At 32.6% G+C, this 118,500-nt stretch overlaps 2 protein-coding genes and 1 long non-coding RNA gene across 7 annotated transcripts; 1 reads left to right on the top strand and 2 right to left on the bottom strand.

Annotated features, from left to right (window-relative positions):
- Positions 1–4,131: 4,131 nt before the first annotated feature.
- LOC132721820 (uncharacterized) lies at positions 4,132–5,466 on the bottom strand. The gene is made up of 2 exons (XR_009624521.1): positions 4,658–5,466; positions 4,132–4,290 (listed from the first exon to the last, which is right to left on the bottom strand). It is a non-coding gene; the product is annotated as an uncharacterized LOC132721820 (long non-coding RNA).
- An 11,546-nt stretch (positions 5,467–17,012) lies between these two features.
- LOC132721821 (homeobox protein 2-like) lies at positions 17,013–92,140 on the bottom strand. Of its 5 annotated transcripts, XM_060706192.1 has the most exons (10): positions 92,119–92,140; positions 74,439–75,140; positions 66,761–66,827; positions 31,561–31,708; positions 31,171–31,280; positions 30,035–30,052; positions 26,058–26,162; positions 22,190–25,372; positions 21,251–21,379; positions 17,013–19,010 (listed from the first exon to the last, which is right to left on the bottom strand). In XM_060706192.1, exons 2-10 carry the CDS (start codon positions 74,468–74,470, stop codon positions 18,801–18,803), a joined length of 4,002 nt encoding a protein of 1,333 aa, XP_060562175.1. In that variant the 5' UTR covers positions 74,471–75,140; positions 92,119–92,140; the 3' UTR covers positions 17,013–18,800. The 5 variants fall into 5 exon arrangements, with proteins under 5 accessions (XP_060562175.1, XP_060562177.1, XP_060562174.1 ...); XM_060706194.1 differs by lacking the exons at positions 66,761–66,827; positions 74,439–75,140; positions 92,119–92,140 and adding an exon at positions 46,326–47,513; XM_060706191.1 differs by lacking the exons at positions 66,761–66,827; positions 74,439–75,140; positions 92,119–92,140 and adding an exon at positions 35,872–35,993.
- Positions 92,141–95,274: 3,134 nt separating this feature from the next.
- Positions 95,275–117,767, top strand: LOC132721819 (ADAM 17-like protease; the record flags this gene model as incomplete). Its single annotated transcript, XM_060706189.1, is given in 21 exon segments — positions 95,275–95,459; positions 99,748–99,889; positions 100,783–100,913; positions 101,984–102,075; positions 103,325–103,422; positions 104,144–104,217; positions 104,721–104,854; positions 105,570–105,665; positions 106,342–106,443; positions 106,891–107,029; positions 107,521–107,634; positions 108,317–108,441; positions 108,879–108,948; positions 109,306–109,444; positions 110,205–110,309; positions 111,250–111,315; positions 112,353–112,432; positions 115,143–115,258; positions 116,436–116,514; positions 116,942–117,030; positions 117,714–117,767. Coding segments are annotated over 21 exon segments (2,100 nt in total), but the record flags the coding sequence as incomplete, so codon positions are not given.
- Positions 117,768–118,500: the final 733 nt, after the last annotated feature.

Here is a 118,500-nt window from a genome sequence, read left to right as displayed (position 1 = left end):
CATTTACTGATTTTAATCCGTTTTAATTCTAAACATGAATTCTTAAATCATGTTATTTAAAAAAGTATAGACTTTACAAAATTAAGTAAAACATAATAAAACAAAACGAACAACATAAAAAATATTCATGTGTAGCTTTAATAATGTTGAAAGTATTAATAAGGGAAAAAAAAACATGGACCATCGCGGTCTCGAACTTAAAACATTTATGGCACTTAGATTATAAACTCGTGCTTTACCCTATTGCGCTATAACGATCAGTTCACTTAGTTCTTACATACAAATTTAATTAAATTTCATCGTACAGCGTACGTCTCACGGAACTTTCCGAAAATCTACCGAGGATTAATATATTGTGTGCATCGACCGTGTAATCAGTATGTAATTGACAGGTTAATAAAACCAAACAATAATATGCAAGAAAAAGAATCAAACACCGGCTGTTGGTACAGACGGGAATATCTAGCTCTCGGGTAACTGTTTAGCGGAAACTCGGCACAGCCTCGTTACCGCTGTAAACAGTTACCCTCGAGCTAGATATTCCGGTCTTTACCGACAGCCGGTGTAAGATTCTTATAACCTTCCAGTCTACCTAGCTAAAAGACTATCTCCAATAGACAATTCCTATCAACTGTTTGTTGAACAAGCTGATTTTTTTTATCTCTTAAATAGATGATACTATGCAGGCACAAATAAACGGTTACAAAAAAATCGTAAAAGTATATTATTGTAAAATACCTAATTGCTCCATCATGCCAGTTTCCAACCAATGATACACAGCTATCCACATCCTCACGTCGCCGCCACAATGTAGAACTAGAACACCAACATCTTCTTTCCAGGGGGTTTCCAAAAACACAAAAAACACAAAACATTAGAATAGGGGCAAAAAAACATTTAAAGAACCTGGCAAGTAGATCTGTAAAACAAAAATATAGGTATTAGAGCAAACAACAACCATCAACAATAACTTCTACTCAACACATTTCTAACTACAGGTATACATACATAAAGATTTTTATAAATCGTGAGTATATAAAAAAAAATGCGGGCGCATCACGTAGCCTGGCCAGAATCACATTTTATAACGACCACCATCATCAATATCTTCAACTCAACACATAACCAACTACAGGGGGTGCAGGGATAACTCCCATAAATATTTTTTATAAATCGCGAGTATATCAACAAAACCGCGGGCGCATCACGTAGTCTGGCCAAATCACATTTTATAACAACAACCATCAACAATATCTTCAACTCAACACATCACTTACTACAGGGGGTACAGGGATAACTTACATAAAGATTTTTTTATAAATCGCGAGTATATCAACAAAACCGCGGGCGCATCACGTAGTCTGGCCAAATCACATTTTATAACAACAACCATCAACAATATCTTCAACTCAACACATCACTTACTACAGGGGGTACAGGGATAACTTACATAAAGATTTTTTTATAAATAGCGAGTTTATCAACAAAACCGCGGGCGCATCACGTAGTCTGGCCAAATCACATTTTATAACAACAACCATAAACATTATCTTCAACTCAACACATAACTAACTACAGGGGGTACAGGGATAACTTACATAAAGATTTTTTTATAAATCGCGAGTATATTAACAAAACCGCAGGCGCATCACGTTGTGTGACCAAATAACATTTTATAACAACAACCATCAACAATAACTTCAACTCAACACATCACTTACTACAGGGGGTACAGGGATAACTTACATAAAGATTTTTTTATAAATAGCGAGTATATCAACAAAACCGCGGGCGCATCACGTAGTCTGGCCAAATCACATTTTATAACAACAACCATCAACAATAACTTCAACTCAACACATAACTACAGGGGGTACAGGGATAACTTACATAAAGATTTTTTTATAAATCGCGAGTATATTTACAAAACCGCGGGCGCATCACGTAGTCTGGCCAAATCACATTTTATAACAACAACCATCAACAATAACTTAACTTAACACATCACTTACTACAGGGGGTACAGGGATAACTTACATAAAGTTTTTTTTTATAAATCGCGAGTATATTAACAAAACAGCGGGCGCATCACGTTGTGTGACCAAATAACATTTTATAACAACAACCATCAACAATAACTTCAACTCAACACATCACTTACTACAGGGGGTACAGGGATAACTTACATAAAGATTTTTTTATAAATCGCGAGCATATCAACAAAACCGCGGGCGCATCACGTAGTCTGGCCAAATCACATTTTATAACAACAACCATCAACAATATCTTCAACTCAACACATCACTTACTACAGGGGGTACAGGGATAACTTACATAAAGATTTTTTTATAAATAGCGAGTATATCAACAAAACCGCGGGCGCATCACGTAGTCTGGCCAAATCACATTTTATAACAACAACCATCAACAATAACTTCAACTCAACACATCACTTACTACAGGGGGTACAGGGATAACTTACATAAAGATTTTTTTTATAAATAGCGAGTATATCAACAAAACCGCGGGCGCATCACGTAGTCTGGCCAAATCACATTTTATAACAACAACCATCAACAATATCTTCAACTCAACACATCACTTACTACAGGGGGTACAGGGATAACTTACATAAAGATTTTTTTTATAAATCGCGAGTATATCAACAAAACCGCGGGCGCATCACGTAGTCTGGCCAAATCACATTTTATAACAACAACCATCAACAATAACTTCAACTCAACACATCACTTACTACAGGGGGTACAGGGATAACTTATCAAATCATATTTGTTTTGTTGTTTCCTAAGTCATTTGACGACTCTCAACCTTTATTGGCAGAAAAATATGCCCCAAAATGGACAGACAAGGGCAAATAAAAGGGTAGAACCACAGATATTCTAGTCTATCTAGTTATAGACTAGGTAAAATAGATCATTCCTATCAAATTGCATACTGACCGTGTCCATCTCTCTCCACACTGAAACAACTTCCAAATGTACAAATCTACCAGCACAGAGATGCACCAAGCTATATTTGTTTTGTTGGTTCTCAAGTTATATGGCGACTCTCCACCTTTATTGGCAGAGAAAATATGCCCCAAAATAGACAGACAAGGGCATTCTTATTTCTAAATTATTATCATAATTCATTATATTTATAGGGATTTACCAATGAAATCAAAGAGCAAGGTTTACCGTACAATACACCGTGTCCATCTCTCTCCACACTGAAACAACTTCCAAATGTACAAATCTACCAGCAAAGAGGTGTACCAAGCTATTCCATACCATATCCTTCTTGCGAGTATATAGGCACTGGGACTCTCGAAGAATTGATAGTCTCGATCAACTTTCACAATGCACATCAAGTACTCCAATACTCTGTCACTGAGTAGCTTTGACCATCCACACATCCATCCATCATCACCATGTTTCATGCCAATCTTGCAAATTTGCCTCCTTGGTCTTAAGATAAAAATTAAAATCATTGAAGAGCCATTTCTCTGACAAATATGATTGAACCCAAAAATGTTGACAAAATGCACAACGACACTTGTAACTGATCTGTCTTATAAAGTTAAGATGAAATTGCACCAGTTGTTTTTGAGTAGTCCAGACAGACAGACTGAAGAACTTATGTGACTTTCCTTTGATCTTTTTATCCATTTTTAGTCACATAAGGCTTAAAAGAAGACACAAGTAAAACAGAATAAAAAGAATAAAAGAAAATGTACCAATACCTATTGTTTTCCTAGTCACCCATGTGTTTTGCACGGACAGACAGACTACGGAGAAGTGATCCCTATATGTCACCACTACTCTGTAGAGGCAACACAAAAAGTTACAGACCCACCAAAAGTAGGCTTGTTAGACAACTACAACTGACAATGCCTATCAAATTTATACTTTATTCATAAGTAATATAACAAAATTGTATATTGTAAGTAAACATAGACATGGAATGGAACCCTAGTCTCCAAAGTGTCCGACAGGATACTCGCCTCTATATTCATTTGGCTCAAATTGCACAGGATTTCAACCAAACTTGTATTTTGATTTTATTATGATTCATTACCTTTATTTTGATTTACTATAGCATCAAAGAACAAGGTTTACCTTATGACACGCATCTTTCTTCACACTGGAACAACTTATTGTTGTACAAATCTGCCAGCACATAGATGTACTAAGCTATTCCATACCATATCCTTCTTGCGAGTATATAGGCACTGGGACTCTCGAAGAACTGATAGTCTTATCCACTTCCGGTTCATCACTCCTCCATGGTCTGAAAAATCACCAGGGTTTACAAAGTCACATTCTAATCTTATAATGTTAACATTTATCATGTCTTTAAAAATTACTTTGCAAGTAAGCAGGTAATTATCAATGTTTTATTGGTTTTATATTATATGAAGGCCCATGCTTTATTATATGGCAGATACATGCCGTCAAATGAGTTTCAGGGTAGGGCAAGTTCATGCCTAGTAGTACCACTTACCTTCCAGTCTAGCTAGCTAAAAGACCAATAGACAATTCCTATCAACTGTTTGTTGAACTAGCTGAACAGTTTTTATCTCTTAAATAGATGATACTATGCAGGCACAAATAAACGGTTACAAAAAAAATCCTTAAAGTATAATATTGTAAAATACCTAATTGCTCCATCATGCCAGTTTCCAACCAATGATACACAGCTATCCACATCCTCACGTCTCCACCACAATGTAGAACTAGAACACCAACATCTTCTTTCCAGGGGGTTTCCAAAAACACAAAAAAAAACACAAAACATTAGAATAGGGGCAAAAAAACCAAACATTTAAAGAACCTGGCAAGTAGATCTGTAAAAACAAAAATATAGGTCTTAGAGCAAACAAATACAGGCATTTCAAAATCTTATTTATTATTTACATAATTAAACATATCAAACATAATCATAGTACACAACTTACCTAAAGATTTTTTATAAATCGCGAGTATATCAACAAAACCGCGGGCGCATCACGTAGTCTGGCCAAATCACATATTATAACAACAACCATCATCAATAACTTCAACTCAACTCAACACATAACCAACTACAGGGGGTGCAGGGATAACTTACATATTTTTTTTATATATCGCGAGTATATCAACAAAACCGCGGGCGCATCACGTAGTCTGGGCAAATCATATTTTATAACAACAACCATCATTAATAACTTCAACTCAACTCAACACATAACCAACAACAGGGGTGCAGGGATAACATACATATTTTATTTTTTTTATAAATCGCAAGCATATCAACAAAACCGCGGGCGCATCACGTAGTCTGGCCAAATCACATTTTATAACAACAACCATCAACAATAATTTCAACTCAACACATCACTTACTACAGGGGGTACAGGGGTAAATTACATAAAGATTTTTTTTTACAAATCGCGAGCAAATCAACAAAACCGCGGGCGCATCACGTAGCCTGGCCAAATCACATTATATAACAACAACAATCAACAATAATTTCAAATCAACACATCACTTACTACAGGGGGTACAGGGGTAAATTACATAAAGATTTTTTTTACAAATTGCGAGCATATCAACAAAACCGCGGGCGCATCACGTAGTCTGGCCAAATCACATTTTATAACAACAACCATCAACAATAACTTCAACTCAACACATAAGCAACTACAGGGGGTTGCAGGGATAACTTACATAAAAAAAATTATAAATCGCGAGTATATCAACAAAACCGCGGACGCATCACGTAGTCTGACCAAATCACATTTTATAACAACAACCATCAACAATAACTTCAACTCAAAACATAACTAACTACAGGGGGTACAGGGATAACTTGCATAAAGATTTTTTTTATAAATCGCGAGTATATCAACAAAACCCCGGGCGCATCACGTAGTCTGACCAAATCACATTTTATAACAACAACCATCAACAATATCTTCAACTCAACACATCACTTATACAGGAGGTACAGGGATAACTTACATAAAGATTTTTTTTATAAATCGCGAGTGTATCAACAAAACCGCGGGCACATCACGTAGTCTGGCCAAATCACATTTAATAACAACAACCATCAACAATAACTTCAACTCAACACATCACTTACTACAGGGGGTACAGGGATAACTTACATAATATTCTTTTTATAAATCAAGGGTATATCAACAAAACCGCGGGTGCATCACGTAGTCTGACCACATTTTTAACAGCAACCATCAACAATAACTTCAATTCAACACATAACTAAATACAGGGGGTACAGGGGTAAATTACATAAAGATTTTTTTAAATCGCGAGTATATCAACAAAACCGCGGGCGCATCACGTAGTCTGGCCAAATCACATTTTATAACAACAACCATCAACAATAACTTCAACTCAACAATCACTTACTACAAGGGATACAGGGATAACTTACATAAATATTTTTTTATAAATCGCGAGTATATCAACAAAACCGCGGGCACATCACGTAGTCTGGCCAAATCACATTTTATAACAACAACCATCAACAATAATTCAACTCTACACATTACTTATGACAGGGGGGACAGGGATAACTTACATCAAGATATTTTATAAATCGCGAGTATATCAACAAACCGCGGGCGCATCACGAAGTCTGACCAAATCACATTTTATAAAAACCATCAACTCAACTCATAACTAACAACAGGGATAATATACATATTTAAAGATATTTTATAACTCGCGAGTACATAAAAATAGCATACATCAAGAACAATATAAACGATCAAATACAAAAGTTGTAAAATATCATCACACTTACTCTATTACTCTATTCACAAAGAACGTCTTCTCGGCGCGAGTTTCCCACCAAAAATGACCTGTTAGCTCAAATGATCACGTGGTCTGTAATCTGTGAAGCGGGAAAATTCGGCATATTCCGCCGTGCTTCTCATCTCTGACCTTTTCATTATTGATATATTGTTTGACAATATTGTCCGAGACATTTGAATATTCAATGACCTTTTATCGGCAATCATCGGAATCCGGCATAACGGTATCTATTCAAATATGATCGAGAATGGGAAATCTTAATTTATAAGTACACAGGGGTGGCAGGACAAAGCCATATACGAAAACGCACCAACAGGTAAACATTTGAAAGGTAATATATGGCCTGTTAGAGAAGTGGTAAAGGTCCTTGTCATGCGGAAGGTTGTAAGCTCAAATCCCACAACGGGTGAAACTTTTATTAGACCTTTGAATAAATTATTCTATTTTTGTTTTGCTTTTTAATTAATTAATTTTTTTCATGCTCCCCAAAAATTTAGGGGGAGCTTTTAGTCGGCGCCTTCGCCCGTCTGTCTGTCCGTCCGTCTGTCCGGAGCATAACTTGAAAACTCTTGGAGATAATTTGTTTGAACTTCATACAGTAGTGGAGGGCATTGAGGGAGAGTGCAGTGTCAAAGAACCATAACTCTATTTTGCCCGGTTTTTGAATTATCTCCCCTTATAGAAAACTATTGTCCGGACATAACTCTAATAAAACTATAAGAGATATCAACAAGAAACTTTGTAGGTGAATATATCTCAATGGGTAGATGTGCTGTGCATAAGAACAATAACTCTTTTTGTCCTAATTTTGGAGTTATTGCCCTTTGTTGATTTTAACACTTTGAACTTTGTCCGGGACATAACTCTAAAATATAAGAGATATCAAGATGAAACATTGTAGGTTGATAGATCTCATTGAGTAGAAGTGCAGTGCAAAAGATCCATAACTCTGTTAAGCCTAATTTTTGAATTATCTCCCCTTTTAGAAAAATCTTGTCCAGGGCATAGCTGTAAAACTATAAAAGATATCAACATAAAACTTTGTAGGTAGATATATCTTAATGGTTGATGTGCAGTGCACACGAATCATAACTCTGCCTTGCCTATTTCTGGAGTTATTGCCCTTTGTTTATTTTAACTTTTTGAAGTTGTCCGGGACATCACTCGAAAAGCATAAGAGATATCAACAAGAAACTTTGTAAGTTGATAGATCACATTGATTAAAAGTGCAGTGCAAAAAACAGTAACTCTGCCTTGCTTAATTTTGGAATTATTGCTCTTTGAACTTTTTCCAAGGACATAACTCTGAAAACTACAAGAGGTGTACTTTCCTGTGTCCAAAACCTATTCGGGGAGCATCACCCGGCTCAAACTGGGCTCTTGTTTTATATATTTTCTAATTTTATTAATAATAATTATTTTATATATTTTCCTTGTATTTCATGTACGAGAATGATATAGCTTATAATGTATGGTGGCTGATTTGGAACACTTTGCACGTTGCGTTGTCGATAGCGACTCGTTATCTACGGAATACCGTTAGGGCCATCGAGGTTAGACTTTCTAATCCAGAGGGAGACAATGCGACAATACGACAGTGCGATGACGACAGTGCGATAGTACGATGACGACAGTGCAACATTGCGATGACGACAGTACGATAATGCGACATACGATAGTGCGATGGTGACAATGCGATAATGCGATGGCGACAGTGCGATGACGCCAGTGCGATAATGCCATGGCGAGAATACGATAGTGCGATAATACTATCGCGTTGTCGCCATCGTACTATCGCCATCGCACTATCGCATTGTCGTAATCGCACTATCGCACTGTCGCATTATCGCATTGTCGTCATTCCGTTATCGCACTGTCACCATCGCACTATCGTATTGTCGTCATCGCGTTAGATCGCATTGTCGACTATCGCCTTCCGATGGACAATTATAAACTGCTGACGAATAAGCTGACGGTATAGAATGTAGGAAAATAATTTTACTTTTGTCAATAGATTTTTTGTTTGTTTTCTTTCCTTTTTTGATTGTTTTTGTATACTGAAAATGTCTAAATAAAATTATAAATTAATAAAAAGTAACATTAAATTTTATATCAAAAGATAGGGGACAAATATTGCCAAAATCGATACTTTAATTGAATCAAATTCTTAGATAGGGGAAATACTTATATAAAATACACGAAAATGTAATAAAGTGTGTGAAACTTAAAAAAAGTGGAAAGATTTCAGATAAATAATGACGTTATGTTGACATTTAAAAGATGCAAAAAATATTTAATGCGTCAGTAGTACATAAGAGGATATTCAAGTTTTTTACTTAAAATACAGGATTTATTTCTATCGAGTGGTATGAAAATAAATATTTCATGAGTTGCGCTATTATCATATACATTTACTTTTTTTCTATTCTTGGCATTACTGATACAATTTGATAGTCTTAGCCTTAAATTTTGTATATCGGCTGAATCTAGAAGAAAGTAGTCCGACAAGACGCAATAAATACGGAAAATATGTTTCACTGCAGTCAAAAACAAATTTACAGTGTAAATGAAAATAAGCATTTCATTTCTAATTCATAAGTTTTCTCTATAATGCTAAATATAGTTCATAATAAAGCTAATTGGTCGGCTTTGTTTAATATTTAGAAATACTGCTTTTTCTAATATATTTTTGATTGGTTATCAGTGGCTTCATTGTTTTGTAGGATGTAGAATTATTAATATATATTAACAGTGTAAAACAATAAGAAATGTATGTTAAACTTAATTTTCTCTGTATATCTAATGTAAGTGATCAGCAATTTTCACTATAAGTTTAACTGTAGGTCATCAGATTCTTCTATATGTTTTTGACTGGTCTGCAGATTCTACTTACGGTCAGCAGTTTTTCGCATGACATTAAATCTTCTGACCATATAGAATAAGAAGAAAATACGGCAAAAACCACACAAGCAATTTCTTTTATATTTTAGTTTCTCAGCTGTGATTTGATTGGTTTGCGAGAAGTAGAATCTATTATATTTACTAACATTATGCTGGCAAAATAACACATTTCCCTAGATATCTAATTGGTCAACTGTTTTCCTGTAAACGTAACTGGTCAACATATTTTACTATATGTTTTACCTTTTACCTCATATACACGTGTTTTCACGCCTTTTCACCCTTCCTTTTGATGCCTCAAATAGTGAAAACCATGCCCTATTTAGGGTGCAAGAGAGGGGAGGGGGGGGGTTGAAGTGGTACTGCCGCCCTACACAACTCCAAGAAAAATTTGGATTGTGAGAGGCTCAAAATGGCATCAGGTCGATCTTAAAAGGTAACGTGTAACCAACGCTGAAAGCCCTTCACTCTATCCCGACCCATCGGGAAGTTGCAGCTTTGATGGAAAAAATTAACACAACATAGTGATTTTGAAGTGTCTCCTAGTTGTCATGGTAACAGGAAATTAAGATACAAATGCTATGGCTCAGTAAACATGTGTGCCAAGTTTGATCAGTATTAAAGAATTTTTTCATAGTTTTTAAAGATTGATTGATTGATTGGGTTTTACGTCGCACCGACACAGTATAGGTCATATGGCGACGTTCCAGCTTTACTGTTGGAGGAAGACCTCAGGTGCCCTTCCGTGCATTATTTCGAGCACAAACGGGTACCTGAGTAGAACCACCGACGTTATAGTTTCATAGCAATTTGAACTTATGTAGCAGGGGTTTTTTCAATGAAAACAGCCATTTTTTCACAAAATGCTTATGCAGTAATGGGTTAACTGGTCAGCAGATTCTATTATACATGTGTACCTTAAGCACCGTACGTTACAATATGCTGACTAGTTATACTTATAGTAACATCTACTGTTAAGTTAATCTTATAGTGAAAATTGTTGACCACTTATGTTAGATATATAGAAACGTAAATTATGTTTGACGTAAATTTCTAATTACAGGTCTTGTTTATTATTATAGTGTCACCCCTACTGAAAGGGCCAGCCATTTTGACTTATGAGACACCTTTTGGTTGCATACCATGTACCTCCCAATTCCTACCACTATGCCAGGCGCCAAGCGGATAGAAATCGGTAACCATTCATTTTAACTACCTCGCGGCTCACGAAGCGGCCATTTCGGAACGAGTCCCACGAGAAACATTCATCCTTCAATTAACGCTCCCCGTGGGGCTCGAACCTTCGACCTCCCGATCCGAAGGCGGACGCCTTTACTACTATGCCAATGGTACCGGTTCTACATGTATTACATGTATCTTTATTTACAATGTTAGTAATATAATAAATTATATATCTTACAAAACAATAAAACCACTGATGACGATCTATGGATATAATGTTTGTCTTTTTATACAAGTAATAAACAATGATTTTAATTTTTTTTTTTTCATCTTTCAAATGTCAACATAAGATCATTTTCATCTGAAATATTTCTATTACATTGTACACAATTTATTACATTTTCCGTCTATGTATAACTCTTTCAGTATTTATATATAAAATGTTCCTTATTATTAATTTATAATTTTATTTAAACATTATTAGCAAACAGAAAAGAAACAAACAAAAAATGATAGAAAGGAAAAGAAAAAAACAAGAAAAAAGATTTATTGACAAAAGTAAAATTATCCCATATTCTATACCGTCAGCTTATTTGCCAGCAGTTAAGAACCGTCCACCAAAAGGCGATAGTCGACAATGCGATAACGCGATGACGACAGTGCGACAATGCGATGGCGACAGTGCGATAATGCGATGACGACAGTACGACAATGCGACAGTGCGATGACGACAATACGATAGTGCGATGACGACAATGCGACAGCACGATGGCGACAGTGCGATAACACTATCGCTCTGTCGTCATCGTACCATCGCGTTATCACATTGTCCCCATCGCACTGTCGCATTGTCGTCATCGCACTGTCGTCATCGCACTGTCGCACTATCGCATTGTCGCCCTCTGTATTTTAACGTATAACCACGATGGCCATAACGGTATTCCGTAATTAAATGATTAAAAGTATGTGCACATTTACAAATGTAGATATTAAAATTCATCTAATTTTCAAAACCTATTTAGCATGGTTAATTCTACTTGAGAAAATAGAGCGTAATAACATAACATTATAAACTTACATATCTAGATTAGTGATCTACAATATTTTGACCAGTTGACTAGTACTAATATTGATTGCCATAAAGTTGTATTATACAAAAATGACTGGCACCAGGCTTTTTCCCCTCTATTTTGGGGAAAATGCCACACGGCAAATTTGGGAAATTTGTGTCGTAAACTTTTCAAATTTGGGAAAAAAAGTTATCGTAAAATTTGCAAATTTGGGAAAAATATGCTGGCATTCAAGGTGTTACAATTGTTAAAATAAATGATTAAATTTAAATTAATCTTACTTAGACTGTTCAGCTTTTTCTGTCATATCAAAATTACAAGACAGGCTAAAATGTGTACAAATGTAAAACTGATATCAATTAAAAATCCTGTTTTTATATTCCGTAACGCTATTTTGCGAGACCAAAATTGAAAATGCGGTACTTTTACTTTCAAATTGTCGACTTCTAGATTGGGATTTTTTTTTTTTTTTTTTGGATTGGAAAAAAAAATTGGATGGGGAATGGGGCCCATATTCGGACCCGTGGGAAAGGGGGCAAAAGGCCTGGCACAAAGTTGTATTAGATATTTGTGTTCTTTGTTTTGAACTCAAAGAGTAATTTTTACTTTATTCTTGGAGACAAGAGTATATTTATTCTCAAAATGTGGTCACTACTGCATAAAAAATACATACATGTATACTGAACCAAAAAAGAAACTTTCGCAAAGTATGTGCCAGTTGTTCAAGGGTACCACTTAGATGTACACTTTTATATACATGTAGTAGCTTGTAAAACTCGTTTGTTTGCAAAATCGGTCAGCTAATCCCCGTACAAAAGCCCGATGTGTTTATTCAACGTAAAAATCGAGTTTCAAAAGGATTGAAAAACTGTACTATCATATCTACATTCAAACTTGGATAAAGTTTCTTTTTTGTTTCAGTATTGGTACCTTAGACCACAGCTGTTTTCTCTCGGCCAATCAGAGAGGTTTAAAGGTGTTTGATATAACTATCATGTTTGTACTCAACTGAAAGGAAAAACCGTTACGTGCATGCTTTATGCGGGGAAAAAATATATGTATAAAGTAAAGAAAAAAGTGTAATTCCCTTCTTAAAACAGATAGCCATAGTCCTTTATTTCGACATTTCATCATTTTACAAGAAAAGTTACTGTATTTTTAAATAAGAAAAAAAACTAGCAATAATGAAGTAAAATGCGTTTATCGATATCAATCTATTTTACGACCTCTTTTGTGCTAATATTTTCAAGCACTGTGATTTCAATAATTGCAATCTGAATTATGTCCGGATCACTCTTAATAGCAGACACTGTAGATGTACATTCATTTACTGGTTTGGGAATAGGGGATTCCACTGGTGGGCAAGGGGGTGGAGTTTTGAACGGTGACTGGGCTGCGATTGCAACGCTAAGGAAATGCTATGCTTTAATGCTTCAGAGAGACGTTTGTAATATTTTCTAAGTTCATAAATGAGGTAAAAAAGTCAATGCAGGATGAATATTAAGCAAACAATAAATAAACGAATCTATAAGTCCAGTAAAATATTTTCAACTTCAGCCGGACAACCAATAAATATCCTGAACCCTAGGGTTCTTTAAGCATTAAGCAAAACGTTAAAAAAAAGTTACCTACCGTTTCTCCAACGAGCCCACTCTTGATAAGAAGCCACTGCCCATGATTTCTGTCTAAGAGTATTTTTGGGTAAGTAGTCTTGCTTCTCGACTTGTTATTCAAGCGCTGTGTACTGTGTTATGTCATTAAATCATTTAAATGAGGATTCAAGAGGAATAACAACAAAATCTCTCAAGTTGCGAAATTGTAATGTTATTACATTCAGAAATGTTAAATTCTTCCCAATTTTCCTCTGACTGCACCTTTGTGATATAAAATTATAAATGGAATGTGAAATCTATCATTCATTAGAGTGTGTATTCAGTAACTTATGAAAGAACATGAATTATGCTATTTTCTCGTGCATTTCTTTTGCCTACAATAAGGCCAAATAGATTGAATAAGAAATATTTGGATATCCCTATGTAATTGCCGGAGAAAAAAATTTTACGCATGTATAATCTTCACCTTAAACAGAGAAAACTTACTGTGGTCTAAGTCAGATAGATCGCTCGTACCAGTTGGATGTGAGATTTATCAACGAGCGAAGCGAATTGATAAATCTCACATCCAACTGGTACTCATGATCTATCCTATACTTAAACACTGTTAAAAGAAAAAAGGGTCATTCAAATGCGAAACTCGATTATACTATCGGAAGACAATCGATTGTGGTGGTCCGATTATTGATAGTGATTTTTGAATCCGATACCCAACACTAGATATTATACAGATAATAGTTATTACTTTTTGGTTCAGTTTTTTCTTTGTAACTATGAACTTAGTTACTTATTGATAAACAGGGCAATGAAACAAATAACATGAAGTGAAAACATGTATGGTCAACACAAATGCTCCCGGCTAAGATTTTTTTTTTCAAAAAAGGTTCACCCAGTGTAAACACAGTTTTATAACTTGATATTGTTATTGTGAAAAATATAAGATGGCATGTCGTTTCTATGACTTGTGATGAATTTGAAATATATTCAATTTACCAACAAAAGTTTAAGATATTAATGCAAGACTTTGACCTTGAACTCAGTGATCCCAAACTTCATCCAAACTTAAACTTATCTTTCTTGTAAATATGGGAGAAAAATACACAGAAAACCAGACAAGATAACTTTCTACTAAATATGAAGACATCTGTTCATAAATAAAGGCTGTTTGTGCAAAAGTGTAAAAATTGATACAACGAACTAAAATCGTCGCAAAATACGCCCGTCACAAAAACTTTTGACAAAGATGTGGGCATTTTAGATATGCATATGGGACATAATGCTATGGTCAATATCCGGACAATATCTGGATATTTTATCATCTCTAATAACCTTATAAATATTGGCACACTTGAAGTCATGACAGTAATCATTTGTGTTACAACCCACCAATAACTGATGACTAAATGGTCCCTGTACACATCTTCTGTTTTATCTTAAAGGGTCTCCACTGAGGTTTAAACGCCTAAAAACATAACATTAGAATTTTTTACATAAATGAATTGTTTTAGGCGCTTTAAACAGAAATATATGCAAAGGTAGTTAAAAATATACCTTAAAATAAATCGAAAAAGTTTATGCTTTTCTTAGCCTAATTTGAGTGAAACGCGTTTAAACGCTTTTTATTTTGGTCATTTCTTTACAATTTGAATAATTATTATGGAAAAACGAAGTGCGCGAATGATTTGAAAGTTTGCAAAAAGATTCGTGGTCTACACCTTCATCAAATGGTACATTTATCTGGAAAAAAATATTTTCAGTCCCATCATGTCAAAAAACCTCAGTGGAGTCACTTTAACTTTAACCTCTCTATGTGACATTGACTTTGGTAGCAGGGACCTGGATTATGTGCGCAATACTTAGCCTCACGATTGTGAAAGTTATTTGTGCAAAGTTACATTTAAATCACCGGATGAATGTAGACGTTTTGCTCCGAACAAGCAGTTTTCAATGACTTTTAAGTGTGACCTTAACCTTTTACCTAGAGACCTTGTCCATGCACGTGACACTGTTTCTAATAGTGGAGAACATTCTTGAAGTTTCATTAGATTCCAATCATGCATGTACGATATATGCTTTGGATAATTTTTTTATATTTTATAATCTTTAGTGACCTTGCATATATTTAAAAAAATAATGTAGTCATGATAATGACCATTTGTGTTTCAAAATGGTCCATATACACATTTTTATATCTTCATCTGAACTTTGACCCCTATTGTGACCTTGACTGCAGGGATCTGAATTTTGAACGCGACAATTTGCCTTAGGCTAACTATATTGAACATTTGTACCAAGTTATATTGAAATCCCTGGGCCTCTATGCATGCAGTCGTTGTTTTTTTTATCGGACAAGCGTTTTTCAATGATCTCAAAGTGTGACCTTGACCTTTGACCTAGAGACCTGGTAGTGGTGAACATTTCAACGCCGTTTCATTAGAATTCTTCCATGCGTGTAGGAGATATGCTCTGGACAAAATCTCTATATTCTATCATCTTTAGTCACCTTGTACTTGCATATATTTTTGAAATGAATTACATTGTTTCACACAAATGTTGACTGGACCATAGCCTCTGTAACAGCATGCTCAATCTTAAATTTCCTGTTACAATGGCAACGGGAGACGTCTCAAAATTGCGAAAAATTACTATTTTACATTGTTTTTTTCCATCAAAATTGATTTCAAAGTGCTGCAAATTCTCAATGAAAAAGGCCTTTCAGCGTCGGTTACTAGGCCATGTTCAGCCTGTCACATGTCAAAAATTTTCTTGGCGCTTTTTCACTGTTTGAGGCCTCAAAAAAGGGGGGCTGCAAAAAGCCGTCAAAACAGGTCTATACGAGGTAAAAGGTTAAGGGGAGGTAACTGGAAAAAAACTGGATATCACAATAATGCATATTTGTATGGACACTGTGTTTATGAATATAAAGTATGTGAGTAAATTTGAAGCATTTGTTACAGCCTTGCTGTTGAAAGGTCAACTGGTCAAACACCTTGCTGATGAAATGTCAACTGGACGGACAAGTACTATTTTCATATACTTTGTACCTGCAACTGACGAATGTCTACTATATTTCTGTAAAGGTCGACGATCATTTGCGCTACGCAGTGTGCGCATGCGAAAAAAAAACTTATATGGTCGATTTTGTATATCTCCTAAAATAGCTTTTGTCCAGGCCGGACCACCTTAGGATTATTCCTGTAAAGTCAAAAATCCATCAAGTGATTTAGGAGATGTTGCATATACGAACTCTTCCATCACATAAGCTCCAGGAGCTTTTCGTGTTTGCTCAGGTGAGCTTTAACACGTCATATATGGGCAACGGACGATTTTTGTAAAATGTGTGCGCCATTTTGGACATGCAATTGTCCCGTTTCTGGTCATTTAGGGATATGTTAAAAGAGGTAAAATAAATGAGCACCACATAATAAATATAATCATTCTAGTTTATTTTTTGTATCATAAAAACTTTAATGGCATTACAATTTGTAAAACCCACATAGAAGGCACAGCCCTAACAAAACTGTTCAAATTTATAAATATTTCAATGCTAAATATACTCTATATACTGTACATATGAATAGGATTTTTTTTAGAATAGACTGCACGACGTCATCCAAACTTGTTTGACGAGAAATTACGATATTTGATATTATTCTATACATGTAGACTTATATATTTTGCTATACAATTACTGCATGTGTCACAAATATGATCTCCACAGAAATAAATTTTGTATTGAATACGAGGGCTTCCTATTTCTCAGGATGACCCCAAATGACGTCAGTCACGTAGCCTGGGACATACGATAATTATCGTATGTCCCAGACGTAGCCAACTTTGGCTTTAATACTGTAAGTTATATTTGAAGAAAACAATCTGAATTCAAAAATGTTTAAAATTGTAAGACTATCTTGATGCATTTTTTATTTTCGGCTCAGAATGGAACAAAACACACCTGAAGCGTCCTTGTATCGTGATGTCCTAGGCTGGTTAAATAGACTGGAGACAAATACAATTTCCGATCAATATACTGTGTAAATATTACTATTTTATTCAAGATGTTGCCAAAAAACAAAGGCCAAGTCATATACATGTAAGTAGCAATACAAATGCCCTGACACAGTTAATAGTTCTTGATTCCAAATCAGTGCTTTAACAAAACAAACAGTGTGTTGCATCTGCAATTTGTTTCAATTCTTGACACTAACCATTGCTAAGTGAGATAATTCACTTCCTTAAAATCTTCATCTCCCTTATAAAATAATGACTGTAAAAAAATCTGACATTTTTGAGGTCTAATGAGTTTTATTAAGTATGTCCCGAAGGCCTGATGAGTTTAAAATATAGTATATCATGAACCCTTGATGTAATAAAATCCAGTATATCACCACGAACGCCTGATGTGTTACAATCAAGTATATCCCGAAAGCCTGATGTGTTAAAATCAACTACATCACGAACGCCTGATGGTTCTAATACAGTATATCACGAACCCCTGATGGTTTGAATATAGTATATCACGAACGCCTGATGTGTTAAAATCCAGTATATCACGAACGCCTGATGTGTTAAAATCCAGTATGTCACAAACGGCTGATAAGAAAAAATCAAGAATATCACGAACGGCTGATGGTTTGAATACAGTATATCACGAACCCCTGATGGTTTGAATATAGTATATCACGAATGCCTGATGTGTTAAAATCCAGTATATCACGAACGCCTGATGTGTTAAAATCCAGTATATCACAAACGTCTGATAAGAAAAAATCAAGAATATCACGAACGCCTAACGTGTTTAAATCCAGTATATCACGAATGGCTAGTGAATTTAAATCCAGTCTATCATGAACGTCTGATGTGTTGAAATCCAATATATCACGAACATCTGAGGACTTTAAGTTCAGTAGTTCACAAACGCCTGATGAGTTAAAATCCAGCATATCACGAACTTCTGAGGACTTTAAGTTCAGTAGTTCACGAATGCCTGATTAGTTAAAAATCCAGTATATCACGAATGTCTGATGTGTTAAAATCCAGTATATCACGAAAGCCTGATGAGTTAAAATCCAGGATATTGCGGACGCCTGATGTGTTAAAATCCAATATATCAGGAACGCCTGATGTGTTTAAATCCAGAATATAACGAACTGTCCTAAGATTTCTGTACTAACATGATAATTAACACATAAATACAATAAACAAATTCTATTTCACACAATGAATTCATCTTCACTCAGAGAACACACATACGCTTCATCATCTTTCCCACTAGAGTTCTTTCCCTTTGATGAAGGTAGTGGCCATGGCAACAAGGCACTCAGCTGCTTCAAAGTGCGGTCTTTTTTGCGAAGTTCAGTTGTAAGTTCATTAATTTTTTGTTCCATTCTGCGGAAATCTTCGTCTGTTGGGGATGTTGAGTTCTGAAAAGTTTAATTAATAATTTTAAATGACATCGATAAATCGATAAAAAAAGAATATACAAATGTACTTACCATAAAAATGATATAATTACACAGCAATTTTATTAAAAACAAGAAACATGGCAATGCCATGAAACCAGGTTTTCAATTATCACCATTGCAGATAAATATGTTGTATTTGAAATACAAATACAAGCAACAAACAATGTAACTATGTGCAATGTAAAACATGAATAATGTAGGAGGAATTGCCACTGAAGAAGTGTTCACTATATATTCTGTATAAGGAAAAAAAACAAAGGGCCATAATTAGGTCAAAAATTATCCAATCAAAAACCCCGACAATATGTGCCAGGGTGCTTGGTGACAAAGCTTCTGTGAAAGTTTGAACAAAATCCGTTGAGAAATGTAGGACAAGTTCAGCACAGAAGAATTTGTTCACTATATATTCCGTATAAGGAAAAAAAACAAAGGGCCATAATTAGATCAAATATTATCCAATCACAAAACCCTGACAATATGCGCCAGGGCACATGATGACAAAGCTTCTGTGAAAGTTTGAACAAAATCCGTTGAGAATTGTAGAGGGAGTTCAGCACAGAAGAAATTGTTCACTATATATTCTATATAAGGAAAAAAAACAAAGGGCATTAATTAGGTCAAATATTATCCAATCACAAAACCCCGACAATATGCCGCAGGGCACCTGGTGACCAAGGTTCTGTGAAAAGTTCAAATTTTTTAAAATTTTCAAGTTACAAAGTAGACATGAAATAATATATCATATCTTTTTTAAATTACCTCCAAAGATGATATGACCTTTGACTGCCAAATCAAGTTAAAATCATGTAAACAGGATTTTCAATGTTAATGTCACTGTGACCTTGACCTTGGAGCCAGCCATGCGGAACATGCGTTCTGCACGTCATCTTGATGTGGTAAACATTTGTCTGAAGTTTCATCAAAATTCTTCAAAGGGTTGAAGAGTTACAGAGCGGACAGGATTTTCAATGTTAATGTCACTGTGACCGTGACCTTGGAGCCAGCCATGCGGAACATGCGTTCTGCACGTCATCTTGATGTGGTAAACATTTGTCTGAAGTTTCATCAAAATTCTTCAAAGGGTTGAAGAGTTACAGAGCGGACAGGATTTTCAATGTTAATGTCACTGTGACCTTGACCTTGGAGCCAGCCATGCCGAACATGCGTTCTGCACGTCATCTTGATGTGGTAAACATTTGTCTGAAGTTTCATCAAAATTCTTCAAAGGGTTGAAGAGTTACAGAGCGGACACAATTTCGTTTGACGCCCGCCCGCCCATCCGCCCAGCCGCCCATCCGCCCATCCGCCCGCCATACCCCAATCTAATAACCAGGATTTTCAAAATTGAAAACCTGGTTAAAAATGTTATTTAGGAGTATTTAAACAATATGAATCTTTTAAAATGACTAATGGCTCAATACTGAATTTACAGGTTAAATTAATTAAATATTAAAACTATACAAACATTATTGTCTATTTACTTTATTTCATTTATTTATTATCTTTGCTTAGGTACAATGTTCAGGTTTACTGGTGGTTGAAGACTACCATGCATCAAATGAGGCACAAACGGGCACCTGAGTAGAAGCACTGACTTTCCGTAAGCTAGCTTGATAGCTTCCTCACAAGAAAGAATCCAAAGTCCCTTACGAAATTTGAACTCACAAGTGGTGTAAAGTATGTTCTATTTATTACATACCAAAGATAAGAATGATTTACAATCAATTCTTGATGCTCTTATACTGCTTTTATAACATTTACCGCATATGCATATTAATCACATACCCGTGCCGATTTGGCGACTCCCTTAAAATTGTACTATTGCACAAACCTGCATATATTTTGATGTCACATCATTTACGTTATACAAACATAGTTTAAATACAAGCAAAAAACAATGAAAAATGATATTTTTGCAATTTAAATAGTCTTATTTTGGGTATGTGATAGAGTATTATGGTTGTGTAAGTTCATTACTTAATTTATAGAACTCGTTGAATAATATAATATTTTGCTTGCTAGAGGCTCGCATAATATAATTTAGTTCAACTCTTTCAATAAATTCAGTATTGAACCTGCACTCATTCAGTATCCTGTATTTAACACATACTGTACATGTATGATTTTACTTCAAAATATATGCACCACCATGCCATATCACAAACGATGCACATGAATAAGATAAAAAGGTTTCTTACTTTATCTCTCATTGGATGGTTATCTCTTGCCCTGTCCCTGGCAATAGTTAACAGAAGTTCTCCTTGGCAAGCTTGGAATACATTTGTCAAAGTCGGTAAGTCTTCACCCATAACAAGTCTCTCATTAACCTGAAAATATATATGTATGACATTGATTTAACTCTTGACAGTGTGTATTTGTCTGTATGTTTTCCCCATACATTGTATTTACAAATTGGTTAATAGTACATATCAGTAAATAGGGGCATTCCACGTGCAAACAATGTTTTTCATAAATTGCGAAGCATACAATGTACATTTCCAATCATCCATCTGTATCAATATTGTTCTATTTTCGTTTGGAAGGGAATCCCTTGAAATTGTTTATTCAAAATTATGAATTCAAAGCTTTTCTTTTATAGTTACTCTAAAATCTCAATTTGTATCATTGAATATGCCTTTTCCTTTTTCAAATGATGCTGGTGGCATTTCCATAAAATATACATTGTAAAATTACTTACTCATAAATAAAAGAAATTATGCCAAACTTATCAAATAAGAATAATAATTATTATTACATTGACAAGATGGAATATATATTTTGAACTTTGACCAGATGAACAGGATATTGAATGAGCCATCATGTGAATCCAATATGAACCACTATGAGAATCCAATATGGTTATCCAATATGAACAACCATGCGAATCCATTATGGTTATCCATGCCAGTCCAATATGGTTGTTCAGCTTAAGTCATATATGGTTGTTCAGCTTCATATGAGCCCAAATATATTCCATATTGCATATCAGAACACATTTAAATGTTATTTTTTATTTAAATACCCATACATATTCTGTTAGCATTTGTACTTTTAGTTATTTTTAATTACAAGACAATTCCAATCATGAAATAATTGGAATGCACTTTTTAACAAAATATGTATATTTTTTTCCATACCTCAACAATTAGATCCCCTTTCTGAAGCTGTCCTGACTCAATAAGTCCTGTCATCTGATTGGTTAATTCCATAATAGTAACCATGGCAACTGATTTTATTGGTGAAGTATTAACAACAGATACTGGCCGGAAAGCACTGTTGGGTCCTCCTAATTTTGCGTAACTTCCTTTTGGACTGAGAGGCGAGGATGTGTCTTTCCCGAATAACCAAGGTGAAGGTAACAATACCTCGCACTCTTTAAGTTTAACATTTTCCATTATCACAAAATTGTCCGGAATTTGAACCCGTACTGCGTACATAGAATAGTTTTGAAGTAACTGAAACAAACTTGGTTTTCCAAAAAATTTCAAACTACACTCTGGGCGAGTCTGTGCCTGGAATTTCCAGCTGCCAGGAAGAGTGTTTGTAGAATTGGCACTTTCTAGTTTCAGAGTTTCTATTGGCACTATTTGTTTATCAGTGCCTATCAAGTCTTTTAATGAACCAGTAAACTTTGGCTGAGACTTCGACAAGAAACCACCAATCGGAGGCTCTGAGCTACTGTTAATAAGGTTTAATCCTTGCGCCATGGAAATAGATTTTCCCTTAGATTTACACGTTAATTGGTTCTGGTCCTGATTCCGTTTTTCTAGGTCTTTGTACGATACTTCCGATTTATGATATGCCAAAGTTTGTTTCCCATACTGAAAGGTTCGCTCTGGCTTTATTGGGGCATTCTGTGTAAGGTCTAATTCTGTCACTTTATTTTCTGGAATTTTGGGGTGTCTATTGTTATTCTTGTCCATCTTATCATTGCTGTTATTATTTAATTTTTCATTACTTGGAACTGGCTGTAAATGAAGTTTCAAATGATCACTCATATAAGTTCCTTGATGATTTTCTACCCAATTTCTTGTATGGGAATCTTTAGCATGTTTTTGATTATATGGATTTATATAAGAACTATTAGAATGGTCTCCCTTGGAACTTGTGGGTTGTTTTTGAGAGTGGTCTCCCTTTGTCGGTTTATAAAGTTTATGAGAAGTGTACATATTATGAGCGGACTGTTTTAATGTTTTGGCATAGGATGAGGTAGATAATGTTTCTGGGTCAGGGTCATTTGTTATATATCCTGAATCAATTGTACTTTGAGATGTTAAAGTCGTCTGCCCAGAATCACTGAGTCTGCCACCAGAGGGCGGCACATTTCCATGTTCATGTGACCCGAATGACCCAGATTTGCGTAGAGCATTATGCATTGTGTCACCATAACTAGGAGGTACTTGTGAGGCAGGAGTTTGTTTTTTACTACTACTACTACTATTATTGTGATTATTATTACTATTAATATTGCACACATTTCTAACACCTTGCATATTCCATCCTAAATCAGTTTTGCTGCTATGGAGTAAGTCAAAAACTTCACGGTCAGACACTGACGGAGTTGCACTTATTCCGCCTGGTCTTGGTTCAATCGAACCATCCCTGTTAGAATTACTAGAACTTGGGCTAGTGCTACTGCTGTCCACGCCCATTCTGTTGATCATTATATCGGTCATCTGTTTTTTCTTCACTTGAACGTCGCCTGGAGGTTGGGGCAAACATCTTCGTGGCTTTAGAGGAGTTTTCTCTCTATGTCTCACAGGAACTGGCTGGTTATAACCACTCTGTTGTTTATTTGTTTCCACAGACATTGGTAAATGTTGCAAAGACCCATAATGCTTCAGTTTATTAGCGTTATTGCCGTTGGTAGATGGTTGTCCATCACCGTAATACTGTTTGTAAGTGTCCATGTCATCTAGAGTTTTACCTCTGAATGGTAAACTTCCACCACTACCATTTGAGGCCATTTCTTTATAATTTCTTATATGCCTCATCAACTGTGTCCCTGTGAATTCCAGCACAGGCTCATTTCCTGGAACATCCGGTTTCTTTTGACCAACCAAAGAGAAAGCACAACCCGTACTTAGGTCCCCCAAAGAATGAGCCTTTATCACAGATTCTTTATTGTCAATTGTCAAAACATGACCTTCCCTAACATCAAGCAAAGATTTTCTATCCCTGAATTCATTTGACCGTCTTTGCACTATTTTCTCAGAAGATCTAGGTCTGTTTTCATGTTGTTTGGACCCAGTTGTACCACCCTGACGATATGACTGTTGGTTTCTTGAATCAGAACTTGTCTGTTTTTGTTCAACTGGTCGATTCCTGTTGCCATCGGGATAAAACTGACCCCCTGGTACATTTCTAACCCTTCCTTGTTCATTCTGTCTATTTCTATTCTCTGAACCATTACTCTGATTCCTTTGCACTTGTCTAGAATCCGCAGATTCCAATTGTTTGACTTGGGATCTAATGTCTTTATTTCCAGGACTTGGTCCTTTATTTTTGTAATTGCCTGGGCTTGGTCCCTTGGAACGATATTCATGCTCACTTGGAACATTTTGTTGCCTAGGATCTGAATTATGTCTGGGCATATTTCTATTGCTATTCTGTTGCCGTCTGGCAGATTTAGGGGAACTGGTCATATGATTTCCGTTCTGCACACTCTTACTTAAATCTTGTTTAAATCCAGAATCGTACATTTCATCACTAGATAACGGAGCCTCACTATGAAATCCTGAATCATGTTTCATTCTCATTTGCAGAGTTTCTTCTGGCCTTGTATCCCTAATTTTATCACCAGGACTTTGCCTTACATTTACATTAGATATAATATCTGGTTTATTCTCAGTTCTTTCATAATTTGTGTTTTTATTGTGCGAGGAGTTCAGATTATCTCCGCTTTGTGAACGCTGTAGATTTTTATTATATTTCTCTATATCACTAGCATTAGTTCTTGGAGGAACAGCAGGAGGCGGTCCTTTAGGCCTTCCATGGGCGTGACCTTGACTGAAAGCTCCACCCATATTTTTATTATTGTTAATTTCTTGACCAGATTCGGTCAAATCAGCTAAACTCTGAGATATATGTCTATTTCCTTTCTTTATATATGGGTAAGAATTAGATAAGTTAGGAATGTCTTCAGAACGAGGTTTATTAGACACTATGTCATTTTTATTCACTTCCTTTCTGTCGTCTGCTGAAGATTGGGATTTGAAAGAAGAGCTCTGATTGGCTGTTGGTCCTTTAAAAGGAGCACTCTGACTAGCTAGAGTATTCCATTCTTCTGGAGGTAGACTTAGGTCTGTTTTCTTCTTAAACTGAAAAAAAAATATTTTAAAAGCGTGTAATTTTTTTATGTGCAATTCACTGCATTAAAGTTGCCCCAGAAATGTTACAAAAAGCCTGAAATAGGCTCTATTTCTGAAGCTTTCCTAGAGTCTGTCTAAATGAACAGACAACACATATAAGATCTTATATATAAATTGTTAAATATGTTCAACTTCCAAGTATGAAACTTGATACATCAAAATGTGATAAACAGCATTTCAGTTCATAGATCTATACTTTAATATCTAATCATAATTATGGTCTCTTGACATTCAATTCAAATTGAAAAGCATTACAGCACTGAGCTGATGTATTTTAGTCTTTTAAAAATTATTTATATTATGTTTATACAACATTTTTCTTTTTTTTATTTCCAAATAAATCAAATGTTGTTTTTTTTTCAAATGTATTTTTCAAACTCATTTGTTTCATAAATCAGTCTTAAGCAAAAAGTTCCTAGTGTCGCAGATTTTCATTTACCTTATTCCATATATTTATACACTGTTTGCTTTTCTTGTTTTTACTCCGATTAAAAAACATTTTTTGTATCTCGGCAATATCCATCTAACAGGCTTTCCTGGTTAACTCACCAATAATAACCAATTTCTCCGCAAGTGGCAAACTACTATATAACTATTAAAACGTAATAACAATAAAATAAAATATGACTGGTACCCGGTCTTTGAAAGCTTTATAAGGATCATGTTTGAGGGAACCATCAGGTTGACGTAGGTGCATGTCTTTCACACTGACATCTGCCCAGGAATGTGCCTTCAACATCTGAAAAAAAAATCGCTTGACATTTGATATACAAAATATTCCTGTGTCACAGCAAAAAGTAAATATCACTTATGGCTTTCAAACATATCATAATCATGAATAAATGTTATGATAATATCATGATATCTCCTTTGTTAAAAATATGCAGTATTTTGTTTATTATAGTATAAGCAACACAATTTATTGCAAAACATCTTTTTTGGATCAACTTAACTATTTACAAAAAAATAAATATTTAAAAATCAAACCAAAAAAAAAAAAATGTTTATGGTGAAATATCAAAAGTAAAAGTAGATTAAACAAAGAATCCATTTATCTAAAACTCGTAACAATTATCTACCCCTCATATATTTGAAATTAAATATTCAATTTTCATTAAAGAAAAAACAATAAACCAACATCACGTGTTTAACATCATTATGGTATCATTTTCTACCTGACCTTATACAGTTAATTATTTCTAATTGAACAAATTCATAAATGAGTGGCCACTTATCAATTAGGGTTAAAGGTTATCAGAGACCAACATGGCAGTTGATTTTCTTAATTCATGCAATCTATCAGATTAAATTAATTGATTATCAATAAATAATCTACCATCTACTAGATTAAATTAATTATCGATAAATAATCTATGTACAATCTATTAGATTAAATGAATTATCAATTAATAATCAATTTGTTGACAATTTTGTCATTTCCATATAGCACGAAGATGTCATTTATCAGTTATATTTGTCATTGTTCAATAATTCATCTGCCTTAATTGGAATCAATTTTCTAATTCTTGGAAAAATCAATCACTTAATCCATTAAATAACTTCTTGACAAGCCAATACTTTTAGCCCTTAAACCGTGAAGAAATTAATAATAAACATCTTGACATGTCAAAGATTTTGAAGCGTTTAATAACAATTAAGTTGAAGAATTATTACACTCTTTAATAAATATAAGATCATATTGGAAGATTTCCTGCAAAACTAATGTAATGACTGTAATGTAAAGATGTCCCTTGAGAGGGTCAAGGCTGGAACTGTCACTCTTGTTCAACCATTTAATATTAATTTGCAAATTAAATAGTTTTCTGAAAGATGGAATTTTGCAGTTGAAATGGTTTTTTGAAAGACAGAGTTTTGCAATTGAAATGGTTTTCTGAAAGATTTTCATAGACATCTGATTATTTTTTTGAGCAGCATTCAGCTACTATTTTTGTTTAAAAAACAATATTTTGTGCTGTTTCTAAAACTAATTATCTTGGAAAGGTGCATCATATCACTGTTAAGCCTAATTCTTCAACACAGCTTCTTAGCAACAGTAATGTTAATTTAAAAATAAAAGATCGGGGAAACAAATTGTCCGCTTTACTAATTTATAGAGTGGACCAGTATATAAGAGGTGTCAAGGGTTTTCCTTATTGTTCATGTATTTTAACAACAGCAAATTTCATTTTCCACCTTGATTCTTTTGATTTGACAATATGATGAAATGGTTTATCTAAAATAAGATCTCTAACCTTTAATAAAGCTGGAGGCAGCTTTAATGACATATTTAGCAAACATTATTCCCCTTGAGTTCACAGGAATGAATGAGTATAAAATTGATTCTCTAAAAGTACCTACTATGGCATTAAACCTGTTTACAAAAATCAGAAAAATAATTTCAGACAATATCTTAAGATGAAGATGGCATGCGGAAATTTTTTTCATGAGTCATGTTCAAACAAAATGACTTCATGATCATAAAAATTAAGAATCTGTCTCTTTAAGAGCCTCAGTTAAACATTGGAAATATAGCTTTCAGAATGATGCCCCTTGTCAAACTACTGTGCATTTTCATGATAAGCAAGCATTACAAGTTTCTTATTGATACCTTTAAAATTGATTTGTGTAATTAGCTACATTAAAGTTTTTGCACAATGAAAAAGCTGCCTCAGTGATTTTTTTCTTTGAAACAGGAGAACTAATAATACATAATGTTTAATTATTGCTACAATGGATATAATAATACTATTGGTCCAATATAAGTTGGGTATGAATAATAAATAAATTCTACATGAGGTCCTAATGGGTCCTATAAGGTAAAGCATACATGATTGTATATGTTTAATATTGATACATTTGTATATGAATATTATTATATATATAACACAAGCGAGGACACTAACTTTATACACAGGTAAAGGAATTATAAATTAGCATGAATTATAGGGATATTGTATGACTAAAGTAACTTGAAGTTTTTCTTCATCTAAATAGTCATCTTAAAATGTGGTGAAGTACTATAAATGTACATAGTCATGTTATGTGGTGGTGAAGTACTAATGTACACAGTCATTTATGTGGTGAAGTATTAAATGCAAACAGTCATTTTATGTGGTGGAGATGAAGTACTAAATGTACATAGTCATGTTATGTGGTGATGAAGTACTAAATGTACATAGTCATCTTATGTGGTGGTGAAGTACTAAATGTACACAGTCATTTTATGTGGTGGTGATGAAGTACTAAATGTACATAGTACATAGTCAACTTATGTGGTGGTGAAGTACTAAATGTACATAGTAATCTTATGTGGTGGTGAAGTACTAAATGTACACAATTATTTTATGTGGTGGTGATAAAGTACTAAATGTACATAGTCATGTTATGGTCTATAGTTATTATGTTTGCCAAACAGAAATGCAAATGAGTTACTTGTCACAAAATTTAGTTTACTCTTGAATTAAGAATTATGAAGTGATGAACATTGATTTTTATTAAAATGTACAGATTCTCAATCCCCTAAAAATAATCTGTTACTCTGATTTAATATGAAGTTGGAATCTTTTTATTTATTTGAATAAAGAAGGTTTTTATGACTTTGAAACGCCTGCAAAGGGCACCTTCAAACTGTGACTTTATATCCTTTTTTTATTATTTGGATTTCACGACAGTGTATGTCTAGGGTCCTAAACTATTTCAATATATATCTTATTTGAAGGTCAGTTTAAATCTAATTCAAAATTACCCCCTTTTTCACAAATACAGTTTACTTCTGTATGATACAAAATTTCATTCAAATTATATTAATAATTACAAAATTTCATTCAAATTATATTAATAATTACAAGCTTTTAGTTAATACTATCTTTAAATCACAGAATTTGACTAAAACAATTTTTAATTTTTTAATTTTTCTTTTGAGTTGCGAAATTATTTTACCTAAGGAAAGAATTTTATTTCTGTACATAGCAAACATTACTGGTAACATTATTTGATACCTCTGAAAAGTCTTGGTGTCAAAGTTCAAAACATGGCCTAACTATAAAGCAAAATATTATGAAAATCTATTTTTAGCCTTAGTGACCTAGACCTTAACAAAATTTAGCTAAAACCCTATCCAAGGTTAGGTGTCTTTGCAAAACTATATTAGGTAACACCACAGAAAATATCTCAGAAATCTGAGTCAATAAATGAATGTACTTTGAAAAATGGACACAAGAATGGAACATATGAATAAATTAAGGACAAACTGGTTTTATTTCTTAACAAAAATAATCTTGATGCATAAAAATCTGTCCAAGATAAAATTCAGTATTAAATAATAAAGAATGTATATTCTCAACAAAAACTCTTGAAATTAAAAAATAATTTTGAGAGACTACAAATAAAAGATTTTTTCCAAGATAGGTATCTTAAATTAAAAAGCCATATCAGAGCTGTAATAAGTAAACAACTATTTTCTACTGTGCTATTAAATCTAGAAATATCCAAACCCATTTAGTTAGATATAAACTGACCTCAAATATAATTTTAAAGATATATAATAAAGGCAAGGCATATAAACTAATTGTAACTGGTAAAAATTCGTTATATGTATTTTTCATTTTATACCTTTAAGGAGAAAAAACTCTGAAATCATAGTAGAAAAAACATTCAGACTTAAAGCATTATATTTTTTTACATTATTTTAATTAATGCATGCATATTTGGTTACACATAAAATTAGCATGCAATTTATATGGAAGGGAACTATTAAGAAATGATAAAATAAAATCAAAATGGAAAAATAAAATGTATAATATCATAAATTGTTAACACTTTTCAAGAGCAGTTATAAATGTACATTATGAGATGGAGCTAGGACATAATATTACATGACTAGCACCGCATTATCTTTCCATCCAGTCAGGAGCAAACGTGGTGGTGGTTTCGAAGTTTACACTCTGGATCATGGCAGAAAGCCACATCAAAATTTACCACACTTCAGCCACCTCAGTTTTGTATTTAAATGGTCATAGGATAATGTTATGAAAATCTTAAAAAGTAAGCTATGTGGTTTTTTTTTATGATTACATCATTAGAATATTATCTAAATATACTTTGCTTATCAATTGATCAGCTGTCAAATGCCACCGTAAGACTGCTTATCTAGTTAGTAGTTGCTTGTCCCATTATTTTGTCCCATGTTTGAGGGATTTTAATCTCGAATAACTAAATAGGACATTTTTGTTTTGTTTGTTTGTTTTATTTCACGCCTTTACTCAACAGTATTTCAGTCATATAGGCGGGTAGTTTCCTAACCATCGTTCCTGGAGAGTTACATCAGTACTAGACTACATTCTGCCGAAATCAAACAGCATAGGGTCTGGTCAGACAGGCTGCGTGGATTAGTGCAAGCTAATCTGGCTTTATACTGGTGGCATGTTGAGTCATAAAAGCCTCCCTCCCACTTCCCCCCACGCCCCACCCCCCTGACCCCAAAAACTTCAAAGTTAACTATTTAGAACAAACCGTTTCATGAACAAAATAACCAAGAAGGAAGATATGTGTATGAAATTCCATAATTGCAGCTTTGTAAATCTGAATGATTTAAAAATTTGTCATATTTTGATGATTTGAAAAAAACAAAAACTTCAAAACTCCTGAAAAATGTCAACAAGGTGTTTTAAGTTAAAGACATTTTAATTAAGTTGTGAAGATAATGTATTATTGTATTGTTTATATCCTACAAATGGGAGATAATTTACCTGTTTGGATGCAGACTTTGGTTTTCTTATCAGCAGCAAACATTTGTCTTCAGCTTGGGTTTTCTCATAAGATTTTAAAACATTGTCTGAGTCCTTCAAAAATGAGTGAACTGAAAAATAAGATAAGCAAACCTTAAATGTAAAAACATTATAAATCATTTATACAAAATAAACAGCCAACTATTATCCAGATCAAAACATTCTCATGTATAAATATTTCAATTTTGCTGTTTTAGACATTCTTTTAACATTCTTTTCTTTCTACTTCAGATATATGTTATAATTACTATATAACACTATCTTGTTTTAACACCTACAGGAACAAAAGCTGTTAAAAAACATGCTGAAAAATAATGCATGCTGTAAAAGCAAAGATTGATAGACACTTACCATGACCAAAACTTGAACCAATGGCAACAGTGTATTTGGAAGATTTCTGTTTCTTCTTTTCTTCTGATGCGGATGACAATGATATCACATTTTTGGTAACTGTTTTAGTCTTGTCCTCATCTGTGACATAGACAGCCCCACATTTTACCTGCAAAAAGAAGAATAAAAAGTTTATCTACAAGAAATATTTTCAAATTTGTTTTCATAATATGCATTATATAATTATAACAAATTTGTTGTTTGTTTTTTTTCTGATAATTCTTAAGTGCCGGATATCAAGTGTCATGATGACAATCACATGATGCCTTTCCTGGGCTTTCCTCGTGGTTGAGGACTTCAGGTGGGCCTCTGTACATTATTTCAATCACAAGAAGGCACCCAAGTGTACCACTGACTATCCTTATGCAAAGTGAATAAGGTCAAGCAGCGTGATAACCTAATATAAGTCCTTACCAGGATTCAAACTTAAAACGGAAATAGTTTGGTGACTTTAAGTCTTAGACCTTATAACCACTCTACCATGGAGGCTCCTTCCTTTTTAATAACCTTGAAAAATTAACATCAAAACCTTTCTTACAAAAGCTTAGCTTCATTTACACTGCCTGTTTGTGTTACAGTATTATCATAATGATTATTTTCTTATATACTTCATAAATATTAATCACATATGATACAATGTAATATAAGAATTGACATCAAAGTTAAAAGCAGGATAATAATATATCATATATCCAAGTTATAAATTTCACAAAAATAGGGTAACTCCATACAACCGGTTTTAAAACACTCATTTTCATACCCTAGAACCTGTTTTTATACACATTAATGAAATAGGATAATCCAAATTGCATCTAATCACTTTTTTAGTCGCATTACCATTTTTTCAAGTATTCCCATCCTGTCTTAAAACACTTTTAACCTGTCTACATGTATATATTTTCACTAAAATTAATCTTAAATCAATCATTAAACTTCTATAACTTATATAAAAAAAAATATGGGACCGATACAAAGTTTGTTTTAAATCAAAATAGTGAAAATAATTTGACCAATTATGGTGTAAAATACACATACAGAATTTATAATCTCTAAAAATGGCCACATGCCTTTCAAAAGGTCAAGGAATTTAAATCTATATAAGCCGCTATGAACAGAAAAACAAGTATGGTAATGTATTACCTTACTTCAAATCTTATAAAGGTGAATATCATTAAGGACACATGAAAGGAGTTCCTGTCAGAATGGACTCAAAAAATAATATTCAACTTCTTGCTCCAAATAAAAAATTTTTAGGGATGGAGGTTGTTGTAATGACCTATTAAGCCCCTTGACTTCTAATGACAATAATAATAGAATAATTTCATGTCTTCAGTAGACTCTGAAACTCTTCTCTTAATTAAGGGCAGAACCTCAAGGATACAGTGTCCATTTATAAAATAACAGAATTTATTTATACAATTACAAAAAAGTTGGAATAGGGCACACACAACATTGCACAGACCTAATTAAGCCAGCTTGTAAATAAAGTAAAAATCAGACTATAATTATGGTCTTCATATACTTGCATTAATGTTATTTTAAGGGCAAAAAGTTTAAACGTGACACCAAAAAAACCCTGTAAAATAAACAAGAGATGTTTGTATAACAATTGTGAAATCTCCTAACCCAGAAGATAACCGCCACCTGGTACATTATACATAGTTTATTTAGATGACATGGACACCATGAACATTAAACAACAGCTTTTACAGGACAGCATGCTCAATATTATCAGCCCTTGAGTGATGTACGAATTTTATTAAGTTCACAAAAAAAGGGGAGTTACTCAATGAAAATAAGGTAACAAACGGGGATAATTGAATAAATTTCATGCTTGAGTGATGTATGAATTTTTCTAAGTTTATAAAAAGGGGAATAACACAGTAAAGATAAGGTCACAAAGGGGGCTAAATTGAATAAATTTCACCCTTGATTTTTCTAAGTTTATAAAAAAGGGGGAGTAACTCAGTAAAAATAAAGCTACAAAGGGGGGTAATTAAATAAATATCAGTGCTATATATAATTCTTGAGACTGAAAAAGTGGGCGTTTCTTTCAACTTCTACAATTATGAGTGAAGTTTTAACTGAATACCTATAATTATTAAATATTAAATACCTATAATTATCAAAGAAGACAAAGAAGCAGCTCACCGACACTTTATATGCCAGTGCTGGGATGAGTACGAAATTAGCTCCCTTGCTCTTTTTAAGTTTTAACAATTTTGTTTACATGTAATCTTTTCATTTACATAATAAATTACATAAAACAGAAATTTTACGGATTGAGTAGGGAAAAGTTGTTTTTAAAACTCTCTTGCTATTTGGTAAAGTCAAGTTTGAATATATTACTTAAGGTAGACCATGGGTAATGCATTACCTCCATATTGAAGAGTATTCAAACAGGCTAGAATCGCTTGTCAACTACATTGAAATTGAGGGGCGTGGGTTCAATCCCCAGAAGGGGCAACTTTTTTTTCTTTCTTTTTTTCTTTTTAACATTATTTATGTATCTCTCTGATCCCTTATGGAAGAAAAAAAGTTTTATTTAAATTATATAATTATTTTAGGTATTTTTTTTGCTAAATAATGCCAAAATTTATAGCAAATATGATACCAGGTATTTTCAAAGTTCAATAAAATAAAAACTACACGGTAAAAGTATTTTATATTTCGCATGATTAACTAATATACCTTTGAGAAAATTTAGGCAAACTTTGAAAACAGACCCTCATTTCGATAAATTTTAGGGATATTTTGAATAAGGCATTTTAGATAGGGAAATGGTAAAATTAGTGTTAAAAGTGGGTGGGGTAGGGTAACATTTTTATACATATTAAGAACATTTTGTTTAGAAACAAACATTTTGCTTGTGTAATGTGTTACCTGAATGTTATTATTTGTTTCTTAACAATGAGCAATAGAAAAACATTTTTTGTAATGATGATATTACAGATTATTTACAGTTTCCTCATTTCTGAAAATAAGCCCTTTTAATGGCAAAGTCTTAGTTCAGAAATATATCCATAACTCATAAACCACACGGTAAATTTTATTTACATTTTGCATAAAGGTGACCTTGAAGACATATAACAGTCCTATGTTGTCAATTTTACAGTTCCTTATGGTGCCCATTACCCATGGTCTACCTTAACTGATACAACAAAAAACAGTTCTGCGTCAGAATAATTAAAATTTGCTAGGATTGCGTAACTGTTATGCCCACTACTAAAAGAAAAAAACAAGTGAAACTTTTGACCCTTTTATTTTTTCAAACCTGTTTTATGATTAATAAGTTTTACTTGGCAAGATTCCTACAAATTATACGGTAATGTTGTAGTTTAACATATTACTAATGACTTTTAAATTTGGTGTTAACTTCGCTTGATTGTGATTAAAGAATTATTTCACAATAGAGTGCTAAAATGTTCATTGAACTGACGATTTTGTGTTCTAATTCCTGTCTAATTCCTGTCTAAATATGGCTTATATTACGTTCACAGAAAGTTTTGAATTATTATGAATGGTATTCGACCTAATTAATATCTAATTAGGAATTAGATAATTAACTAAAAGTGCCATGCATATGATATAGAAGGGTTTTGAGTTTGTATGGGGTGTAACTGAAGCACAAAACACTGTCAACAACATATTTAAGCAGCTTGCCTCCAAATTCATACTAATTTTCATTAAACTTTTTGAAAATGTTTTTTAGAGTATAAATAATGTGAAGTTAAAAAGTTAAAAAGGAAGTAATTTACACATTGCAAATGGCACCTACAATCTAAGTCAATTACCAAAAAGTGGTCACAATATGCCTAAATTAAGCCCAAACTGCCTTTATTTAGTCACGCAGTAGAAATAAATACCGCAAAATCAAGCAATTATCGCGCATTGGATGTAAATTATTTACTTGTATCTTAAAAACTTAGCACATTTTTCTCAAGTTTGATTTTCTTGAACTATTTCCACTCATGTGGAGGCATGAAGCTTTAATTGTTAAAATTAAATATCAATTTTTTTCAATAAAGATAAGAAAAATTGTTTTTATTGATAGGCAGAATATCTCAATTTCATACCCAGATAGTTTACACTTGAACAGTCAAGCAGCCATTTAAATCTATATATACTCAAATGCACAATATGTTACAATATAAAAAATATATGAAACCTTAAATTTTAGTTACAATTTAAATTCACACTTTGGCTGTATTGATTTTTCAAACACATATTTTAAGCTGTTGTTTTTTTGTGTCTTATTTTTATAATATTTACCTTAAAATCTTTGTTTTGTTCTTCTGGATCAGTCCCTAAATTTAAATTACTATTTTCTACATTCTGTAATCTTGTATTCTGAGAGTAGGCTACTATCCAAACCATTCTTAATCTATAGTCATGGTTTCATTATGTATGTATATCCTGAATTAGTCAGAATTACTGTACACAATATAGCATATATCATGCAGTTGTTTACCATTAAAGTGCACCAGTTATTCACTGTTCACAATATAGCACACCAGTGGTGCATTGTTCACCAAATAGCACACCAGTTATTCACTGTTCACAATATAGCACACCAGTGGTGCATTGTTCACCAAATAGCACACCAGTTATTCACTGTTCACAATATAGCACACCAGTGGTGCATTGTTCACCAAATAGCACACCAGTTATTCACTGTTCACAATATAGCACATCAGTGGTGCATTGTTCACCAAATTGCACACCAGTTATTCACTGTTCACAATATAGCACATCAGTGGTGCATTGTTCACCAAATTGCACACCAGTTATTCACTGTTCACAATATAGCACACCAGTAGTGCATTGTTCACCAAATAGCACACCAGTTATTCACTGTTCACAATATAGCACACCAGTGGTGCATTGTTCACCAAATAGCACACCAGTTATTCACTGTTCACAATATAGCACACCAGTGGTGCATTGTTCACCAAATAGCACACCAGTTATTCACTGTTCACAATATAGCACATCAGTGGTGCATTGTTCACCAAATTGCACACCAGTTATTCACTGTTCACAATATAGCACACCAGTGGTGCATTGTTCACCAAATAGCACACCAGTTATTCACTGTTCACAATATAGCACATCAGTGGTGCATTGTTCACCAAATTGCACACCAGTTATTCACTGTTCACAATAAAGCATATATCAGTTATTCACCATATAATACACCAGTTCTTCACTGTTCACTATATAGTACACTAGTTGTTCACTGTTCACTATAAAGCATACTTATTATGAACTGTTAACAATATAGCATACCAGTTGCTCACTGTTCACCAATTTTCAAAACCCATAAACTATTCTATGTTCACTGATATTTCAAACATCCTCAAAACAATTTACAAATTCCTGTTAAAAGGTTCTTGTTCAATATCACTTTTTCCTATTAAACAATTAATCGTTAATATAATTTTTAGAAACACTTATATGTAAATCATAAACAGTTCACTAATTTACAACAGCTTGTTTAATTGTTCACTGTTCACAGCCGTCATCATTGACAACTCTAGTATTATATCAAACCACCATTATGTTCACAAGTTTACAAATATAGGTTAATTTATCACATCTTCGTGTTTCCATTTACATTTACCACTCTAAATTTTAGTTCCACAATTATTTTTAAGAAATCTGTTTAAAAAACAACAACACCATTCTTATAAATCGTCCTAGATCCTTAAAACTACTGTAATACCTAACTTCAGTAATTGTTTCCTTTCTAAAAACATTGATTCGGAAGTTTAAAATTTTTTACGACATCAAGTAATATGATCAAATTAACTTTCCTTTACATGTGTAGCCACATTTGACTAACATTAATATATGCAGAGTCATTTGATAATACCAGTTTACTATTTCAAAGTATAGTACGCAATTAAATATTTACATAATTTCATCTTCATATATGCAACAAAAGTATCACAACCAAAATTTTGTATTAATTTTCATGTAAAACTATTGAGGGCTAAACTTTCATATTAATTTTCCACACCAAAACTATGTTAACTTTCAAACATTTGAATTCCGTATGTTGCAACTTAACTACTGGAACGCAATTTTTGTATTGCTTTTCACAAATAAATAAGCAACAAAACTTTTTGTATTAAATTATTTCCATTCAAAAAATTAAATCCTGTATGTTGCGAATGTAATGTAAAAATATTACACTTATGTTCAAATCACGATTAAAATGATAAAACAATTTCTTGTACAATGATATTACGCAGCGTATGAATAAAAATCCACCCGTGTTCTGAGTTATGATATATAAAATTAATTCACACCTGATGTTGATTTGATAACGGAAACAAAGTCCTTACAGCATAAAGTTTATTAATCGGCAGGGTGCCATCCGATAGACCTTGGGCGTACAAACAAAACCACCACGAGATAATACTTGTGATACGTACAATGTTTAAGTTACAACTGTTTGAATATCAATTTTGAATAACAATTTTGACATAAAAGACCAAAGTATGCATGACGGCATGGCGCGTAGTCTGTAAACTTTATAATGATTAAGAAAGACGAATTGTTTATCTTTTTATTCAAGCACGATGATAATTTTGTCATCATATTAAAATATAGTCTCGTTATTGTTAACATTCAATCCTTCTCATACTGAATTCCTGAAATGAACTTGTCCAGCTTATAATTTGGAACAGTCCAATATAAATTTGAGGGATTTTTATCAAAATTTATCGAAATTGAACAGCCTAGTTGTTGACTACCTGGAAGTGCAAACATGCCTGGCTTTATACTCGTGACTAAGACAATGCATTATAACTCTTAATGCTTAAGTTAGCCTGAATATATCAGAGCGAAAAATTTATCACCCCACCCCCCTTAAAACATTATTTCATTATTTTTTTTATGTATTCAATTGCTGGTTAGCTTGTGAATATCAAGAGTGAAAATTTATCAACCCATCCTACCCCCACCCTAACCCCTAAATTTTTATTTTTTTTATGTATTCAAAACACAAGAGTAATACAAATTTTTTTTTTCAACATTCATAATAGTTAGACCAGAAAATAAGAACTTTTGTCATATTTATAAGGCATATTGCCACATTTTAATTACTTAAACAAGGAATTCAGGATTGTGCAAACTTTTCATTTTGACATCACAAAAAAAAAAATCAATTATCCCTTTACAAAACCATTTAAGAATATATGTATAAATTAAATAATCGACAAAACTTTAAAATATTTACCGATTCCAAATATTAATTATCGTACCACGCGAATAAAAGTAAACCTTATTTATTTAACATTAATTAAAAAATCCATTTTATTTTCACCGTCCTTTTCCATATTATGAACCAGTGAGTATTAATAAATTTATTTCAAACAACCTTCCATTAGGAACTGTACTTCGCATTGAGATATTGTGCTATTTTGTGTATGGGCAATATCTCCCTACTTGCCAGATTCTGACCCACACAAAAAGTATCTCAGATTATCTAGTGATGGCACATCAAAATATATTCTGAATTGCAAACTGCATTTGATTCACATTAAAAAATTACTGCACAACATATCCGACTTTGATATAGTCCAGAACACTATCCTATAGGTACAATGTACTAAAAAGTACAGTGGCAGGAAAAAAACACCTAAAAAACATAAAGAATATCAATATTAACTTCTGCCAGCAAAGAGTACACAGAACTTGATCAAATCATAAACAAAACTTTTTATCTACGATATCATTGATCCACGGTAAATTTTATTGCCTTTGTTTTATCTCAAGTAAATAATTAGAATATTACTTTGGTACCAGGCTCTACATATCTAAATGATAAAAGAATGATTATCAATCTGGTACCAGGCTTCAAATTATCCCCTGGGTAATAATCGTTACCTTGAGCAACATCACAAAACAAGAATCTGAAGTTAGCATAAAAATAAACATAGTTAGTTTGCAGCAAAGATACATTAAACACAAAATTTCCATTTGACCATCTACAAAACTATTAAATTTTTTGATCAAAATCAAAACTTTACTTTCAACTTCAGGTCATCACCCTTAAAGTTGCATGCCAACAGAGAAGCCAACATTTTTTTCAAGAATATCAACTTAAAGAAAAATGTATCAAAGTTTTTAGAAAAGTAAAAATATTTACAATTCAGCTAATAATTTACATGTTACATGCAATGATTGACTGACTTTGCAGTATTTATCACCATATTTCTACTGCCTGACTAATGTAGTAAAAGCTTCTTTTTTTTGCATACTTTGACATTTATTTGGTAATTAACATAGATTGTAAAACTAAAAAGGTATTTGCAATTTGCAAATTACTTTCTTTATTCACATGAAAACATTTTTACTTTTAAATACATTTTTAAAAATATTTCATGAAAATTTAATGGCATGAATCTGGAGGCATGCTGCTTTAACCTTAATTTTCACATAAATACATGTAGTTAAAATGCCACAATGCCATATTGACCAAACATTATAATTTCAAAATCTTCCATGCAGTAATCCAATAGTCACAATAATTATTTCATATAAAATTCATTTCTATCATTCCAGTATATCTAATGCAAATATGATTTAATCAGTATTAAAAAAAAAATTCTCCACTATCACCACACCATCACGTAGTATCTAAACTGAACAGATATTAATTCCGATGATATACCGACAAAATATTTTCCAATAAAATACCTACCTGACATCTAAAATCTAATTATGAATAGCAAATCTGTCGCATTTCACAGGTGACATTCCGTAGAGCAGTCACTAGATATTTGATACATTTATTATATTATACACTGACCCGACACTATTCTGACACCATTCCGGCACCAATTCACGACACAAACAACAGATTTATATTTGATCACATTAAAGTGTGATATTTGTATCAATTTTCTATTCAATAAATGGCCGTCACCTTTCAATTCATCCATCATCTCATAAATGTGCAACACATGTTTGTTATCTGATTTAGATGATATTGTGAAAACAAAAAATTTGCTTTTTAATTTGTTTGACATTTTATATCCCCCAAAGGGGCATTGCAATCCTTTTTTAAAAACAGTAAACCTATTGCATAAAAAAAACCAAAAATTTCCCCAACAAAATCCTTCTTAGTAAGTTTAAAACCCCTTAATGATAATACTGCCAACCGGGTTGATTAAAGGCACTTTTAAAAGGTTTGACGTATATTTCAAAGGGTAGCAAGCCCCCCCAAAAGTTAAATATGAAGTGCATTGCAATCCACATTAGTACAGTAAACCTGTTTAAAAAGAAAAATTTCATAGAAAAAGAGAAGGGGCAACGGGGCCCCTAAAAGGGAAAATTAAACAATAAAACAGCTTCGAAGACAAGGGCCCCCCACCACTTCCTTTTTTGGGAAAAAAAATTTCAAATTTTAAGTAATATCTCAGACAGTTTTAGATAATTTAGACATTGACATACACTTAACCAACATTGAAGAAATCTAGGGATACTGTTGTTTTGAGTGGCATGATGTTGATGATGAACAAGTGAGTTTCATGTTCTAGTTTTTACTCTGATCGATTTTAAAACACGATTTGATCACCTCTCTGTAATCAGTCCACATAAATGGCTTTCTTGGGAGGTTCCAACAAGACCCTCTGAAATAATTAGCCCATGCTTACTCATATTCGGTGATCTGAGTCCATACAACTGGCTTATTTGGAAAAATAATGGACTTAGTGACCCCTTTAACACCTATGTGATTGCTCTTTCTATTGAGCTATTTTGATATATAGAACAAGGAATTCTGAATGTCTCAAGTAACGATCTTCAGAAAACCTTCAGAAAAATGATAACCAACCTCAGATCTCAACAGCGAAATTATAACAAAAGGATCCACTATTTGTCTTCCAAATGTGCAGCTATTTTAAAAAGAAGGAATTTTTGTTTTGAACAATATGATATTTTCCAGCGTCATTCATTCTTCAAACTGTTGCATTTAAACAAAGACAAAAATAAAAGAATGAAAAGAAAACATAAAACTAGACTGGTTCCATTTTATTTCTGAAAAATCATTGTCTTATGATTTTATATCCCAGTTAACCCAAGTCTCCACCTAACATAATAAGAAATTGAGATAAATGGCAAATAACATAACAATTTAATAAAATATTATAAACAATTATACAGGAATGCGATCAGACAATAGCATAATCAATAGTACGCAAGCTTTTTTTAAACAGAAAACAAATAGCACCGAGTACAAACAAAGATATTGACTATCTTGCACGTAATATAAATAAAACCAATGACAATTCTATAAAAGGGCGCTTTATTCATCACCCAATTAATATTAGAATGCATTGTAGTTCAGAAAAAAACTCAGAATTCAAATTATCTATTTTGTTTTCCTCGGAAATTATCAGATGTTAATCAGCATACCTTCGGAAAATGTTATTGAACATCGACACATCAAATGGGTTTTTGAAACATAATAATGTAATTACATCAATGATATACAGTAACATGAAAGAGAATTTAGCTGGAAAAGAGAATATTAAAGCTGTTACCATGCAAATTTTTGTTTTCTACAAACTCATTGGATGTTTTTGTTTTTCATCATAACAACACAGAGCCAGCTTAACAATAAATTTTGTAAAAATTTTCTACTAATATTACCCGAGCAATAAAGAAAAATATTTACTGATACGTCCATAGAGTACATTTTTATGGAGAGCAAACTGGGAAACGGACAAAAGCCCTCCCGACAAAAAAGGACAAGACGGACATTTTCACGGGAGGGCTTTTGTCTGCCTTGTTAATTTCACGGGAGGGCTTTTGTTCGCCCTGTCATTTTCACAGGAGGGCTGATGTCACACAGTTAAAATCTTGTAAGCGAAATAAGTGTTTAAATACAAGTTCTCAAAAATCAAAACTTTCTGAAAGTTATACTCATTTTGAGTTACAGTCGAAAAAAACTATAATTAATGCACATTCATAAAATCACATGTTTGTTTGATTGGGTTTGACGTCACATTGACACAGTATAGGTCATATCGCGATATTGCAGCTTTACTGGTGGAGGAAGACCTCAGGTGCCCTTCCATGCATTATTTCAGGCACAAACGGGCACCTGAGTAGAACCTGACCGCGGTTCCGTAAACTCGCTGGATAGCTACTTCACATGAAAGAATCCAAAGTCCCTGTTGGGATTCGAACCCACAGTGGTGAGGGGCAAGTGGTAAAATCACATGTAAAATCAATCAAAATGAAAACTCTTTTGGTCAAACTTTGCCATATCAAAACAAGATGGCTAAAGTTTGGCCAGAATTAAAAAACTCCAAATGTTCAGCTTGCACTACAAGTTACAGTCAATTAAATCGCCTTTTTTTAAATTGAGTTTCTTATCCCCCTTTAATTCAATTTCTGATATCACTTATTTGTACATTCATTCAGTTTGATTTCATGAAGATATGCTGTAAATATGTACCACATTAGATAAACATACTTCAGTTCTGTTCTATTCCATCTAAACAACCTTGAAGGTAGCAACAACACAAGAGCTATGTAGTAAATCATAGATAAACAATCTCCATAAATAAACATCATTAACTGGTAATTGGGGCTTATCACATGAATTTATGGGCCCAATTAACTGCCTAACCTTTAACATAAGATATGCTAATTAAATCTGAAGTTTATAAATATGAAACATTAAGCCAGATTGATTTAGCCTGAGGGTTTCCTGTATTGAAGTGCATTTCTTATAATCAAGTTAAAACAATGGATGCAGCCTATGTCAAACTATTAAAATTAATATATACTGTATCTAATTAGTTCCTTGTTAGTTGAAAGGAAAAGAACAGTTAACTATTGATTGCTTCTTTTGTGGAATTTTTAAAAAGGAATCACATAAACATTATATCAACTATTCTGATACAATAAATAAAATCATGAAATATATACAATCTTTATTAAAATTTAATTGGTTCATGAAATTCATATGTGTAAAAGATATTGTAAGCTAGATGAAAAAATAGCCACTAGATGTATGGTCAGTAGTGTTGTAGTTTTAGCAAGGCACCTGGTTAAGGTTTGATTTAATGATTCAGTTTGTATGAGAATTGAGACCTCAATTGTTGTCATTATTTATTACTATAAATCTGTTAGGGCTAGATTGTGTATCAGTCTGGGAGATTTTAGTTTGGTAACTCTGTCAAAGGGTACCTGCATAAATTATGGACAAGAGGCCTGCAATTGTTGTGTTTAGGGAACTCAATCATTGGTTATCATCATAAATATTCCAGGAATCAGTCTGTTTCTGGTACAGTTACTTGATCAACACTTGTCGTCATAAATATAGAAGGCTTAAATTTGTCAATTAGCACTAAGATAACCTCCAAATATGGAAAGTCAAGGTATTTCATATAAATACTGGGGGGCATTCAAGTTTCTAGATTGAAGAGTCAAGGTTCAGGATTCGAGATTGAAGTTTCAAAAATGAGATCTTAAGAGTTAGATATAAAATTCTCAGTGACTTATCGACCATGTGTGAGGAAGAAAAACTCTGTAACTTTAAATATTAATTGTAGATTAGAAATTTAGGAAACTTTAAAATAAATAAATGGTGAAATGAAACGGAAAACAGTTATTGTTTATTTTATGCAAATATGTGAAATTATGGAAGTAGTAGAAATTATAAATTACAAGAGAGAAGAATTTATAACAGTAGTCAGTACCGTCTAACTGGTAAAATAAACATATACATTGCAAACACTGATTACTATCCAGTTATCTGTCAAGGTTTAGATTATTTATTTGAATAAAATCAACACCCCTTAATTCTGAACAACTTTTTTTTTTGTCTTCAACCCCATAAGAAATTAACAACCGTTTTTACACAATTCATATTAAGAATTTACAATGAATGATTCCTAAACATAAAGAATGCAACAACAAACAAGAGGGCCATGATGGCCCTGAGGTCGCTCACCTGTATATAGGCCCATCCCTCCCCAACCCCAAACCCCCCAACATTGCAGGGCCAATTTTAACCTAAGGGCTTTTATTTGCACAAACTTGGTAGACACCCATAAGAAGATGTTTCATGCTAAACATCTAAGCTCTAGCTCATTCGGCTTTTTAAAAGAAGATTTTTTAAAAGTTTTTACGATACACATATAGTTAAAAACAATGACACCCCTGGGGCCGGGCCAGTTTTGACCCCAGGGCTTTATTTGAACAAACTTTGTAGACACTTACTAGAAGATGTTTCATGCTTAATATCTAAACTCTAGCTATTTGGGTTTTTTCAAAGAAGATTTTAAGTTTTTGCTATACACATATAAAGAAAATCAATGACCCCCGGGGCGGGGCCAATTTTGACCCAAGGTCTTTTATTTGAACAAACTTTGTAGACACTCACTAAAAGATGTTTCATGCTTAATATCTTAACTCTAGCTATTTGGGTTTTTTCAAAGAAGATTTTTTAAGTTTTTGCTATACATATATAAGGAAAATCAATGACCCCCGGGGCGGTGCCAATTTTGACCCCAAGGCTTTTATTTGAACAAACTTGGTAGACCCAGTATTAGAACATGTTTCATGCTAAATATCTTAGCCATAGCTCTTTGAGTTCTTTAAAAGAAGATTTTTTAAGTTTTTACTATATGCATATAGGGAAAATCAATGACCCCCCAGGGCGGGGCCAATTTTGACCCCAGGGCTTTTATTTGAACAAACTTGGTAGACACTTATTATAACATGTTTCATGCTAAATATCTTAGCTCTAACTTTTTGGGTTCTTTAAAAGAAGATCTTTTAAGTTTTTTCTATATGCTTATAGGGAAAATCAATGACCCCCTGGGGCAGGGCCAATTTTGACCCCAGGGCTTTTATTTGAACAAACTTGGTATACACCTATTAGAACATGTTTGATGCTCAATATCTTAGCCATAGCTCTTTGAGTTCTTTAAAAGAAGATTTTTTAAGTTTTTACTATATGCATATAGGGAAAATCAATGACCCCCCGGGGCATGGCCAATTTTGATCCCAGGGCTTTTATTTGAACAAACTTGGTAGACACCCATTAGAACATGTTTCATGCTAAATATCTTAGCTCTAGCTCTTTGGGTTCTTTAAAAGAAGATTTTTTAAGTTTTTACTATATGCATATAGGGAAAATCAATGACCCCCCGGGCCGGGCCAATTTTGACCCCAGGGCTTTTATTTGAACAAACTTGGTAGACACCCATAAGAACATGTTTCATGCTAAATATCTTAGCTCTAGCTCTTTGGGTTCTTTAAAAGAAGATATTTTAAGTTTTTACTATATGCATATAGGGAAAATCAATGACCCCCCGGGGCGGGGCCAATTTTGACCCCAGGGCTTTTATTTGAACAAACTTGGTAGACACTCACTAGAAGATGTTTCATGCCAAATATCTAAGCTTTAGCTCTTATGGTTTTTTAAAAGAAGATCTTTAAAGTTTTTTCTTTCGGTTGCCATGGCAACCAGAGTTCTACATGGAATTAAATTCTTTGAACAATTTTTAAAGGTGACCACCAAAGGAACATTCCTGTGAAGTTTGGATGAAATTGGCTTAGTGGTTTATGAGGAGATGTCATTTAAAGTAAAAGTTTACGGACGGACGCCCGATGAAAAGCGATCACAAAAGCGATCACAAAAGCTAAAAAGTAACCACAAAAAGTTACAAAAAAAACCCACCAAAACTACTTACCCCTTCAAAGGAATTTAATAATTTTTTTCCACATAAACTAGAACTGCCACTATCATGGCTTGAATACCCCCGCATACCACTTTGTCAGAATCAACAGTGGCCATTTAGAGCTCAAGGACAACCTCCCTGCCAAATCTGAGGTTACTAAGCCAGTGCATTGCTAAGTTATGTATTCTACATGCTTCAAATGTGAAAATGTCAAAATCAATACATTGCGGACAGGACATTCTTTCGCAATTGAGAAGAAAAGCTTTTTTTTGTCAAGGTCCCTGTGACCTTGACCTTTGACCCAGTGACCTCAAAATCAATAGGGGTCACCTTATAGTCATGATCAACATCCATACCAAATATGAAGACTGTGGGTCAAAGGAATCTTAAGTTAATGGGTAGACAAACTTTTTGAAGTCAAAGTCCCTATGACCTTGACCTTTGATCCAGTGACCTCAAAATCAAAAGCGGTCATCTACTAATCATGATCAACATCGATGCCAAATATGAAGACTGTGGGTCAAAGGAATCTAAAGTTATTGGGCAGACAAAGTTTTTGAAGTCAAAGTCCCTGTGACCTTGACCTTTGACCTGGTGACCTCAAAATCAATAGGGGTCATCTACTAATCATGACTAACCTCCATGCCAAATATGACGACTTTAGGTCAAAGGAATCTTAAGTTAATGGGCGGACAAGCTTTTTGAAGTCAAGGCCCCTGTGACCTTGACCTTTGACCTGGTGACATCAAAATCAATAGGGGTCATCTACTAATCATGACTAACCTCCATGCCAAATATGAAGACTGTAGGTCAAAGGAATCTTAAGTTATTGGGCAGACAAGCTTTTTCAAGTCAAGGCCCCTGTGACCTTGACCTTTGACCTAGTGACCTCAAAATCAATAGGGGTCATCTTCTAATCATGACTAACCTCCATGCCAAATATGAAGACTAAGGGTCAAAGGAATCTTAAGTTATTGGGCGGACAAGCTTTTTGAAGTCAAGGCCCCTGTGACCTTGACATTTGACTTAGTGACCTCAAAATCAATAGGGGTCATCTACTAATCATGACTAACCTCCATGCCAAATATGAAGACTAAGGGTCAAAGGAATCTTAAGTTATTGGGCGGACAAGAAAAAACCGACGAACGGACGGACGGACGGCCGGACGGACGGCCGGACGGACAAGCTGATTCCAGTATACCCCCCTTACAACTTTGTTGTGCGGGGGTATAATAATCGTAAAAAAGTTTCGATAAATAATTCCTATATGTTTCACTTAACCTCCTAACTGTACTACCATCAACACATGAAACCAAAGTTATTCAAATAGACTAATCTCTTTATCAATCTATGAATGAAATTCAAACCATGATCACGCTCGTGAATTAAAAATGAACCGACCGCAGTTGAATTAACTGCGCGCATTTATTAATGAACTACTACAAGAACTGACAGTTTGTTACACTAGGATGCTACATTTGAATAAAAGTGTCCGGTTTCACCAAAAAAAACTTAGTTAGGATCATTTCCATGAACGTTAACATAATCGTGTGCATTTCATAATTACGCCCTTTTGTACCATTCATGCAATTATATGCACACTGGTATATATTACATCTAAAAAAAAAAAAAGAAGAAATTCTACACTTGTTCTGCGCAACTTTAAAATATAACTTCAAGGTCTTAACCTTTACATTACTTTCCAGTCAATAGTCATGCATGGCAATTAAATTAACCCATTTACCATGCAACCAGTGCAAACCAAGATCGGTCGGCACATGCCGTGTGGTCATTGTCTGCCATGGCATCCGCAATTCTGAGTGACAAGTCAGTAAATATGTTTCCTGTTTGCTTTTCTGAGTCAGTACCTGTTTTAAAATATTCCCTAAAATGTTAAGTGGTTTTGTACAGATTGAAAAATGGACAAGTCTAATTAAAACATTTTGTGTGGTATAAGGGCTCATAAAGTCAGAATGAACATAATAAGTAAGTGATTTGTTTAACATTGACTGAGGTACTTAAAGCACTATATATATATTTTGCCAGTTTAAAACTTCACTCAATAAAAAAACAAGCTGAAAATACCATAGTTATTAATGGCAACAAGAACAAAAATATAGAAGAACATTGAAGAACGTTTAACCAGCATTTGAAAAATACTTGAAAAAAAGTCAATGTTGTTTTAAAAGCGGTGACAATCTTGTTTACATACCATTCATCCTTGGTTAACTTCAATCAAAATAATTATATTTCCCAACTGCATGACTTAATTGTAACATCTGAGAATAAACATGATAAAATATTTACTTTAAAACACAAGAATCAAATCACTTGTTTGCAAACATTTAACTAACTGATATTATAAAACTGCACATGTCCAGTTTTTTGGTGAATATAAGTTGAAAATGGCAAGAAAACCAAATTAGTTTAAATGCAAGGACTTAAAACAGAAAAAAAGTTAAAATGGGACTTAAAAAACTAAGTGAAATGTTATGACAGCTAGGACTGAAAATTAAGAAAAAAAGTTCAAATGAGACCTGAAAATCAAGGCTTATCAAGCAAAATGATGAAATTGTGCTAAACGCCATGAGTAACTTTTCTGAAATTATTACAGGGAACCAAAACTAAAAACTCTTGAGAAGCATAAAAGGGGATAATGGGCCTTTAAAGTATTATGTTAAAAGTATGCCACAAATAACAAATACCCTGGTTTAATTATGCAAAAAAGAGAATGACAGAATAAAAAGTGCATGTAAAAAAATCTAGAGGCACATTTTTGGCATCAAATGAATAGGTCTCTCTCAATTAAATATGCCATATTCATAACATATTAACATTTGCATAAATTAAAAATTCTGCAGCTGCCTTTCCGCTCCATATTTACATGCTCATTTGTTATAGTGACAACAGCAAGACCCAAAAAACACCCGCATTAAAATAAACATAATAAATAACTTTATGTAATATTGTCTAGTTTAGCAATCTATGCCATTATTGTGTAGTTTCATTAATTTTTGTCTAATTTTGATATTTATGTCATCATGTATGACCTATTTTTCATTTATTACAAACTGCAAGTTTTATCATTCTGTCACAAATAGTTTTCTGTTTTGCATAATCTGACTTAACTACTTTCCTTCCTTTTTTTTGTCATTTTGTCAAAAAAAAACAAATTTCTCTGTATAAACAAATTAGAACGAAATTTTATCATTAATATCAGTCTGCGGTAATTAAGAAAACGTAAGTTTAAGTGACAAGTATAAGTTTGAAAATGACATAATTTTGAGCATTAGTATACCCCATGGCCAGTCTATTATAGAACCTTATTCCAGGTACTTGGTTTGGATTATATGGTATAGGAAAGAAATAATTTATTTTCAGACGAACCAATTGAGAGAGAAAATAGGACAACATAAGTTTAAGACTTAGTGTCTAGCATAAATTTGAAAATGATAAGAATATAGCTTATTAAAACTCTCCTTACCTCTCAAAAAATACCATACATGTAATGTAACAAAGTGCTACTGCCCATGACCACAATATACCATAATTTTATATGCAATGTCACCATTAAACAATTTTTAGGAAGATAATTGTATCGACCATTTCTTAAACAATGACATCATGTATTGACCGCATAAACAAAGAGAGTTCTGTAATAATTACTTTTATCTTATATATACAGATCTTCTACAAAATTCCTTAAGCCATTATTTATCTCACAATTTCATATTTGTAAACAGTTTTATCTGATATCATTATTTACTTTCAGATAAAGTGAAATATTTGCTACAATCTCTTTATCATAATGATCGATCAAAAATTTTATTCAGCAAATTCCTAAATTCAGGTCTAATCCCCAGAAAAAGTAAATGTTTAATTTAAAGGGTGAAAGGTCAAGTCTACAGAAGCAACCTTTTCATTGGTCCATTTGGAAGATTCAAAAATGAAAATCAGCCAATGAAATTCAAGCATTAACCAGACTGGTATAAAGTCTATACCACCAAATTTATTGTTTAAATAACTTATGATAATATCCTGGTTTAAAGTCTTCAACTTAGACATAAAATTAGAATTGGGACATAAAAGAATGACAAAGCAAATAGAAAATGTTGCCACACAAATTGAACCCAAAATTCCATTTAACTGTTGGCTACACAATTTCAGTATTTTGCAATTTCAGTTGCTTACAAAAAATTCCAATTTCAAAGTTGATAATAAAAAATTCTACATATTGAAAGGTTGGAAGTTCTCTTCTAAATAATGAGTAAAAAAAATTTTTTTTAAAAAAAACATGAAACCCCTTTCAAAAAAACCCGCCATATAAAAAACAGGCCCAAACATCTTAAAAGTAAATGAACAGTAAAACCCCGAAATTTTGATTTCAAAATCCCCTAAAAACCAAAATTCCCGAATAAAGTCATGTTTTCCAATTTTGAAAATTTAAAATGCTACAATTTAAAAATTCTGTTTTTCAAATGGCCCAAAATTTTTAAAACCTACGATAATTTTTCAATTCAAAAAGCCATTCTTGAATGCCAAAACCTGATTTTGAAAATTTAAAATTTCCCCTAACCAATTTTGAATTTAAAAAGCCCAACTTTATTCTGAAAAAAAAGTGCCCAAAAAACTTTTTCCTGAAATTCAAAAAGCCAAAACAAATGCCAATTTAAACAATTTTTGGGAATTTTTAAAATCCTATTTTCCCGGAAATTCCCGAAAAAGTAAGATAAAATTTTTTTTCTGAATTAAAAGCATACTCCAATGCGAATTCCCAAAAAACCAATATTAGCAAAACACAAATCATAAAAAAATACAAAAATTTCCCAAAGTTCTTAGATATCCCCAGGGAGATTCCCAATGAAATTTAAACTGGGGAAACAATGTTTGGGAATTTTTAAAAAAGTAGTAAATTGAAAAAAAAGGTATTCATTTTCCCCCAAAAATTTGATTAACAATCTTTTTCCAGCCCTTGATTTGTTTTTTCTTCCACTCCCAATTTTGTTTTGAGAGGACAAATTGTGTCACATAAACAAAGCCAGTTTAAATGAGCACATTTGGGCATTGATTAAAACAACTGTGGAATGATTGATTAAAAAACCATGACGATAATTGTGATTAATCTTATGTTTATGACACAAATGTTTATTTTCCCAAGTCAAGTTCTTTCTCATTGTCAATTTCTGAGCAATTTTTTTTCAAAGAGTGAAAACTAATATTGCTCTGTGGAATTAACCAGCATTGCTTCAAAATGATTAAAGGATTTTGTTTATTTTTCTTATTTTTCTAAAGTGCCTCATGATGGGGCACTTTGGCCCTAAAATCTTCAGAGTAAAAATATGTTCATTTTCAGAACTGATATTATGAACAGCCAAACAATAGAATTAAAGTTAGAAAACAACAAATACAGAACAAAGCTATGTTTGGACAGTAACCAACCAAAAGAATAAAGTTTTATGATAAACCAATCAAAACAATAAAATTTTATGGTTTGACCAATCAAAAAAGAGTTAACATTTCACCCCTATTACTCAATGTACCAACTGACCTTATATCATACCATTCTTTAATTTACGACCTTCTTTTTCTTCCTAAATCACTTTGATTCCGATCTTAAATTTCATTAATAGCACGCTTATTTTTTTATTACGGAATCCTTGAACCAGTCATTAACCAAACTTGATACCTCTTTTATGACAACATTGATAAAAGTGAGTCACAGATTTATGACGGAAAATCTCTCCATGCACGGAGTTCAAGCAAGGACAGGATTGAGGTAAGATTGACGACCATGATACCAATCACAGATTATGTATAGATAAAATAATTGATAAAAATGGTAGATAAAAAACAATGCAAACACTCCAGTTGTCAAAAGATGTGTTAACCTTACAGGTGTGCAGTGTCACAAAAAAAAGACTTACCAAGATCTTGTGTCAAAAAAGCCTTCATTTGTATATATTATAAAGTTATACATGCTCAGTTTAAAAAAATACAGAATATCACAAACTCTTACTATTGGTATACAGAAGATATGACAGAAGAACATGGGTTCTTTGAATTCGGAAAGGTTCATTCTTAACAAACTCAGGTTCTTTGAATTTTGGTGTGGTCCATGGTCCATTGCTTAAACAAACCCAGGTTTCTTGAATTTAGAATGGTCCATTGTTGATATAAATACCGGTTTTTCGAATTTTGTATGGTCCAATTTGTTGATATGAACACAGGTTTTTTTAAATTTAGAATGGTACATTGTTGATATGAACACTGATTCTTTGAATTTTGAAAAGTCCATTGCTAATTAGAACCCAGTGTTTTTTGGGTTTTTTTTTTAAATTAATTTGGAATGGTCCATTTTTTAAGCAAACCAAGTTTCCTGACTTTAGAATTGTCCATAATATTATGTTTAAGGGGTTTCAATATCAAGAAGTTGTAATAGCATAGCAACAAGTTAGACTTCATGCATGTGTCTAGAAGGCTACAGCTGTGAAGGCTAACCAAGTTGTTAAAGCTGGCCTGGATGTGTAGGTTGGTCTGGTTTAATATTAAAATTCCCTCACCTACTTAAAGGACATTTCAAATTCAAAAGCAGGTCCAGTAAATTATTAGTCCTACAAAATTTTATATAATGTTACTTTGAGATATTTTTACTTCTTGGCAAAGCAACTTCATATCGCAGTTGCTCAAAAACCCATCGCCTGTTTCGTTTCTGGCTTAACTATCGTAAACTAAAACAAGCCTGTAATATCTCATATACTTGAATAGTTGATTATCAAATAATCAACAATGATTTTATTATAAATATGGGATTTATAGCATTCATACATCATTTTTATAAAAGCATTTCATAGTGAGAGCAAAAAAAAATTAATTAAATACATAAATCATTAGAAAACTGGAACCATTCAACGGTTGCAATTCATATAACAATTTACAATAACTATTACATCTGATATCACCTTTATTTAATGCCCCGAAAATATGTCAAACTCCAAAACTATAAACTATCGAAGTCAAAAATCTTAAACTGATTTTTTTTTGGTAATTATTTCTTAAGCTTGGGAGACATATTTAAAGCAATTGTTCCACATCAAATATCAAATAACATAATCAGTGTAAAATATCTATCATGAAAACTAATACACTTCATTACCCAATTTACATCAAATTATCATACCTTTTAAATCATCGAAAAAATAATAAATATTACCGTTTACATTCACATATGTTTTATTATTCTCAACAATTTTCCATTGCGACTATCTCCATCACTTTTATTAAAACGTCTTTGTCTATAATACTGGCGACAAAATCCAATTTTTACACTTTAATCTCCAGTTAATAGCTGGCAATATCAAATATTATATTCTTTCTTGACATGCTACAAATATCAAAATCTTGCCAACCAATCGCACAAGTTTGCAATCACATTACAGATAAAATACAGTTTTTTTCCAATTAAGTACCCTTGTACAAGACCTTTTGATCTTGAAATGCATTTCTCTGATATAGTAATGATGTTTTGTCACGCGAAATAAAATCTAGCAGTCTAAACAAGCTACTTTTCCAATTTCACCTAAAGCATGGGTGGCCAACTGCAACTTTTTGCTAGATAAATATCTTTGGGGTATTTACCACATTGTTTAGGAATATACAGAGAAGTAGTCCACTAAGATGTAAAGATTAAACTTGGCAACACAAGAAAATGAAGACCCTACCTACAACCTGTCAAACTGTACAGGCAAAATTAATGTGTCAATCGGGACACTGAAAAGCAATTTTTTTGTTTAAAGGTCAAAAGATGAAAAAAATACACTCAACAAACTTTCTTACTAACCTATGCACAGTCAAAATAATTATAAATACCTGATTTTATCACTTACATTATTAATGTGACTAAATAAGGGATTGATTATTAAGTACTAATTAAAATATTTAACCCCTTAATCTGTTACATGGACTTGTCCATCTTTCGATCTGGACAATACCATTCGTCATATTTAGGGAAAATTCAAAATATTAACTGAATGAATAGGCAACAGTGCAGACCATATTTAGAGAGCATGCATGTGCCAGCTGATCTTGGTCTGCACTGGTTGCATGGGTTACTAAGCATCTGTTGCGGCAAGCAGGCTAAGGGTTAATATCTTAATAACCAATATGAGTCTTAACTAAGCAGGACATTATAATTTGATAAAAGAAGAATTTTAAAGAATAATGCAATTGTTGGTAAGCTGTCTCGTTTTTCTCAGTTCATAATCTGCCCTTGAATTGGATTTTTTTTGGAATATTCAAGGGCAGACAACTCTAAAACTCTAAAATGATATCAACGGCCTCCACTGTTTTTTTATGATTTTTCTTAGGATCATGCAAAATTTAAATAAAATAAATACAATAACACATTTTTCATCTGCTTATGATAGGAAATGTTACAAAACTAAAATACCTCTTTATGTCCAGAAAAATCTATCCAATGCAGCATTATATGATGTCAATATCACAAAATTCACCTATTTATTTTTCATAACCTATAGAATTTGTCAAACATTTTGCCAAGATATTTCAAAATACTGATTGACATTTTGACAACAGAAAATAGCACACAGTGTATAACATTTTGCAGATTTTTAATTTTTCCTTTATTTAGCTTTTTTTTAATTTGGAAAGGTTGTGTAAATCCACCCAAAACTAACAAAAGAAGTAAAATATTTCACAAGAACTCAATCTTGAGGTCATACAATACCAAAAATATATTAAAACTAGTTATATTTGTATTCTAACAAACAAAATAAAAATTGAATTTTTCCGCCACACAATTACTAAATTGTAAATCCCAGCAGACCTGTATTTCAATCTATAATACCATAAAAAGTCAGTGTTTTATTTATTTAAACAAGTGGGAGGGGTACTACCAGTCAAATATCTGTAATTTTATCTCAATTAGGACCATAATATTTACCAAAGGTATAAATTAAGCACTCAAGGAACCTTTATGATAAAGCCAACCAAACTCTGGGTACACAAGTATATTTGACATTTCATATTGGACACAAACTTTACTGTGAAATTATTCAGGTAATTAAAATCATAACCTGCCTAAATACGTAAATTGAAAGTTTCTTGCTTGAACCTGTTACCCCTTGAAACTCTCTAAAAACCTTTTCAACTGTAAAGAGTCAGTCAAGACAGCCTGCGCATCCATGCAGTCTAACAAGGTTCTATTCTTTTGGTGGCTCCTACAAATTTCTGAAAGTATTTGACTTGTTCCAAATTCAAAGCAGGACAAATCAATGAAACAAAAATTCAGCAGGTTATAAAAGGGTGAAATTTGAAATGGTCTACAGTTCATGCAAAGGAATTTTGATATTAAGCATCTAACAAAAAGGGCAGTCTAGGAATGACTGCATCAGACGTACTACAGGTAGACCCAGCTAAATAATTGACACTACTAGACAAGACACTAAAAGACAAGGCAAAGAAGGTTATTGTAAGTCATTAACATACAGTGCAACCTCTTCTGAGCAACACCCTTTTAAGATTTGATTTGATTGGGTTTTACGTCACAGCAACACAGAATAGGTCATATGGCGACTTTCCAGATTTACTAGTGGAGGAAGACCTCAGGTGCCCTTCCGTGCATTATTTCTGGCACAGACTGCCACCTGAGTAGACCGACCGACGTTCCTTTAGCTAGCTGGATAGCTTCCTCACATGACAGAATCCAAAGTCCCTGTCGCGTTTCGAACCGACAACAGTGCAGGGCAAGTGGTTTGAAGTCAACAACCATTACCACACAGCCAAAGACGCCCAACTCTTTAAAGTGGCAAAAACAGGTCAATGAAACAGTAGTGCTCTAGACAAATTATTAAAATTATTGTGAAGAAAAAAAGTCAGATTTTTTTTTACCTTTTTATAGAACAGCCATTGTTAAATATAATAGTGTAAAATATAAAAGTTTATCAGCTGGGGAACCAGTCAAGAGGAAAATTAAATGTTAAAGTCATTAAGAGATGGCTACTGAAGATTTGGAAAAGTGCTGAATATGTGAAAAAATCATTGAAAAACAAATGCATACTGTTCAACTTAAAATAGTTATTAATAAAAATATTTTATATTTTAGATATTTTAGATGGTGATAGTATAAATGTCATTCATGTATTACAGTCAAACCTGTGAACAAAGGAAATCAAAGGGAGAAACAAAGAATTGTTCTTAAAGACAAGAGGTCTTTATTTGGAGGTTACTTCATTTCCATTTTAAGGGTTATCTAAAGGTGGCCTTTATTTGCAGAGGGTCAACTGGTATCATATGAGAGTGTTTGACTGGGATCAGCTGAAATAGTATGACAAGCTGAGAAAGTATTACTGGTACCAACTGAGTATGACTGGTACCAACTAAGAGAGTATGACTGGCACCAGCTAAAAGAGTATGACTGGTACCAACTGAGAGAGTATGACTGGTACCAGCTAAAAGAGTATGACTGGCACCAACTGAGAGAGTATGACTGGTACCAACTAAGAGAGTATGACTGGTACCAGCTAAAAGAGTATGACTGGTACCAACTGAGAGAGTATGACTGGTACCAGCTAAAAGAGTATGACTGGTACCAGCTGAGAGAATATGACTGGTACCTGCTGAGAGAGTATGACTGGTACCAACTAAGAGAGTATTACTGGTACCAGCTAAAAGAGTATGACTGGTACCAACTGAGAGAGTATGACTGGTACCAACTGAGAGAGTATGACTGGTACCAGCTAAAAGAGTATGACTGGTACCAACTGAGTATGACTGGTACCAACTAAGAGAGTATGACTGGTACCAGCTAAAAGAGTATGACTGGTACCAACTGAGTATGACTGGTACCAACTAAGAGAGTATGACTGGTACCAGCTAAAAGAGTTTGACTGACACCAACTGAGTATGACTGGTACCAACTAAGAGAGTATGACTGGTACCAAACAATAGACAAGACTGATACAAGACTGGTACCAGCTGGTAGAATGTGACTGAGAGTATGACTGGTACCAGCTGATAAAATGACACATACAAAATCATGGGAACATGATTGGTTCCTGGCACGAGAAAAACATGACAAGTACCAGCTGTTATATGCCTGCATAATCAAACAAAACTTAGCATAATGTAATGAGAACAATTAAAATGATCGATATCTAACTTGAACTTTATGTGCATTATAAACGTATACACCTTGAACATCAGGTAAATGTCACATCAGGGACAAAACCAAACGCTCAAATATATGAATAAGTCAACGGGGTTGAAAACGTTCTTTTCACCTGGTTGAGGACCATTTATATTGTAAATTCTTTACATATCTATTGTAATAGACTCAGTGGGGGAAAACCTTTGAAGGAAGAAATGAAAGGTACAAATTAGACAGTTGGTGGTCATCAAATGATTCTAATGTACTTTTTTGCCTAGTCACCATATATAGTTTGTAATGACCACAGTATAGATGTAACATGTCAAATTGGTTTATTATTTTCTTTGCTCATTATTCATTATAAAATACTTTTATATATTTATTATAAACTTGTATATATTTTGGCAAAATTCCAGATTCAAGCTATATATAGTTACAATTTTTAACATTTTTAATAACTCACATGACTTTTTGTAACCACATTATTTTTTTGTCCTGATGAAAATCATTCATTGATCCAAACTTAAGTAGACATACATGTATATAAATTATCTTAACCTATTTGGTGACAATTGTGTTGTAACTCTTAGCTCATTCCTGACTTAGTTCATTATAAGATACTTATAAAAAGAACATATAAGTTTCTTATAAATTTGATTGAATTTTATGACAATCTGCTTATAATATTTATCAAATTTTATGAGAATCAGAACACATATATCAATTTTCACTTTCAATTTGGTGCAGCTATGCTCTTGCTTTGATTAAAAGCTCACAATGAGAAAAACTTCTTAGTTAAATATAAACCATATCACTCCTTGACAATTCAAATATCAACTGGGTATAAAAATACCTTCAGAATTTTCAAATCAAGTATCATAATATTGCAATAGATCTATATCTTGAACGTCTCTTAGCCCGATTGTAGCAAAAGATTCTAGGTAGCAAAGTCACCAGTACAGACCAAGTTAAGCCGGCATGTACATTCCCCCCTGATCACGGCCTGCACTGTTGTGGTGGTAGTGTATTTAGTTTTCATTCTGGATCATTGCAGTAATTAAGCTACATTAAAATTACCAGAGTACAGTTCAGCCATTGCATTGTTCCTGGGCAGGCTATCAAGCAGTTTACCAGTGCTAGTACTAGTTGCCTTCACTTTCGCAAGGAACTGATTACTTCTGTACATGCAAGAGCAGAGGTACAGTGCGAATGACTGTAGAAAAGATTTCATTATCAATCACAATGAAAGTGACCGGCGCCATCCAGAATCAAACCCATGTCGCCCAATTCAATGTCCAACACTCTACCTATTGAACTGAAAGACGGAAAAGTCTATTTAATATATTTAATGTATTAACGGTTTAAGCAGGTGCTCTTTATATCATGTTTGTTTAACAGAGTAGAAAATCGTGTTTTATTAAATCACATCTTGTTATCTAGATGAAAAGATTATGGAAGCAACATATTTCAATGGTTTTAAACTTAAAATCTGTCACATAAACAGATAAACAACAACTTCTGGGTAATTAAGTTAATGGGGACAATTCAATCAGATACCCTGCAAAGACATTTATTTCCCATGTCATTTAAAGCTTGAATTTAAAAAACTTTCATATTTTGATGTTTGTTTTTGTTTTTTTGACAACACCTGAACATTGAGATAAATATCAAATATTGATTATGTAATAAAGTCAACAGCCATTATCATCTGGAAAAAACAAACCAAAAGACATCATGTCAATTTTCATTTTGCTGATAATTTACTGATATCACATTTAACAGTTATATTTTTTTTAGGAGAGATAGTGATTCAATGGTACAAAAAATAAGAATGAGTCACATATAAACTAAACTATTAAAAAAGAAAAATATGTTGTTGATTTGAAACTGGCACACTTACAAGTTTTCTAAGAATAACAAAACCATTACACTGTCATTATACTGCCCACAAAAACCACAATAAATACAGAGTAGATATGTTTTCACAAACCAGTTTTACCTAAATTGCCAAAAAAACTCGACAATATATAATAACATTGTTTACATTTAAGATAAATTATATGACATTCTGTCATAAAAATCGTATTTTACTCCCGTTCTTAAATAATGTCTGCAATTATACACTGTTTTATTTATAAGTTTTCTGTCTAAAATTGTCTTTTACAAATGCGTACCCCTTATTCAACTAAAATACAAAATAGACCACCTCATCCATACAAGCAGATGTTTTTTGCTTCCCATTTATATTACAATTTTAAAAAATAAAGATTAAAATACAAAAACTGACAACAAATAAAAGAGAAAAAAAAATTCAGATATATATATAACACTTACCAAATATAGATTTTATTCATAAATTAATCCAAGTGAAATATCTCTAATAATAAAAAGCAATGAAAAAATTTACGGCAGATAGCAGACGGACATTTCTGAACGGTGTCTTACAACGGTTATGATCTCCGTTTGTGTGACATCGCTCACCTGTATTTCAACAATACTATACTATACACTCATCGGTATCGTATTTTCAATTACAAAGGTAAAGTCGATGACACTCGTAAACACTCGTATACGTAAACGTTCAACGTTTATTTTTCCTCTATAATGGTATTAAGAAAAAGATCTATAGAAAATTTACACTTTCTTTCTCTTTTCAGTCTTTGCACTCCACTTTCATTTGTTGTGATTCTTAAAAGGCATAAATGGAAAGTTAAAAAGAATGAAAGTAACTTCAAGTTTACAAGAAGCCCTCTTAACAAGTGCGCTGATAAGTATTTTGTAATATACTTTGCAAGTGTTCTATGGGAGAATTGAAAAACATCTTAATTGATGCTTTTAAACCATATTATCTGAAGAATTCAATATTTAAAGTGGAGGGATACTGTTGATCAAAACCAACTTTTCATCTTTTTTAAACTACATTCAATCAATGCCCTCTATTCAAGAATTCAAATTGATATTTTTGTATTAAATTTGAATGAAAATAAGTTATTGAACAAGTCTTTTTTTTCACTGAATAAAAATGCATGCATTTAGTTTCCCTGTATTGTATGAATATATCAACTATATTTCAATCAAAAGGTCATTGGGTGGAAAGAACTCTGTAGTGGACAACTTCATGTACAAATAACAAAGGAAGGGGAACCAATGGGGTCATCTTCTCCCTATGACCTTTACATTATTAGTATGATTGAAACCAAGTTATAACAAAATATAACAAAAATTTCAACATTTTAAACTAAATGTGTATTATCTTAAAACCTAAAAAAAGGTCATAAAACACTTTTCATTTTCATTTTGTATAAATCCTCTTAGAAAAAAAAGAAAGATATATTTCTGAAGCCCAACTCAAACCCTATTATCCCTGGATTGCCAATGACTGACACCTTATCCATATTGTAATAGCCTCACAGTTATCTTGCCTTTGTGGCCAAGTGGTTATGGTTTTTGACTTCAAACCACTTGCCCCTCACTGCTTAGGTTTGAGCCGTGCAAGCATCTTTGGATTATTTCATGTGAGAAACCTATCCAGCTAGCTTACAGAACATTGATAGCTCTACTCTAAGGTGCAAGTTTGCGCCTGAAAAAATGCACAGAGAGGCACCTGAGTGATCCTCTAACAGTAAAGCTATAAAGTCCCTATATGACCTGTATTGTTTAAGTGTGACATAAAACCAAACCAAAAAAATCAACAAAAAACTATGTGACCACTTCCTTTGATAAAAATATATATGGATAAATAAAAGCGTAAGGTTGCAGGTCTAAAGGTTGACATGCCGACAATATACCTTCATTAAAATCTAATAAATCTTTTTCTGCGCTTTTTCCCTTTTTTTATTGACAGCCAAATGATAGGTCAAATTTCTTTTGGTATGTAAATGAACACGTTTTAAAATCTATTTGGAAATCTGTTATCTCCTTTCCCATAGGAATGCCAGCATATTAAGGAGACATAAAAGATATAATTAATTCAGATATAAAGATATAAAGAGAAGTGGATTGAACCTTTCCCAAGAAAGGGGAGGTTACTCTGAATTTATTACAAGAATTACTCACCCAGGAACTTCAAAATAAACAAAGCAGATTGCAGCACGTTGAGAGAATGTGCTTCAATTTTCGGTCCCATTCCAGAGTTCCTTTGTGAGCAATATGTTACATTGATTTGTAAATATTATATACATTGTACATTGTATTTGTACAGAAGTCAATAAGTATTGTGGGAACAAAAGTTTGTTCCATTGATTCATCGACAGGTATTTGCTTACTCTAGTTCAGTTTTAAAACATATATGGGAAAAAATTTATGAAATTTTGACATTAAGATAACAGCCAATCAACAAATTTGTGAAATTTCCATATCATTATGCTTATAATAGTCATGAAAAACAAAATATCAATGCATATCCTGGACATTATAACAAACTTAGGTAATTATTATTGTAACAGATTTTGTCTAATGATCATTTTTAACATAATATTGAATGAAGTAATTATCATGAAACAGGATATGCCTCCTTTAAGTGCAATAACAGGATAACTCCTATTTAAATTTTAAAAGATGTTAACCTGTTATGGCACTAACATGATAATATATATTCATTTTAAAGCAACCTGCTAATAGGACAGAAAAACCTTTGTTTAAATTTAGTCAAAACACAATCAAGATTATACAAGAACTTTTCAAAATGTCCCAATATAAAATGACTCCATATAAGATGATCCAATATAAAATAGCCCAATATCAAATGATCCAATATAAAATGACCCAATATGTCACTTAAGGCTCATCACCACTGAGCATTTGAATTCCAAACTGGTTTTATTTAAATTCTTTAATGCTGGGAAGCTCACTGTTTTGCTACCCGAGTGTAGAACCAACAATGTTCCATGTTCAGTAGCCCAGCTGGACTTAATAAAGCTTTCTCACATGGGAGTATCCAAAGACTATGGCGGGATTCAAACCCACAGTGAAGTGGAGCAAGTGAGTTAGATTTGAAACCTGTGAACTAACAATTGATAAATACAAATAATTTTGCTTCACATGCCATTTTTTAAATAAATACTCTTTACAAGCCTTATATTGAAAAATAAAGGTTAAAATCCTTCACCAATCTTGACAAAATGAGTCACTCACCATAAAAAAATTAAGAAATTATTTTCTAAATCAATATTATCATTATTATAAACATCACTTCTTTTTTTAATAAGTTTAAACTTGAATTCAGTTTTTTTTTTCCTGAAAAGAAAATGCCTTAAAAGTCAATGACATTAAGTTACACTAGTATATTCATTTCATTTACAATAAATTAATTGTCAAAACTGTAAATAAAGACTTCAAATATTTGAATTTACCTGTGAACGGGTGCCTTTAAGAAACACTATTTTCCTATCCACATACTAATTATTTTCTTATACTTTTGTCAAATATTGGCAATAAATTTTAACCAAAAATAAATATTTACTTCACAGGTGTTTGTCAGGAAAGAACTTAAGAAAACAGTACAATAGATAGGTAATAAATTTTCATCAACATTTGTCAATATTTTCTAATTTCATTTCACCAAATCAGAAATTCAAAGTGATTTTTCATTATACGTGTGTTTAAAGGAAAGTGGTAATATTTTGCTAGGCTAATTGTATCTTAAATAAGTGTTATACAATCTATAGTGAAATGAAAGAATTTTAAGTGATTTTTAATGCTTTAAATGATTTTTCCATATCAAAATTTTGGTAGATTATAATCTTTCTAAAATTATAATACATAACAATACTTCAAAATTCTGTTATGTTTCATGATGAATGTGCAACTATAAATTTAAGTGCAGCTCAAACATTTAAGTAAGTAATAAAACAAAATACTTTTATCATTAAGGAACAACTTCCCTGCATCTATCATAGAAAAGGGAAAACCTCACTTTCTTTAGAATGCAAATCGAAGGGTTTGATTGCAAAACTGTTGTAAGTTCTTCTTTATTTGTTCCATCATTTAATACAAAATGTTGCCTTTTGTTGCAACATGCATTAATTGTCATGTAACATAATGCAAAAGACAGACTGTTACAGGAATCAGCCAGACGCACCACTAGTAACAGCTGTTTTAGATATTTCTACTTCAATGCCTTACAGTACTTCTTTTTAGTGGTGTCTACATAGCTAATCATTGCTGCTTCAATGCTTCACATTACTCCACTTAAGCTAAACATTGCTGCTTTAATGATCCACATTACTCCACTTTAACGATCCACATTACTCCACTTTAACAATGTCTCTACTCTTAATTATTGTTTTTTCAATGCTCCACATTACTGCACCTAATAGAAACTTCTGCTTCAATATGCCATAGTTATAAGACATATGCATTAATTCCTACCTGTAATTCCAAATTCAAAACATGACAGTGGCATTCACTGCCATATTGAACAAAGTCTTGTTAAAAAGTATTAGTGAAACATTTATGACATATCAAAAGTTGACTGAGTCCTTTACATGGCCACACTTAGCATACAGATGGAGATCAATGTCTTATTCTTTTTTACTGCACTTTCTATGATTATACTTTTTGTTTGTTTTCTTTGTTTGCTTTTTATCAATTTAAAGTGCAGTTTCACAAAGTAAAGCAAAAAATACTTCAGAGAATGAAAATTGACTTTATAAGCAACCCAAAATAAATATCAGGGAGGCCCAATTATAAAATGTGTCACAACGCTTTAGATAAATTTGTCATTCAGTGCAAAAAAAGGCATTAAACTGCTCTTCCATATTCATTTGTGGTTAACCTAAGTTGTTAAAAATTTGTTATCTTTACAAAAAACATTTTTTTCTCTCTAAACCGAACCGTTCCATTCATGAAATTAATAAAGATAAAACTGCCTCAAAAAACCATCGTACCTGGATCGATTACTAATCCCGTTGCCATCGTTCATGCGTATAAATTGTTAATAAGATTTTGCAAGTGATAACTAAATCGTTATAATACGTAATCAATCTTCCGCAAGGCAAGGCGTCGCACATTCTTTATTGAATAATAACGGACGGATTCAAAAATCAATTATCCAACAGACATTAATCAAATATGAAAACAATGTTACAAATACAAGAACCCGATTGATGGAATTATGTCATTCAAAATCTAATGAAAAGGATCGATCATTATATAAAAAGAGCCTTTTATATTAGAAAACAGTAGACATTGAGCTACATTTTCTCTAATAATCTGCAAATTTAATCTTAATTATTCAGACTATTTTAAGCAAAAATGCTATTTTTAGAAAATATATCTAATTTAATTCTTTATTTTTGGAATTCAAAATTTTATGTGTCGGACGTTCCTAACAATCAACTTTTGAGGAAAAAAGAATAATCTCTAAAGCAAAATCAAGTGTTTTATCTATAAACCAAAGTAATTAAAATAGGTTTTCCCATGCATCCATTCATTTATTTTTGTAATTATGTGCACTCTATTTTGTTGGAAGTAATAAAGTTGGAAACATTAAGGGTCGCTTTTTACACGCATGTCATTTAAATAGTAATACTATCTCACAAAAACTGTCAACCCATTGAATTCAATTTCCTTCAATTTTTGTACTTTGGTATCATTATCTGTTATCTTTCTGCTCATCTAAATGTACTTAAGAATGTGGAAAGGCTCTTTAACCTTCCTCAATGGATACTCCAGTATTTTTTTCCATAATTAGACAGCTATTTATACGTTTGAACATTTAAACGACCAATATGCATATTTTCCCAGAGCATGCAAGAGAAACCCTTTCATCTCCAAGTTTGTTAATTTTCATTTGATGGCATTTTAAACAAGAAGTAATCATCATCAATGTTCTCGAGATAAGATAAAAACAAACTAATTTAACACAGTAATCATTATTACCTTTAGAATACAGTAAAACTTCTTTAAACGAGACATTCACTACAAAAGGTCACTTGTACATCTTCTATGCCGGCCTCAGTATATACAAAACAACATAAAATACAATCACAATCAAAATTTAGACAACATAAATATTTACATAAAACATCATATCAATATTTCAATAAATAATATCGATATATCAATAAAAAAAACTTTTTTCCTTTTCTTTGATTAGATAGTGAAATGAAATTTTCATAACTTCAGCATGGAAAGTACAAGCAATGTAGAACAATGTTAAAGAATAAGACATTTATAGGGCTGTTCTATTAACAGTTTTTATTACACTTTTTATATTATACACTAAATTATAGTTTTTGGAAAAAGTTTGTACAAACAATTTTAATTTTGAAGTTAAAAAAATTCAGTGTCAAATGTTACTTAGAGAAGACTTGATAATGTTGTTGTGAAGACGTTATTGGTCTACACAGAGGGCTGCTTTACCGAGATTACACTATACACCTTTTTACTTCAAATGTTACGTCCGAGTATGACCGGGTATGAGACAATTCTCGTTCTTATTTATCATACATAGCAAGCTCATATAGAGCTTATTCAGAGATTAACACAATTCTAAAAATCAGATATATACTCTGTAAGTAAGAAACTCAGAAATCAATGACTGATCCACATTGATTAAATATTGTCACTGCGCCTGCTGGGAAGACAAACCAATTAGCTTCAGATCTTAATACAGTCCACTAAGATTATAACACTGTACAATCACAACTAGAGCTATCACTGAAGGTGATTCATACCCCCAAACATGCCACCTTAATACTTAATAAGGGTAATATAAGCATTTTGAAAATGCCCACTTACAATGCCCATTTGAAGTATTTAGTATAGTTTAATTACCCTTGTTTCAAAGCAGTGACTGAAACAATGATACTAAAGAAACTAATATAGCATTTATCAACAGTGTGAAATTTAAAATATTTAAAACAAAGTCAGAAAATCATGCATCATGTTCCATCAGTAACCACATTTATTGAAATCTGCCTTTTATTGTTATTATCCATATCAAAACTGTTGTTGATTTCAAATTGGACCTTTTCTTTTCAACATTGTCTTGATGACAAGTCCTTTTTATGTAACAGTAATACCTGAATTTTGGTGGTCAAATATATTACAATAGTTTAGTTTGAACTAATTTATTTTAGCTTGAATGCTGAACAAGTATGTGCAACTTATATCAATCACTTTCCAGTTCACTTCCTGGAACAAATCACTGCTTGTGTCATATGAAGAAACATAGATGTGACCCGAGTAGGGCTCGAACCCATGATCCCTGGGTTGGGGGGCAGACACCTTAACCACTAGACCACCACTACCCTATATAACACATAGTTAACAAACTTACCACTGGCCATTTTCTTCCATCATAAATGCTCAGCGCTTTACCAGGACCCATTTTTGTTGAGCTTGACCTGAAATATACATAAATTCATCATTACTAAACAACATTTGATTGGCTAATTTCAAATATAAAATTTCAAAATGACCAATCACAGGAGAACATTAAGTAGACTGTTCTTCAATCACCGAGTTTTATTAAAAAATATTCTTCAACGTAAAGAAAAAGCAACACACAATATAAAATGGGTAGATGAAATTACTTTTTTCATATCTTTAGATATTAAAGACTTGAACAAACATTATATGACACAAAAAATTTACAGTTCCAAAATGATTGTCCAGTGATATTTGCTTTTTGCTGTATTATATCAAAACAAATTAATTAAAAAAAACATTTAAAGATTAATTTAGTTCAGAATGAGACAAGATAGAAACATAAATTGGTCAAGATCAAGATTTTTAAGAGAAAGAAGTAAAGCTGAGGTCATGATTATACATATACATGTAAGTGGTGATTTAACCACAAGAAACTTTTCTTATTAAAGCAGGGTGACTTCATACAAGGTTATGGAGATCCAAATTACATGCCCTATTTATAACTGTTACCTGGGTTCAAATCCCACCATAGTCCATGAAATCTTTCATGTTAGAAATTAAGCTATACCTGATACAGGCTTTAGGGTTATAAAACTGTTTTTCCTAAGCTCTGTCTCGAATCTCGGGTCATTTTCATAGTGCTCAGTGTAGGTTTCTGACCAATTAAATACTTGAGAGCTAAGAAAATGACTTTAATAACCTCAAACCCAGGGGCGTCCGTGGCCGAGTGATTAAGGTTATCGACTTCAATCCACTTGCCCCTCACTGCTGTGGGTTCGAATCCGGACAGGGACTTTGGATTCTTTCATATGAGGAAGCTATCAAGCTAGCTTTGGGAACGCTGGTGGCTTTTACTCAGGTGCCCGTTCGTGCCTGAAATTAAGCACCTGAGGTCTTCCTCCACCAGTAAAGCTGGAACGTTGCCAAATTACCTATATTGTGTCGGTGTGACATAAAACTCAATCAAACAAACAATCAAACCCAGGTACGTTGTGAATTATGGTAAAATTGCACAACCCGGAGGTGCTTAAGCCTGTCCTAAAATAATGAAAGGAAAGGCATTTTATTGCTAGAAAATGATCATCATGATGACCTTATTAGTATTCAGTATGAGTGTAACTCAAAACAAACTCCAAAAAACTATGATCAGAAATAAATAACAAAGATAACTTATCTTACCTATAGTAAGTCATGTTTCAGATTCCTTTACACCTACTAATATCTCAAACAGTTCATTGCTATTCTTATACACGTATATTAATAGTAATTTTGGAAACAACTTTTTAAAGAACCATAAAGCACATTTCTTTACACAATACCACACTTTTATTACCTAAATAACTATTAATTAAACACACAAAAAACGTCTGAAAACTTTCAAATAAAAACCACACACGCACACACAATATTAAACTATAGATCCATTCGATCTGAATCAATGAAATCAAAAGAAATTAACGATTAATTCATTTTTCCGGCTTATTGAACGAACAAAACCACAACAAGAGAACATTCCATTTTTTAAAGAACAATAACAAATAACTTATTCTTATTGCTAAAACTCAATAATTGTAAATGAAATCAAAATTAGGGCCAAAAAATTGCTGGAAATCCGAAACGTGTTCTATAATTTTAAGGGAGATTGAATTTTACTTCGAACAATGAAATCACCCGTGTGAACCTTCTAAAGAGTAGGCGGAATGTAAGCATTTCATGATAAAAATAATTTTCTGTTACTTTTTTGCACACTCAATGCTTACGAAGAAATAAGAAATGTAACAATATCTTTAGAAAGTCATAACCTTTGAAGGAAAAAGAAAAGTTTGGATATTTAATTTCAAACTAAAATAATTGTGCGGTTCTCAAGTCCTACATATACTAACGGTTTGTTTTTGTACTTGATTCCGGCAGTACAATCAATTATTAGACTTCCGGGATCACGCTACCCCTAAAATTCAGATACCTAATCAAATTTAATTTTCAATTCATAAATTTTACACCTTTAATTCATTATCATTCGCATAGACAATGCAAATTAAGGTCATATGGTGACTTTCCAGCTCTATTGATGGAAGAAAATAATCAGGTGCCCCTTTGTGCATATCTTTAGACACAATTTTTTTGGGCGTCTAAGAAGAAAAACTGGCCAATCGTTAGGTAGCTGGATAGCTTATACATTTATAACCAAACCTATATATTAGATATATTTATCTTTTAAAAATTATCTATCAATGTTATGATTTTTTTCAAAACATTAATTTTACAATGGTTTCTGGATAGGCTCTAGAAAAAAATCATCAACTAAGCATAGCCTTGTTTGTGCAGGCCTCGGCTTTGACTAATTGACCTTTACAATACCGAAACAGTATCACCTGAAGGTGATATTTATCCTACACCTGTAGTTTTGCATGAAATGATCCAATTAAATATCAATTTTATGAGTAATTAACTAAATAATATAATAATCAAAATAGCGCAACAAAACAACAATTATATTTTAATGCATTATTAAGACTTGTAATGAATTGTAACATGCACTTTCTACACAATGCTGTATGTGTAATTTTTATATTTCTAAATCGAATAAATCGTGAAAACAAAATTTTATTAAAAATACGCAGGGCATGTTGTATGAGCCATCAAGAATGTTATATGGCACAAAGAGTATTTAATATGACATATAATTATGACATATTTGAAAAACACACAGAGTGTGATATATGACATACAGAATGGCATACACAGAAACTGAACACATATAACATGGAGTATTTTATATGACACAGAGACTACTATATGACATACACAATACACAGAGAATGTTATATGATGCATATATATTAGAGAAAGGGATAATTATGACATATATTATATCTGTCAAAATTATATCATATATAGAGCATGTTATATGACACATAGAGCATTTTACATGACACATAGAGCATGATATATGACATATAGAGTATGCTATATGACATATAGAGCAAGTTATATGACACATAGAGAATATTATATTACATTCTTATATAGGACACTGCTAAAGGGTAAGTTTCATTGTGCAGGTTCCTGGAACCAACCAGTACTATGCCATGAGTGTAAAGTTTCATGCTCATTGAAACTGTCAGACAGGGCCAAGCGGCCAGCAATTCTGAAATTACTAGTCTGACATGTTAATGATTCGGCCACGCCTCCGCTCACTGTTGGGACAGTTCGCTTACTGTTGGACAGTTCGTATCAGCCAATTAAGTGGTTCATTAACCTGTCTACATATAAATCTTCAGCTTTAAAAATTGGGGTTTAAAAAAATCTGAACAGAACTGTAAAAGATTTTTTTTACTATGTCTGACCTTTGCCCTTTACTAAATGATGTCAACACTGATTACTATCTATTAGATGATAATACAATTCAGTATAACCTTACAGTATCAAATTACAAATCTTCTATGTTACATCATTGTAATCACAATAAAAATAGCTTTCAATTTATAATCATTCACTGTAATACCATGGCAAGAGATAATTTACATAATGGCTTTCTATTTCTAATCATTTAAGTTTAATACCTTCTAGAAACAGATAATTTACAAAATTACAGGGAGGGTGATAACGCCTTTTCGATCCTTTGTGATTATATCATCACATTCAAGCAGACGGACATTGGCTAATCAACCTTTTGGTTCAGAGAGTACCTTCCTTTTTTTCCTAACATGAAGAATGAAAAAACACAAAAATTGAAGGAAGCATTTTAAACAGCTTTTAAATAAATTTGAAACATGACCCTAAAACAATTTGTGGTCAGACAGTAAGTATATCATCACCTTAGTGCAGTAATGAGTTAAGTCCTGCTAAATTTTAATAGGAGTTAACCAATTATTGCACTTAGGTGATGATAATTATGTCATTTATTGATCTTATTTATCTTGAGAGGCCCACTATAGACTAAATGAACCTAACCTCCACCTTACCAATTGTGCCATTCAGTGTTCCAATCCCATTGCCCTAATGTTACCTGAGTCAGCTCCAATTTTCATGCCCATGTTTACTTGACTACTCTCAGTGCTTAATTTACAGTAAATAATTATGAGCCTGGATAAGGTAGAATTTTCTAATTTAAAAACAGACAATAATTCTATCAAAATCCTCTAAAAGGGCCTTAAATCTGTTAAAATCTATGTTACACTTGTGGGCCTTGGACTTGATTTCCTATTATGCTAATTAATTAAGCGTATGCAGTTTCAATAACAATTTCATGGCCCCATTTTAAACCAATGTGTGAAAAAAATCACCCAAGATTAATGCTAATGTGTAACCCCCCCCACCCCCCCACCGCCTCCAATAATGTCCAAATTTGTTCGGGGGGGGAACTTTTTTGTTCCCCCCTCCCCCCCCCCAATTTTTTTTTCCTAATCCCCTTGGTGGTTGGTTGTGAAGGGTAAAGTTCAATTATTTACAGTTATTTGACAAACAGTTAAATAAAACTTTAGGCAGCGTGCGGCACTGTTCTCAGTGATTGACAGTAATAACAGGAAAAGCCCCCAATAATGAAGAATTTCTAAGTTAAAAAGGAGCCATTTAATTCAGGTGAAGGGGTAGTATAAAGCCGACGCTCTGATTGGATAATTGATAATAGCGGTCGTAAAATATGGGCGGATTACAATCTTCTCGCTTCTTTACATCGCTAAGTAATTACTATTTTTGGGAATTAAGATTATCGGCGTATGTTGACTTCTCTTTTGATCAATCGAAGAGCGATATTGAAGTATAACACGGCGAAGTTTTCGCCTGAATCGCCCTTCCGGATGAGCCCTGATTCTGTAAAAATCCATGTTAGAGTTATGGACCTTGGATAGTGACCTCCTATTATGCTCTTAAATAATTGTGTGAAATTTCAACCTTTTTTTTTCTGAGATACATGTACCAATTTGCACCCAAAAAATTAACCAAAGTGTGACGCCAACGCCTGTGTGAGTTCAATGGCTTTCCCTATTCTTTATCAAGCTAAAAATACTGACTTTTAATAACAAGATAATGCAAATTGTTTTAGATAACTTGAACTAAGCACATAAAGTAAACTATTTAATTCATGAACTACTTAAGACAAGCTTCCACATCTGTAGTAAACTATCTTCATCTTTCAAAATCATCAAACATGTACCAATTAATGCCATTACAATAGTTCACTTCACCTTTATATTCCTTTGTTTAAATCGATTTATAGTAGCATAGATGTTTAAACAAAAGGAGATTCATCAATTAAAGTCACCTATAACAAGGAAAACTTGCATGTTGTAAAAGATGACAATATTTTGTCTATATATACCTCAGGTGTATGGCCCACCTGGGGGCTTTGTAACACCCAATAAAAATGTTTATCATACTTGCATACATTTGTGTCACTCCTTTGCATTTATTGGTAACAAATTTGATCAAAAGAAAAGTGGATTTTATGGAAATAAACAGTCAAACCCTGTGAAATGACCCCTTTAGAAAAAAGACAAAATAATTTTAAATTTTAAGTGCTGGCCAGAAAATTTTTCATTTTTAACTCAAAGATGTATATTTATGTACGAAAAGTATTTGTACAGTTTTATCTGTTGTGAGAGGCCACTAACATACCACTTGTCAACAAGATTTAATATCATTTCCTTATTTCCTTAGTATAAACATGTATTCTTCATAGACAGGGTTGCCTGTAGTTAACATTATTATCAATAACTTTGACCTTTAACCAGGTCAAGGTCATAGAAAAAACAACAACAACAGAAGCAGTGCTTCTTTAAACCATTTTTGGGACTACATGGTGGTTTCTATTGTTGCTGAAAAAGCAAATCCCCCAAAAGTTCCCTTTCACCTAAATTGGAAGTCATCATATATGACCTGCCACTGACTATAAGCCATCTGAAAGCTGGGAAGGCACTGTATGACCTGTCATCAACTATAAGCAGCTATCAGTCAAGATGTTGGTGAGACAGCTTGGGTGTGCCGCATATAAGCAAGCAACTACACAAATACTTTAAGAGTAAACAATTTTGTCACTTAATCAAGTTAATGGTTCGTTTCCTATTGATTGAGGATTCTAATTATCATGTGCAGTACAAAATTGTTTAAAATAATCTGACTGTATATAAACTTTCTTGCTTCACCTGCATTGAACAACACCCAAAAGATGTCATGTGACACCAGCATGGTAAGAGATTCTTTTTTTGTAGTTAATGACAATGATCTCTAGGCTATGCCATTTAAATTAAAAATAACAAGGCCAGCTTGTGTGTATTTGTTAACTTTGACCAAATTCTGTTCAGTTTTGTGCCGAATTTAGCAATTTCATCTTAACACATTGTCTACAGACTGTTCCAAAGTCAAAGATGGACAAGTTCATTATTAAAAAATATGATAAAGATAAAGATTTAAATAGAGTGCATTCAAACTGTTACTTGCTTAAAAAAAATAACTACTTTTCAATCATTTTGCTTGAGCTAGCCAAAAATCGGACTAATTGGTCATTCAAGAACATTTTTTGAGATTCCTATTCCTCCTACATTTAAAATTAATGCAATAAAAACTTAAAAAGTCATTTTATTTAATTGCCCTCTGACATAACTTAAAGTTATTGGCCAATTTTAACTAAATTTTAATCCATTTACGCTACATTAAAAATTCCACAAACACTTAAAATTGCTAACAACAAATGACAGTCATTTGTACGTAAGTTTTATTGTGACTTTGACAAACAAGGCGACATAAATTGTAAAAACGAGAAATTGCCTTAAAGCATTTTTAAGTTGTTTAGAAACTTTGACATTTGACTCGGGGTCCATTTTCAGTTTTCAACAACAAAGCAGGACCAGCGTGACCGAGTGGGCACGCTTTTTCCCTTTCATTTTAGATTTATTGACTTGTATACATAATAGAATTTAATTTCGGTATTTACTGAAAACAGGCTGGCATTAAAAGCCCTAAAGACATTTCTAATGTACTTTGAACATGAACAATTTCCGAGTTACAGAGGACATGTGTCTTCAAAATGTTACACCTGTGATTTGATTTAAAAAATGTGTCTTTAAAATGTTACAACTGAGATTAAATGTAACATATTTTTTGGTTATATCTCACGATGGTTGGTCAAACTAACAGGATTTCTTGGATAACCAGTAATAAGCAACCAGTAATAACCAATTTCTATGCAAGTGACTGTCAACTGCTAATCCTTAATATGATTTCTGACTTAAAAGTGGGGGCACATTTGACTGGGATAAAAATATGTAGCCCAACAAATTGTGCGCCAGGGCTTTTTATTATACAGACAATGGTCGCCATTTGAAAGTTAAGGCTGACATCTATGTAATATCAGTATGTAAAATTGGTCGGTCTTGCAGCGGAAATATTGAGACTAGGGACTAAATAAATTTTTGAAAACTAAGCACATACAATAAATGCATACAAAGGCTTTTCTATAAATAAAAGTTTTCTAGTCCATGGAAATAACCTTAAAAGGTTTCACATAAAACCGTGTCGAAATTTAAGTACAACAATTATGCATTAAGAGAAAGTGAGAGAAAAAAACCAACAACAAAAATAATACTCACTGCGATCTAAGCCTTTCCATGATGCCTGACATTTTTTCCGAGACTTTTGAAATTTCGTATAAATAATCCACAAGTTATATATTCATTCCCGCCAAATTCCACGACCACACATTAACCATACACTTAGATCCGAACAATTAAAACACTCTATTTCCATTTAACTTTCCATTATAATTTCCTCCCTATAAACTTAAACAAGCCATTCATATTTGTTAAAATAATGTATTTTACACAGTAAAATACGCCACAAAAAAAACGGCCTTAAACTTTTAAACACAATTAACTATTTTGAAATAGCTGACTGTTCTTTTTTTATTCAGGTTAAACGTCCTTTTTTTTTTTTTTGCTCTCGCCCATTAGTAGATCAAATCAAATAATTTCGTTTGACTTTTATTTCAGTGTAGAAGTACAGCTAAAGTGTAAATTACAGTTAATAGTGACTAACTTAATTGCATGCTAAAAATTACTGGGCTTAATCTTTTTTCACGTTTTCTGTAAAATAATTCACATAAGGTGACTTTAAACTAACAATTACAGAATAAATTATATATATCAAATTCTATGTGAAAATCCTTTCCAATAATTCCTTTTGATTAGCTTAAATCCCTTTCAGTTAGTTTTAATTCCTTTTGGTTAGTTTTAATTCCTTTTGGCTAGTTTCTCTTTGGTTTCTATATAACGACTGGTCCATGACTTCACATCCTGAAAATATAAAATGATATTGGTAAAGTTGTAAAAATCAAACCCTTACTATGCCAAAACCAGAAAAGGGACTTGGCTTGCTTTGAAACTGGAACAGTCAATTGTTAAATTCATAGATTTTGGTATTTAATTATCAAATTAAACTCAACAGGCGTGAAAGTTGACCTGGCACTAAATTGGTGGCACAGTCATTGCAATAATTGCCAATGGCATTCAAAACACCGGTTGAACCAAGGTCCTGCTTTCACACAATAATTTAATTCACAAAAGCACAGGGACTCGACTCAGTCTCCTTAGTGTAGTCTATATAAATTATTATATATACAGTATATATTTTTTTCTAGAACAATGTATTCCAACACTGTGTTGAGTCCCTGTGCATAAAAGCACCAGCAGATACTTCTTGAAATTTCACACAAAATCCTATGGAATCCTGTTTAAACCACCTGAAGTTTGGCAAGTAACTCGTAATACATATCACCTACATACAATACAAAAAATAACATAATGATAATTACTACATGTAAACCTTGTTTTTATTTACTACTACACATGTCCCTTGGTCCTAGGACAGGCGGCAAATGCTAAGGGCATGTTTTATGTGACCCAAACAGGATTTTTTACTTCCACAACAGAACATAAAAATGACCAAAACATTTATCTGGAAATTAAAATAGGGTTGAAAGGGTCACTGGACCCTATTCCCTACAAGATATTGATACAATAAAGAATTACCTGTATTTGGAATATCATGAAAGTAGGATGTGAGATTTATTGTGGCAAAAAAAAAACACACACACAAAAAAAAACAAGTCATTTAATGTACACCTTGTACTAAAATACTATCTTATTGATAATTTGTCATACTATATTATCTTTAAAATCATGACATCATAGTGTGGGGGGAATTTAATGGGGAAGTTAATGGAAGATTTAATAGGGAATTTAAAACAAGACAGTTCTGACAGGGCACCTGTAGGCTGTAACCCAGGGACTCTAAGAATGCAAAATTCAACATCTCAAAAGGTTAGAATATTCCAAATTCTCATTCCTAGACCTTAACCACTGAAGTGGATCTGAGAATCCAAAAGTCCCATTCCATGACCTTTACCCAGAAAGTTGAATGTTCAAGACCCAGAGCCTTCTTATACCTGAGTAGTCTGAGAAACAAAAAGTTCCATTCCAGAGCCTTTACCAAAAGAGTTTGAAAATCCAAAATCAACATTCCAGGGCCTTTACCAAAAGAGTATGAGAATCCAAAATCAACATTCCAGGGCCTTTACCAATAAAGTGAGTATGAGAATCCAAAATCCATATTCCAGGGCCTTTACCAAAAGAGCATGAGAATCCAAAATCCATATTCCAGGGCCTTTACCAAAAGAGTATGAAAATCCAAAATCAACATTCCAGGGCCTTTACCAAAAGAGTATGAGAATCCAAAATCAACATTCCAGGGCCTTTACCAAAAAAGTGAGTATGAGAATCCAAAATCCATATGCCAGGGCCTTTACCAAAAGAATATGAGAATCCAAAACCTTTAACAAAGAGTATTTGAATCCAAAATCCACACTCCAGGGCCTTTTCTCAAGGTCAGTCTAAGAATTCAGAAGTCCCATTCCTGCCACGTTCTACCAAGGAATGTTGTGACATGGTTTCCAAAACAATGTACATATGACACAAACGTATACAGTGTCTCATTGATAATTTGCCTTGACTATTATCTTTACAATCATGACGTCATCAAATTATCAGTGAAGATTTACTTAAAATGTGAAAGATCATAAACAAGAATTTTCATGTCAATCATTATTATCTGATATGAAAGATGAACAAAATATGTTCAAGTCTCAAAAATATACATGTATATCAGTATATATAGTCAAAATAATTTGAAATTTTCAAGCATTTCATAACTTTTAACTCAAATCTGCCTAAGATTATCACACTTGTAATTACCTTTCAAGTTTTATTCTGAGTATATCTCTTTATTACCCATTTGATACTTTTTCGTTTTAAGTTCCCCAATTAATCTATGTAAGGTTTTCAAATTTTATATTTTTTGGCTTTTGGACCTCAGTGGAATTCCTTATTATATGAAATATTATATAATAAAAGTGAATACAGAATATATATCAATAAATCAAATGTTACATTAGTTGTTTACAGACCAAATCTAAATAAATGTTAATGTACCATTAATGAACTACTTTAAAATATCCATCAATTAAATCCATTAAAAGAAGTTTATCAGACAATCATAAAAAAACAATATTACATTACATAGCTAAAAGCTATTACACAACAAAAAATCAACAATGTACATACAGGTATAAAAACAAACATAAAATACTGTTTGAACCTGATCTTATACATGTATATTATTCTCAATTCACAAATAATTGCAAAAAAATCACAAAGATCCAAAGTATTACATGAAATATCCTCAAATATTAATATTAAACATCTTGAAAAATATCTGCAAAAAATAATCAAATATCCACAAAAAACTGCAAAATATCCAGACAAAAAACTACAAAAGATCCATGAAAAACTATAAAATATCCACACAAAAAATAACTACAAAATATCCACAAAAAACATCAACAAAAAACAACAAAATATCCACAAAAAACTACAAAATATCCACAAAAAACTACAAAATATCTACAAAAACTCCACCAAATATACCAGCACCTCAAGCAACAATGATTTGACAGTAATTTAAAGGTAAAATGATTTAAATTTTGTCAGTTGTAATGTATTTATGGGATTTACAACCACAAATCATGACTGTCACCAGTTAAACACAGACATATCTGTTTTGTCTTAATAAAAAAATAAATTATTTCAACATCCGAAGTTGGTTAAGGTTGAAAGTTAAACCAACACTGTCATATCTTTACCTCAAGTGCATCTCTAAGACTTGTTTCAATCTTAATAGGCCTTATTTCAATCTAAAAGTAGAACCACCAATCTTCCCAATGCTAGGCCTTATTTAAATCTAAAAGTAGAACCACAAACCTTCCCTATGCTAGGCCTTATTTCAATCTTAAAATAGAACCACAAACCTTCCCTATGCTAGGCCTTATTTCAATCTTAAAATAGAACCACCAACCTTCCCTATGCTAGGCCTTATTTAAATCTAAAAGTAATACTACCAACTACCATACTACCAACCTTCCCTATGCTAGGCACAAACAAGCACCTGAATAGACAGGCACCTCAGAATTGAACCACCAACATTCCATTTGGGCTAGCTCAATAGCTTCCTTTCTTGAAAGAATGGCAGGGCAGGGTGAAAACACATTTTTCCCCCAAGTTTTGAAATTCAATGTCGGCCCGGTCAAAACCCTGCCTAAAATCAGGCCAGCCTGACCTACCTGCAGTAGGGCTAGGTTCTATACTGTCAGCTGTCCCAATCTTAATATTACCAAAAATTAAAATTGATAACGATATGACAGTTCCAAAAATGGAAACTGGAAAATTCCATTTAACAAATGTAGCAGGTTATATAATAATTAATCAAACAGACTTGCCTTTGAAACAAAACAACAAAAAGAACAGACTAGCAAACATGCCAATACATTCTATGTATCATTTCAAACAAGTAGGCCTCTTGTTACATATTTTAACATCACATTTTTTTACCACAAAGCAAGATTTTTAAACAAGAATATCAACTCCTCCCCTAAAAAATCTTCACTAAGACAGTCACGTTTTATAATGAATGAGTTTATTTAAACAAGGACAGTTAATAAACAGAATCTAGTTTTTGTTCAAATATAGCGTACATTCCATCTTTAAAATGAAGAAAGACACGTTATCCTTGATTATAAAAAGTAACACTTAAGGTTACATGGTGTCACATATTTTGTTAAAATCAAAGATATTCAAACATTAAAAGACACAGCATTGGCTTGCTCCCTTTTCTGTCATGATAAAATTCAGGTTATTAATTAAGTTTGTGTGTAGCACCTTGTTTTCAGTTTGTACACTCATTTTTATCTTTTTAAAATTTTACAATTGATTCAAAAGTCAGTGACCTTTGCCGCTTGGCTTTGACAGACACTTGACAGTGTTTCAAGTGGATTTCTAGATGACTGTCAAAATGTTGGTAGTCACTTTTAGAAATACATGTAGCTGGTGCTGAATCCAAAAAGCAACCAATAAATCCAAAAGCAACCAATAAATCCAAAAGCAACCATTAAATCCAAAAGCAACCAATAAGTCCAAAAGCAACCATTAAATCAAAAAGCAACCAATAAATCCAAAAGCAACCATTAAATCCAAAAGCAACCATTAAATCCAAAAGCAACCAATAAATCCAAAAGAAACAATTAAATCCAAAAGTAACCATTTAATTAAGTTATAGCAAGATGACACATTATATCAATTCAGTATTCAAACAGACATCTATTGTTCTTCAACATCATATAAGGCAACATTGGTATACTTACATCTATCACATAGACTACATTATATATATGTGAGGAAAAGTATAAAATGCTTTCCCTTTTTTTTCACAAAATTCCTTTCTTGCAAATTTCTCAGTTCACAGAATTCTTTCTTCACACAATTCTTACTAAAAAAAAATCTATTTCACACATTCTCTTTTTCACAAAATATCTATTTCACACATTCCCTTTTTCATACATTCCATTTTGCACATATTCTATATTACACAAAATTCCTATTTCACACATTTCCTTACATCACAAAATTCCTATCTCACACATTCCTTGCATCACAAAATTCGTATTCACACATTCTGTATTTCACAGAATTCCAGTACTTCCACACATTCTCTACTTCATGCAAGTTGTATTTTACATTAGTCCTTATTCACACATTCCTTACTTCACAAAATGCCTACTTCACACATTCCCTACATCACAAAAATTCCTATTTCACAAATTTCTCATCAAATTAACCTGTTTACATACTTTGATATTGACCATTCAACATCTCATCAAGCACTCTTTGTTTTAAACTTTACACTTATAAATGTGCAAAAATATGAAATAGTTTCACTGATAAAAACCGTCATAACTTTATACAATTACTTGACCCCAAAACACGGGTCATTTTAAATGAGATAAATCCCTTTTAGTTAGATTACACAGGATGATATTCAATGTAAATATAGTTCAGTTTAATTTGTAACACTGATCTCATCATTTTAAAACAATCAATGATTAAAAATGAAAAATAATTAAATTAAAAAAATATTAAGAAAAAATAATAAAGGAACAACTTCTTGCTTTTATGTTTGAAGTATAATTTCTTAGTTCAAGGGCCTTTGAAGACAGTGGTGGCCTAGTGGTTAAGGTGTCTGCCTCTTAACCCAGGGATCATAGGTTCGAGCCCTAATTGTGTCACAACTATGTTTCCTCATATGACACCAGTACTGATTGCATGGTTCCTGAGAAAGCGGACTCGAAAGTGATTAATTTAAGTTTCAAGAACTTGTTTCGTAATCGAGCTTAAATATATGTGTTTAAACCAAGATCTTTTTAAATGGTTTAACAGTAAAGAATCTTAAGTCAGACTGCTAAGTTTGTTTGCTTAGGTTTTACACCGATTTTAATCTATGTATTGGTCATATCTCAGGGGTCAACAAACCTACCCAGCATTCCTGGATAACTAACCAGCAATTACCAGTTACCAGTACTACCACAGATATACATACACTCTGTACTAGTCCCATAGCCCAACATGAATTCTTTAAAACAGCAGTAAGAGACAAACAACAAATAATCTCAATGTCCGAAATCAATGACAAAGATCAATTGTCAAAAAGATTTGTTTGTTCGTTTGTTTGTTTCATTTTACGCCTTTTCCCAACAGTATTTCAGTCATATAGGCGGGTAGTTTCCTAACCATCGTTCCTAGAGAGTTAGTCACCAGTACTAGACTACCTTCCTCCGCGCTAAACTACCAAAGCATCTCCTGGGGATCGAACCCACGCCAAAGAAGTAACTGGATTAGAAGTCATTGACTCTAACCCCTCGACCACGGAGGCGGCTATTTGTCAAGAAGAATTTCTGCATTGCCCATTAGGATCAAACCAGCAACCCTGGATTACAAATCCAATGCACTCCCTATTGAGCCGCAACAAAGTGCAGGCTGTAGGGTCAATTTGACCATTACACCAGACAAATATTTGACAGTATTAATTTAAAGAGAATAATAATCATACCTATATAATGGCGAGCAGCAACCAAGTATTACCGTAAAATTCCTAATAAACACCCCTCCCCTAATAAAGGCCCCCCAGGCCTTTTGTTAAGAAAAACAATCTACTCATCAGTGCTGAACTCATGAGTAAATCCAATTAATTTCATTCAAATCATTCAGAATCCATTTTATTTTATAGTATGAACTTTAAAATCTTAACACTTTTTAATGTATTTACAATGATTTTTGGATTTAGGAAAAACTGTGTTGTAATAATAGCCCCCCTTTTGGAAAATGTTTAGCCCCCGGGGGGGCGTTTAATAGGAATTTTACGGTAATTTCTAATTATAATCGTACCTGCATGTTAAAACAATATTATATTAAAAACAAACCTATACAACAGCTGTATATCACAATCATACAGTAGGATGATAGAATTATTAATTACACATTTTGTCAGACGGAATTAAAATGAATTTTGCCCATTCGCACTGCAACAGCTGCGGAATGTAAAATTACAAAACAGTGTCATCTTTTACTCTATCTATAATTTATATAAAATAAAACTATTTATTCTAAAAATAAAACTATCAATATATATTGTAATAATTATTCAATGCACTATTAAATTTACAAATGAACCCCTTGTGTCCATCACAATATAATATATGTCATAGGGCTCCGAAACAGGAAAAATACTTTTGGCTAACCTAGGGTGTTACAAAATTAAAGCAATACCAGGGGTCAAAACTACCTCATATGCTAGAGCTAAGAGTTGCATAGACTCCAGTAATTTGAACCAATTTAGTCACCTGTTACGATTTCACAGGGATCATGAACGGTGGCTGCAGCAGTTCTGATGCCTGAACTCTTTTGTATCCTGATATCCGGACATTTGCCCTCCCCCTGACAGCCCCCTCCCCCATCCCCCCGGACAGTTGGCCCCTGTTTCTTGCAACGGCTGACCCCTCAACACATTAAAAGGGGGAACTAGTAAATTATTTTATAACAAAATAAAATCTTTACTCACTAATCTATACTCAAAATGCACAGGTAGTCATAATCCAAATCATATTAATAATTTAATAATAACACATCCTCTCTATAAGCAAAATTTTAAAATGTTCGCCAAAAAAATGCCCCGGTTGACATGACGATGGCCAGTGAATGACAATTATAATGTAAATGAAATATTTCTGATGTTAATTGCTGAGCTGATAATTTGTATGACAACCTATAGTGTTTTGTCTTTGTTTACCTAGATAAGTGTTATTATGTCATATTTATGTCAAATTATGTCAATGTGTAGATAAATATGCTAATGTTAGCACCTTTGTGTAATGTGTTATAATTGATGGGGACATAAAATGGACATTTGGGACTGACAATAAAGAGTCTAGACAAAGTAAGCAAATAAGTCAATTGACCACCCAAAAGTAAATAATAATATTGTCAATGACCAATGTGTTTTAAAAAAATGAGCTTTTTTCTCATTTTTTCCTTAAAGAGAACAGGTCAATCTATAGCATTTCAGCCTGTAACATTCTTATAAAAGCACATATTCTTAAGGATGACTCCCTGTTATTGCTGAGCTTTTGTCCGGGGGGGCTTTTGTCCGTATCCCGTTATTGCTATTTATTTTGTTAAATTTCTTCATTTGGTCTTGAAATTATAGTGCTTCACTGTACAGAATATGCTCGTATACAGACCACATAGTGATACTATTTACAGTTCTGTATTTAGTTAACTATGCAGTGATCGACCAATTGTCTTAATGTATGCGTAAAAACTTGTGTAAAAATTAACATTTGTAATAGAACGCAAAATATGCCAAAAGTGCTACATACATTTTAGTATTGATGTTACATGTGCTAAAGCATTAGGTACTCAAATCCAAGGAAAAAGTGCCATGGAATGATGTCATTTATGATGAACATATAATTTTTTAAATTTTACCTTCTCTAAATTTGCTATTTTATGTAGCAAATTTAAACAACACAAGTGGGAAACAGGTATATATGTTTGTGTTTATATCACCAGACATTATTAAAACCACACAAAAAATGTCATTATAGTTAATACTTCTTTTTATACTTATTTTAAACATATGACACTAACCTCACACGATGAAAACTTCTTTTCCAAACTGTTACCAAGTGTAATTTATGAATAATGATAAAAAGCATCTGTATCCATCTGATAAACAACAAGCATATACAACTACAACAAGGTTTAGAGCAAAGTACCTAATTTTGATCAAGATTAACATTTAATCCACAACTTCCACACCACACATTAAACTACATAACAATGTGGTCCATTGAGAGTCCAGTACTTTTTGGTTTAATAAAAAAATTCACACCTGTCCAAATTTGAAACCTGTCATACATTTCTCATCTAATAAAAGCGCATCATTTTGCAATATCATTCTTAATTTTCGCATAGCATTTACATTTTTTTCATTAATGAAGCCAAGATTGATCTTTAATATGCCCTCAGGGGCCAAATAACTTTGCAAATCAAAATAAAACCTGGTCAACCTAATAATTTATCAGCTGAAAAATCAGAGATATCTGCTGATGGTGGGAACCTTTCTCCTTGTCAAGGGCCATAAATCTTACACCTGATTAAATATCAGCATCTTCAAAACATGTCACATCATGTATAGGCATGGTGGGCATTGGCGAAAGGGGGGGGGGGGGTAAATGGGGCAGGAGCACAAAAATAAGCTTGTCAGATTTTCATTGTCCAGAGAAATCTGGTATCTTGTTACACATTGAACAACCCATTAACTGTACACCCCTATTGACCCTTGTTGATGAATCAGTGTGAAATGGACGTAACTCCTTCATTATATCACATGAGTTATAGCTGTTTTGCACCAAACCCTCAATACATTAATGTCCAACAATCTTATTATCATCATAAAGGGTATGTTGATGAGTATTTTGGAAAATTGGTCTATGATCTGAATACAGCCCAGGCAGTGTTCAGGAATGTATATACAGACTGGCCTGGTGCTATATTGAATGCAACAGTTTATATCAACCTCTGAGTTTTAACAATGAAAGGCTATTTAAATCATGAACATGCATTTAGGGGAAAAAAAAGAGAAAATGTTTTTCATTAATATTTTTTTCTTTTCTTAAAATATCTGTTTCTTTCACTAATAACTTCCTTCTCTTTATCTCCCATAGATTACATTCCCTTGGCATTTTTTTTTGCATGATGTACTAGAAAAGGGGTAAAAATCTTTGTTAAAATAAACACTTGACACAGAAAATGCCCTATTTTTAAAATCAAGAAAAAATAAAAATACCTTGTTAGAAAATAACACATTCAAATCATCAATGCTCACTTTATCATGATTTCAATCTCTTTTTATCAATAAATAATTTTTTTAGATGTATTGTCAAAGTTTTTGTATCAAGACAAACCTCAAGACACCAATGTTTTCATTTTTGTAACAAATTGTGAATCCCCCATCCCAATAATGTCCACTGAATCACTAAAATGACTAAACACTCCAATTTCCAATCACTGTTTACTTAACCGGGGTAAAATCCGAATTCTGGGGCCGTTAAAATCTAATTAAAATCCGTTTATCCTGGTACAGCACAGCCTGTTTTATTGTGGACGGTCATTTTTTATTCATACTCTGTTAGTAATACAAGTGTCCCGATTTTCTAATAAAAATTCCAATCTTTGTTGAAAATCAATGGAAGATGCAAATTACATTCACCAGACCACTTTGTTCCGATGAAAATTGAAAAAAGAAAAGTAACCGATTTACATATCTTTAATCTGTCCTCATAAGACTGTACTTTGTGTAAAAGAAAATGAAATATTTTACTTATTCTTTTGATACACACATCTCAAACATCTGTTAGAACAAAATTCTTTTTAAAAGAAAACAACATACAAACGCATTACTCGATCTCGAAAAGAATTTTTTTTAACTGAACCTTTTCCTTTTTTTCCCAATGTTAAGCATTACTGCGTACACTATACCATGTAATAATAATCTGAAATAGTAACTAGTAATAAAACCAAACTTTTATCTAAAATCAATGTGATCAATATATCGAGAAAAATAGAAATTACTCCGCAAAACGACTCACCTGTTTTATATGTATCATGAGCTTCATTAATTAATACTTAATCACTCAAAATTATCCTAAATAATACCTGAAAAATTACTTGACCTACAATAAATCTAATATCCATACTCTATTTATCCACTCAATAATCATTAGATAATCCTAAAATCCTAGTTTTTTGGTCCATATTTTCCCTCTGAATTACCTCCCTTTATGTTCAAAAAAATATCAAATTACCTCCCTTTTCCATTTTCAAGTTTTTAATTTTACCCTTTATATTACAATTTCAGGTGGATTTACCTATTATATAAATGTAAAGAATTGAACTTTAGAGACATCAATACAAATACACTAGAACAACCTTTGATCTAGCACTGTTTATCTAAATCCACAACAAATACATGGATTAGGGTGATAGATAAGTGTATCGGAAAATAGTTCAGCCACAATCCATGTTTTGTATCAGTTCCACACAAACCAAAGATATTATGTAATAGGTTACTTTGTACTTTAATATACAACTTAATCTTAAAGTTTTCATTTGAAATTAACATGTTTATGTATATTAAGATATCTACTCCTTTTCCATTCTATTAAACCAGTTTAATTTAAACAAATATAAATTTAAAATTTAAACTCATAAAAAGATCCAATTTTTTTTTGGTCTTTATTTCTTTATTATGTTTTTTGTTCTTGTAAATTTGGCCTGGGTAAACCAGAATTGATTGTGCAAGTCTTCTACAGGAAACCCTGGCACCCATTTGTACATAAAACACAAAGAAAGAATCAATGCACAATTATATTTTGTATTTGAACATTATCTGTGAAAAGGATCCATGCACATATTTATACATTATTAGTGAAGGACTGATCCATGCACCTCTTTATACATTATTAGTGAAGAACTGATCCCTGTACCTCTTTATACATTATTAGTGAAGGACTGATCCATGCACCTCTTTATACATTTTTAGTGCAGGACTTATCCATGCACCTCTTTATACATTATTAGTGAAGGACTGATCCATGTATCTCTTTATATAGTATTAATGAAGGACTGATCCATGCACCTCTTTATACATTATTAGTGAAGGACTGATCCATGCACCTCTTTATACATTATTAGTGAAGGACTGATCCATGTACCTCTTTATATAGTATTATTGAAGGACTGATCCATGTACCTCTTTATATAGTATTAGTGAAGGACTGATCCATGTACCTCTTTATATAGTATTAGTGAAGGACTGATCCATGTACCTCTTTATATAGTATTAGTGAAGGACTGATCCATGTACCTCTTTATATAGTATTAGTGAAGGACTGATCCATGTACCTCTTCAAACATTATTAGTGAAGGACTGATCCCTGTACCTCTTTATACATTATTAGTGAAGGACTGATCCATGTACCTCTTTATACATTATTAGTGAAGGACTGATCCATGTACCTCTTTATACATTATTAGTGAAGGAAGGATCCATGTACCTCTTTATACATTATTAGTGAAGGAAGGATCCATGTACCTCTTTATACATTTTTAGTGAAGGACTGATCCATGTACCTCTTTATACATTATTAGTGAAGGAAGGATCCATGTACCAGTATATACATTACTGGTAAAGGAAGGATCCTTGCACCTTTATGTACCAAAACGTTATGCAAGACCCCCTGATGCACTTATTGTACTATACATTGAGTGCAAGGTCCGGGCGCACAGCATATTTTTCTCCTGCAGGTTACATTTGTGGACAATGTTTTGAAGGAAGAGAGACCCAACAACAAAAACTTTTTGTTCAGACTTTTTATAAATTTTATACAACCATAACATTTTTTTCTCATGGAAATATTTTATAACTTAGTTACAATGTCAATACTTAAGTCGAGAAATACAAACACTTCTACAACCAGACAGCCATTATAGACTGTATCAACTACATTAAGCTACTTAAATTGTACAAAACAAACTTGACCCGTAAATTAATCCCCATGGTCAGTGTGAAAATCCTATAAAATCAGATTTTCATTTCCTCATTAGCATAATTTTGAATATCAAATGAGTAACAGTATTAAAAGATCAAAGAGATTTTCGCATTATTTACATAATTGTTTATCTTGATCTTTTAATATATATGGACTTAATTCAATTAATAATATACAAAATGTATTAACATAGATATTTTACTTTAATTTATTCTAGACTAAAGTTTATATAAAAGAAAAGAAACTCATAGCATTAAGATCCAGAGATAAAAAATTCCACTCGTCAGTTCCTAATTACAAGTAGAATTGTAGAAGAATTAGATGCAAGATGAGAAGAAAAATATTGCCTGCACATTGTATTTAGAAGCTGACTTGTCCTGAAGGACAGGTGTCTCTGAAAATATTTTTCGATGTCTGAGATCTGCAATATCTTAACTTTGTTTAATGGAATCAACCTTATTAAGTTAAAGATATTCTCTTTCAATCACATTATGTCACTTCTTTTCAATGGCATTTATATAACACTATTACCTTTGCTTATTATTAGACCCTCGCACCGGCTGCCAGTACAGAGTTTTACAGTGGTAACAAGGCTCTGCACTTCTTCCACTTAACTGTTATCGCAAAAGCCAGTTTATTCCCATCAGTAATTGTTTTTTTTTTTGTTTTCTGCATATAACATATCAATCCTTTTAAAAAGAGCATATAAAAATAAATATTTTCATTCAGCACTTGCATTCATTAGTAGCCTATTTATTTACAACGTCATTCATTATGGCAGATTATGATGTCATCATTTAAAGCACATCCAAAGCACACAATTTATACATAGAGGCTGCCAAAATGAGATCACTTTAAGCACATGAGTTAATCTGTCACTTCCTTATTTCCTAGAAATTGTGAAAACATAAGAATATTCAGTCTCATATAAAGATTCATGACATCTTCAGACACAGTGTGCAATCATTTTAACCACATATTTTTATTATGTTTTTGATGGTGCAACGGAAGGAATCAAGTTCAGAAAAATGCACTTATTAACAGGTCCAGGCAGCTTCCTCTCATTAATTTTTCCAATGCATTGATGGGATTAAATTTGGGGAAATTTGTCGTTTTGGTTGTATGTGCCATTTGCAATGTGTTAATTACCTTTTTCTGATCATTCCACAATATTTTACTTTAAAATAATTTTACAAAATTTTCTTGAAAATAAGCAAGAATCTGGAGGAACGCTGCTTTAACGTACTGTAATATCCTATTGGTTAGAAAACACAAAAATAAAATAAGAATCGACCATTTCATATATGAATGACCCCAACATTGTGTTTTCATAAATAGAAGAGAGATAACTATTAGTATGGTCAATGCAGTCATTTATTTTCTATTATAACACTAATTTTCAAACCTTCTTCATAAAAAACACGACAATCTGACAAGTGTCCGCAAGACATGAAAGGCTGTGCTGACCTTTAAACTGCTGTATATATTGTAAAACATTATTATAACAAATTTACAACCGAAAATAAGTGATATATACAAACAAATGGGCAGAAAACTGTCAAATAAAAATGGTATATGACCGTCTTATAATACAGAGGTGTACGTATTTAAGATGGTTTAAGAATTAAGTTATGAAATCTAGTCAGTATTGGTGTCCTTTAAACCCATGCTGTATTTCCATAACAGAGTAATATAGTTTAACACACTCAAACTGTAAATGCATAATTTTGATGTCTTTGCCTTTGTCGATGTCTTGAGACATTTTGAAAAATTCCCAGTATAGACTGTTGAAGATGGACGTTTATTTTTCACACTATATCTCAGTATATAAAACCTGACTTCCATGTAACCAGGACACCATCGCAACCTGACAGACAGGCAAGGAATATGTCCCCTCTCCCTAACAACCCCTAAACTAGTGTGGGGGCATAAAAAAACTTATTAAAGCATATGAGGAAGTTAAGTGTTACAAGAACTTTGTTTAATTATCTCCTTACTAACTACAATGTATTATTTCAGGAATAAAAACCAACAGTAACATTTATTTTTAATGTTCATTATCAGCATTTAACACTGAATGTTATTATTGTAACACTTAAATTATCATTGTAACACTTAAATTATCATTGTAACACTTAAATTACCATTGTAACCCTTTAATTATCATTGTAACACTTAAATTATCATTGCAACACTTAAATTATCATTGTAACACTTAAATTATTATTGTAGCCCTTTTATTATTAATGTAACACTTAAATTATCATTCTAACACTTAAATTATCATTGAAACACTTAAATTATCATAATTCTTACACTTAAATTATCATCAAAATAGGGTACTTTAAATTTAAGATTACTAGATTTTATTTCTTGAAACTGTTCTATTTAACCACAAAGCAGATTGATAAGTTCCTATTACATGTAGTTCTACAAATTACATTAATATTTTCACCTCTATGTGACTGTATACCTGCCCTAACAATAGCCCTACCACCCGATGCTTTCCCAGTCTCAAGTGCTTTACATCCCATATTTTCACACACTTCAAATTCCTTATAAGTCCTTGTTCACATTTCGTTTCTTACAAATCATTCAAATGAAAATATTTCACACAGGGTTAATGGTAAAAAACAACAGCACAAAATTCTTTTGGCAATACAGTCAAACCTGTGTTTCACTTGTTTTAGTGGTGGTATTGGTAGTTTTCACTCCGGATCACGGCAGCAAGCCACACTGAATTTACCAGAGCACAGTTTAGCCACTGCACTGTTCCTTGGCAAGCTTTCAAGCAGTTTACAAGTACTACTGTCCTTCACTTTTGCAAGGAACCAAAACTTCTGTACAAGCAAGAACTGAGGTACAGTGAGAATGACCGTAGGCAATCACAGCGAAAGTGACCTGCACCGTCCTACATGTATTTATATACTGGTAATAATTCAACCTAATGAATTACATGAACAGGAAAGACAAAAAAATATACAAAAATTATACAGTGGTCAATTTTAAGTGGTTCTATTTAAAACCAAGCATGCAACATTTTCAGTTTTGCACTGTTATGTTGGATGTACAAAACTGAAAACAGAATGAAAACTCATAATCAAGAAAACTCTGAATTAAGTTTAAGTTCAAGAATTTTTCTTGGCAAGGATGCATGACTGTCTTTTCATGTAAAATAACGTTACATTTTGCCATAAATATTTTTGTATTTGTATATCGTTCGGAATGTATTGGAAACTGCGCAGCCTTCTTGTAATTTAGGTAGTTCTAATATTTTATCCTAAACATTTTTCATTATCAATTATTGGTCGCTCACCATTATAATAGATAATCTCTTGAAATATATTTCTAATTCAACTCATCTTGTCAGTGAAAAAATGAGCATAATATGAGCGATGTCATGACAAAACCAACATAATGCGTTTGCAACCAGCATGGATCCAGACCAGCCTGCGCATCCGCGCAGTCTGATCAGGATCCAGCTGTTCGCTTACAAACCCTATTACAAGAAAGGAAACTGATAGCGAACAGCATGGATCCTGATCAGACTGCGCGGATGCGCAGGCTGGTCTGGATCCATGCAGGTCGCAAACCCATTATGTTGGTTTTGTCATGACAAGGCTCAATTATCAGTTTAAGTGTTGTCCACTAGAGGTCAAGAAAGCAGTTTCTATGATTCTTACCTTTCTGTGAATGTTTACCTTTCCTATTCAGTACAATTCATAAAAACTTACCCATTTTATTAGAACAACCAGTCGACTCAGAATTATAAAATGCTCAGCAACCTTTAAGATAATCAAAACAAATAACTTAACATTAAATTTTATAAATCATACCTTATTTAATCCAACTTTAAGTAGAACACCATACATCTAGCTTGACTCAAATAATTCCCATTAAATGACCACGATATTAACTTTGTAAAGTTATTTTAAAACCCCCGCTATTTCAAGCCACATTTATTCGCTCACTTAAACCCTATTGGTCAGTCAAGCATTTCACAGCAAGACGTCAAATATAGGTGACTCAAATTTGTCGCAGTTTTTAGTGTTAGTATATACCAAACAAGCCACGTTTTCCATTAAACTTTCTATTGTTTGAATTTCTATGCTTAATTGGAAAAGTGTCAAAGTGTATCATGAAATTTTAAACTAAAATGGAGATTATGATAATATTTAAGTCCTGGTTTAAGCAAACAATAGTGGGAAAAACTACATTTATTCATAAGGAATAACTTCAAAAGTCATTGTTTTCTTTTAATCCTTACCATTCTAAATATATTAAATGGACTTCTCCATCTTTCACAGAACCATTTTTTATTTTCAAGGAAACTTCAAAAATATATTTTTGGTCCGGACTTCACAGCGAAAAGTGCAAAAGCTTTTTGTTAACGAGAGGAGCTGTGGCCTAGTGGTTAAGGTGTCTGCCTCTTAACCCAGGGACCATGGGTTCGAGCCCTACACGGGTCACGATCATGTTTCCTTATTTGGCACCAGTATTGGCAAGCTCAAGGAAGCAGACTCAATAGTGATTAATATCAAGAACTTGTTTCGCAATTCAGCTAAAATAATTATATTTAAACTAATGACGAAAGGTGCAGACCAAGATTAAAAGGCACAGATGTGTCAGCGATCCTGGTCTGCACTGATTGCATGGGTTGTTTCATTTGGCACCAGCAGGGTAAAGATTTAATTGTCAAGCACTAAGTCCAAACTAACCTGTGTTGAAGACAACATTTTTTTGTTGTTGTTTCATCACATTTCATAAAGTTGCCTGCTAGTTAAACTCCCCTCACACCAGTCAGACATCTATAACAGTAAACTTTTTTTTATGAAGCAAAGAAATATAATTATATTATTCTACATGTTAATCCTAAGCTTTCTTTATATCTTTAAAGTCTGTGTTACAATTTGGACAAAACCATTCCTAATTTTTAGGGAAAATATCAAAATAAGTAATGACCGTATAGGGAAAAGTGCATGGACATCTTGGTCTGCACTGGCTGCTTGCATGGGTAGATTCTGTTTCAACTGCCTAATTTTGAATGCAAGATGAAATATGGACAGACTTACTTCACCAGTAATAGAGCCATGTCAACCTTCAGCCTGGTGGGCTTTCAGTGAAGACTCGCACTTTTGGCCAACTAAATTTTCATATTAAAATCTGTAACATTAAACAACATAACTTTCCAAGAGAAAGGTATACCTGATAATCAATATTCAACATTTTAAAAGCACTCTTTTATAATCATGCACTTCACTTCATAATTTTGTTATTTGTGTTCTTGAAATTTCAAAAATAAAATAAAATGTTTTACTCACAATAAATAGTGTCCAGCTTAGTCTGGCAGCAAAATATAAAATGCCCTGCCAATATGAAATGCCCTGCCAATATAAAATGCCCTGCCAAAATAAAATGCCCTGCCATTCTTCTCATTGTCGTCAGATCTTTTGGTCATGACTGGCTTGGTATACCTTTCGAAAATCCATAAATTATTGAATTTTTCTTTAAAATCAAAATCATTTCATATGGGTCATAATGATTAAAATATGGTACAAGCTTGTCATTTTGGATGAAAAAAAAAATCACTTGTTATAGCAAATCTACCTTTTATCTCCCATTTAAATTTCTTTGTTTTTGTTCTTGTTTTTACATTTTTTTAGATCATAATCTTGGTGGTCAATCCAGCCTAAACTGGCTCCCCAGATAAATACCGGTAACTGATAATTACAAATTTTTCAAAAAGAGACAAAAGACTCCCAGATAAATTATTTCTATTATTTCTAGCCAATTTTCATTAACTGGTCAATTAGATAATTTGTTAAATAATATACAAAAAAGACTGAAGGTTATACTATATATTTTTCAAATAAAAAACAAAAAACACTGAATTTACCACAGTAGGCTTGTACTCCTTGTAGTCCAGCCAGTGCGTGTGACAAACCATTGACTATCCAGATATTTTCAAAGAAGGATAGTGGTTCTACAAAGGTACTCACTTCTACCAGATGGGCTCCTCCACTATCAATGCTTGAAATAAGCCATATGATTTATACAATGACATTCATTATGTCAGTCTGAAAAACAAGGCAACCAATTTACATCATGTCACATATCACATATATAATATCAATTTCCCCAACACCATGTCCTGAAGAAGAACAATAATACATACATACAACACAAGAAAATTAAAAACAGTTAAATATTCTCCAGATTAAATGATTAATGTTTCAATCTGATGCCAGTTAAGTGAGTCACCAGGTATGTGCCTAGTGGTCACTATCATGTGTCTAGTGGTCACTATCTGGTAAGTGTCTTGTGGTCACTATCAGGTATGTGTCTAGTGGTCACCATTAGGTAAGTGTCTAGCAGTCACTATCAGATATGTGTTTAGTGGTCACTATCAGGTATGTGTTTAGTGGTCACTAGCAGGTATTTGTCTAGTGGTCACTAGCAGGTATATATCTAGTAGTTGCTAACAGATATGTGTATAGTGGTCACTATCAGGTATGTGTCAGTTGTCTAGTGGTCACTATCAGGTAAACTTGTGTCTTTTGGTCACATTCTACAGTGGCGACTATCATGTATGTGTCTAGTGGCCACAGTCTACAGTGGTCACTATCAGGTAAGTGTCTTTTGGTCACAGTCTACAGTGGTCATTACAGGTAAGTGTCTTTTGGCCAGTCTACAGTGGTCACTATCATGTTTATGTCTAGTGGTCACAGTCTACAGTGGTCATTACAGGTAAGTGTCTTTTGGCCAATCTACAGTGGTCACTATCATGTTTATGTCTAGTGGTCACAGTCTACAGTGGTCAGTATCAGGTAAGTGTCTTTTGGTCACGGTCTACAGTGGTCACTATAATTAAGGTATGTGTCTAGTGGTCACAGTCTACAGTGGTCACTATCAGGTAGGTGTCTTGTGGTCACTATCAGGTAAGTGTCTAGTGGTCACAGTCTACAGTGGTCAGTATCAGGTAAGTGTCTTTTGGTCACGGTCTACAGTGGTCACTATCAGGTATGTGTATAGTGGTCACAGTTTACAGTGATCACTATCATGTAGGTGTGAACTCTCAAGCTTCTCTCATCTGTGGTGTCGAACTTGAAAAAAAATTTAAGGGCAGAGTTCTATGGGCTCATTATATTCCCTTTTCATTTTTTACTTTTAATTAGGAAATATATTAATGGGGCTTCACTGAGCAGAACATTAAAAATTGGCTTACTGAAAAAAGACGGGGTACCCTTCTCTGCCCTCTCACCATTCCCCACAAGAACAGACTTATTTTCACAGTATTTATATATGATAAGTGAAAAAACTCACTAACAATTAGGACATCATGTGTCAAATGAAATCAAGGGGGACTAATGTGTAAATTTTTCATAGATAATTCTTTTAGGGTGATCTCCCCTGTGTAAACATTTTTAAATAATTATTAATTTATGCAATGTTTTTTTCATACATAGTTTTTGCTTTTTGTAAAAAAAGTTAATCAGTATTGTGATAATGATATAAATTCCCATCACCATCATCAAAATAAAAACTTCATTAAAGAGGAATAACAAATACCTGCGGCCTGTCCGCATGGAGATTAATTAGACATAGTAAAGGGAAGTAATCCATAACTGTACAACTAAACATGTAAAGAGTTATCTGATCTTGATATCATAACATATATGTAAGACAAGCCTGTTCTTAATTGCAATGTGGTCATTAAAAGTGTGACCATGTTTAAAAACAAAAAAAGAAATTAATAGCATTTTCGGGGCTTATTCGAACTTTTATAAAATTACACACAGTTCGTAAAAAATAAGTCTTTTCGCGCTTCTTCTGTGCCCACTGAAAATAATTTGAAACTCAGTCTAGGAATTCCAAAATATTCGGAATACTTTTGTTGTGATCCTTACTAATTGCTTTTCCTTCCGTGTTTTGATGAGAACAGCAACCGATTTAGAAATTGATGATTAATGTCAATGAATTATGTGACAGGAATATATTTTAAAAATGAAATTTAATGCACTTATTTTTCGCCTTTTATACGTTCTGCTCATATCTTCAGGTAAGTGACAAAAGTTGTTACTAGACGGTTTGAGATGACTCACCCCACCCACTGAAATTCAAATATTTCCAACAATTTACCTGTCCAGTTGTGGCGTAGTTAGTACTGTTTACAGCGATGTTCTTATAGAATATTCAAGAAGATAGGAAATGTATGAAATGTTTTATAGGCTGTCATAGAGAAACAGATTTTAGTGTCAAAAATATCACAATGTATCAAACTACAGTATCATGGTTTTGATTTGTAAAAAAATAATTCAAGAGCTAAATTAAGATCTAATATTTCCCACGGTAACTACGATCCTGTTGCTATGGATGGAGGTAATTTGAACATGTGCTGATTTACTTTAATCTGCCCAGTCTGTACGGGGAAGTCAAGGCTTTGGCTTGTGCCTAGTCCTATAAATATGACGTCGCTTTGAGATATTTTTGCTTCTGAGCAAAGCAACGGTCAGACTTGACCGACATAAACTATATATAGCCTGTAACGTCTGATACTAGTTTGTGCTGAGCAATAGACAACATTTGTATACTTTAGAGGAATTTGAATGCATAAAAATTAAAAAAAATATATAGATTTCTATATTCATTAATGAAATTTTCAGTGTCATTTCTAGACAAGCGCCCCCATTTTTAACATAAATCAATGATAATAGACGGGAGTATTCCTATAAGGGAACTATCGCAACTTTTCGGTTTAAGAATGAATCATTGTGTTCCGAGTGAAAACATAACTTGATAAGCAGTGCATCACTGAAATACCGAATGACACCTTAAAAATCAAAAATATAAAATAAAAATGAACAAAAGGTTTTTATCTGGCTTCTGTTCATAGGCTTTGCCTAATTTCATATTAGGTGTCATTAAGCATGTAAAGTAGCACATGTTTGGATTTGTGTGATATCAGCAGAGAAACCCAGATGCAGTGTCAAGTAGCGGCAAGGAGAGCAATACATTTCAAGTAGGACAAGCAAACTTTTGAATGATAATGCATGTAAACCCATAATAAAATACAATTTCCAAAAAGAAAAAAAACTAATAATAACTTGTTAGCAAATTTTATCATATATTTAATCACACACTCTACCATCAAAGATTCTCTAAAGCAGTTCATTAATTCTGTATTAATAGATTTAAAATGAAAAATAAACAAAAATCTTATTATAGAGGTTTATAGTGATTTAGCTTGAAATATAACTATAAATTATGACTACAGCTATATTACTATATCAGCCTTCACATTAATTGACTTTCAAAAGTTTGAAATACATTTTCTGTCAGATCCCTGGCATACAGTTTAAATCTCGGGATTATTCCCGACCAGTTGACCACTGATGTGACATGTGACGATGTTGTATAGATTATCTTTTCTATTGATATTGGTTATTGTCTTACTAACATGTTTTACTGACGATTTTGTCAACTTTCCTTCTTGAATTAAGTTTTAAGAAGACTGACGTCAGTAATAATAAATTTACTCATCAAACACAACTAGACTAGTTTACTTAAAATTTAATTTCAATTATTTTTTTTTTTACCACCTGGAGACATGTGGCTTTAAAGTGCTGACAGAATTTTAAAGTATTTCAGGTTTTTAGACTTTGAAATTTAAGTGCATTGGTGCGGGTGGGCTAAAAGGGTCTAGTGAAATCCCTGGAGATGTGATGAACTTATTGACCTCAGATTTAAACAAAGTATTTGACAAGGGTTTTTCAGTGTTGTATAATTATACACATATATACAAACATATAAAAATATGTACCAAGATTGGTTTCTTTATATTCCAATGATAATAAAATTCTAAGGGAGATTTTAAAAAATTGATTCATTCAGAGGTATCATGGAAAACTTAACGTCATGTTTGTCAGGTTTTAGCATCATTCCTGATTATTTTTTATTGTTTTAAGGGGGCGTCCGTGGCCAAGTATTTAGGGTCTTTGATTTCAAACCACTTATCTGTCACCATTTTAGTTTCGAGCCATGCAAGCATCATCAAATCCTACATGTGAGAAAGCTATGCTCCTGCTCGCTTTAATGTTCTGTCAATGGTTCTACTCCAGTGCCTTTTTTGTGCCTGAAATAATGTACAGAAGGGCATCTGAGGTCTTCCTCCACCAGTAAAGCTAGAAAGTTACCAAATTATGACCTAAACTGTGTTGGTGCAATGTAAAACTCAACCAAAAAAAATAATATTGGCATAATGTCTTAGGCTGTAACTGTGCTACTTGACAGCATCTTTTCACCGAGTTATGAATACTTACTAAAAAGCAATCTTTTTTTCCTTTTTCAAAGGTCATTTTAAATTCTTTTACATGTCAAAACTGAAAGAATTAACACAAGATGTAAGTTATGTTTTTAATTTTTTATGGCCATACATACTATCTATAGATAGATGAAAGGTTGATAAGACTATTTGGCCAAGTGTCTAGGGGACATCAAAATGTGAACTTGTATGTGTGTATTTATTAACCCATTACTTCATATACACGCCTTTTAACGCCTTTTTCACCCCCCCCCCCCCCCCCCGCTTTTTTTTGTCTCAAATGATGAAAAAATGCCTTATTTAGGCCCCAAACACTTGTTTTTGTTTGAGAAAAAATGTTAAAAAAAGTGACCTCTTTTTCGGCGCGGCCCCCCAACCAAAAGATACATCAGGGGGGTGCCCCCTTCTGTTTTGGGGGTTTGAAGGGGGGCGGAGTCCCCCTCATCACCAAGAAAATTTTGGACTTGTGAGAGGATGTTAATGACCCCAGATTGATCATAAGGTAACGTGTAACCAACGCTGAAAAACATTTGACTCTATCTCAATCCATTGAAAAGTTGCAGCACTTTGAAATCAATTTTGATGGAAAAAATCAACGCAAAATAGTGATTTTTGGCAATTTTGAGATGTCCCCTCGTTGCCATGGTAACAGAAAATTTAAGCCTGAGCATGTTGTTGCAAGGGCAATGGTCCAGTCAACATTTGTGCCAAGTTTGATTAGTGTTGAAGCAGTTGTTATAGTATTATAGCAATTTGAACTTGTAACGGGAGACTTTTCAATGAAAACAGCCATTTTTCACAAAATGCTCATGAAGTAATGGGTTAATTAGGGTCCATTCGACAGTTTAGGCACAAGAATTATCTTTGGCTATAAAGTACAGACCCTACATATGTGATTCGTCATTCCCTTAATACAGGTTTAATTTTGAAGTTCAAAGTGGTGTTAACTTATGATTTTACAATTTTGACATTCACAAAGTATTAGCCAAAGAAACAAATTTTAAGTTGAAAGGTCAATGTACATCATTTAGTGAGTACATAGAATACCTAAACTGACAGTATAGTGTTAAGAAAGTAGGACTAGGTCTCTGTAAAGCGGATAGAGTACTGTTAAGTTGTAGCTTCCAGGTTACCTTATATCTAAATTTCCTGCTATATCTTCATCAACTTCCTGCAGAATCATCTAAATGTACAGTACTGTAAAGTTAGTTTTATTTTATAGAAAGTAAATATTTAGTATTATGTCCAGGTAAATTTTTCTGACTCAATCTTTGCTGGAAGAATCATTGCTGACTTTACCAGATTACAATAGCCGCCATATAAGTTAAACTTGAAGTGTAAACATAATGTACTTCTCCTTTCTGAGCTAGTCAAATTAGGTTAAGATTTTGATGTATTAATGATTATACTGATTTACTTTCTTTAAAGTAGCCTTTAAGCTTTTATTTTTTGTTGGTAAAACACTTCTGTGTTGTTTCAAACTAAGTATTTCAGTAACTTTATGTTGGAAAAATGCATCATATCTCTGTTAAGCCTTTTTCCCTAAAGCTATTTATAAGGCGACATCAAAGTTCGTTTCTAAAAATAGAACATCTGAAAATGGATTGTCCACATTACTAATTTACATATAGAGAGCAGACCGGAAGATTAGAGGGACTAAGCTTTATCAAGGGTTTTGCAAATTGTTGATGTATTTTAATGATGGCAAATTTCATTTTTCTTGCTTAATTCTATTGATTTCACAATTATATGAAAGAATTTGAGCCGCAGTCTGATCAGGATCCATGCTGTTCGCTTACAAACTCTAGAACAAGTAGAGAAACTGATAGTGAACAGCATAGATCTTGATCAGAATGCGCCAATGGGCAGGCTGGTCTGGATCCATGCTGGTCGCAAACCCATTATGTTGGTTTTGTCATGACGCGGCTCATATATCTTAGAACAGCTGAAGGCCGCTTTAAATAAGTTTTGTTACACCGATTTTATGGTTGAATTATAAATCTCTTTTATTATGATGTAATTTCAGTAAGTGGAAACATCCAGAATCAATTAAGATATTTTGAAACTCTGAAGACAACAGACTTTACACACAGGGTCAAAAGGTCATTAGATCCCAATCCTCACAGTTCGGCACACATTACAGAGGTGACAGTCAACACTCTCGGAAGGTAATTTATCATTGAAAATTAACATACATATACGGGTTACATATACAATAAAACATTGATCAACATTTAATTTATTTTTAAAGAAAAGATTTCATGCATTACAAAGGAGCTCTTAAGTTCAAAAGCCTTAAATCATTTTTTTTTTCCAACAATTCTTAGATAGATCAACTTGAGCTGTAAAAATGTGAATGTTTAAAAAATTGAGCTGTCATTGATATAGTACAAAGCACATTGATGATATATTGATATTGAATGGCAAGTAAGGAAGATACATGTACACTGATTTATGATTGATAATTATTTATAATTACTTATCTGTAATTTATTTTCATACATGTTTAAATGATTTCATTAAAATACAATGTACATGTGCTGTTCATACTGTTATGAATTGTCTTACCAATTGCATGCTTTTTTTTTGCTTTTTTTTTCTTGACCAATTTTGTCATCACTGCTATGAAATGTGTTCATTATGTAACAACTGTATAGTTTTTGACATGAACACATGCTTTTGATTATGTCTTTGGTGATTTTTCATAATTTCTAGACATTCACATGTAATTAATTAGTCACATTTTACAAATGTGTATCGATTATTGCTCAACAGAAAAATATCAATGATACATCAATATTCATTATTGTTTCTACTTATGACATCTCCAATGATAAAGGAATATACTCGGAATTAATTTGAAAATTTTTACGGTTAATCACTTTTAGTTCCAGCAGTATAATTCAGGGTAAATGTATGGGGTTCGGCAGTATAATTAAGGTTTCAGCAGTATAATTAAGGTTTCAGCAGTATAATTAAGGTTTCAGCAGTATAATTAAGGTTTTAGCAATATAATTAATGGTAAATGTAAGTTTGAAGTACTATATTTCTGATGTTTCAGACAGTTTCATCTATACCTTAAGCCATCAAACATCCTGTCCTATGGGTTTAAGGCGTCAATTGTCCGAGGTAATGGCAAATCAGAACCTTTCTATTTAAATGGAGGATCGCTTTTCACTGGAAATGTTGCAGGTAAATTATTTACAATGTTTACTTTGCTCAGACAATAAAAAGATAGTCTCAACAATTATTGAATAAAAAATTACTTTCATTCCCTGATTAATGAATAATTCAAGAGCAAAAGTTGATTACATAGATAAGACTCAAGTCAATACTTCATAAATTATTATTATTCAATAATTAGAAAACTTTTAACCTTTGAGACTAGGCAGTAAAAAAGGAGCAATGTTGCTTTTTTGTAAGGCAGGGTAATGTTGCTTAACTTAAAGGCATGGTATTGTTGCTTTATTTTAAGGCAGGGCATTATTGCTTAAGTATTAAGCAGTCAGTAATTGTTGCTTAATTACATGTTCATTGCCGGGCAATATTGCCTAATTCCCAAGCAGGGTAATGTTGCTTTATTATAAGACAGGGCCTCAATGTTTTCTTGCATAACAATACATTTTTGAAAGGAATGGCATATACATTTGATGAAACTTGAAATAATTTGCCTCAAGGCCAAAACTTTTTCCAACTGCCTTTAAAATAAAGGTCTAGGAATATTATACATGTAGCTATGTACATGTATAAGCATAAAAATGATTAGTTGATACAAAATTAATATTTGTTTGTTTGTGTTGGAAGCCATTGAAACACTCTCAAATCTGTTTTAGAGCCAATCTGTTCAGTACTAAGCAATGAGTGTAAAGTTTCTTGCTCTTAGAAACAACAGCTTGTCCTGAACGGGGTTTGAACCCACATGGTCAGCAATTCCTAGATTGCTATTCCCATGTATAAACCACTCAGTCACGCTGCCACTGTGTTTGAATCTAGTATGGTCCCGGTCAAAAATTAGGACAGATACACTTCTTTAGCTTTATCTTGAAGTATAAGATTTAAATAAGAGATAAAAAAAATAAAAATGTCAAACTCTGTTTAGCATATAGTCAAACAAACAATGCATCATTAGTTATTCTATGAATGTCAATTTTTTTCTGAAGAAGACAATATTTCACAAGCTGAAGAAAAGTGTTTGTTTTTATTAAACTGATTATATACAAGACTCCAGGATTAATTATGTTGTGACCTTGTCTATTATACAGATGATGAAAGTGCTATAGCAAATGTGAATTATGATGAGAATGGAGCAATTCTTGCCAACATTGTCACTAAAGATGATACGTATGTTATTGAGGTAACGTATACTAGTATTAGATGTTTTAACCCTTATTTTTAGTTCATTTTGGAGTCACTCTGATGCTGCAAATGGTAATACAATGACATTCAATCTTTATTACTGGAGGAAGATCCCAGATATCTCTCTGTTTTGTGTATTATTTCAGGCTCAAGCAGGTCACATGTGTAGAATCACCAACCCTTGGTAGCCTAGCTGGGAAACTTTCCCACTATTCTTTACAGTTTGGGCTAAAAGTGATTTTTGCAGTGTTTGTTTGTAAAGGAAGTTCTTGTGCCACCAATATGGAGAATAACAGTGACAAACAATGTTAGACATTATGCCAAATGCTGTTAAGAAAAAATCTTGCTGTTATTTAGAAATTCCACTTTCAGCCTAAATTCAATTTTAAAGTCCCCTCTGGTATTTGTATACACATTATAGACAATTGCTTAACAATGATATGTTAAGGGTTACAGTATAAATTACTGCAGATATTTGTTTTATTGCTAGCATATATAAATCCCACTGCTCAGTATTTCATGAATAAATTTCTCAGAAAACGTCGTTAAGAAATGCTAAATGGGCTATACAAAGTCTTTGAATATCTTATGAATACACAAAATATAGGTCAGAGAATTAAGTACTGTAAGAATAAATGCATGTAGATTTCTTGTTAGGCAGTACACCACTAAATCAATACATCAATTACCAAGAGGCTGTTTAATAATGGTAATCAATACACTCATCACCAAGAATCTTGTTTAATAGTTGTAATAATTTTATTGCATCAATGCACACAATGATTCGATGGTTGTCAATAATTTAATCAGATTTCACTTTTGGATTTTTTGTATGTACTTTATACATGTATATTTTTCTACTGATTGGTACTATGTTCCTGAGACTTCTTAGTTCACAACAGTAAATTTTATGAATTGGTCAAGGCCTGTTACTCTAGCATTGACTTTACTGAATTATCCCTCTTTGTGTAGATTCAAATAATAACAATATGTAATATTCTGGCTACTGTTTTACCACCAACACTGACCAAACGCTGGAAATTGAATTAGGTGTGTTTTTCTATAAGCAATAGCAACTTGTACGAATTTTTATAAATCTGCATTCTTTTTCAAAATAAAAGCATTATGTGCACATAAAAAAACAACAACTCTTACTCACTGTCCTTTTTAAGAATGTTTACCACCACATTCAACATTTTTTTGTATCATTATTTATATTTAGAAGTGTTATTGTTTATATTTTACAGCCATCCTGGAGATTATTGCCAGAATCAGACAACCACACTATGGTGTCATATAGAAAATCTGACATGAAATTTGAATATGCTGATAATGGACAACACATGTAAGTTCTCACCACTTAAATATATTGGATAATGTGTAATTGAATAAATATCGGATCATGATGGATTATTAATACAAATATCATATCATACAGGATTGTTGTACAAATATTGGATCTCTAGCATTATTGATACAATTATTGGGTCATGCAGAATTATTGATACAATTATTGGGTCATGCAGAATTATTTATACAATTATTGGATCTCTAGCATTATTGATACAATTATTGGGTCATGCAGAATTATTGATACAATTATTGGGTCATGCAGAATTATTTATACAATTATTTGGTTGACAGAATTATTGATACAATTATTGGGTCATGCAGAATTATTGATACAATTATTGGGTCTACAGAATTATTGATACAAATATTGGATCTTGCAGAATTATCAACGTGATTATTGGATCATAAAGATTTATTGATACAATTATTGGATCGTACAAAATTAATGACATGATTATTGGATCATGCAGAAGTATTAACATTGCAAGAGGCACCTATAATATTGAACTTGTTGAATAAAACAATATTATGCTTGCCAGAGGCTCGCATGATATGATTTTATTCAACTAACCTACACTTATTGAATATTCTCATATACAGAAGTTATATTTTCTTATTGAATTATGTACACATGTATTTAAATATGCAATAATGATAACACAAATATTGATTTGTATTTATTTGATTGGTACACAGAGTTTAATGTTTTTCAGACATCCTGTATGTGGCATTAAAGAAGGGAATGATGATGATGAGTTACATGGTAGAGTAGAAGTGGAACAGCATGGTAAATAATTGCATCACAATATGAAAAATAGGCCCAAAGTCAGAAAAATAGGGTCAAAGTAAAAAAAAAATTGGCTCAAAGCTAGAAAAATAGGGTCAAAGAACTGGTTTGAAAAAATAGCTTCAAAGCAAAAACTATGGGGTCAAAATTAAAAATATGAGGGTCACCTTAGTTTACTGAATTTCAAATGGAAAAGTTTATCCTCTAAAATTTTTCTGCTCCTAAATTCTTTGACTGTTTTTGAATAAGACATTGAGTTAACTAATAAATGAATTTACTTTTTAAAAATGCTTAATGTAATGCCAGGTCCAATCTACTTCTTATTTTCTTTATTTACAAAAAAAATAAAATATTTTTGTCGTTACAATACTTAGTGATATTAATTTGGTGCCACCATGATCAAAATATAAATCTGATTTAACAGACTGTTTATTAAGCCTTTATTACACGAGGGTCGAATGATTATGCATATTTAAACCTCATGACATGTTTTCTAATTATAGAATCTCACAGATACAAGCGCGAGACGTCACCATATCTTGCCGAGAGAACAACTTGCCAGTTGATGGTTGTTGCTGACTACATGTTCTACAGACATATGGGAGGATCTTCAGCTAGAGCCACCGCCCTTTATCTAGTATGTTATATCAATCCCTAGTTTTTAGCTCAACTGTTCCAAGAATAGGGAGAGCAATTGTACTCACCCAGATATCGGTGCCAGCACCACACTTTAGTAAATAATAGGAGGTCACTATCCAAGGCAATGACTCTAACATAGATATTGACATAATCATGTCCCTTTTTATACTTAGATTTTTTCATTATCAAGGCTCTTGTTATAGTATCAAGTATCTAGGCTCTTATTTTACTATCAAGCACTTTGAATTGTGGAGCATGCTGTTCTATTGACAGCCCTTGTCCAAGTGTAAACCCTTTGCCTACCAGTGGCTGCAGAATTTATTCTGGAATTTTCCCTAAAAATGATGAATGGTTTTTGCCAGATTGAAAGATTGACAAGTCCATTTAAGTTACTTAGCATGGAAAAGGTTAAAATAGCGCTCTACAGGATGAGCGAACAAATTTTCGAAAGATAACACTTAGTCAGTAGAGAGAAATGTATCATTTGTGTACAGAATGTAAATATTCAAGTGACATTTTGTATGCTGTGCAAAATGTGACATAAATAACTATTATAACACCTGATTTGGCACTGTCCCTATTGTAGTTAGGCTATTTCGATTGTAAGTAGGTATTTATGGTGTATAATAAGACTTTTTAGAGCCTATGTTTACTCACCTTCTTCAGGGTAATTTTCGGTAATACAACAAATATTGTATTTTATTTGTTTTCAGATTAATGTGATACAGTTTGTGAACACAATTTATCGCAACACGCAGTTTGACCAGTCCTCTAATTCTATGATAGGTGTAGGGTTTGAGATTGGAGAGGTAAGAATTAAATTTTAAAGGTCTTCCTCCACCAGTCAAGCCGGAAAATCGCCATATGACCTATACTGTGTTGATGTGACGTAAAACCCCAACCAAAAAATTATGAAACACTTTCATATAACAGAGAGTCGTTCAGTTTAGTCCATTTTTATATAAAGTAGACTAAAACTGCATGAGATTAAACAAAAAAACATTGAAATCAAATCGGCGCTCAGTAAGTCTCAACTATTAAAGGAAGTCTACTGAGGTCCAAAAACGTAACACATCATATTTTAATTTTTTACATAGATCAACAGCGGCACTTGAAACAAAGATATGCAAAAGATAGTAAAGAAATACACTCAGACATAAATTGAAAAGCTCTGAGTCTGATTTGAGTGAAAAGTGTTGCAAAGCTTTTCAATCTTGGGTCATTTTCGCATTAAGAAAAAGTATTCTGGAAAAGCAGAGTAAGCAAATGATCTGAAATTTTGCATGCAAGTTATGAATCTGCACCCACATCAAATGGAACATTAATCTTGAAAAATTATTTCCAGTTTCGTAATGTCAAAAGACCTCAGTGGAGTCCATTTAATTATGATTTTTTTTTCTGCATCATATGTAAAGGTTATTATTTGCTTTCTGTTTATAGTTCTTTTTTTTCTATAAATAGATTATTATATATTTCTATTTATAGATGAGGATACATAATGAGTCATTTTCAGTAGATACAAAATTACAAGGGAAGAATCACTACAACATAGAGAGAGGGAAGTGGGACACAAAAGATTTTCTAGAGGTATTTAGACAGAATAAAAATTTAATATACAAAAGCTTATTTTAGTCAATTTACATAAAAAAAACATGAATTTGAATAGAATGTAAGATACAAGGTTTTAAATCCCCTTAACAGATTGACAAGCTTATTTTTTTATGCCACAAAACTTTCTAGGTAGCTTAATGAAGTTGTATGATTGTATGTATCCACTCATGCCTTGAGTTTAAAAAAAAGAAGATGACAGACACCAAGAATGTTAAGCTACAGTAAAATCTGAAAAATGCTAAACAATTTTATTTTGACTGTCAGAGGTGGTGGTGGTGTTGGTAGTTTTCACTCCAGATCATGGCAGTAAGCCACATTGAATTGGGCAGAGCACAGTTCAGCCACCGCATCATTCCTGGTGTCTGACAAGAAATTATAATGTTAGCTACTTACTTTACATGTAATTGAATATATCATTCACAGGCATTTAGTTTTGACAAGTACTTCAGGAGATACTGTTTGGCACATCTGTTTACATACCGGCAGTTTGACGATGGTGTCCTGGGGTTGGCATATATCGCCTCAGATAGAAGGGCTGCAGTTGGTGGTATTTGCTCAAAATGTAAGATTTTTTTTAAAAAAAAATCATATTATAGTAATAGTATCAAAATTGTTATGCTCTAATGCATATTGAGTAATATTTAAACTAATTAAAACTTGAAAATTTGGAGAACCCTTTTTTGCTATACAATGTACTTTGTTGAAAGAAATGAAAAGTTTTATATTTTGAAAAGAAAAAAAAAAGTTTTCCAATGCATTTGACAAGTATCAGAAGCTAGATATTCCGGTCTGTACCAGCAGACAGTATAAGATTCTTATAGGGTCACACCCAAGTTATGTACCTCATATAACACCAGTTCTTGGTAAGTTCAACGAAACAGATTTAAATATGGTTCACATAAGTTTCAAACTTTCATAATTATAAATCTAATATAAAATGTTTAATACAAACAAGATTATATAACTAGCAAAAAATATGAAACAGATTATTAAAAAAGTTAAGGAGCAAATTTTTATTTACTATCACACAAAATTATTTTGTCATATTTTCAGCATATCCGAAGTACTCAGGTGTAAGCATGACATTAAATACAGGCTGGAGTTCCTCCCAGAATTCAGCAGGGCACAGATTACTGGCTCTACAAGCACAACTTGTTACATCACATGGTAACAGTAACCTTTATCTTACCTATCGCTTATTATACTTATCTCTTCATTTGTAATAACTTTAGCAGACCTGAGTACCCATTTTTCATATCTGAATATTCATTGACAGGTTGGTTTTTTATCTGGCCAGAATATTCATAATCAAATTATTATTTATTTCATCTAATTGGGTAATGAGATCAAAGTCATTTGAGCTTGAAATGAATGTTTCTGCTTTGGTTTTACTCAAGTGCCCGCTTGAGTAGCCTCCAAGGTGTTTCTCCTCTTGACAAAATAATCTAATAATGTTTTAGAGCATGTTACATTTCATCACCTGAAGAAAGCAGGAAGAATGTGAAATTATTTGTCATTAAAAGAAGAAAAATGTAAACAAAGTAGTATTTTGACTTCCACTAAATCACTGTAATTGTATAGATTGCCAAAAGACAACAGAAGCAAAGATTGGTTCAGGTAATTGGCCAATGAGTATTTTAGGAAACTGTAACAGGACACAGAAAATAAAAAGTGTTTGAGAAATAACATTAAAGCGTTTCCAGGGCTTAAAGGGCCTTTAAAGCTTTCATCACAAATATGGTAAAATATAAGGTGAATGATAGATTTAGTCAATATAAGTTACTGTCTTATTCATCTTGGCATCTATGTGTATGGTCTTTTTAAGATTTGTTGAATTTATACTTTTCAGAGTTTGGTCATAACATGGGCAGTGAACATGATCCTGAAACAAAAAACTGTGCCCCTTCAGAATACAAGGATGGTAAATACATAATGTATCCATGGGCAGTGAGTGGATACGATAAAAATAATCTGGTATATAATGAATTTTTTTCTTCAATATATCATTATATGTAAAAAGAAGGGTCTTGTACTTTGAAATGCTCACAGCAATGAAAATATAATATTTTTATGTGATAATCAAAGTGCTGAAAATTCTGAAATAAGATGATTGTTTAAAACTTTATGGATCAGGGGAAGTAACTTCTGTATTTTCACTGAAAAATATATTACAAACCTTGTAGGATTCTTATATGAAGTGCCTGAAATTATGTTTTTACCCCACAAAAAAGGATGACTTTTGTTGCGTACTTAATCACTTATACAGTGCATGTTTTTAAAAAAAATCCATGAAAATGATAAATGGTTTTGTCCACCTCGAAAGATGGAATAGCCCATTAAAGATATTTAGGGTGGTATTAAGGTTAATGAATATCAGTTTTATTCTTTCTTTCATTTCATTTTTTTTTCAGCTTTTTTCACCATGCAGTAGGGAGTACATTTTCAAAGTTCTAAAAATTAAAGGCTATGACTGTTTTATAGGTAAATATATAGTTTTTGAATGATTTTTTAATAATTATCAATTTGATAATTTTCCAGGTTTTAATATTGAGTGCTGTGTTGCAAGCTGTAAAACGTGTCGGTCTTTCTAACTATAAATAAAGTTATGAATTTTTCAAAATTAGATCTTTTATTAGGCAATAAACAATTGTACAAAAAGGAATAGAAAGATTCAACACAGGAAATTTTCTTGTGGCATCTTTCAAGCTTTACGCCCCAGAAAGTAGCTAGTTATCAGTAATAGGGCATCTTGGTGGTTTGAAACCTAATCTCTAATTACCAGTGAATCAGATAATGAGTTTTTTGTAGAAATTGAATTTTATTATCTTAATATCACAGAGGGTCGTGGTGACGGAGCATTTTGTGGAAATGGCAGAATAGACGAGGGGGAGGAATGTGACGCCGGGTACCATACTAAAAATGACATGGATCTGTGTTGTAATGATAAATGTCAGCTACGTGCTGGAATGAAATGCAGGTAACCGGCCTTTTCCTGTCTTTGTCCAGACACTTCTATGTTACCTCCCTTGAGTCATAAAAACATTGAATTTTATACAAGTTAGATCAGTTTTTTTCTACGAGTATAGACTTACTAGTTAAAACACTTTAAAGTATTTATTTGTTTACATAAGAAATGTTTTGAAAGTGTCAAGAAATTATCTGTTATTTTTTCGGTTCCAGTATGTTTATGAAAGAGGTAATATAATTATGATGAAATAATTAAAAAAGTTCACCGGCTTGCTAAGCCATATAGAGAGAATATAGGATTTCTAATCCAGAGGGTTGCTTGGTAAATAGTTGGGCAAGGTGAAATTCTTGGGCATTGAGTCTAATGGTCATTTGCCTCTCACAGTTGATATGAAGCCATGTTCGCTTACACGTCCATCACTCGTTGAAATATTGTGTAGAAATTGTCAATTACAAGTTTATGCAACAAAAAAGTCTGGTTAGTTGGACTAACCTCCGGGATATGACCCAGATGTGTTGAAATTGGCGTAAAACAACCCAAAAAATATTATAGGAAACCAATCCCCTCCTTTTCTAATACTGTTGTACAAGAAAAATCTCCTTTCTAATTTTTATAACATTTCGATTTTTAGGGTTCTTATATATATAAAAGTTTTAATGTTAAAAATGATGATAAGAAATTTATAAAAATTTGATCTACCAACTTGTATGAAAAATGCTGATTTTGCTTTAATAGTTAAGGTAATTTACTGCTTTGGTGTTTTTTGTAGCCCAATGAATTATGGGTGCTGTTCTGGGATATGTCAACCAGCAACTACTAACGTTACATGTCGTCCTGCTTTAGAAGGTTCCTGTCTTGGCGAGATCAAGTGCGAGTATCCTTTATACATACAATAGGGACTTGTTTTCGAAGATGGAGAACTAAAATTAATGGATATTACATATATAGAGGATATTATATATAATACTGAATTTATTGAAGAAGTTGATTAAAATTATATTATGCAGGCCTGTAGCGAGCATAATATTACTTTATTCAACAAGTTCATTAAAGTCAGTAATGAACTTACACAAATTCACTATACTGTTTATCACATACCAAAAAAAGATCGTTTGAAGTGAAAAAGAAACATTCTTCATTGACAAGCCTACAGTATAGCGCTATGTTTATATAACACACATGACATCATGTCAAAATATATGCATGGCAGTGCAATACCATTTTTATGAAGTCGCAAAAGCGGCACGGGTATGTGATAAATGTATGCATAAAACTGTTACTGAAAACACTGCATTTAACAGTCAGGGATTGAACTTAGGTATCTGAATTGCCAATTCATCCTGCTAACTTTGGTTTCAACGGCCGTTGGCGATTATCTTTGACAAGTTACCTGGTAATTCTGTATCAACTGATTAAGCTTTATATTGCCTCATTTAACAAATCATTTTGAATAGACTTATTATACATATAGTCTCCAAAGTTGAAATCCAGTTACTGATATTGAAATTCTAGATTAACGGGTTAAATTAATGTCAGAAAAATTGTTTTCAATTATCTTTTGTCCAGATTGCGAATTTCCAAGATTCATGAATTCTGATTTAACACGATTTTATTGTAAACCATTTATCAAACGAAATCAGACTTAGATTTGCTTTGACTTGAAACTTCTGTTGTAAAATTCAGCAATTTTTCCTATGCCACTCAAGTACATAAGATATTGCATCTTGGGCTCATTCAGTGAAATTTATTTTATCATACACCGAAACAAACAAATAACTTATATGCGTTAGGAACTTTCCTTGACATCATCATAGTGGCGTTCATATAACTTGTCCGAACATCACAAACAACATCGCAGACGATACAGATTGCGTCGATCAGTAAGTATAGTAATTGTAAAGTATTTTAATACTATTGGAGGTTTTTCTATGTATACAAAAGGCTAGAAATGTGGCTATCAGACGCCATGCACTCGCTCTTCTTATTTTCTCCCTGTACAATATAAATTTATGTAACAATGTACATATTTGAGGCATCTCTAAATTACAGATTGTGGGATATTTTACAGTCATGTAATTAAAACAATCAAAACTAGGTATGAGAATATAAATAACATTGTCAAAATTTCAAAGTTAAAAATATCTGGAAAAAGGGTGTTCCCTTCGAAGCATTAATAACAAAACAAAAAAATTAACAAAATTAAAACTAAGATGTATTTCCTCAATCAATATGCATATTATTAGTTAAAAAGATTTTGACAGGTTATATGGCCCTATATAAATGATTATTTGTATATATAACCCAAACCACTAGGTTTTGTGAGGGTTTTATTGCAAACAACTATTAGAGTATTTATAATGAATTTATAAAACAGCAGAATTCCTTTATTTGAGGAAAAACGAAAAATACTCAATAAATTGACAGCAGCCCTGTGTATAGACTATGTAAACATCATGATTATTCAATGAATAGCGACGTTACAAACATGCAGTTGTATAATGAGTGGTATAATGGTAAATATGAATAATTATTCATCATTGAAAATAGTCAACATTGAACTGAAACAGTTGTGATAATTTTGACCTTACTCATCTAAATTGATGTTTCTTTGTTTTGGGTTTTCTGCTACATCGACACAGTATAGGTCATATCGCGATGTTCCAGCTTTTAATGGTGGAGGAAGACCTCAGGTGCCCTTCCGTGCATTATTTCAGGCATGAAGGGGCACCTGCGTAGAACCACCGACATTCCGTAAGCTAGCTAGATAGCTTCCTCACATGAAAGAATCCAAAGTCCCTGTCAGGATTCGAACCCACAGCGGTGAGGGGCAAGTGGTTCGAAGTCAACAACCTTAACCACTCGGCCACGCTAAATTTATGTAATGGTACTGTATCAATATTATTGTTTTCTTTTTCAGAGGAAAATGTAAAAATGGCATATGTCAGAATTTTTGTGAAAGATATAATAAGGATTATACACCTTGTATATGTGGAAAGGGTATGTTCAGTTTTATTAGCTAGTCTGATTCAAAGAAAAGTTGAGCTATTATGATTGCTGGGTTGTCATCTTACCGCGGACTAACTAGTTCTCAAACCTCTAAGCATTCAAGAGGTCTTTTAGTATAAATAAAAATATAATTTTATAAAAAATCTTTACATATGTACACTTTAATCTTTATGTAACATTTCTGTAAAATTTGACTGAAATTCAACAATCAAAAAAGCTCTATTTCCATCTTAGAAAAGCACAACCCTTTTTTTAAAACTGACATGGCCTCTTGAAATAAAGAACCTAATCTCAAACCCCTTCAAGTATCTCTAAAATTCTACTGTTTAGTTTAGCCAATGAAGTGATTTTTATATGACTATCACATGACAATTAAGTACCCTACATGATGCAGGTACCTGCTTTAAGATATTTTTTTTTCAAAATAGTTAATGGTGTATTTATGGGACTTACAAAGGTAATAGCAATTTGTATGAAATTACGCTAAGAAATAAAATATGTAATGTAATTATTTGTTCCTATGCATTGTTTTCATTTGACATCAGCAGACATGTCTGTCAGAAACAAAGCTTTTAAGCACACAAGTTCAGGACATCATAGTCACTTCTAGTAAAAAAATAACAGCACATTAATGAAAGGTTTGATAATAGGTTGGTTGTGAGTTAGGTACTTATACGATAAATATGATTTGTAGTCCATTATTCAAGCATTTTAAAAGTTATCAATATGAAACTTGGAATACTTGCTTATCATGACAAGGTGCATACTTGTTTATCATGACAAGGTGCATACTTGTTTATCATGACAAGGTGAATACTTGTTTATCATGACAAGGTGAATACTTGTTTATCATGACAAGGTGAATACTTGTTTATCATGACAAGGTGAATACTTGCTTATCATGACAAGGTGCAGTTGTTACGACACTGGACGTAATTCTGAAAGTCATATTTTTTGAGTTACACCCCTTTTCCACAGATGAGTGTTAAGACAGCATGCAGCACTCTTGTTTCAAAGAATAAGGAGAGCTATCTTAGTCCCCCGAGCATCAGTGGCGTAACCATTTATGTTAAATTTTGTGTACCACCTAAAATATTTTCAAAGTTCATTGAAATAGGCTTTGAGTTTGAAACTTTGCACACTTGTACACCATCATGCCCCCTTTTGACTTTGAATTTAAAAGTTTGCGTACTACCTATGCTTCCAACCTATTCATAGGAGGAGGTAACTCTATTAAGCATTTTTACAGAATAATGCCCCTTTTGCAACTTAGTTAAGGGTTGTGCTACGAATTAATTTTTAGATTTTAAGCCTTAAATATTTGAGCCGCGTCACGGCAAAATCAAGGTAATGTGTTTGCGACCAGCATGGATCCAGACCAGCCTTCGCATCCGCGCAGTCTGATCAGGATCCATGCTGTTCGCTTACAAACCCTATTAAAAGTGGAGAAACTGATAGCGAACAGCATGGATCCTGATCAGACTGCGCGGATGCCCAGGCTGGTCTGGATCCATGCTGGTCGCAAACGCATTACGTTGGTTTTGTCGTGACGCGGCTCATTTCCCCTTCAGCTTACCCTAGATGCCTTGCATGTCAGTCCAGTCATCAGACAGTCCCATAAATAGAAATGTTTTAAGTTTCTGATGAATTGGCTCCCTTTTCAGACTTTGCTTTAAATTTTAGTTAGTTACTACTTAAAAAATTTGTATTTTATAATGTAATACATGTATATTGATAATTCAAATACAGGCATCCTCATTGCATTCTACTTATTATTTATTCCTTTTTTTTGAAAATATTGAAAAACAAAACTATCAGAAATTTGGTGATGATGTGTAATTAGATCAACTATACGAAGTATATGGAGAGCTGTCCTACTCGCCCTGGTGTCCGCGTCCAGATTTCAGATTAAAGTTTTGGTGCAGTAAAATATTTTTCACTATAACTTTTTCATTTCTTATGGTATCGACTTCAAACTTCGAATGTATGTTCCTTATCATCAACCACATCTTATGTGACAAGGTTTATAACTCTAGAACAAATATTTTCAGATTTATCACCCCTTGAACTTAGAATTTTCCTTAAAAAATACTATATTGCAAGAATTATCTCCCCATAAACTTAGATTTTTTTAATTGAAAAATGTTATTTTTTACTATAACTTCTTTAGTTTTAAAGGTATTTACCTAAAATTTCAAATACTTATTCCTTATCATCAATTACATCTTATGTGACAATGTTCATAACTCTTGAAGCTATTCTCTCTTTGAACTTAGGATTTTCTTTAAGAAATATAACTTCTTTACTTTTTAAGGTATCTACTTCAAACTTCAAATATATATTTCTTATCATTACACACATGTTGTGTGACAAGGTTCATAACTCTAGCGCGACTATTTTCAGACCCCCTTGAACTTTGAATTTATGTTAACAAACGTTATTTTTTTACTATTACTAAATACATATTTGATGTTTCTTTCATAGTTTTGTCTTTCTTACTGCGTCCAGTATTTTATTAGTTGAGCTTCACTGTCTCCTGGGACAGCTCTTGTTTTTTTTTTTATTCTCAACCAATGTTCCATACTTTTGTATTTAGTTGTAATATATACATGAATGACAGAAATTGATCTAAAAACTGAAGTTTTATCAAATCTCAAAGCCACAATTATCAATGATATTATGTTTTACATGTATTTTTTAGAAGAATTTGCGTGCTATAGATGTTGCCGTCACAAATATCAGATGAGCGAGTGTGTACAAATTAATGACACGTTTCTCCCAGATAAAAGACCGTGTTACCAAGGACTTTGTAACCAGGTATTTTTTTTTTTTTTTCAATTTATTTTTATGTAAACTCCAAATTCACTTTGTAATACAAAAATATTCCATAGCCATGACATTGAAATAATTCTTGGTAGTCTTGGTGTTCAATAAAATGCTTGTCCAATGTAAAAAAAAATCAAGTTTAAGGTGAATGCATAATGTGCTCTTGAATATTTTCTAGACAACAAATTACTGAAAATATATTACCATTTTCAATAAAAAAAACTGAGGTGCAGTAGTATTTTTTCCTTTAAAAAATTATATTCCTTTTATAAGAGCGTCTTAGCAAAAAGGTGCCATTTTTAGGCAAATAAGGACCCCCGTCTTTAAAGCAATCCATCGTATAGCTGGGAAAAATACTGTATTTTATTCCTTGGTCTTTGGTTAAATATATATAAGTCACTTATTGTAAGAAAAACATAACAATGTCTGGTCATTATCTTCGGACATTAAGTGTTATGGTCATTTATCTCCCATGGCTGATTCAGTGATGTTGTAAGATTAGCAGTCGGTCACTTACTACTGAGTTATCAAGGAAATCCCGTTAGATAGACTGCCAAGATATGACTTAAACTGTTTTAAAATCGCTCTTAAAACCAAAACAAACAAATCATGTATTTACTTGATCATAATTAGGCTATCATCGTCAGAATTAGATAGTTTACTAGAATTGTTTAAAAGGTCTACATATATTTTTAACTTTTGCCAGAATCTTTTTGCTTTTCGTCCGAATCTACTTGATTTTTGTCAGAATCTGTTTTGTCAGGTAATATTAACATTTTTCAGAATCCTATTGGGAGGGTGTCAAGTGGTTAAGGTCGTTGACTTCAAACCACTTGTCCCTTACCGCTGTGGTACCGACAGGGACACTAGCTTACAAAAGGTCAATGGTTCTACTCAGGTGCCTGTTCGTACCTGAAATAGTCCATGGAAGTGTACCTGAGATCTTCTTTAACCAGTAAAGCTAAAAAAAATCACCATATGACCTATACTGTGTTGGTATGACCAATTCAAACAAAAAATTCCTATTGAGTATTGTCAGATTGTTATGAATCATTCCTTAATCATAGGACCTGAGTTAGGATATTATAGTAAAAAAAAAATGAAATAATCATAATTACACATACAGGATATACAAATGTAATGAATTGTTCCTTTATTTTGATCATAGGGTCGGTGTGAGAAGGTAAAGAGGGATATGATCCTTCGGTTGTTTAATATTATAGAAGATATATCCATCGATCAATTAGGTAAGTAGCAATTTAACTTAAAAATGTGTTTTAGGTGTTAGGAAGAATTAATACTATTATAAAGATCTGTAGAGATTTCATGGTAAATCAGTTGCAAGGGTGATTCCTCAGCTCCTAGTTGAAATTAGAGACATTATGTGTAATGACTAAAAGTCTTTCACTGAATAAGAAATCATATAAGATTAAGGACACTTTATAATAAAAGTTGGTAACTACTGGCCAATTATCCAGGAAGGCCTGTTTGATTGACCGACCCTCAAGATTTTACCAAAAAGACGTTAAAATGGGGCATAAAAAATTCTACAGATGTTATATTGAACATGACTGTATAGTATAGAAAAAAAGTACAACATCTATCATTGTTAAATTGTTATGAAAATTTAGGAAACTATTTATCACATATAAAATGATACTTTATATATTTCAGTTGAGTTTATGAGAAGTAATATAGTGGGTACTGTTATAGTATTGTCTTTATTGATATGGATACCAGCTAGTTGTACCATTAGTTTTATTGTAAGTATATTTTTACTTAAAGGCTCATTATGCCTCGGAAACAAAATCTATTTTTACTTCTTAAAAAAGGGCAAATATAATTTTTATAAGTGTCGTTTAAATTCTAAAGTAGCAGTAATTAAAAAAAAAAAAAAGATACAAAGAAAGAAAGAACAAAAAAGAAAGAATTGTATTTGTTGCTTATTAAATGTATGTAAATTTGTTATGAATTTTACAACATTAAAGACACATTATGCCCCAAAAATAAATATATATTTTTACGTTCTTTAGAGAGGGAAAACCAGAGTTTTTTAATGTATAATGGTTTTATGCATGTTAGATGCTTATAACTAAGAACATGAGCTGAATGTAAAATTATTTGTCATAAAAGTAGCAAAATGTAAACAAAGAAGTATTTTGACGTCCATACAAAATACTAAATCACTATTACTGTACTCATTGCTAAAAAGGAACACCAATGAGTATTTTTTTGGAATCTAATAAAGTATCCCAAAAATAAGTAGAATTTGACAAATGAAAATAGAAGTGGCCCCTCACCACTGTGGGTTTAGGGAGGAAGTGAGGTAGCTATCCAGGTAGCTTATGGAACGCTGGTGGTTCTACTCAGGTGTCATTTTCATGCTTTTAACTTTTGTTGCACCATTAAATAATTAGTTGATGCACATCATCTTTTGTTATTACAGGATAAAAAGAATAATAGGAAAGAAAAAGCCAAAAGGAATTGGATGAGTAGATCTGTAAGTTTGTTTAACTTGTTTCAATATTCTTACCTTTATGATAATAGTTATGCAAGTTACTGATGGAAGTTACTGATGGTATTTATACAGGAGAATATATCCTGAATGAAATAAATATTATCTTATTCGCCAGCCATGGGTTATGTTTATGTCAGCAAGGTTATATTCTTCCATTTATCCAGTATAATGAATTTATGATATTGCAATTTGTTATTGATGACAAGTTCATATAAAAAAAAAAACCACCAACTTTAGATTGTTTTCATTGAAGAGAACAAATTTATGCATGTAAAGAAGATGACATTAGACGTTCAACAGCTACGATAAGTGCTGCCAAATAAAAAGTAATTCAAGTATAAAGTCAAAATTACAGTGTAACTTTTAAGTATTTTTTTAAAGTAATAGCATTTGAATTGAGAAAAATGCCGTAAAAAACAAAAACCCAATAATAAATTTTTATGCACACACAAACCATTTACAAAATGTAGAAAACATTATTTGTGCACACTTTAGTTCTTCATGTTATACCGTAAAATTCCTATTAAACGCCCTGGGGGCTAAACATTTTCCAAAAAGGGGGGCTATTATTACTACACTTTTTTCCTAAATCCAAAATCATTAAAAATACATTAGTTAGTTAACAAAATGTTGGTAAATAACATTAAAATGTGTTAAGATTTTAATTGTTTGTGATACATTTTTGTTGTTTACTATGAAATAAAAAATTTTTTGA

The sequence above is a fragment of the Ruditapes philippinarum genome, unplaced genomic scaffold (genome assembly GCF_026571515.1).
Source record: "Ruditapes philippinarum isolate M1 unplaced genomic scaffold, ASM2657151v2 ctg3765_1_1_1_1, whole genome shotgun sequence".
Lineage (NCBI taxonomy): Eukaryota > Metazoa > Mollusca > Bivalvia > Venerida > Veneridae > Ruditapes > Ruditapes philippinarum.
Note: the sequence above shows the minus strand (reverse complement) of the source record. Positions and strands in the feature narration are given on the sequence as shown.

Bases quoted from the DNA above. Each gene is read 5' to 3' on its own strand.
- LOC132721821 (XM_060706191.1), bottom strand. From the start codon at position 35,976: ATGGTTTGGATAGTAGCCTACTCTCAGAATACAAGATTACAGAATGTA. The intron at 31,281-31,560 runs GTAAGTGTCTAT...CTTATTTTTCAG, and splicing joins TGGTTCAAGTTTTGGTCATG to TTCACTCATTTTTGAAGGAC. The intron at 25,373-26,057 runs GTACCAGTCATA...TTTTTTTTTCAG, and splicing joins ATAAAGCTTTCAAAGACCGG to TTTAAGAAGAAAACAGACCT.